Below are 143,886 nucleotides of genomic sequence, written 5' to 3'. Positions count from 1 at the left end.
AGGTATCCTGTGTTTGAATGCCTGGGTGTGCAATTACTTAGGAGATCCAACAGAATCAACTTCTTCATGAAACTTGTGAGAACTTTATATTTTTGAGGCTGTTAGTCTCTATATCACATTTGAATACTAGTGGTCAATCGGTACAAAAGTTTATGGATAGGACTGTGTGGTGGAGTAGATGGGTAAAGGAATTCTCATTACTTTGTACATCCAAAGAGCAGGATTTTGTTAGTCAATCTGGCCAATAGTGTAACTTTTAAAGATTAATTTGGCTTTCACTCCATACAGGATGAGTTTCATGCAAGGATGTTGTGCCAGGATGTTGTGCAAGACACAAGCAGAGCAGGAATCCCTCCAGAGATATCTTTTGGAGCTGCATTAGGAAGAGAACCCCCAGATTAACACTTGCCAGTGACAGATTACTCCAAAATCAACCGATTGTGACAAAATGCACTTTACTCTGTATTAGTCACATACCACTGATAACAATATTAGAGTCCATAAACATGCTTTTAATAGTCAAATATTCTTTAATGTATGCCGAGTCTCCCAGTAAGTGGAAATTAAATGGACAATTTAGTGTATCATGTCCATGCATAGGCTCGGAAGCATGTCTCCAGCAGATGAACACTGACAGCAAAGCTGTTAAGCTGTTGTTCAACACAAACCTACAGCTGCCAGATATTAAAGGTTTTGGTTTTTCAAATGTCCTGTCCCAAAGAAAAAGGTTGACATTTGCTGTTTGTAGTTTTGGTTCACCAATTTGAGATTTTGCCAATTTTGAGATTTCCCAGCCAATGCACCAGTGTGTGTGGTGGGTTCTCCACTGGCATATACTCTGGAGTGAGAAAAAAAATTCCTAATCTATTCTGAAGACAAGAAGGGCTGGTGGGTAAAGAAGAGGACCTGAAAGACCTGAGGATCCCTGTTTCCAGGCCTGGCTTTGGTAAGCAGAATGGTTCATCTGATCCTTTTTCTCCCATCCTTGTGCAGCACCTTACACCCTTCCTTATCTGCAGGATACACCAGCAGCTCATTCAGCTACCAGCCCTGACATTTAAACCAAATTCCAGCAAGGGGAAAACCAATTTATTTGACTTTTCTTGGCATGACTCTGTCCATGAGTAGATGCATGACCCCCTCCTTGCCTCAGAAGAGAAGATCTCTATGTGTTTGCTCTTGTGACTTGTACCAGTCCTGCAAAGAGACACATAAAAAGTAATAAAAAGTATTAAATTAATTTGGCATGCAAGACAGAGCACCTGTTAACTCTCTGGTACCACACTGCATTTGCAGAGGAGGTTCTTAAGAAAACAAATTTATTTTTTGAATTGTAGACTGAATGAATTTAAACTGGAGTTCTTGAAACAGTCACTGAACCTCATTGTGCCTTTTTGTTTAAAGATCAAGAAAATAGACTCTCTTCACAAGAAAATGTTTTAAATACAATGAACTCCCTGCAGTTCTGAAGTTCTCTGAGATTCCAGCATATTGCAAAAATGCTGTTCAATTCACATAGTCACACAGTGTTGAAGATTCAGGTCTTGGTGTACCTGTTCACATTGAAATAAATCAGGGGAAAAAATTGTAGGTGGGGAAGGAAATGAAAAACAGATCCAGATAAAGTGCTAAAAATGTCCTTGGACAGACTGCATCCACATCTGGATTCCTGCTCCTGGAGTGGTTGGAATGGATATTTAAAATTAAACCAAATTAAGGACCTTTGGCAGGTCTCCCTTATTAATGGAATTTCAGTTCCCAGTTGCTTTATTTTCTAGCTGTGCCGTGATCTCAGTGTATTATCAAAACTAGATCTTTCCTGTGGGAAAAAAATCTGCAAAAGAATTCCTGCAGACACAGTGAGCAAGGCATTCTCCTCTGGGGAGAATATTTACAGCCCCAAATCAAAATAACTGACTTGAACCATAAAACTCCCCAACTCAAGCTTCACCTTCAACCCTGCAAATGCTAAAGGTGGCACATGATGCATTTCCCACTCTCTGACTTTCAGAAAATCCATTTAAGATTCTTTGAATAAATGTCCAAAGAGAGGGCACAGGAGCAACCATTAACTCCTTGTGCACTCTGGTGGCACCTGCACAGGAGGAGGCCTTTATTGGGCCTTTTCAGAGCAGATGATTAAATCCTTCTGATAACCTGCTCTCCAATAAACTCACAAGAGTCTTCCCTCTGTTTGCTCAGACTCTTTTACGCAAATCCTCAGTTTATCCATAAAATCACAATGATGAGCTGGAGTTAAAAAAAAATAAAACGAATTTTTGTGCCTCCTACCTTAATATTTCAGTTTGTCCCTCTGCACAGACTTGCCTTCATGCAGAGGAGCCATAAATCTGAGCTGTCACTGTTATGATTATTAGTGGTTAGACCTGATGAATATTGATATGTGGCAAGCGCTCTTTCGACATTAAATACATTTGCCAATTTTCCTCCTCCAAACTCCACCCGTTAATGCTTCATCCAATATGAATCAATATTGGTTTAATAATTAACACGTTTAAACATTTTTTAATGTATATTTCATGATGAGAAGATCTATGTTTATTTTATGATGATAAAATATTTAGAGCCCAGGGAATTTTACTGTGCTGTCATCACAGCATTCATTGGGCCCTTTTCACTCTGCCTGAGGGGGCATCTCTGTCTCCTCTCAGCACAGCCCAGGCTGAAATGGTTCCAGCTCCTTCTGCAGGAGGGCTGTTTATGGGGTCTGAAGATATCTGAAATATGTGGTGGGGCTGGAAGGGAAGAACAGCAGCAGGGCTGGAGGGACAGAGTCCACCGTCAGCTCTGGAGGCAAATGGGGACCTGACCTGGAGAGACTTGGAACACATTCAGCATCAAAAGCACTTCAGATTCCTGGAAAACATGCACAAAAGTGAGGAAGGAAAGAGAGAGACTCAGCCTGGCACTGGGAAGGCTTTGGAAAGAGCCCATGGTGTTTGCTGCATAAGTGGGCACTCTTTTTCTTGAGGGCAGTGAGTTTGACTCCCTAGGGCTGTTTCTCTGCTGGGAAAAGCAAAGTTAAAAAAAAGTTCTCCGGAGTGGGAAGGTTTGGTGGGAGTTAAAAACCTCCCTGCATAAGTGAAGGGGTTATTCTCCAGTGCCTATGGAGCATGCAGAGGGTCTTGGCAGTCTGAGAGGGAAGAAAAACACCTGCAGAGTAGAAAAGGCTGAAGAAACGGAGATTTGAGGATTTTGGTTGGCTTAGGAGGTGTCTGGCTCCTCAGATGCTACAGGACCTCACCACCACCTCACTTTGCAAAGAGCACAGGCTGCAGATTTATGCCAGTGGCATTCAGGGGGTGCTTTGACTTTGCACTGGCTCTTACACAAAGGTGAACTCTGCTCCAGCTGCCCAGGATCACCAGGGAATCAGAGATAATGAAGAAAATGGCTCTGAATTCACTAAAATCCAGGTGAGGGTTTCCTGTGAGACTGTGATTAATGCGATCAGGATGATTGTGTTTATTTCCATGTGTTTGTTCAGAATTATTCAACTGGTCACAGTGCTGTGGCTCCTGATGTCCCACTCCTGGGCAGCAGAACAAACACCTTGTAGTGCATCTGATCTGATCTGATCAGGTAGAGCCTTCTTGCAGAGGGGCTGGAGGAGTGCTGCAAGCGGGGCTGCTGATTGCAGGAAAACACTTTCCTTGCAAGATTTGCTGTGGAACACATTTATTCCAGAAATGGATTTTAAAAAGGGAAGGAAAAAACCATAAAAAAAAAAGAACAACGTATCAAAGTCATGATGTCTCCTGGGAAGAGATTTCCCTGTCAAGGTGTGTTTGCTTGATAGCACATCCAGAAGGTAGAAATGTAATGTGGTTTCACACTTTGCTTTTTGAACCCGTGTAAACTTCTGGCATTCACAAAAAAAGTAGAGTTTTACAGCTTAACCATGCATTTTGTGAAGCTGTTAGATACTTCATGGAAGAAAAAAAATCCATCAAGGGCATTAAACTGGAAGATAACACCTCTAACTCTGGCAGTCCCTGAGTTGCTGAGCACTGGAGGCTGAGCAAGACAGAGAGAGAAATAGTGCCACGTGCTCACCCTGTTTGCACTCCCTTTTCTGGTGGCAATTTTTGACCACTATTAGACTTCTAATTCTGGATTAGGTGGACTTTTCCTTTCATCTGACCAAACTTTTATGTTTATGAAATGAAGTATGAAACAGAGCTGGAGGAAGGCCAGATGGGGTGTTGCTCCCTAAAATTACCCTGTTTGATTAGAGTTTAAGAAGCTTTCTGAAAAAGAGGGAGGAGAAGATGAATGTTTGCACATCCTGTTTGACATCAGGGAACTTCCTGCGAGATTTACAAAATAAATACATTTAAAAGATTAAAAAAAAAAAACCCACAAAACACCACCCCAAATCCCTAACAGTTTTCAAATGTTTTATTTAACTTCGTTGTGATTATTTTCCACAGCTCTGGTTAGGAGTAGCAATTATATTAATCCTTCTCCTCCAGGTTGTTAATCCTGGTAAAGCAACCTGTTGCTTGGAAGATTGCATGTTGTTAAGGATCTCCCTGAGAACATTTATTCATGGCTGGGGAGTGCATTCCTAAGGCACACACACACTGTTCACTTAGGCTGAAGCTCACCCCTAGGAAGGGGGGCTGTGCTCAAAGCCAAGGTATCACTTAATTCACACTTAAACCCTTCAGATCAGTAGATAATATGAAATCCAGTGGAAAGCTCCACTTGTGTGATTTGAGAAATCAGTGGGGCTTTGGGGCTTTTGCTTTTTTGGGTGGGAAAGTGAAGATCGTTGAAACTAAAATCACTTCCTCTGAATCTGATGAATCTGAGCCAGTGTGAGAGAGGCGAGACAGAAGATGTTCTCATAGTTATATGAGCTGGGATATTTATGCTCCAGACCTGAGTGCATGGCGTAAATCGGATGAGACAAGTAAATTGCACCCAATGAGCAGTGAAAGCAGGCAGCAGCATCCATGTGGAATCTCAATTTACACCGCAGCTGGGGTCTGCAGGACCTGCACTGACAGAGCAGGGCTCTGAACTACTCCTGCTTTTCCTTCCCTCTTTTTTTTCCTCCCAGTTCCAGTGGGTGTGCTGCGGTGGGACAGGCAGCACAGCACTGTGAACGGCCACCCACCCACCCAAGGCCTGCAAATCCTGTCCCACAGCTGAGGCTGCCTCCCACACTGTGCTAACAGCCTTGGAAAGACTCACTTGGGCCCCGTGCTCTGACATGGATTGCTGTCATTTCCACGGTAATACTCTGCTGTTCAGCAGCCAGTAACCTTTGTCCTTGTGAAATGCTCCCGTGGCTTTGTCACTGCAGAGTGCCTCGGGCCAAACCAAGCAGAGCCACTGCCCAGCACAAATGGCCATCTCTTCCCTGGCTTTTCCTTTTTAACCTTCTGGCAAAAAACCCCTAAGTCTGGCTGCTCTGAGCCTGTCTAAAACTATTTATACTTGGCTGCATCCCTGCTCCTTGCAGACTCTCCAGCATCTCCTTCCCAGGAGATGTGTGCCCTCCTGCCCTACCTGCCATGGCCGAGGGATTCTCTGGGGATGGAGCCAGGAATGGGCTCATGAGGATGAGGGCAGACACTGTGGATGGTCTGTCTGCACACTGAGGATGGGATTTGAGCAACCTGGCCCAGTGGAAAGTGTCCCTGCCCATGGTAAGGGGGTTGGAATGAGATGGTCTTTAAGGTTCTTTCCAGCCCAAGCCATTGTGTGATTCTGTGGGTCTGTGATTCATCTATTCTTGCTTTCAGCAGCTCAAGCACAGCTCTCCTCAGCCCAGCCAGCTGCCTAAACTCCCACTGGAGCTGGGAAAGAGAAACAACCAATTCCACAGCACAATTCATCTGACTTGTTTTAGACATCTGCCTCAGAAAGAGATGAATTGAACCCTGGAAGTGACAGGTTCTATGCTTTGATCACAAGGGGAGGCTCTCCAGCCTGCAGAGACACAGACCTGGGAGCTCCACATACCTGTGCAGGGCCAGGTGAATCCCAGAACGCATTCCTGATGCTGGTACAGCCCAGGGACCCTGCACTCTGGGGTGTGGAGCAGCACCCACGTTGTCCTCTCCCCTGCAGAGCATCTCCTGTGCCCTGAGAAGTGTGAGGTCCCAGCTCACAGTGCCTCATTGCTCTTGACCATGGTGGTTTGCTATGACAGATATTCCGATCTGTCCCTGTATAAATCTCTTGTGAAAAGCTGTCAGGCCACGTAAGAAAGAAAGATGGAGCTCCTTCTTGAAAAGTGCTGACAGGGTGTTGCCTGTACAACAACAGAACTCAGTGCATGAGCCAGCCACTTCTCTTTCCTCATTTTTGTCCCCTTCCTTATCCCCTCCTGTCCCCAGTACCAGCTGAAGTACAAGGTGGCTTTGTGTTTTGATCTTTTCTTTTAGTCCATCAATAAAATGCCTTATTTTTTTCTTCTTGCCATATTTAAATCAGTGCTTTATTCAGTTCTGTTCCTGGAAGGTGTTTGTTTATTTTCCCAAATCCCTGACTGCAAAGATATTGTTGCTCATGAACATAGTTTCAGGGCAGGTTTTGTTCAGTGGCAGCAGATGTCTTCTCCTGGAAAGTACTGATGCAGATATTGAGGGTCATCTCTCCTTGGGTTAGGAGGCATTTTAGACCAGTTCTCTATACCCTGCTCTTCATAACTGTCCCCAGCAAGTTCCACTCCCAGATTCTGCTGCAGCTCTTCCCAGGAGTCTCATCACCCACTGGTCCCAGCTGACCAGCTTGCTGACCCCTGTCCCAGAGCTGGCATCTGATAAGACACTCCTAAAGAAAGAAGCAAGAGAAGACCAAGAAGAGAGAAAATATTTTTAAAATTTTTTTTCCCTGTGAGGGTGGGCAGGCCCTGGCACAGGGTGCCCAGAGCAGCTGTGGCTGCCCCTGGATCCCTGGCAGTGCCCAAGGCCAGGCTGGACAGGGCTGGGAGCAGCCTGGGACAGTGGGAGGTGTCCCTGCCATGGCAGGGGGTGAGCCTGGATGGTCTTTAAGGTCCCTCCCAACCCAAACCATTCTATGATTCTATAATTTTTGATGAAATATATGAACATCAACCACACACACAGAACATGGAGACACAGAAGAACGGGGGAGTCACAAAAGAATCACAAAAGAATTATGGAATCATGTACTCACTAATACACACACCTACACACACATTTACATATAAATGCAGGGGCAGACACTACATGAGCAGCCAGACCATAATTATTTACTGCCAAGTGGTCCTGTAAAGATCCACAGCACCCACAGAGCCTCATCCCCTGCCCACCTGTGCAGGCACAAACTCTTCCCCTGGAGCTTTGTGCTGTGCAGTCTCCAGGAGTGAATGTACCTGCTCTGTCTCCCAGATCTATCACATTCCAGGGCTTTCTCCAGACCACTTCAATGAGGTTTCAAAGGTTTCTGTGCATGTTTCAATCAGTTCAGGCATGTCAGACAAGTAAGTGCTGTGGAGGTACCTGCAAATTACACCATCTGGCTGCTTCAGTGAGCCAGACAAGAGGCAGACTGCAGGCAAAGGGAGAATCCAGACCTTAACAGAACGAGGGGAACATAAACCCAGCCATTTGCAGAGGAGGAACACTTAAAAATCGCTCCAAATAATCTTGCAGTAAAGGTTTACCTGTGTTATTAAGCAAATCTGATAAGTGGGAAAGAATTTTCTTTGGTGTGAACTCAGTTCCCTGGAAGATTGTTCCCAGCTTTGAGTAATGCCAGAGAATGTCCTGTGTGCCAGAATCTGGAGATTCTGGGCCTCTGGGGGTAAGAAATGCTTCATAATGGGATGGCAGTGGGCTCAATTCAACTAATATAATTAGGTAACTCCACAGGTCAATAACAGGCAACTGAGCCTGTTTCCCCCAGACCCATTTGAAAAGTGTATGGGTTAATTTTTATGCATGAGTGTGCATGAAACAATGACGTTTCCAGCTAAAGAATGAGCTGGACTGGCTTTTTTGTCATGTGTACAGCAGTTCTAGTTCTTATTAAAAACAAAACTCCTCACCTTTGCAAGGTGGCTTTAAATCAGAACTGAAGGATTATTATGGGGGGAAGGAGTATTTTCAGGGGAAATAAATTATTTTCAGATAAAGTAGTGTCTTTGTCTAGTAGGTTTTACTTTCAGATAGTTTAAAAAGAGCAGGGAAATACAGTTTTCTGGTAGAAAAATAAAGAAAACTAGTTCATCTGTCTCAGACTGGGTTCTCAGACTGGAATGGATGGATAATGCTCTGACTGGGAACAGGGATCAGGGTTAGGATTGAGGGACAGGAAGAGCTGGTGTCACCACGATGCCAATTGTACCTAATCAGGAGGTAAATCAAAGATGCTCCTCTGTTGTGATGCTGATCTATCCATTCCTGATGCCTTTTTGGGACTATCTAAAAAAGAAGCCCAGACAAAATTAAGGCAATAAAAGCAGGTATAATTATTGAAGGCCCTTCAGGTACATTTCAGGCTGATGAAGCCCCCCCAGGGGCTACACCCAAAATGGACGATGGGTCACAGGTTATCACACTTTTATAACTTTGGTCCATTTGCATATTGGGGGTTCATCTGCCAATTACAGCTTCAGGTAATGAAGTCATTTACCCCAGATTTGCTCCCCCCCAACTCAATTTGTTTCCATCTCTGGGGCCTGAGGCAGTGGGGTGTCCTTGATTGCCAGGCCTGGAGAGGAATTGCTGTGTCTGCCCAAAATGGGGAAGCAGCAGCTCACACTGTGTGTGGAGTTTAGAGTTATACACAAAAGAATTGCAGGATTACAAATAGATGGAATACATAAAAGCTAAAATCTTAAGGCATCATTTCCCTCAGCAGAAAGCTCCTAGTGGGAAGAGCAAGGAGGGGAATAACAGTGTTTGTTGAAAGGGAAGCATGTTCCTCTTGACTCAGGCTCCATTAATGGCTCTCATTATTGCCCAGGGTGAGCTGTGGCACTGTCACCCCACTGCCATCTGGAAAAGGAAGGGAAGGAAAGCAGGGCAGGAGGGCCTGGGTGTCCATCCCTGTTCACAGAATTCACAGAATCACCAGCTTGGAAGAGACCTTCAAGATCATCAAGTCTAACCCATGCCCCAACACTTCAACTAAACCCTGGCATGGAGCACCATACTCTTCCCAAACCTCATCCCTGAGCTTGTCCCGATCTGGAGGAGCAGTGCTGTGCTGGGAGGAGCCGGGAGCCCCGTGGCTGAGCCATAAATCTCACTCAGTCAGAGGGGAAGATTTATGCTCGCAGCCTGGGAACGACGCCCGCGGCGTTCGCGCACACACTCCGACACGCACACATTCCCTCCCGGCAAAACCCAGCAGCTCTGCCAGATCGTCGGAGACTGAGGAGAAGGTGCAGTCCCAGGGACAGCTAAATTGCTTTCATGACTTTCCAGCAGCATTTGGAAGACAAATTGGGGGCTTGTGTTTTAAATGTATCCCAAATTTGCATTTTGATTGGCTAACAGGCCATGCAGATTCCACAGTAAAGTACTGATCTGTCAAAGGCATCTGACAGTTTTCAACAATTGCTGAAATGGCTTTAAAACAGACCTGGGAGAGCTGAAGAGAGAAAAAAAAAATCAAAAACTTCTGCCTGATGAGTGAGTTCTTTCATCTGCTAAAAGCTCTCCAAGCCCACAAGCCTGAGGCTGACTTTAAATAGAGTCAATGGAGAAATATCTTCTAGACAGGGAGATGATGAAGCTCTCCAATAGTTGTTCTCCCTTTTGTTCTCTCTGTCCCTCTCTCTCTTACACCTATTTACCTTTGCTCTCCTCCCTCTAGAAAAAGTCCTATCCAGGCTGGTGCTGGGTGCCCTCACTTCTCATGGAAGTCAGAGAAGAGTCTCACACTCAGCATCTGAGCTTCAGGTTGGTCCTGTAACCACAAGGTCATAGGAGCTTGTTCAGATGTGAGTGACATGAATACTTTAAGGTAATTTCTGTAATAATAAAGGGATTTGTCCACCTATGGTATCTTTAAATAAGCCACAAGGGATTTTGCCACTGGGTTGCTTTTCAGACACAACCTGGATTTAACCAAGAAACAAGATATTTCCTAAGGACATGTCCTAGAGAGGAATGAACAGCACTGAAATAGCACTTGGCAGTGAGAGATGGAGTCAGTTGCATTTACAAGAATGATGGATACTGAAAACTGGAGTTTCAAGCTATCAAGACTCCAAACAGTTTCTGACTCCAGAGATTTAAAGATTTTACCCACTTCTTTTTCATGTGAAAGGAGTGAGCTCATCTTTGGGTGCCTTTTAATGGATCAGCCCACTGACCTCTGCAGAGCCTTTGGGCCATCCCCATGCTGGGTGACATAATAATGATGGATAAGCATCATTTACCATGTTGGGGGAGAGACAGAGAAAAACATCAATGTTTCCCAGGCCTGTCCCAAACTGTGGAGCCTGGCTCTGCACCGACCTGTCCCCTTTCCCAGAGCAGGGAGCAGCTTCTCACCCCTACAGCACATTCCTGTCCCTGCCCCACAGCTCAGTCCTAATATGCCAGCACTTCTATCCTTTTGACCTCCTCAGCATTGCACAATCAGCCCACAAGCCTGTTCCTCCTTCTGCTTCAGCTCAGCAATGCAGCATCAGCCTTAGGCAAAACTCAGCTGTGAAGAAATGATTTCGCCTTGAGGCTGCAAACCTTTGGAGACAGACATGTAGGCTCTACAGCCTCCAAAAGACAGATTAATCTGCTTGGTTTTGTTCTGCTTCTCTGAGGGGAGCTGACCTTGGCTGGACAACAGGTGCCCACCAAGCCTCCCTACCACTGCTCTTCTCAGCAGGGTGGAGAAGCAGGGAAAATAAGATGGAAAAAATCATGTCAGGGTAAGGGCAGTTTAATTAAACAAAAGCATATGCCCCAAGCAGCAGCAAAGAAAAGGAAAAGATTCATTCTTTTCTTTCCATCAGGAGGAAGTAGGGGTTCAGTACATGTAGAGGATGTGCTGGAAGGCAAATATCATAGCAAATGCTCCCCTGCTTCTCCTTTCTGTAAGCTTTTACTGCTGAGCAGACACATATAATATAGACTATCCATTTGGTCAGTTTGAGTCAGCTGTCTTGGCTGTGATCCTTCCCAAAATCTTGCCCATCCCCAGCCTGCTGCTGAGGGGGGAATGTTGGAGAGACTGCCTTGGTGCTCAGCAGAACCAACACACCAGTGTGTTACCAGCACATTCCCAGTTACAATACACAGCCCAGCACTGGGACGGCTGCTGGGGGAAAAATGAACTCCATCTCAGTCAAACCCCACTCACTCTTACTGGTTTCAGGTGAGTGCACTCCCCTAGCATGGCTCCTAGCAGAAATCCTGCTGGGTGCTGCCATGTGTCATAAAGCGATGTCTAAAGTCATCTTAACGTGGTGGCATGTGGAAAGAAGGTGGGCACTGAACTCCTGTGGGCTGGGAGAGATCAGTGCTACCCCTGGATTAGCCATAATGAGGTAATTGGCTGTGGGACATTCCAGGGTGTGAATTACAGGCTGAGAGGACAGCACACGGTGTGATCCCCAAGAGCTGCAGGGCTTGGGCCCTCTGTGGTCTGTGTGTGTGGTGAACGTTCCTTTCATGCTTGTTCTGTGCTCTGTGTGTATGGTGAATGTTCCTTTCATGCTTGCTCCAAGAGAGATATCCCAGGATAAGGAGATAAAGGAGCTGGTGTGGAGGTGCAGAGGAGGAAGAGCTGCAGCCAAGGGGCTCCATCCCAGAGCAGATATCCCCAAAGCTGACTCCAGCCCAGCTCTGCACAATGATGTGTGGCTTTCCCAGCTTGTGTAAGCCTGGCATGAGCAATGGCTGATGAATCTCTGCACCACTTGTCTTTGCATGCTCTGGAAGAGGCCTGGGCAGATCATTCACCCAATCATCCACTTCTCCACACAGCTCTGGCCTCTGCATCTCCCTGGGCAGCTCTGCCCCTCTTCTGCTCAATAAACAGCCCTGTGTTCCCTTATTCACTCCTTCCTCTGCTGTTCTTTACCATCTAACCCAGGCATAATTAGGGACTTGCTCAACTATTTAATCCCCAGCTAAGGCCATTGCAGTTGTATCCTTGAGAGAGGAAGGTATTTTTCTCACTGCTTTTCCCCTTTCCCCAGGCCTCCCTCCAGAAGGATTTTCCTTTGACCTCAGCTAATGAAATGATCCAGATCAGTGACTGGGGAAAGCAGCCTCAGGACAAAGTTCAAGCCTTTTTCTTCTCAACAGGCTCTCTGTGACAGTTCCTATTCAGCACTTAGCAGGTATTTATTATTAATTTCCCATCTCTGTCAGAGTTGGATGCTCTTAGGAGCAAACTGGACATCTCAGTGGGTTAAACACAAAGACAAGGAGGAGGTTGGCAGGAGAAGACAATGTGACTCCCATGCGCAACTCAGCAATTACAACTAGATTGTTCTTTTCTTGTTCTTTCCCATTCTCCCCTTGTGCCTTGGCATGGTCATTGGTAGCAATTTGTGTCATGGCGTCCTGGGCTCCCAGGTTCTACAAATCCATCCATTGCCCCCCCAGAAACAAATCCCATCAAATCAACAGCTTATAAACTGCATTTCAGATATGTTACATGAGCACTGATTGCAAATCTGAAGACATTTCCATTTTGCCTGAGGCCAAGTTTTTTAATTTAAAAAAAAAAAAGTGTTGTCAGGGTCTGTGCAAAGGCTCTTTAGATATTCCAACCAGCAGAGTTTATTTAAAAATTCAATAAGGCAATTTTCATGGCAGCAAGGAAATAGAAACAGTGCTGGTGTCTGTACACTCAGTGAAGAGGAAGAGGCAGCCAGGATTTCATCTCCCAGATCCACTCAAGCCAGACTTTGCTGCTGCCTCATTCTAACAGCCAAAAACTGAGGAACCCTTCCTGCTTCACAATTAAATTTTCTCCAACAGCAGAGCAAGGATTAGGGAGTGACAAGCAGGAATGGCCTTTTTAGAACAATCTGCTGCCCAGGAGTCCCATTAGCTGACACAGAACGAATGTTATCAGACTTGTTTCTTCATGAGGCTGCAGAGGACATACCTTCCTCTCTCAAGGATCCTGGGGCTCCCCCTGAGGCACCCCAGCAGATGGTGGAAGGCCTTTCTTGGTGAGGGAGGGTGTTAGCAAGGTCCCAGCTCGAGGCTGCTCTCAGGAGCAGAGCCCCACTCATGGTAGAAGGTAGCAGAAGACAGAACCCCACAGTGGTGGTGAATTCTTGACTGCAGCCTCCTTCCCCTGTGGATGCTGAGAGAGCAAGAAGGAGCCAGCAGCTGCCCCAGCCCCTTTTTCCCCAGCCCAGTTCTTGGGTATCTCTGTTCCTCAGAGAGAAACCTTCAGGTAAGAGGAGTGCAGCCAAGTGCCCTCCTCTCCTGAACTTGGCCACTTCTGTCTCTCCTAAGTGCCTGGTGGTTATTGTCTCCTAGCCACATGTGTGGGAGAAAACTCCCTGAGAGAAAGAAACAAAAGGAAGAATCCCAAACCCCAACAGAGAGGGAGGGGTTAACTCTGCATAGACACAGCCCAGGGAAGAGGACAGAAGGTAAGTAGGATGCACATCAAAAGTGGTTGTTCTCTGCTTCTGTGAACCATAAGGGCTCCTTGGGAAGCAGAGACAAAACTGAATTGCTGCTTTTAGACCAGAGGTGAAAAAAACATCCCTGGCTGCTCTAGACCAGTAGCAAAGGCATTTCCTGCTGCCTTATGGCCACTGCTGTCTTCCAATCTGTCCTCAGCCAGGCACAGAGAAGCATGCCATCCCCTCTCCTTGGCTTGGCATCAGGACACAGCTAAGTCCAGGCTTTGGAGGTTTGGAAGGTTCCCATCTCATGGAGAAAAAAAGAAATTATCAGTGCTTAGAGGAGAACAGAGACTTCTGTCAGTATCCATTCCCTGGAAACCTCAGCCCCAAAACTCACCCCACCCCAGGAGCAGAGGCACCTCTGTAACCTCCCTCAGCTTAAGGATTCCGATCCCAGCTCCCTGCCAGAGGAACCAAAGGACTTTCTGAGCCTGCTGCTAAGGAGATCATTAAAACAAACACATGAACCTTTCCAGTCAGAGGGATGAGGTGGGGTTTTAATTAAGGTAATTATACTCAGCTGGATGGGCTATTTGCCGAGGCATTTAAAATCTCTGGGAGACTTTAAAGGCAGTAGTACTGATAGAGCACAGGAAATTTACTGTTTGTGTGGATCCTTGGATTGGAGCTGCCAGCAGTGCTGGTGTCCTGCTCGAGAAACCTGAGGCTGCACTGGAGAGTGAGGTGATGCTTTGCCAGTGGCAAAGTCAAGGATGTCCATTCCTGAGAGGACATGGCTCTCTCAGGTCAGGGGAGGGAGTTCTCAGAGCATCAGCATTTTTTCTCTCAAAAGAGGACAAAAACTCATAACTTCAGAAATGTGAGGGCAGTAATTTGTGGGGAGTGGCTGGTATCTTTGTCAGGTCAGCTGGCATTTGGTGTTTGAAATTGAGTGATTTGGCTTGAGGTTTTTTTCCCCTTAAACTCTTACAGTGCAGCGATTTACAATTTCTATATGAGAAGTCATTACAACTTGAAATTGGGAACTTGGCACTTCGATATTGTCACACTTCTGACAATTCAAAACTTGTAGAGGAAGGGTCAGAGCTGATCCAGGCCTACAAGAAGCTGGGATTTTGACAATCCAATGCTTTCCTATACAACCTTCCACGTGAATTTTCTAAACAACCCTGATTGAATCTACTTAATTCTCTTTTTCACTCTTTCTGGCTAAAAGTCACACCTGTCACCCCTTGCCAGAAGCCTGTGCTTCTCTTCCTTTGCAGCAACTTTGGGGAGCTCTGGGGGTCTCCAAAGCTCATTCATTTCATTGTTTCCTCCTCCTCAGTGAGACAGAGCAGATCAATGTGACTTCCACTTCACCCCTTCCCATTGGGTGCTGCCTCTCATTTTGTTCTCCTTTTAATACCATCTTTATGCCAGGCTGCTCTAATGCTGCTGTTTATTTATGGCTATTACTGAGATGATGCTTTAATTGTCGGATCAGCGCCTCCAGTCCATCAGGCAAAGGAGCAGCTCTTTATAAACATCATTTTTTTCTTTAGCTCTGCCACATGCACACACCACACATACAGACACAATTAGGAACAACAATGGTGCTATTCCAAATGAACCCCTGTGCAGCTCTTTGTGATTTTACCCCGTCTCAGAAAGGACAGCCTTTGAGTCTGTTTACTGTTCTTTCTGCACTGAGCATTTTGCTTTGTAGATCTGGAAAAAGGAAATTCAATTAGAGGAGTATTCAGGATGGTTTTTATATATATTTTCTACCAATTAGCATTTCATTAAGGCAGTTAAATTGCATTTGCCAGAGACAGACACAACCCATTGCAGAGCATTATTTTAAGATCCCATTTCTTTTTTTTTTTTTTTTTTTATCTTGCAGGCTGAAAATGAAATCAGGGAGTGATTGATTAATTATTAATTCATTACTGGTGATTGGGTTGAAGCTGGTCAGAAGGGGAAAGTGCTAAGACGCAATCTTGGTTTTTGTCTTCAGACAACTTTATAGGAGTTGCCTGTGGTGGATAGATGTCCTGAGGCCAAGTGGAGATGCTGGGGTGCCTTGGATGCTTGGTTTGCTTGCATCTGTTTTTGAAGACTGTAAATCTCATCCATCTCCAACCCCCCTGCCATGGGCAGGGAGAAACCTTTCACTAACAGCGTGGTCTAGTGGGAGGTGTCCCTGCCCATGGCATGGGGGTTGGAGTTAGGTGATCCTTTAGGTCCCTTTCACCCCAGTCCATTCTATGATTCTCTGATTTCCTCATCCTGACCTCCCTGCAGGGTGGAGGAGGTTGATAGAGAGTAGAGATATCTCATCAGTATAATTCCAAAAATCTTTTGGGCAAGAACCATCCTACTCCTTGGTTAATTCCCCTCCTCACCGTGATGCAGCTGATCAGGGGGATGAGCAATTGCTGCTGATGGGACAGGGCACAAGCCCACGGGTGGCACAGGCTGCTGCCTGTTCCCAGCTGTCCAGGCTGCACCTTTGCCTGGCTCTAGCAGGTTAAGCTCAGGTTTCCTTGTCATTCCTGCCTGCTCTGAAGGCTCCTCTCCATCACTCCCCCTGTTTGCAGTGTGGCTTTGTCTCTTCGTTGCTCTCAAGGTCACCATTGATCAGATTGTGTGCACTTACATCTGCAGCCTTGGACGGGCAGAGGGAGGAATTGATTGCAGTCAATTCAGCTGCAGATTGAACTGTATTGACTTGTCCCCTATTCATGCAGACTAGGAGCTTTGCTACCTTTTAATTACCACGCCAGGCCTGCCCTGCATCAATGGGATGGCTGGGGTGTGAATGGGAGTGTGGGGGGATTGCATGGCCTTGAGAAAATCTTTGTGGGGTGGTGGATGTAGGGATTTTTTTTCTGTCAGGACCACAGGAGGACTGAGGGAATCCCAGGGACAGTGTCATCTCTCCTCTGCCCACAGTGGCTCTTCCTGGAGGAGCCTGTCACTGGAAGTGATTTATTCTCCACAGTGGGAGCCAAGCATTGCAAAGAGAGGAGCACTGCAGAAGGAGGTGAGGTGAGGGTGCTGCTCCTTTGAACAAGACACACTTGGCCAGGCAGGCAGATGCTCAGCTGGCAGAGGTCACACTGGGAGAAACATTTTGCCTTCCCTGTCCCCGTGTACAAAGAGGTGCTGCTACAAGCTCCCACTGATCTCTGGATGAGCCCCTCTCCTCTTTAGCAAAGTGCTTTTCCCAAATCCTGAGTCCTCTCGTGGAGGAGGAAGAGCTGTTTTTGTGATCCTTGCTTATACCTATGGATCAGAGGAGGCTGGGGTGTGTTCAGCTGGCCCTTGTGGCAAACGAGCTGTCCATGATTGATTTCCATGGAGCAGCCCAGGCTCCCCAGGCTGGATTCTGCTCTGTCCGTGGGCTCCAGGCTCTGCCTGCACCAGCTCAGTAATTCCCTGCTATCACAGAAAGTGCAGTTGGCATTTCTGAAAGGTGTGGGATTGGCATCTTTAGAAGACTGAAATCCTCTGTTCATCTACTGAATTGATGCCAGTAGTACCAGCACTGGGAGTGAGGGAAGAGAAGTGATTCCAGCAGGGCTGGTGAATAACAGCTTTCTTAGCAAATTGAAAAGTTTAAAAAAAAAAAAAAAAGGCAACCAGAACAACAAAATGTCTTCTATTTAGGGTCAGGGAAAGTATTGCACCTATTTTTTTTACCACTGGAAATATTTTGAGTAAGACAACATTAAAGGAAATGTCAAAAGACAGTAATTTTCAAACAACAGCTAAAATCAACATTTTAAAGACAAGTGGGGGAAAAAAAGGAATTTTTTTTTTTTTTTTTTTTTTTTTTTACTTCTGGCTTCCCTTTTCCACTGTTTCTACAAAGAGATCAGAAATTCTTTGCAGTTTCTGATGTGACCAAGTAGTTCATTTACCCTCCTCCCTCAGACTGATGTCCAACACACTTTTCCTATCTCCAGGATTAAAGTCTAAACATGGCTTTTTATATAAGGATGCTGACCCCAGGCTGGGTTTGTGCAATTCCTACCCAGTCATGGGAAACTGAACTAAGACAAGCAATTAATTTTTACATGAACTATGAAAACACCATCAGCTGATGACCAACACAGGCCACAGCTTCCCTCTGAACCCAAACTGACAATCTGTAGGACCCTTTCTGAGCCTTCACCATGAAATGTGGGGGTTTATTTTTGACTGACAGGGTAGGGAATGGTGTCCATTCTGACTTTGTAGGCTCAGATGAAATAGGGAAAAGGGCTTCTCCTTTTCAATTACCTGACAAGAATAGTAATACTTTATTTTAACCTTGTAGCAGGCAAAGGTACTTAGATGAGATATTGAATGTGTATGTGTGTGACTATGGTTTTAGTCCCTGCTTTCCAAATGGTGTTTATATGTTTAGGGGTTAGGGTTAGGGTTTATATGTTTTGCCTTAACAAAAATCCCAAGTCCTCTGGACAAAATATAAACAGGCTCAGCCTTCCAGCTTCCATGCTGCAGAGATGGGGTTGTCACTGTTTGCAGACCAAGGACATCTCTTGACTATTGCAATCCAAATTTCAAGCTAACAGAGACACCAGCCCTCAGTCACAAAGCCCTTCCTCCTGCCCTTGCAGAGACCCTTCCTCTCCTCTTTGCAGCATCCCAACGTCGAGAAGTGAATTCCAGCAGTTTACAACTCCCAGGGAGGGAATGTGCTGTGCTAATCTCCCCCGGTTTCTCGCTGTTGAAATAAATTCTTCCCATGTTAGTAAGACTCCCCCGAGGCCTCGGCAGAACAGGTGCTCACTTGACCCAAGTGTCACCTGCACCTCATATATCACATCAGCCCCAGGGGGGGAAAATGCAGCCAAGGCTCCCTCCCCACAGCCGCCCAGGGGAGGTCTGGCTCAGCACAACCACAGATGGAGCCCTGGGTGTGTGCTGGGAGCTGCAGGGAACGTTCCTCTCCCAAGAGATGGGATTTGCTCATTGTGCCACTTGGCCCGCCTGTGTGCTGCCTGACTCCAGAGATGGATGGCTCTTAGGGTGCTCCAAGGGATTGCACACAGCTCCTGGCTGTCCAGTGTGATGTGAGGTGAGGCATCTGTCCCAAATGTCCTCCTACCAGGTGGCTGTGCACTGATTTTTGGAGAGGACCTCTGGATTCTAATGGCATTAGGCTGCATAACTACTGCTGCTGGTCTTGGCCATGGAGCTGAGCAGCTTCCTCTGGCTTTGGTGAATCAGTGTTTTCTTGTGCAGCTCTCTCAGAAGTGGAAGGAAGTCAAAAATTGAACACTTCCATCCCTAGAAATGTCCAAGGCCAGGTTGGACAGTGGGGCTTGGAGTCACCTGGGATAGTGGAAGGGGTCCCTGCCCATGGCAGGGGTGGAATGAGATGAGCTTTCAGGTCCCTTCCAACCCAAACCATTCTGTGATTTTTGGTTTGAAAAATTTTCTTCAGGGAGTGTGTTCCTTCCTGCAAAAACTCCCTCTGTCTTGTCCCACAGGAGCCACAAGGTGTAAAAGTTTGCCTGAATGATGATGCATCTGGAGAAAAACAACTCAGCACGGGAAAGCCAGGACTAAGATGTGATTCTGGAGGTGTGAGGGGGGAATATTATGATGAAAACTATGGGGAACATCCTCTGTCCATGTGGTCCTGGCTGCCCACCACTGCCTACTGGAGCTGGGTTTACAGAAAAGAAAATCCTGCCTCTTCCACAGAAATTATTGGAGGCAGAGATGCCATAAAAAGAAATTAGGGGAGATTGCCTCAGCATTAATCAACAGGGGAGGGTAGAGAATGAGAGAGATGTAATTTTATCTGAATAGACCCACATTGCATCATTCCTGCAGTTTTCCCAAAGTCTCCCAGCCAGGTTATGCAATGATGGCTAAAAGCTTCGTTGGCATTCCAGCCTTGCTCACTATGACCCAAACTCCAGGAGCACATGTACTTAGGCTCTCATTTTTGTCAATACCTAATTATGTGTGCTAATTATTTGGAAGGTTATTAATTATTTTGCTAATTATTTAGACTCTGCATGCGAATGGTCATTCCAAATGATGTACAACATGGATTGATTTCACACTTTATGCCATGTTTATCCCAAAGTCAAAAGGGTTTATTTATATTTTTATTCACGATCAGAGACACAATTGTGGAACACTTGTTCAACACAAGGATCCTGGGAACTTCAGCTGGAATTTCTAAGGAGCCAGCTCTCATTGTGTTGTTCCCTTCCAGGCTGTATGAGGCTGAATGGTTCTGTTTTGCTAAATGTAATGTTGCATGAAAACTTGCATTCACTTTTTATGAGCCCCTAATTGCAAGTGTTTGTGAGCCATCATCTAATATGGAAACAGGTTCAACAGGACCTTATGGTCTAAGTGACCAATCCTGCCTGGTATTGTGAGCATTCCTAAGCATCTGTGAGGATGGGAGTCTGGATTGCCATACTGATGGATTTGCACAGCAAAGATGCTTCAGAAAATTAAAATCTATTCATGGAATACTCTGGCAGCAGCAAAAAGAGTTTATATATGGCTTATAAATTCTTCACCAAGCTCTGAGAATAACTGAGTGCTTGCAGGAAAAAGGATTGGGGATGCTCACACAGGAATATGAGTGGAGAGGAATTGCTGCATTTATTTGGGGTGAAATGGTGAACACAAGAAGCAGATAAGAAATACACAGGTGCTTTCAAAAAGCTTCAGGATGTTTTTTCTGAGTGGCTGTTGGCAATTTATTTCTCTGCCTCACTTCCCATGTCTTGGCTGATGTGATACTCAATTCAAGGATGGATGTCCAGTGGGGTAGGTGGGAAAAAGAGAAGGAAGAAAAGGGAAGTAGCTTTGTGTCTAAGCTGTGCCATAGTGCACGCTGAGGCACTGGAGAAGGGAGGACAGCCAGCTCCAGAACATGGCTTGAAAAGTTATGGAAAAATTATTTTTTAGGATCTTTATTTCACTCCCATTACTAAGCCACAGGACAAACAACCTCGTCTGTGTGGAGCTAAAAATCTATGTGTGTTTTTTTTTTCCTTGGAGCAGCCTTGCAAACTTTTCCTGAGGGCCACCTGTCAGGCAAAGGCTCCTCTCTGCAGCCACTGGAGGCAGGCTCGGTATTGATATTATTTATTTCTCCCATTGCTGTAACCAATTAAACAAAAGCTTACTCAGTCCATAAAGAGCAACAGCCTGGGGAGAGTGGGAGGGAGAGGCATTCCAAACAGGCATTTTATCTCTGCCACACACTCCTGGGCAGGGGATTGAAGGTCAATGCATACACATCATCCTGGGCTGATTGCAGTGCTGACAGCCACTCGCTTGGTTTTATGAAATTATCAATTGATCTGTGATTGCAGAATCTAATCAAGGCTTGGGAATTACAGGTGGGTGGAGGAGCCAGTTGGGCTGGATTGTTCTCCTGCCTCTGGTTCTGTGGGAGGGGCTCTCCAGGAACCCTGGGACAGGGGGTCATGCACAACCTTTGCTATCAGCTGCCTTATTTGCAGATCACCCTGGATTTTGTGGTTTGGTGGTTTTCTTTTTTTTTTTTTTTTTTTTTTTTTGCTCACTCACTACTGAAATGACATAAAGTTGTGACCATATTCATGTGATGAAGACACTCACTGGGTTTTGGTTCTGGCTGAAAGGTTTGCATACACAAAAGAAGTATCTGGCAAGTAATTAAAGATCACTGGATACTGGTAATTCCTATCCCCACGAAAACAGAGTTTTCTGGGGCCTGACAAAGGAGTCAGAGAGGAAGAGGGAACATCAGCAAGGGGAAATCTAAGAATTTGTATTACTTGAAAAAGGATGAAAAGTGCAAGGTTTATCACAAGTCATCCTTACAAAATATGGAAAGAAGGATTTCATTAGTGATGTGCACTGATATAATTTTAAGTGAGTTATTATAAATCTGATAATATCAATTGCTTTCAGGAAAAGACCCATATCCAGGTGCCATATTATAATTTGGATTGTTCATCTTCCAGCTACCTTTAGAAATCAAGTTTTCATGGCAGGAGAAAAAATAGAAAATGTCTTTTGACTATTTCAAATGATCAGAAAATAGAAGTCAAAAATATCCTTTTCTAGAGTTAATGTTGTATTTTACACAAAATACCTTGCACAGGGTCTAAAGGAAAAAAGCTGCAATTTTTTAGTGCTTTAACTTAGCAGAACTAAACAACCTGTGTGGTATAAATTAATGGATTTTTTTCCCTGGAGCTTTCCCTTCTCAAGGCTGGACAGACCTGCTCTATCACTATCCTCTTTCTAGCAGGATATAGTATTTTCTAGCCATCCATACTATTTTCTAATCTAAATGCACAGAATTTTCCTTTCACCTGCATTGCTCTACCACTGAAAGTGCAGCAGTCAGAAGTTGGGATCAGCATGGACCAACCATTAATTAAAAGAATAATGGCAAAGATGTTATTTCTACACATTCCTGCATGCCTCAGCCCTCCAAAGCTGGGGAGCTTGACATGACCCAGTACTCCAGGTGGGGAAATATTGATATTTTTTCCTGCTCTGAATAACCTTCAGAAGACAGAAAGAATATCCATTAAAGCCTTAGGAACATTCTCCACATTTATGTAGCAACCAATGGAATTGTTCCATCAGGAAAAAACTTACCATTAACTGCAATAGAAGAGAAATTCAGAATTGCAAAGATCAGGGTTTTGTTGTACCAGGAGATGTTCAGACACATAAGTAAAGACATATTTGATCTGAGGAGCTTCATGTCTGAAAGGCAAGAAGAGCTTTTGGAATCTAGGATGTCCTAAAATGAAGACTCTGTTCTTAAAAGTAACAAAGAAACAATAATGACTGAAGACTACAAGACTTTTACAGTCAATAACAAAGGAATTTGGAGCAGTGGACTGTGCTGTGCTCTCTCTTTTGCTAAATAAGACATAGATTTTTTTTTTCTGCTGGTGTAAGGAGCTATGGACAGATTTTTTTCTTTTTTTTTTTTTTTTCTTGTTTCCTTTATTTTTTTCTCTCCAAATGAAGGAAGCAAGAAAATAGCTGTATTGTTTAAATCCCACCTCTTCATTTCCAGGACCATGGATCTAGCCAGAAGGCAGCAGAGATGGGAGAGGTTATCCCTGATCTGGCTGAGATGGCTCCAGCAAGCACATGTATTTCCTTTCCATGCACCTTTTAAAATGCTTTAGTGTTTGATAAAACAAAGTCAAACTGCAAGGGAACAAAATGATTTTCATAAACATTGCTGTGGGCACAGGGGCCCTTTGGATAATAGAACTTTTATCTCTGTTTTTGAATCTTCAGGCTGCCCTAAATGCACACAATAACAGTAAGTCTTTCCCAACATGCACATTCTCCCAGAATTACTGTATTAAACAACTGTGTTAAACAGGTGGGGAGGGAAGGTATATCTCCTTTTATTATCCCTGCACAGAGAAGCTGACTGGGAGGAGCTGGCCTTGCTGTCAGGGATGGAGAAGGTCTGAGCCTGTGGAGGTCAGCTCGGACACTCATCATTTACACTCCGAGGCACTGTGCTGTGCTCACATAAAACTGCAGGTGCAGGGATGGGAATAAATGGGGATTTTTGGGGAGCTATGGTGGGGGAAGGGGCTTTTTATTTTAAGGGTAGAGATTTATACTAACAGGCTGCAAGAAAAACTGGGGAGTCCTGGGGATGAGGTTTCACTCTTGCTTAGAAATGCTAAAAGAAATCCTCCATCAGCAGTCTCTGCACAACCTGTACTGCTAATAACTAAGGTCAGGCTTTGGCTAAAGCTGAAATGGCTTTTTATGATCCCAGCTGAGTCACAGAGCTGGAGAGAGCTGTGTGAGGATGGGGTGGGACAGTTGTCCTCAGAGCCTCTCCTTGTCCTGGCTCAGGTTCCTCCTGCAAGAGGTTGTGTGCAGGGGAAGGGGCTGTGACTGTGGATGTGCTCCAGGGGTAAAACATGGACATTCCTTGATGGCAGCCCCTGCTGGGGGAGTGTGCAGAGGGCTGGGACGGAATCCCACTGCAGTGCCACTCCCTGCAGCAAAGAGCCCACAGGGTCACACAGGGACCCAACTGGAGCCTCTGATCTCCTGCACATCCCAAGGCTCCAGACTGAAAGTTTCCTTGTCTTTGTTTCCAGTGTAAGTAGAATCCTGTGATTGAGAAATGTTATTGAAACAAAAGCCTTTTCAGTGCAAAGTTTGAGGTCAAAATATTGATACTTTTAAATAAAATCCCATTCCATCAGGGAGTATACATACACCTCTGTCCTGTAGAGATCAGTCTCTGTTTAAAAATGCTGCTGAGATGGGACATCACATGCTGGAAATATTTCCTGCCACATTGACAACTCTTTAGTAAAACTTCGGTGGAAAATAATTTTTAATTCTTCCTTTTCCCTTACAACGTAAAACTTTTGCTAGCAGACACTCAAAAAAAAAAAAAAATCACTGGCAGAGCTGAGGTGAAGCAAATTGAACAAGCAGTTATCTCCAGGGCCTCTTCCAGACTCCCTTTATACAGAAAGCCATGATAGTTAATTCTTCACTTATTTCTGGTGATATGAAGTCAAGGGTTTGAGGTACTATGGACTGAAAGCTTCCATTAGAAGAAGGTTGATCCAAGGGTTAGGAAACAGGTGATATTTTGAAAGCAACAGCTAAATTTGCTGTCTGGACACATCTTTTCTATGTTACTTTACCGATAAGTGCCCTCAGTCTGTGATGTTCTCATCTATAAAAATGATAAGAATATTTCCACCTTATCCTAAATGTGTTAGGAAGTAAATCTAGAAGATTGAGGCTTTCTGTCTGTGTGAGCACATATATCTACCTGCAGTTCCTCCTCCCTTTCCACAGAGACATGACTTCATTCTTGCAGCAGATTCCCCAATAAGAGGCAAAAGCGTTGGCTTTACCCTGAGCCTCCTTTTTAATTTGCTGTGCAAAATAACGTTCCAAAGATGACAGAAAATTCTGCCACCAGACGTGAAGTTCATGGTGCTCGCTCTGGCTGAGGTACTGCCTGGGTGAATCTGAGTGTGAATAAGATCAAAAGAGGAGTTTGTCTGTCCACGTTGTGTAGATCAAGTGGTGCACAATGTAACAATGTGGGTCACACATCCTTTTACTTTATTTATTAATTGTGGTTATATATAATAGTAATATATTATATTTAATACATAATTTGATTAAAATGTGAGCATTATCTAGGTACTATTAATTATCAATTATAATTATTATTTGAATCTGAAGAACAATAATGTCTTTTGGCCTAAACAAAGGTGCTTTCTTCTTTTATTCTAGAACAAGCTGATATTTATTTCTACATGGAGAACACAAAGCCTGAGATTGCAGAACTGGGCGGGGAAAGCTAAAATCTATTCCAGTGATCCGTGGGGCAATTCTGATTAATGATCTCACAGGTTTTGCTTGAGTTTCCCTACCTGCTGAAGTAATACAGAAACTCATAAGAGTGCAGATAAATTTATGTTTAATTGCCTCTAGAACAGAGGTGTTTGGAGGTGCACAAAGAAAAGTGTGCATCTCTGCACATTCTGAGGGCCTGGAAGAGGCTGTAATAGGATACTTTGCCCAGTCAGAGGATTTGAAACCATCTCACCTTCAGCATCAGGGTCAGAACAGCCCCATGTCCTACATGGTGCCCTTGGACAAGGCTTGGGAACTCCTCACCCTGTCACCCAAGGGACCCTCAGGGTGCTGTGGAGATATCAGCAGGCTCAGACCATGCTTGGAGTTATCTTTTGCACAGTTTACCCTTTATCGTTTTGGTGTTGAATGCACCAATCAGGAATTTTGTCTGTGATTAGAAACCCACTTGAAATCAATGGGAGTCTTCCAGAGAGCAGAATTGGAGTGCAGGAGTTTGTGAGACTGCTCAGGCCTCTCTGGATGAAAGGCACAGCTCTGAAATGCAATTCAAAAAAAGTTCATTCTTCCACACATTCCTATTTACAGGAATATACGTGCCTCCACCTACTTCAGCACATTGAAAGGAATCTGCTGCAAGAATAAAGCTTATCAAAGCCTAAGCACATCACAATCAGCCTTCTGTGTAGATGCAAAACCTTACTGAGCAGCAGCAACACGAATTAAACTCAACAGAGGAAGACAGAGACTCATTAAAAGGCCTTATAACAAATCAGTTATCAGACATTTAAACTTGTTAGAATAAACCTGTTAAAGAAATCCTCAGCAAAGCTAATTAGGTCGTTGTTGCAGTGGCACAATGGTTCCCTTCTTCCACAGAAGACTTAATGGCAGCATAAGCCTGTTAAAGGCATACACTAAATATACAATAAGCCAGCTATTTATAGGATGCCTCAGTTCATCCTCTAAACCTGACCTACCTACAAATTGCCCCTGGTGAGAGAGCTCTCCTGGGCTCCAAATGCCTATTGAAAACCCAGGGCCATGTGCCTTGTTTGTGAAAGAGACATCCATGGATGTTCCCCTTTCCCCCCCCCCCAAAAAAAAGGGACTGGTGATGGCTGTGGAAGAGCGACATGATTGAGGGGTTTTTGTTTTCCTTTCTCTCTCTGTTGTACCCAAGGCACAGATTAACCAACAGAACCTATTCTCAGAGCTTTAATGACAATATTGATCGAGTATTGGTGAAGCAGCAAGGAAAGAAAGAGAATAAAAATAATTACTTTGCCCCTATAGAGTGTTTTTTTGTCAACACATGTAGAGATGGATGATTTTGAGATTAAAGACATTTAACTGAGGTCTGGGACTGTGTTTTTTCCAAGTTCTGCCTCTGGTTTTGTGTAAAACAGGTTCTTTCTACATCCCTCTCATGAAGAACAGGGTCGGTTCTGCTTCCTTTTAACTTCACCTGTTGCTATACTGAGGTTTGTGAGGCAAACCTTAGAACTTCCCTCAGGATGATCTACAGAGCCCAAAGAGGCTTTGGTAGAGGGAGTTGGAATTCCCATGGAATTCCCATGGAATTCCCATATCCACACCCTGCTGGTGTGGATAACTGCAAACCATGGTGCTCTCAGTTGTAACATTGCCCATAAATACCTCAATATTTGGCTGCATTTGTGCTTTTATGTTGTGTGGGCAAAAAAAAAAAAAACAATCAAAAACTGGGTGGGCAACTGCAGTTAGCTCAGTCTGGCTTCCAGGTGGAAGTTACACAAACACAAATAATCCTGACAAGAGTATTAGATCTGTAATTTATCTCTTGTATTACACAGATGCAAGGAGAAGTGAGGAGGAGTAATGTGAGTCCCTTGAGAATATGTGTCTATCAGCAGCAGCAGAACTAAAAATAGATCCCAGGTGTCCAAGTTGGTCCTGAACATTTTATACAATAGATCACTGCCTCCAGAGGTGAGCTGGGTGATTTTCCTCAGGAAACATTGCAAGAGTTAAATGCTGACTGGCTGGGAGGGAATTGGTCTATAACAAACAGGGAAAGAAATGTTTATTCCTGGAGAAGGTGTCACAAGCGTAAGAAGAGCTTGAAAACAAGAACTGAGCACGACAAAAAGAAACACTTGACAGCCACAGCCCTTTCAGCTGCCTTGAGTGTGCAGAATTCATTGCTGGCAGAGACTGAGCTCAGGGTATGAGTCTACTGGGACACTGGGGATGACAATGCTCTCCAGGGGACATCTGGGCTGGTTCAGAGCTGGCAAGGGCAAATGGATACCCAGAGGAGAAAACAGAGGGAAAAAGAACCTCTAGGATTCCCCAGACTTGAATTTCTGCCTAATGTTTAACCCACAGAGAATGAAGTGATGGGTATAGAAATCTGAAACCTGCTGGTACTAGGGCCGATCTGGGCAGCAGGAAGTGAAGAAGGATTGAGGGAAAGTTCCTTGTTAGGAATATCCCCATTTCCATGGAAAGGCAGCAGCTGAGTTCAGGACTGCTCAGGGAGAGGTGTGCACACACAGAGTACATAGCAGTGTTTGCTTTGGGAAGCATCCAAATAAAATAAAAGAACTGGAGTTTTTATACTCTCTCTTCAACATGCTGCTTGGGAAACAGTGCCATAAAAGCTGCATCTAAACACCTGTGTTCCATACAAAGATCTTGGTCCTAGACACCTGGATGGGGTACACACACCACGGCTCCTGCTTGGTTTACCTGACCATGTTTCTGTAAATAGATTCCTGAATATTTTGATTTGTCCTTTCCTGCTCTGGCCACTAACCAGAACAGCCCGAGGGGCTGCGTTTATGCAGAGTTTTTTGTGAAGCACTTTCAACACAGTTCCTGAAAATCGATGGCATCACTTTGTCTTAACCAGATAAAAAGTCCCTATTGAAGGTGAGAAATAATATTGCTCAAGGCATGTGGTTACTGTGAGGTAACAACAGCTCCACTTCTCAGGGTGCTGGAATGCACCAGCCATCAACCTGGTGACTCACTGCATACCTGAGGCAAAATGCACTTATCTCAGAGTAGCAGCACGCTCTCAGACATGGCATTCCTCACTGATTCAGATTTTCTCCCAAATAAATAACAAATAATACCCAGTGGTGGGGAAGGGAAAAAAAAAAGAAAAAAGTTACTTTTTATTATTCTCATGGCATTCCTCACTGATTCAGATTTTCTCCCAAATAAATAACAAATAACACCCAGTGGTGGGGAAAAAAAAAAAAAAAAAAAAAAAAAAAAAAAAAAAAAAAAAGTTACTTTTTATTATTCTACCCTGTATGTTCAATACTTGCCAGGTATATTGGTTCAAAGGGTGATGGTCTATTCTGACCTGGACTTCTGTTGTTGAAAAAAGTGCATTTAGGTTGCATGAATCTGTTGGAACATGCTGGACTCCCATCCTGGATATTTGAACCTTAGGCTCCAGAAAACATAATTTCCCTGCTGTGTTGTGTGGCAGAAAGCCAGGTGACTTGGCTGTTATTTATAATCTGGGGGAAAAAAGACAAAGCCACCCTTTCCAGAGGCTGAAAACAACAATCCAGGGAGAAAAAGACAAAGCCACCCTTTCCAGATGCTGAAAACAACATCCCAGACAGTTACATTGGATCAGATCAATTGAACAGTCATGCAGTGGCAGTGGGATGTGTGTTTGTGGCATGGTTTGGATTTCTCCTGGGGGTGGTACCATTATTCCATGCTCACATCCAATGTAGGGCCTTCCCTGCTGGATGGGGAAATCAAGAACAGAAGCACTGACCTTCTCACTCTCATCAGAATTAGCTCAGACTCTGGATGACAGTGGCTCTTGTGCAACTCTTTTAATCAAGGGAAACCCTCTTTTTCTCATGCCTGCTTCATAATAACCATGCCTCTTGCTTTGCCATCTCCTTGGCAGTAGATTTTATGGGGGCTCTGTGAGATATGAAACAGTTACAAGAACACCGAAATGTTGGAGTGAGGAATAAGAAAAAAAATCCACTGAACATTCTAGTCCCTGCATTTGACTGCACATGGGTTTCATAAGCCAACCTTTTTTTTTTTTTTTTTTTTTTGAGTGGTCTGAAGTGCTGAGTGATTGCAGATAGAGGCAGAGTGAGGCTTGAAGCCTTCTGTGCAGCTCATGATGGGCTGGGAGTTACAAGTAGTTCCCTTTTGAAAGTCCTAGTCCAAGTTCAGAAGGAAACTAAACTGCAGGTGATGAATACTGATGACTTGTGCTTGGTCCCACACAATAGCAACAATAGTGAATATGAAAGACTGCTAATAAAGAATATGGATTTGTGCCTAAATGGGAAAATCAGCAGATATAAGCTCTAAAGGAAAGTATTCAAATCCTCTGGCTTCATCCTTCTAAAATTTAGGAATTCATCTAAGCACTGATTTGGTTCCCTTTAGAGTCAACACAGAGACAATTTCAGAAGGAAATTCAAGCCATGTCAAAGACACTGTCTAAGATAACAGGAAGATTACACCTGTAGAGTTAAAATTACCACTTTCTGTTAACTGCAGAGAATGTTTAGATGAATACCTGAGACCAAATGTCTGGCCTGTTATAATTCCCCATGAATCCAATGGATCAAATCATTAATTTGTATCATCTGGTCTTGGCCAGGAGCTGTCATATCGATGACAGGTGAGAAACAGTCTTTGGAGCTGGGAAACAACCAATTCTCATTGCTCTTTCTGCCCACTATATTTTCCTAGATTTGACCTCAGAGTGGTCACTGCCTTATTTTAAACTTCAATGAAAGGCACATCATTATTACTTCTTTCTCACAAGACATCTGCTAAGAAGCAGACTAGCAGGAAAAATATAATGAAAGCTAATTAGAAAGCTGGATCTCATGAAATTGAAAATATAATACTGCAACCCCAGAAGGTCATGGTGGTCAGAACAAGTGTCCTGAAAGGTGGATGCCCAGGACAGCTGAAGTTCAATTCTGAAGTTATGGCATTTCTGCCTTTGTTAGTTCAAACCTGGAAAGGGATTTTTCCAAATGGATACATTTGGGATATGTTAATGTAGGAACAATGCAGAGATGAGAAAGCACCTATTTGGAAAGATGAGTGAGTTCAGAATTTTTAAGGTATCTAAGAATTGCACTGAGACTGATTATTCAGTTTAATGCAGGGGAACTAGAAACTCCTGTTAGGAAAAAAAGCCCAAACATTTCCCAACTGCTTCTTCCCACTCTGTTGGGACCTGCCTGCATTTTGTCTTGGGCAGGGATTGGGGCAGCCTTTCCCCAGCCACTGCATAAGATTCAACTTAAACCTTTAATTCTGCATTTGGGGGTGATGGAAACAGGCTCTGCATGCTCCTTGCCTCTTGGCCTCACCCTTGAGCCCATTCACAGCCTTCTTGCTGCTATCCATTAGAACAGCCTGGTAGAGCCCTCTGTGTCACCCATCCTGCCTGGGGAACACTGGGACACTCCTCCAGGTGTTCAGGGATGCCAGCAGCAGGTGGATCTGGTTGGTGCACAGGATATCTCTGCAGCCAGCACAAAGCACAGTCTGGGTAAGATCTCTGCTTGCTGTGATATTGTTTGCAGAGGAAAAAGAGGAAATATATTTCACAAGAGAGTGGGAGAGCACCAGAATATCAATACAATGCTCACAAAGCAAGTTTAATCCATTTTTAGCCTGTAATAAACAATGAAGTCTGTGAAACCTTGACAAGAATACATTGTGCATCCTCAAGGAGGACAACACAACAGGATATGTGGGAAAGAAAAGTTTGCCTGTAGCATGAGAAGAACACAGAGTGGAGTCTGAATATCTTCACCAGCTCATGGGACTCTGGAGTGAGCTTTGCTGCAGAATCACAAACAGAAATGAAGAATTCACTGTGTGCAGCTGGCACATACAGCTCCTTTTGCAAGAGATAATAATGGCACTTTGGGCTGGCCTGTTTGGGGTAGAGTGAATTTCCCTCCTAGCAGCTCAAAGGATCCTGTTGTAGGTCTGTGACCAAAATGTTTTTTGTAAACACACTGATCATTTTGATAATGAACATCTTGCTTAGCAACAAAAAGGGGAAAAAGAGAATTTAGTTAGATTAGTCATCTTTTGTTTGAGATGCAGCTGGGTATTGGTCTACCTGTGGGACATGGTGAGTGGTTGCCTTTGTCTCACTTCTTTTGTTTTCTTTTAGTCATCTTCTACTGCTTCCATTTTGAAATTTTTTTCTCTTGATCATCAAATTTTCTTGCTTTTATTTGCCCTTTCCTCTTCCCCCAGGCCCCTGGAGTGCAGGCTGGAGGGCAGTCAGGGGATGACTGTGCTGTGTTGGGCTGAACACTGGGGTTAACCCACACCCACAGCACACCTGGAACACACCGTGGAAACCTCTTTGTCCGTCATTGTGGCAGCTGTTAAGTGATCAACATGGACACTCCTCTAGTTCCATGTGATTTCTTCCTGAACTTCTAATAAGGAGTCCAAATAACTGTTTCCCCATCATCATGACTACCATAAATTTTTGTTTCCCAGTTGCATGCAAATTGGAGACTCTCTTTTCACCCCATGTGTTGTGAATTTCTGTTCTTCTTCATATGCTCCGCTGATGGACTGGTTTCTATTTTCATCATGGGAACAATATTATACTTCAAAGAAGTCCAAACATTGCTTTTAAGACATCTGTGGAAAGAAGAGTGAAAAAAAGTGAGGGCTGGATGTGCTAAAATTGTTAAAAGCTCAAAAAAAAAATTCCTTACTGGAAGAAGAAATAGAAATCCTTGTTCAATGGAGCTTTGCTGATTTGGGTGAAGATCGAGGCTTTGTTCATTGTAGGGAGAAGGTGAGTTGAAATACTCAAGACTAAAAAGAAGAGACCACTGAAAAGAGAAAGCTACTGAAGTGAAATAATTTTGTTTTTAAAAATGGCATCCAGAAACCTTATCTTTGACACATAAGAACAGACACATAGCCAAATATGCTGTAACCTGCTTAGGTTTCCAAAGCAGCAAATTAAACCAGTGGACTATGCAGTGAGTGTCCATTCAGATGAGCAAAGCTCATTGAACACAACAATACTGTAAGAGAACATGTTGAATACTCAATGCACCAAATAATCCGCTTTCGATACAGAGACAGTCACAGCTTTGGGAATGAGGCAGGAGCGGTGGTTGTGTGACTGGAGGGGGGGAGACGGGGAAAACATTCTGGACTGGAAAAGCATAAGCAAAACTACTCTTTTTACATTGTTTTATGTTTTCTTCTACTTATATTTTTAATATATTGATAGAAAATCTTATTTCTGGGCAGGACATCTGCCCCAGGAGTTGGTTGACTTGGACTTTCTGGATGGAAGTGTTACTTCATAGAGAGTTTTTATCAAAGAATTACAGAATCATGGAATACTCTGAGTTGGAAGGAACCCACCAAGCTCCTGGCCCTGCACACACACCCCAACAATCCCACCCTGTCACTGTGAGTGTTATCCAAGCACTCCTTCAGTTCCAGCAGCCTTGGGGCTTTGCCCATTCCCTGGAGAGCCTGGGCAGTGCCCAGCACCCTCTGGGACAAGAACCTTTCCCTGATATCCAACCTAACCCTCCCCTGACACAGCTGCAGCCCTTGGGTGATGAAATGTTCCATAGGTCTGTGAGACCTTTGGGTGCCTCAAGAGAATCATCTCACTTGCTGTCTCTCTCTCCCTCTTCACAGGAATATGAAATATCATTCAGGGTGGTGCCAAACCCTGCTAGACCAAATCACAGAAACCTTCTCAGGCATAGTGAGGAAAGACACCCAGAACTGCTGCATTGGTTGAGTTGGCAAATCCCATGTGGCTGCACTGCAGCTTCATGGAGCCTTTGCTTTAATTTCAAACAGCCTCATGCAGGACACAAGGCTTCCCCTTCTACTTCTGGTAAATGCCAAGAGCATCAATGAAAAAACACACTGATGATAACCCCAAGTGCCATTTATTTGTTTAAACAAGGGCTTTGACCTTGTTTATATGCTCTATGTAAGACCTGGTTCCTGAATTTTCCCTGCTGTGGAGTTTCCTCTGTGGCCTTGCACCAGGGGAATCTGTGAGAATCATTTCAGTCTTTTGGTTGAGCCAGTGTGACAGAATCCAAGGTGGCTCACTAGGAAGTGTGCTTTGTGGCTGAGCAGTCCCTTGGAAAAAGGCACAACTCAGGAGATTTTGGTTGATTGGGAGATTTGGGTACGCTGCCATTGACATAAGCTGAGCTTCAGCCCTGTCAGAGCAGTGTGGAGTTAACAAAACAGCTTCTAATTCTGCTTAGGAAAGATTTGCTGAAGATTTAGCTTAAGACAATGTTCTGTAGCCACAGGGGATGGGTGAGAGAAGGACAGAGTGTCCTTGCAGGCCAGAGGAGGGCTTGTCCTTGCAGGAAGGAGGGCATCTCCCATTGCCCTCCTTGCCCACATACCCTGCACGGGGTGGCTGATCTTTTCCCCGCTGTCAGCATCGCCCAGCCCAGCCCAGCCCCACCACTGCCTAGGGGTAGTGTCTGGCAGCCTCGGGGTCCCTGTCTGGAAGCCTCACATCAGAGCTTTGTTAAGCTCTGCCCCTACCCTGGGCTGCCTTTGCTGGCCTGCTGAGGTTTATCTGGGTGGGTCATGCCCTTGAATCAGCCCCATCTCCATTCCTCATCCCAAGCCATCCCCAAGCCCAGCGGTGGGACTTTCAGCTGGGGGGCACAGCCGGGCCGGGAGAGCAGCCGGCTGCATCCTGAGTTAGTTCAGCTCGGCCCTGCTCGCCTCAGCTCAGCCTGGCTCAGCCCGGCTCGGCCCGGCTCAGCCTGGCTTAGAGCGGCCCAGCTCATCTCGACTATGCTCAGCTCATCCCGGCTCAACTCATCCCGGTTCGGCTCGGCCCGGCTCGGCTCAGCCCGGCTCGGCTCAGCTCAGCTCGGCTCGGCTCAGCGCCCCTCTCCCGGCACGGCCGGCGCTGTCCGCGGTGCTGAACCGCGCCCGCCCGGCGGGGATGGGGAGCGGCTCGGCCCCGGCCCAGCTCCCCCAGGAGAGCCGGGATCCCCGGAGCGCGGCCCGGAGCTCTCCCATCCTGCTCTCCCACCAGCCGGGAGCTCTCCGGGTCCGGGAGGAGAAAATTGAAGGCGTGGGAGTATAAAAGCCCCCAAAAATTAAATAGATGGGGGTCTTCCTGGAATGGCAGCCGGCCCCACCGCAGCCTCCTCCCCAAATCCCCTCGATCCCCCCTCGGCGGACAAGTTTCAACCCCGCCCGCAGCCCCATCCCGCGGCCCTTCCCGGTCTCACCCTCCCTTCCCACGGGCCAGGCTCCGTCTGGCCGGAGCTTAAGCCCCTCCTTTTTGCCCCCGGCCCCTCCCCTTCTCTAATTATGTACAAAACACTTCTTAGAATAAAATGGCCAAGCTGGGGCTCCGCCTTGCTTTCCTCTTCCCCATTCATCCTCTCTAGCCCGCTCCAAGCCCCTCCCCCGGTGACAAGCCCAGCCTCTCGCTTCCCTCCTGGAGCTCTTTTCATTTTTATTTCTAACCCCCTCTCCATTCTCCCTGCTGCCTCTGCTCTTTCCCCCGATGGCTACGAACTGAGCAGCAGAAGAGAGGGGGGGGCACAGGAAGGGGGGGAAAAAGGCAAGAAAAAGGAAAAGGAAGAAAGGGAGAAGCGGATTTTTTTTTTTTCCTTGCCTCTGCCCTTAATGCCCGCGATCTGGATCAAGGAAGGGGATTTTCTGTCTGAGCATGAAAAGGACTGCTAGAGCCCCAGGATTTTCACGCCTGCAGTATCAGCCCCGCACCCAGTATGCGAGCTGGACAGAGAAGCTCTCCCACAAGTTCCTACCGAGCCGAATAAAACCCACGGGCGAGCCGATCTCCGCCACAGAGGGACATTAGCATCAGGTAAGGCGAGCGCTGCGCTGCGGCTGCGGCGCTGCCCCTGCCCGGGGCCGGCTCCCCCGTCCTGCCCGCGTTGTGTAACAGCCCCTGCGCCCCCCCTGCCCGCACCCCCGCCCCGGGCTGACCAGGGGCATGGATGGCCAGGTCCCGCAGCTCCGCCAGCCGTTCTGCACGCGTGGTGCTGGGCGAGGGGCCGAGATTCGCGCACTGGGAAGGATGGGAGCGCTGCTTTTTACCGGGGCAGCCCCCGCGGAGGATGGCCGGCAGTTGGGGTTCAGCCCCGGCCGCTGGGCTGGCGGCGAGGCGGGGTGGCGCTGGGGGTGGGAGGCAGCCAGGATCCATCTGTATTCCGGAGTATCGATACATCCCGGAGCAGGGGGGGACCGTCCCCGAGGAGATGGTGTCATCTCCACTTAATCCGCTGCTCCGCTTTCGCAAGTGACAAGCAAATCGCGGAGGAAAAGGAAAGTCTGTCGCCTCGAATCCCACACTGGGCTGATTGCCTCCACTTCCAGCGGGGATGGGAGACAGCGGCAGAGCCGGGGGAGGGTAGGCATGGCGGGGAGCTGCACCCCGCGGTGCTGGAGATGGGTTTTCCCCACATTCATTTCCCCGTTTGGTGCTGCTTGTGAGGCTGGTGTGGAGCATAACTTTGCCTTTTCCCAGTCCTTGTGGAATGGCGGGACGGAGGGCATCTCCATGCCATTGCATCATCCCCAGGGTCCAGCACAGGCTGGGTCTAAAGCCCCAGAGACCACCTGGAGAGAGGAGGGGGGTTATAGGTGTGTGTGTTTTGGCTTTGGAGCGTTCCCCCGTGCTGGTACCAGAGCGTGGGGAAGGGGAGGAGGTGTCACTTGGATGCAGTCTCCTCTTCATAGAGGGAACCCAGCAGCAGATGAAATGCTGGCAGAACTGGTGTTTGAATTTAGCCGTGTGATTGACATCTGCACTAGGCAGGATAGAAGGGTCCTTCATGCTTTACTCTGGCTGCTCATCTGGCTGCATAATAATAATGTGTTCATGGCAGTAAATCTGCTTTCCCAGGAGTTGTAAAGAAGTATTTGGGAGACAGTGAAAGGAGGAGGGAGCGAGTGAAGAGGAGATGTGGCTTTGGTGTAAGGAACATGAAAGGCTTTTGAAAAAAAAAAATCCTTATAAAGGAAAAATATCGATCTGCTCTGCTTGCGAGTAGCAGACAGACAGCCCTGGACTATCTCCCTCCCACACACCCCAGACAAGCCACCGTGGTCTCCCTGGAGCATGTACACGCCAAGCACAGCCAGCACATGCTGTGGAGCTCACAGCCCACCCCAGGCTCAGACACAGCACCTCGGGCTCGCTCTGCCGTGGAGGCAAACCCCTCTCCAAGCTCTGCGGCCCCGCAGCTCCTGCACGCTCAGCCACACAGGTGGGATCCACACACCCTGAACGGGCAGAAATAGCTGCATTGATATTCTTATTATGTAAATCAAACCTTCAGAAGTTCACATGAGCACACACATGCTGTCTTCTTTGCAGGGCTCGCAGTAGGTGGTTTGTTCCTCCAGTGTAGCTTTCTCTCTTGTAGTTGGCTCCAAGCATTGATTTGGGGTTTGTCTGACTCCAAAGCCCTTTACAACTCAGCAGAAAACCCTCTACATTTGGTGTGTCTATGTTTGTTTTATGGCTCTTTGCAGATTCCCAGGACTCGGGAATGATTTCACTACTGGAAAGGCAGATGAGCAGCAGACAGGGAAGCAGGGAAATGGCTGGGGGAGCAGTGGCATTTCCATACTCATCATGCCTTCTCTGATCAAGAGCTGGAGTCTGAGAGTATGGGAAGAGCTCTGCTGGAGTTACATAGCTTTTAAATGTGTGTGAGTGTGTGTGAGCAGAGCCACGCACACATCTATGGCTAAAACACACAATGCAAGGCTCCACTTCAGTCTTACCCTGGTTCAGAGAAAAACCCTCCCATCCTCAGGGGACAGATACTCCCTTTGCATGCCCCTTTGATCAGAAACGACAGAGCGGGCACAGAGGAGATGATGTCACTGGTGTTAGAGGTGTTTAACATCCCCCTCTGACCTTCCTTCTCTTCCCCTCATTCCATAGGGCCTAGTGAGGAGACAAGCCTCCAAGAGCAGGAATATAATGAGGCTGACCAAAGTCTGTGTTAAAACTTTGGAGAGGAGGAATATACGGTGAATTGGCTTGGTTTAGGTAAAATGTGTCCCAAAAGAAATGGCATGGGATTTGTCTCTGTTCCCTCCTAACCACCACTGTTTACTACGTTGCAAGTATGTGTAAGGCGGATGCTAAACACTCCGTGGGAATGGGTCTGCCAGCAGACAATAGTCATTGTTGTGTGTGTGACAGAAATAGTTCAAAGGCAAATCCTCCCATCTTTGCGCAGGCAGGAGCCCCACCACCTTCTCCAGGTGCATTGCTCAGGAGAGCATGGCAGGAACTGACTCCAGAACCAGGAATCTGCACCCAGCTCCCTGCCCACCTCCAGGAGTGGATAGGGATTTCTAGTCTTTACCCAGGACTGGGTATTTACAGCTGATGCAGAGATGTTGAGAAAGCAGGAAAAAATTGATCAGGGAGGGCTGGGAAAAATTGCTGAAGAACATAAATGAGGGTGAAGAACACCCAAGCACCATGAGACACGGCGTTTGAGGGTGGGAAATCAGGGAGGGAAAGGAAACACACCCTGCTCAGTCCCGTTCAGCCCGGGTCAGCCCAGCTCGGCCCTGCTCAGTCCGGCTCAGCCTGATTCAGCTCGGTTCAGCCCCGCTGAGCCCCGTTTAGCCCAGCTCAACCCCGTTCAGTCCCGTTCAGCCCGGCTTAACTCCGTTCAGCCCGGCTCAACCCCGTTCAGCCCCGCTCAGCCCCGTTCAGCCCGTGCAGCCCGGCTCAGCCCCGTTCAGCCCGGCTCAGCCCCGTTCAGCCCCGTTCAGCCCCGTTCAGCCCGGCTCAGCCCCGTTCAGCCCGGCTCAGCCCCGTTCAGCCCCGTTCAGCCCTGCTCAGCCCGGCTCAGCCCCGTTCAGCCCCGTTCAGCCCGGCTCAGCCCCGTTCAGCCCGGCTCAGCCCCGTTGAGCCCGGCTCAGCCCGGCTGCGCCAGGGCAGCGGGCGGGCGGTGCCGCCGGGCCCCAGGAGGGGGCGCTGTGGCTCCACGCAGCGCCGGGCGCGGAGCGGGGCTCGCCCGCACCCCTGCCCGCATCATCCGTGCCCGCATCAGCCGTGCCCGCAGCACCATCCAGCCCTGCCCGCATCATCCGTGCCCGCATCATCCGTGCCCACATCACCATCCATCCGTGCCCGCATCATCCTTGCCCGCAGCACCATCCATCCGTGCCCGCAGCACCATCCATCCCTGCCTGCATCACCAGCCCTGCCCGCATCACTATCCGTGCCCGCCCTCACCCCTGCCAGCATCATCCCTGCCCGCATTCCCCGGCAGCATCCCCTGCCCGCACCCCTGCCCGAATTCCTGTCCTCACCCCTGCCTGCATTCCCCGGCATACAGTCATCCTCGTCTGCATCCCTTCCCGCATCCCTGCCCGCATCCCTTCTCACATCCCTGCTTGCATCCCTGCCCTCAGCCCTGCCTGTATCCCTGCCCGCATCCTCGCCCGCCTCCCCCGCCCCCGTTCCCAGCCGCGGATAAGGCGGAGGGGCCGGCGGTGGGCGCTCGGTGCCGGCGGGGCTCTGCTCCCGGAGCCCAGGTGCGGCTGGACGGGTGCGGGCCGTGTCCTCCCGCTGCGGAGCAGAGCCTGCGGGGAGCCGGCCCGGTGCGAGCAGGGATCGTTCACCCGGTGATGAAATGCAGCTACTTCTGGGACAGAGCCCAGCAGCTTTTCCGTGCCAGCAAATACTACAGGGGAAGTGAAAAATCACTTCATGCATTGGAAGTGCAGAGATGAACTTAGTGAGGCAGAATATAAATTACCCAGACCGAGGAAGCTTGTGCCCAGTTGTTTGATTTACACCATCCTGCTTGCAAAAGTATCATGAGATTTTTAACAACTGTAAGGACCTTGGCCCATTTCCTTCCAGCCACATAGAGCAGCTTTTCAGAAAGGGAGAATATCCACACACACAGATATGGCCTCTAAACAGATCCATGGACTGGGGACTGGTCCTGCCGTTCTCCCTCTCCCCTGGAAGATGGCTGCCAGAGCAGGATGCCAAGTTAGGGAATGGTGCTGAGCTGAGTCAGGGTAAAATATCTCCTCCCGGCAATACGTGTACTCCAGAGTGTTCGCCAAGTTAGGGAATGGTGCTGAGCTGAGTCAGGGTAAAATTCTCCTCCCGGCAATGTGTGTACTCCAGAGTGTTTTTGGATGCCAGGGAAGGTTTTCCCCTGCCTGCTGTGCCTCTGCATGGCCATGGCCAGCTGATGTGCTGGGCCTGGAGCACGTCTGGCCAGGGCTGCAGAGGGCTTGTGGCTGCAGGTGGTGTGGAAAAGAGAAATGTTAATAAGGAGAGAGACCTGGGGAAACAAAGTGGATATACCTACCAGGTACTTTTGTCTGGAGAGAGGATGGGCAGAGATGGACCAGATAAATGAGGTGACATTCCCAGGGCTTGGAGTAGGCACAGGACAGCTGTTGCTGGCTTGATGAGCTAAGCTATGCAGTGCCAGGGAAGGAAAAGTCCTGACTAGTGGGAGGGAGGAATGGGAGAAAGAGCAGAAATCAGAGGAGCAGCTGATTTAGAGTGAGCTGAAGGCTATTGAAGGACTTAAGTTTATTTCAGGAATGCTGGATCACATCCCAAGTGGAGGTGGCATAAACTGGGTATATGAACATGTAATTTTGGAAAGAAAACAAGAGTCAGGCACAGGATTCCCCTGAACCTGGGCTGGGGAGTTTAACACAACATTTACAGCCCCCTGCTTGGGGTGTTGTTTTCCTGCAGCCTTGAGGCAGGACCTGCAAGCAGCTTCACAGGAGAAAGATGCTTATTTGTTTTTGCTATTTGTTCTTCTGAAGTCATGTGTTCTACATCCATTTTATTGTTGCCTGCACGGCGCAGCTGGCAGAGCTCAGCTCGGCACGGAGCTGCTGCTGTGCCTGCTGCAGGGCTGGCTGAGTGGGACCCACGGTGGCACCCGTGGAGGTGGCAGGTTTCTGGGTGTTGACATAGCCTTCCCCAGTGCTTGAACTCTCACACATGTGATTCCTGGCTCCTGTTCCAGAAAAACAACCAGTTGCACTGCTGATGGATCACCTCTTCCAGTGGCAATAGGAATAACAGTAAGTCATAGAGGAGTGAATAATCTAGAGAGGGTCACCTGCAGAGGAGGATGGAGTGAGTTGCCTTTGCCAGACACACGCTGTTGTTCACTGATGGAAATGCTGGGCAGAGGTAGAAACTGACATGCCAGAAGCACCAGCAGAGCTTTGCAGCCCTAGAACTATTCTCTGTGTGCATGTGTGTTAGCAGTGGGCACTATTTGGTGGAGTATTTCCATCACAAAGACATCTTCCCTCCCAGACAGTCGTGAATTACAGCAAAGTCAGCTCAGAGCTGACACACCAAGCTTGCAAACCAAGCTATGAGAGGTTCTCACACATAAGAGAAGCTCCAGAAAACCAACGAAACCCCAACAATTTGCTTCAGGACTTTTGGTTGGATATCAAAAGAGAATATAGGAGTAGAGGGAGCTCTCCCTCCCGTCCATTCTCCATACTCCCAATTTCCAGAAGAGTAGCTCCAGATCCTGTAGTCTTTTCATGCCTGGGACCTGTCTCATTTCTGTCCTGACAGGAAGTACATCCTTTACCCATATTTAGAGAAGATACATCCTGAAACCTATGACAGGTCTTCTTACAGCCTGGACTTTAATACCTTTGCATATTACAGCTGGAATATGTTGTACAGCAAGTTCCTGTGAAAGCTCGCAGCCTCTTGTTGTAAATCACTGCAGCCTGTCGAAGCCAGGGCTGTTAACTGGCTCTGTGGTGAGTGAGGATCTCTTTCTTAGGCTTTGATTTAGAGTGTGATTTAGAACCTGGCCTGTGCTCTGGACTCCACTGTGTCCATCATGGTTTTGGATGCAGCTTTGGCCAGAAGTCCTGAGTCGGCACAACTGATCCCATTTAGCCATTTCTTTGCCCTGCCCTAGCTGTGTGTGTGGCTGTCAGATACATTGCTAACACTGGAGACCTCTGTGGTAATTTATCCTCGCAGCTTAGATGCTGACTTGCTAAGTAGGTGGAAGACAAGTAGGGTGAGCTTTAAAACCATCACTTCATGCAGGCAGCGCTTTCCAGGTGAGGCCATGGGACCAGAAAAATAAATAAAAGGAATTTGTGGAAAATTACAAAGCAACTCAAACTAACCGGGGAAGAATGAACAGAAATGAGCTGTGACCCCAGGGAGGAGGCTGGGGATTCAGAGCAGGCAGGAGAACCAGAATGAGCAGGTGTGAATCCTTAGCTGGACTTCTGGGATCAGTGGAACAGACACCAGCAAGGCAGGACGCGGGTGCTGGAGCAGCCGGGCTGCTCTTGGCGCGTGGCTGCTCTTCAGGCAGGTACAGATGGTGAGCGGGTAAGCAGAGCCCTCAGACATATGCTGGGGTACATATGTGGCTCTGGGTCCCTCCTGGCTCAGACCACCTTCCTGCCTGGAACAGGAATGTTATTCCAGCCATTTCCCACACTGCTCTGTGCTGAGCGAGGTTTGCAGTCAGAATCAAAGGCGTGTTTTGAGGGAGCAGCGAGAGCTCAGGAGGTACAAGCTGAGACCGAAGAATGCCTAAGAAATACTGAGAAAGTCAAAGGGAAGAACTAACAAAGACAGCACAGTGTTTGTGCTAAAATTGTGAACAGAGAGAAGAAAGCAGCAACAAGGATCCCTATAACATAGCCTTAAGACGAGCAGCTATTTCTAGAATTGCTTATTGTCATGTCGTACAAATTCAGAGTTGCTTCTGCAAAACAACTCCAGGCTTTGCTGTTTTATGTTGGAGAATGTTGATAATGTATTTATCTGCCATTTCCACTCTCCTAAAAGAGAACTGTAAAGTATTTGAAAATGATGGACCATGTTTTAGGCCAGTGAATAGATAAATCTGGTCAACCAGGGAAAAGAGACCAGTTAGGATTTTCCCACAATATTTACCTAAAGTAGCCAAAAAGTGGAAATTCAAGTTTAGAAATATTTAGATAAAACCCTTTTTGTACAATTAGAGATACATGTGCATCAATCCTTTTTGCTTTTTGGGGGAAGAGTTAAGGTGAAAAGACTGATTGGAGCTGGAAGTGTTGCTCAGGGAATTTGCTGGAGGATGAGGGATGAAGGAGGGATCTATTTTGCTGATGGGGTTGGATTGGGCCTTGTTAAGACTGGAAAAAACTGAGAAGTGTTCTAACCACAACAGTAGGACACTAAAGGGATCAGAAATACATGGATGAGCGCTGCCACTCCTGGGATGACCTTTCAGCTGTGTGGGGATGTGCAAAGTCAGTGATTGTCTGAGCACTGTCATCTGCAGTGCCAGATGGAATATCCTGTGTGTGACTATTTCTTTATTGATTCCTTTCATGCTTTGTGTTTTCATAGCATTCTGCAGTAATGGAGTAAGTTACGAGTTATCTGTGGAAGTATTTTTTGGAGGGGGTTTAGATCTACTACCACATAATTTCTTTGGGTGTCTCCCAGCTTTCTATGAGAAAGAGAAGGGGTGAATAACCATATCTCAGTTTTCTCCTCTCTTTGTGACTGGATAGAGGTCAAAATCACTCCTCTTTCTCAAAGGCCTTGCTGCTGCAGGATCTGTCACTGAGTTCTCAGATATTGCTCAAAGTTTATCAAACACAGACTTTTTTTTCATACCTGGGCTCAATTGCCACCGACCCAGAACAATCAGAACCACAAAGAGCCTGATCCTGCAACTGGAATCACACAGGCAAATTTTTAATTACAGCCCCATGGACATAATGAAGCTGATTTCCAAGACCAAAGCCTAAGCAACAGCAAATCCATACACACGCTGAGTGCAGAGTGAATCATGTTTATGGTTCATCAGTATGCAGCTTCTTTGTTCCAAAATGCTGGTCAGGAAGGCAGAAGAAATATTCCCTGGGATATTATAAAGACTAACATATCATCAGAGGGAGAATCAATGGAGATTGATGGCAAATTAGATGGACACTTGAGACATTAAAAGGAAGGATGGAAAATAGAAGTGATATTATAATTGAACCATATTAATACATTTTAAATTGCTTTACAAATATTAACAAGTTAAATAAGGGAAGCCTGGAAATTATAGTTCATGTAGTCTGGGAAAGCTGGGAGTGAGGAGGGACAGTCGGGTTCCAGTACAAAGGTAAATGAAGGTTAAAATGAAACGTGATCAGAAGTATTTTAACACTTTGATGACAGAAGAACAAGGGGACACATCAAAATTAAAGGGCACAACTTTTAAAGCAAATTAAAATGAAATAGTCCTTTCTTCAGTGTATAGTGAAGGCACACAATGCCCTGCTGCAGGATGTCGCTGAGATGAAAGTCCGGATGGATTTGAAGTGTAAAAGGCTACATAACTTTGTAGCAATTAATAGCATTTGCAGCCCTGCAATCTGGGACAATGGTAATCAGGTCTCAGGCTTCAAAGCAAAGGATGACCATCTTCTGGGGTCAGGAAGGACATTTTTTCTCTGCATAAAAAGAACATAATATGGTTGGCCAGGTAATGTGACTGCCTATGGTCGATCCTGCTGGAAGCTAAGTCAGCAAGAGATTAGCAAATTGCTTCTGTGGGTGCTGGATTAAGGTATTATAAAAAGGTTTTCATCAATGCCAGACAGAATATCAATCCAGCAATCTCTTCTTCTGTGTCAACTCCCACAAAAGTAATTTCAGTGATTAGAATAGATATTGAAGTGGGACGTGAAACGGGTGGTTACAGTCAGCAGCAGTGACCCTGAGCTGCACAGCTCAGTTTCCTCTATCAGCACCAGCATCTGCAGGATGGCTCAAAGCTGGGATGAGCCTGGAGTCTCCCAGCATCAGGTTCTGTAGGGATACAAGCTCCCTGTGCCCAAGAGCCTGCTGCCTGGACAGAGGAGGAGGAGAAGAAACAGCGAATGCAGTCACCTCTGCTCAGTACCAGAGGAAAAGCAGCACAAGGCTTGGAGAACAATTCAGATCCTCTCAGTAGAAGCATTTCAGTTTGCAATCTTGCCTTGACAGATTTTGAAAGTAGTTGGTGGCAAAAGGTAACAGGACATTATAGAAAACAGGACCTTAAATACTGCCATGGGATATGGGGAACATTTGGAAAATCAGCCTGCAAGGTGTTTGTAAGATGTCATCTTAAAGAATCTGCCCAAGCTGATGAAGGGGTCTGTGACAGAGACAAGTGGGTGCATGAAATCCTGAGACTTAACCAAAGCAGCTTGGTGGGAGTGACAGGACAGAGATCAGCTATGGAGCCGTGTCCTCTCCCCATATTTTCCCCACAGTCCCATCCTCCTGAGGGTACCAGGGTGAGTCCCTGTGTCTGCCTTGTACTGGGCACAGTCCTGCTCAATCATCACCATGCTGCTGGGTGGGAAGAGGAATGTGCCTTTCTCCATAACTTTCCTCTCCCATCAGCCATTCTGTTCCTGTTGCTGGAGACAGAGGTTAGGTGAAGGGAAACAAGGCTGTTGAGTACAGACAGGGAAGTTCAGCTTCAGCAGGTGACACTTGCTGAGGGCCACTTCTGCAGTAGCCATGAGCATCTCTGGGTGAACAGAGAAAAAACTGTTCTCCCATGGTCAGGTAATAAAGCAGTGCTGCCTTCAGAAATGTGGGAAGGATGGGCAGGTGGTGTCTGTGAGGAACATCAATATCTTTATATCAATATCAGTATCAATAGATGGGATAAAGTTCTGACAGCTGTGTGGCGGGGAGGAAGGAGGGGGCAGCTGGTGCTGCAAACACAAAGTTCGCTGGTGGGACAGGTGTGAATGCTCAGACAAATTGCCACATCGGGAGAAACGATTCCTTTGTTTCCTGGATGGTAAAAAAAGAGAGAGAGAGATGTGAGTGGCAGGTGCAAATCTGCCAGTGAGGTGTTGTGGAAGTGTGATGGTTATTGTGCTCATGGCCTGGGCTGGGAAGGATGGATGAGGGAGTTTTTGTTCCGCAAAATTCACCATAAAGATGCATGCATGTAAAAAAAAAAAAATAGCTGTAAGGTAGGACTGCAATTTACCTGCATTATTGGAAGATTGATTTCTGATGAAATGAGCAGAGAAAGGAGGGGAATAAAATTTTATGGATAGCAAGAATGAGGATCAGAGGTCTAAAATGGCAGCTGTTAGTATTCTTGAAGGATTGGTTCAAATGAGACTGCAGAAACCAGTGCAAGCTTCTGATTTCCAACCATCTGCATTTAGGAAAGAGAGGGAGAGCAGCAGGCTGGCCTCGGTGCAATTCTGCTGGATTTCCCCCGAGAATCAGAATCATCCCTGCATTTCAAGTTCCTGAAAGCCTTAAAACACTGACAAGGCTGAAAGGTGAGGTGAGGGTCGGAAGCGAGAAGGGCTGACAGGAATAAGTAGATTGTAGTCTGGGCTGGATAATTCAGGGATCTGTAATAAAACTGCCCAGTGACAGATAGTGAATAAAAGACTACAGGTATATTATGGTTTACGGAGCACAGGACAGATGTGTCTCTAAGGAGGATGAGATAAGGAGAGGAAGGCAGCAGTGGCTGCTTTGGGATGCAGCAGCACTGTGTGAATTAAGCAGTGCTGTAGTGAGATAGTTCAATCATGGTGCTGTCACTGATATGTTATATATGACCTTGAGCAGGTCACTTAGGCTGGGAGCTTTGCAGAAGAGCTTTTTAAATGTATGTGTTTCCATGCACAGGAGCTGAATCCCTTCAGTGCTGTGGCTCTGAGCCCCAGCTCACAGAGCGGATGGGAACTACCCAGGGAACTTGGATCCAAGTTTGGCATGAGGGAAAATCGGGGTTTTTTAAAGAATTCAGCAACCCCTGTCCTCAGGAAATAGAATCCCCCAAAGACTGGTAGTCAGCTATGCTGACTCTTTACATTTCAATTGCTGGGCAAAAGCAGTGCTGGTTTGCCTCTCTCTCCCCTTCACCCCAGTAAAATGGCTCCTTCTTCAGAAATCTGGTCTGAATTAATCTCTCTCCTCATTGCCTAAGATCACTGGCAGAGCTGGCCTTTTACTGGAATAGATAAGGGAAGAACACACTAATTGCATCTGTTTGCCTCCCTTGCACACAGAAATGAGTATTTTACATACACAGTATATAAAATGAAGTTTGCAAGTGCACACACACACAGAGACGTGTGCATTGTGCTTTAAGAATGCTGAATCAAGGCTGCTGTTTAATAATAACATTTTTCCCAACTTCAGCATTTGCAGTAAATAGCAATTAATGATAAAGCTGCCTGCATTAAATAGAACAGCAAAAGAGGCTGATGGGTCCTTCCTACCAGTGGATCCTCCTGCAGTGCTTCTCATTACTTTGTTAAGTTTGAAGACAGAGATTGTGTCCGTGGCTGCACTTTTTTTCCTCACTGCTGCTCCTCTGAGGCAGCTCTTCTGTAAAGCCTTGACAAGGGTGAAGTGCAGTCCCCAAACCCTCGTGTGTCACATCACAGCGACACGCCTTTGATGCTGGGGCATGACCTTCCCTCGGGTGCAGTGGCAGTGGTGGATGGAAGGGCTGGGGACAAACACACTCTGCTGCCCTTGCACAGCTCTGGTCTCCAGAACTCCATCAGGAACGTTTGGACTCGGGAAAAGGAAATCAACAGGAGAGCTGAGACACACTCTGGATTTTATTTTTAGGTGTGAGTTTAAAATTCCAGGCACTTGAAGGGCTATCAGGACTGATTCCCAGCTCAATAATGCAGTATTTTTGTGTTCAGAGACTCAGGATGCATTTTCCGTGCCCCACAAGCAGAGCGTTGAAGCGTGCAGCATCTGCTGGGACAGTGCTGCAGGACTGTGGAAGATGACAATAAACCACTGGAGGATTTGTGCTTGCTTATATTGCCCAAAACTGATGTTAATTAAGCAAAATATACCCAGAACTGGGTTACTTCTGAGGGGAAGCTTGTTTTCTCCTCCTGGAGAAACTCCAAGAGCAAACTAATACAGGGAGCTGAGATCTTTGGCAATGTGGAAACATCCAGAGATATTTAGATGCTGAATTCCTACACACATACCTAATTTTCTTCAAATCCTCTGCATGCAGGGATTGAGCAGGTGCTGCTTCCCTGAATACCTCCAGGACCAAGACTGCTGTGAGCAGGGTCCTGTGCTGGATCTTTTGGATCTGTCAGCAGCCCTCAGACCCTCAGGCGATGAAAGAAAAATGGGTGCAGACACTGCCTGAGGAGCAGGATCCCTGGAATAGGCTGTGCTTGTGTCTCATTGTGAGTGCTCTTCAGGGGTTTGCATGTGGGATGGAGGGAGCTCTGCTGGTTTTTTTTGTTTTTTTTTTTTAGGGGTGGGGGGGTTTTTTTGTTTTTTTGGTTGTTTTTTTTTTTGGCTTGATGTCACAGGTACTTGGACATCACATGTTCCAATTTTCTGTAGGGACTTTTTGCCATTTGGTTCTGTGGTGATTGAAAAAAAAAAAAAAAAAAGGAAAACCAGGAGAAGTGAAAAGGAAAAATTCAGAAAAAAAACTAGTGAAAAAGGATGGTGTCACTGTCTTAAAATAAACCAGCAGCATATGGCAATTTCTAATGGAAAAAGTAAATTCACTCTCAGATTATTTCCTGGGAACTTTTCACTCATTTTTGATACAGGGCTTTGCTCATCTATTTTGCTGTAAATCTAATTATTTCATTTTAGGTTCTCTGTTGAATGCAGGTTTAGACTAGAAGACAGCAAAGGACTCTGAAAGTCACCAGCTTAAGGAACTCAGAGAAACTTAGCCTTGCTGAGATCCCTCATGTTGTTACGAAGATCTGGCAGACAGTTATTAAAATTCCTGGTAGGAATAGGTGAATAATGATTTCTTTTATTTTTTTTCCTCCATCAGTTTGGTTCTGGAAGAAAAAATGAAGGGAAAAATTACTTTTAGGTATTCAAATATAATTAGTGTAGCAGGGGAAGAATGAAAAAAGATTTTATATTTGAGACTAAAATGAAAAGAGAGTAAAAAATAATTTCAAAACTTGAATTTTGTATAAATGAATAACCTTTTTTTTTTCCATAACTGTATTATTTCACTTTTGGTCGGTTTTGTTTTTTTTAACATTTCCTTCTAGATCCACTTTATAGAAATCTTATCATGAAGCATTTACATTAAGAAATAATGCAGTCATGTACTTTGATTATTTTAATTTTTTCCCATCCCACTTTTTGACAGTAACTATGTAATGAATTCAATCTGAATTAATAAACATTGGCAGACAATCCCCAAGCACTTTTCTGAGCCTAATTTTAGGATGTGTTAAAAACAATGTCTCGCATCCTTTAGTGCCTATGATTGCAGTTTCCTTTCTGCTGCACACAGTTAAAGACAATTCCTACCTCAAATAACAGATACTCAAAGGGTCCAAAGTGATGGGAGATAAAAGGAGACAATAAAAAGATTTGTCTGAAGTCAAAGTAAATCAGGAGCAGAGCCATGTAGAGGAGAGTATGGTCTTGACTTCATTCCCTGATTTCTCACCAGCCTGAGGATTAATTATAAATCTCTTTCTCACCCATTAGATTTGTCTCATACTCCTTCTACTCCTGCACTTTCTCATTCACACCTTCAAGTCTTTGCTACTCTTCCTTTAATCCAACTTTCCTGACTCTCCAGTTTTTACACGCTTTCCTCTTTTCTCCTCTGCTCCTCCTGGAGAAGATTGCTAACGAAGTGGCAAGTGTTAATAACGTGTCTTGGCTGTGCCTGCTGTGATGGAGAAAGGAGGAGCAAGGTGGGTGAAGGAAAGCTGCAAAGAAGGAGGAACAGGATGATCTGAGCTGATTTCAGGCTCTGGATGAAGGTGCAGGAAGGCAGAGGAAGCCCCTGCACGCTCAGAAACCTCCTTGCAATGGAAGCAGAGTCTGAGCTGAATGTCTCAGGAGAACATTAACATATCTGCAAGGTGGGACTTGTCTCCTCTGGGATACAGGGGCCAAAGCAAAGACTTCCAGGACTGGAGATGGGTAAGGGAACCAGCAGACCCCTGCCCTGTGCTGTGACAGGAGCTCGGACCAGGGCACCCTGCACCTGATTTGTGTGGCTGGGTTTGTGCACAGGGATGTGGGGCGCTGGAGGAACATCAGCCGTGGATGTGCAATCCAGTGAGACTGGGGTGATGGTGCTCCCTGTGCTGGCCGTGCTGGCAGGGGTCCCCATCTGCTCCGGGCCACAGGGCCCCCCTGAGCCCGGGGTGTCACCACATCCCTGCCAGCCTCCTGCAGGATCCCTGTTTGTCACTGCAGCCTCTGCCGTGTGGTCCCTGGGAAAATCTGGGCAGAACCTGTGGGTTTAGGGGACTCAGGTATTTAAGGGGGACATAGGAGAGCCCCTGTTTTGGGCTGGCAGCTGCAGCTGCTTGAGGAGCATAGGCTAAGCCCACAACAGCTGGTGGGGACAAACTGTGTTGGTCCTGTGGGAACAAAGATGTTGTCTAGTCTGCAGGAGGAGGGACAAAACAAAAGTGTGCATTAGAGGGAAGTTTCCTTGAGCTGCTCTGATCTGAGAATATTATACCAGGAATAAAATGTCCAAGAATAGCTGTCTGTCTTTGTAAACAATCACATAAGCCATGATAGATAACTTCAGGCTATGTCTTCATGAGCCCAGCAGACTCTAAATACTCTTCTTTCTTTGGAAGCTCCTTCCCAACACCTTTGATTTCACAGGGATAAGCCAGCTGTATTCCTGTTCTGCATTTAATTTAACACTTATACAAAATTATGTATCTAGCCAGCTATTTATTATCTAATTCGATGTCTGTAGTTGAGGAAAGACTATTTATCCTTTCCCACAGCAGTATCTCTTTCTCTGGCAGCTCTGACTAGCTGCTAGGTGCCCTGGGGAATGTCAAAGCAGAATTAATTAATCATGACCAGCCACGGAGGTATTTTTCAGATTTGGATTTGGCCAGCTGATTGCACAGGATCTTTCTGGGAGTTGGGCTGTTGAAGACACAAATGTGACACTCGCTCTGGATTGCTTTCAAAGTCACTTTGGGAAGCTGCAGAGGCATGCAGGATCCATCCAGGGTGAGGAGTTCTAGCGGGAGAATGTGTGCTGGCTGGTGGAGGGGACTGCTCACTCCCTTTGGCAGGACACCATGCCAGGGAAGCTTTAAGGTACCACTCAGCAGGTCCTGTCCTTCCCCCAGCCCACAAAGGTGTGAATCTCTCAGCATTCCCGTGGAAGTCTTGTAGGTATTCATTCTGAATGTCTCCCTTGGAGCAGGAGGAGCTGTGATGGCACCTGGCACTTGCCAAACTGGAAGTCACCCCTGGGCCTGCCCATGAGTGATGGCAACGCCGGCCAACTGCACAGGCTGTGCTGAAACTGCACTGTTTGTTTTACAAATAGCTCTCGGTTCTTCCAGACCTTCTTGCCTCCCTTTGTAGAGCCTGGTTGAGCATGTGCTGCTTTTCCTGGTCAGTGATCTCCTCCTGGCACTGAGGAAAGGTCAAGTGTCCATGCCAGTTCTTTTGGATCTGTCAGCAGCCCGCTGACCCTCAGGCGATGAAGGGCTTGCTGTGATTTGCAGTGTCTGGCACAGATGGGCAATATCTCCCTGCAGGGGCATTCCTCCTTTCCAAAGACACTCCACAGTGTAACTTGGACTAATGAAGCATTTCCCTCAAGGACTCTTCCAGGGGGTAACTCCCTGCTCAGTTGTACTGTTGCTGTCAGAGGGATGGGGCTCCAATACTACAGATGTGCTGATGACAAGGGGTAAGGTCAACTTTCAAGAAAATTACCCACAGTTTTCAAAATTGATCATCCTCAAGCCTCCTTTCCTGCCTTTGACTTGTTCCACTGGTGCCTAACACAGAGACAAATTGAGGCACTTTGCTCCTTCCCTACCCCAGAGATGAGGCCATGAGCACAGAACCATCAGCTGGGATGGGATGGAGCCATTTGTGGGGCAGGGAGGTGGAAACATCAGCTTTTAATGGAAGTCTCAGACTCCAGCAGTGCTCACTATTACCAAGAGCTGTAATCCATAGTGACAGGCCAGCTGGAGCACGAGGACACTTCCAGGCAGATCTGCATTCAGAAGTGCTCTCCCAGCAGCTGCGTGGGGGAATTCAGATTTTCAACTATGGAGCCTGGTGTACCAGGCATGTCCCGCTCAGAGGAAAGGCAGAAAAGCCCCTCTTCCACTGTAAATAAATCTCCAGAAGTTGGGGATGCTTCTTTTTATTCCCACTGCTCTCCCTGGGAGAGGTGGTGAGGACTGATCCCTCTCTCCCAGGGTGCTGAGCCTTCCTTAGGAAGGAGCAGCCCTTGGTGTGTATTGGGACTCCTTTAACCCTGCCGAAAGGGAGGAGAAAGGTCGTGCATGGCCACAGTCTGCTCTCTCTCCATCCCCATCCCACACAGCCTGGCTGGGGTCCTGCCTCTCTCCATGCTCAAAATGGGCTCTGTGTCCTCCTCTGTCTCTTACCCAGCCTGTGGCTGCTCAGGGGACCTCAGGGACATTTTCCTCCCTGCAATGAGGAATGGATGCAGTTGCCTTGATGCAGGCTCAGCTCCTCGCCCTCCCTTTTGTCTCTTGCTTTGCCCCTCTTTTCAACCCACTTTCCCCACCACCTGCACAGACGTGGCAGCAGAAATTCACAAATTCACAGGGAGTGATTCCCCTCTGCTACGTGCAGGGGAGCAGAAATGTGGTTTCAAATAAGGAAAAAAAAATCAAGTAGACTTCCAAGAAGGAGGTGGAATACATCTTTTAAAAGTACGTAAGTGGTTTGGAAGACAGAGGTCCCAGGAGGTCAATGGTATTCAGACTTTTAAATCCCTTATGCTCATGAAAACATTGCATAAAAATTCCACTCTGGGAAAATCTGCATCTTCTTCCTCTTCTATTTTTTTTTTTCCATTAACAAGTAAAGGAGTTGGTTTTCTGGTGTGCAGAAGGGAGAGGAGCTGTACTTTGCTGTCATTGAGCTAACAGAGCTGCTTGGAAAATGGACAATTTCCTTGGGAAATTCTTGTCTTTTGATATGTGGTGGTTTTTTTATAAACTTCAGTATGAAGGAGAACCATGATCCCACAAGGCTCTTATGACCTAAAAATTTAAAAGCAATAATAATTTGAGATCATTGATATCTTCTGTTCCTTAGTGCTGAAGCACTAAGATGCTGTGGGAAATATTTAGCATTGTATGATAATACATAAAACAAACAGCATTATGCAATGCATAATGTATTCTAAACATATATCAATACAATACACAATATGTAAAAATGTCAAAACACATTAATTGAAACAATACAAAAAACAATGTGTTTATTTCCTCAAAATTAAACATTTCAATATGACTGAAATGAAGAGAAAAAATCAAACGGATTTGTTTTGACACTTTAAATGTGAAAAAAGTTTGTCAAAATTGACGTTCCCATGCAACATTTCAATTTTGAAGGAGCTGCATTTTCCTGCGAAAAACTGTTCTGTCAAAATTTTTTGACCAGCTCTACTTAGAGTCTATCCAAACAGACAAGCATCACAGCCAAGACTCTCAAACGCTCCAGGTGGTCAGGAGATGGATTAAGCACAGAGCAGAACAGTCTCAGAGAAGGAAATAAATAAAGCTCCCAGCTAGAGGTGGCCTCAAATGTGGGTAAAAAAAGGGCTGCAATATTTGAGATGCTCAGACCTGGATGGTGTTGAACTTTAATCCTAGAAAGGACTGAATTCCTCCAGTTTTTAATTTTTTTAGCATATCTGTGTTGCAGGACTGGTGCACTGATGGGAGAGGGTGTTTGTGATGCCAGTGCAGATCCTCAAGATCCTCTGAGATTTTCTAGTTCTTGGCTTTGGCTGGAGTCAGGCTGGTACCAGCCTTCTGTGCTTGACAGATTAATACTGGTAAGGATGAGATGGCTTTATTTTCCACATATCCTTCTGTCCCAGTGGAAATCCCAGGCTTAGGGCTCGGGGGATAGGTGGAAATGCAGTGCTGCAGGTAGATTGGCTCTGGGATTCAGGGCTGCTGAGAACAGCTTTGGGTAGGAGTTCTCCCACCTTCATGATACACAGATTTTAAATCTTCTCATTATATAAATGCAGTTCCAGGTTAATGTGAGTTTCTAATTTAATACGCTGTTCCAAATTAAGAGTTAATATGGTATTTGATTATCTTTTTGCAATGAGATCCAACCCAAGGCTCATTGACTTCAATAGACTTTGCAGGAGAACCTGCAATGGCAGAGCCTGCACTCCAGATTTCCTGCACTCCAGATTTCTGACTTCTGCTGCAGAACAGCAAGAAATGCTGTTATTTGGGGCTAATACTCATTCTAGCTCACTTTTCTAGCCTGAATTGAAGTGCAGTGCATCTAACTTCTCCTCTGTGGGTGGCAGGGCTGCAGAAGGGGCTGACCCTGGGTGTTTCCAGACTGAGCAGTGCCCTGCATACCTCGACCAGTGATTTGTGTAACTCACCTCTAAGTCATCCCCCAGGCAGTTTCAGGGATATGGAGCCCACATCAGGGGCCAGCTGTGCTCACCCTGGCCCTACCTGCAGCTCTGCTCCCCCACAGAAGCCTGAGCCATGCCACCCTTGGGAGGTGCCACCCTGCTTCCAGAGTGCCCTGGCAGGGGTGACACAGTGGCTGCAGGAACCAGGGGGACTAAATGCACAGAGTTTTATGGCCACTGAAAATTCCTCATCCACTCAGGGGGATAAGGAAGGTGGAGCTGCCCAAGGCTGGAATTTGCAAGTGACAGCTCAGAGTCCCTTTTCTCTCCCCTCTTCAGCTGCCCCTGCTTCTCTTGGCTCCATCCAGCTGAGTGGTGGTGAAATGTGGAGGAAGCTCCAATGGTGCCTTTCATCCTGGCAGGCAGGCTGGCATTATCCAAGCAGCAGGAGATGCAGCAGGAGAAGGAATGGCCTGTGGATTTTAACCCCTTCTGCTCCTCCACTCTTAGAACACAATAAGCCAGCCAAAGGCTAAGCTCCTTTTAGAGGGACAAGACAAATGGGAAGGTAAACCAATTGCAAGGATTAGGTAACCTCATCTTCTTTTACTGGAAGAAGAAGTGGTAGTTTGCATTTCCCAAGCCCTGTGGAGTGGGATCACTCCATGTGGAGCTTAGGTGACAAAGTCTCTTCCCAGGAATGAACATTGGAACAGAAATATTGCACAGACTGTCAGGTGTGGGATATGAGTTGACTTTCTTGGATTGGATATTACATTATTGCTCTCCAGAGGAGTTTTGGCATCACTTTTTTTTTTTTTTTTCCCTTCAGCTTCTCAGCTTACAGGTCCCAGTTTTTGCAATGGAATATTTTAGAAAGTCTGGCACCAGGGTGGAGCAGTTCTGAGAGCAAAACCAGGATTTCTGGACTCTGGCACAGGCTGCATTAAACTGAGCATTCAGATTCCTCTTTCCTGAATTTCCAGTAAAAATCGCAGGGAATAGTATGATTTTTGTTCAGTTTATTGTGTCTGGTTTGCAGGTGTTTGTTTTTCCAAATTGTAAGAAAAGTATTAAATGAATTTGGATATTTCCTCTTGTGCATAAATTACAAAATCTATTTCGACTCAGTCAAAACACACAGCTTAAGAAAACACTTGATTTTGATTTTGAATGTATGTTACTCAACATGTAATGAAAAACAAAATACAATCTTGAAGCGATCCCTTCCAAACGGAACACTCAACACATTCTGTTCCAAAGAAAAGCTGACTTTATCAAAACGCCTTTTTTTCCCCCCTTAAATCAACAAATTTCTACAAAGTGTTTTGCCTCTGATGAATTGGCATTTTCCTGACATGAAATGAGCAATCCAAACTAATTCTAAGCAGCTCTGTGGCAAGTCCCAGCTAATTCTGGAATAGTAGCATGAAGGTGCGTAGGAAGGGTTCTGCAAGGAGACGTAGCACTGAGCTGAGACGTAAGAGATTTGGGTTGAATTCCTGAAGGAGTTATAAAATGATCTGGGACAAGCCATTAATCTACCCTGTGTCTCAATTCCCATCCTGCTGAATGAAAAAAAGCAGCATTTCCCCATCTCCTAAAGCTACTGCAAGGATAAAAATCTATTAACACTTGTAAGATTAGTGGACTTTGATATGAGGTGTATAAATACTGAGGAAGACAGAAGATAGAGCTGCATTTTTGTGTAACTTAAAAAGAAATTATGGGGAAGTGGACTAACTAGGACAATACTTTAATAATAGTAGGAATAATTTCAAGTTCAGGGCAATGCTTAATAGAAATCACTGCTCAACACCCGCCATTTTTTTTTTTTTAATAAGCAGCTCAGAAAAGTGCAATTTATCATTATTATTATTATCATCTATATTCATTCTATGTCTGCCACTTCACAAATGAGAGGAGTTCCTCACAAACATCTACAAAAGCGAGCTCATTATCCAGTCTCCCTATTTTTAACTCTCATTTGTGACAATAGCTATCAAACTCTTGCCAACAGTTGGGCTGCTGGTGTGCTGACACCGCTGCTCCACAGCCCGCTGAGCGGGATTAGCTCACTGTTCCCTTGCCTTCCCCCATCTGTCCCCAGCCATCTGCTGTCCTTGCTCTCCTAAATGGATTCTGAGCTTTTTGGGGCATGGACCGCCTTGCTGGTTGCTGTCTGTGCAGCACCCACTGTTCCAGACTTGGATTCAGCAGGATTGGCTTCACAATCACAGAATTGTGGAATGTCTTGAGTGGGAAGGGACCCACACGGACCAGAGTCCAGCCCCTGCCCAGACCCCCCAACAAGCCCACCCTGGGCATCCCTGGCAGCGCTGTCCAAAGGCTCCTGGAGCTCTGGCAGCCTCGGGGCCGTGCCCATTCCCTGGGGAGCCTGGGCAGTGCCAGCACCCTCTGGGGGAAGCACCTTGCCCTGAGCTCCAGCCTGAGCTGCCCTGGCCCAACCCCAGCTGTTCCCTCCAATCCCATCACTGGTCGCAGAGAGAAGAGATCTGTGCTGCCCCTTCCACCTCCCCTTGTGAGGAACCTGAGTGCCACAACTTCTCCTGAGTCTCCCCTTCTCCAGTCTGGACAAACCCCAGCAGCTCCTCCTATGGCTTCTCCTCTAGACCCTTCACCATCTTCACAGTCCTGTGACACTTCACCATAAACCTGTCCCATGTACATGTGTGCATGAGCAAAAGTTCATTTTAATTATTTTCCCAGCCTATGGAGCACTGTGAGAAGGATCTCCTTTCCATGCAGAGCTCTGACCCAAGTGCCTGTGCAGTCTGGAATTCAGAGCAGTGGCTTTGGCACCTTGGCCACTAGATTTATGATCAGGACTTTTGGGGTTTGATTCCCCCTGTCCACCTGATTTTGTGACTTGGTAGAGTCACCTGCTACTCTTGCTTGGTTTGAAGCCACCTCTCATCCTCCTCATCATCACACCAGGAGTTTATAACTAGCTGAAGTGTGGGGACAAATGGGCTGAGAGCAGGTGCAGAGCTGTTGCCATTACGATACTTGCCTCCTTACAGGCAGGGAGTAATTGGAGTTTCTGCACAAAAACTGCTCTCTTTAGGCTGCTGGCTGAACTACCTTAATAAATGAGGGTTTGTGGGGTGGTTTTGGTTCACTGAATATTCTGACTAGATGTAAGTAAAGTGTTGACTAATTGAAAAGAAAAAAAAAATCTTTTCTCCTACAAATCATTTGGGGTCAAAAGTGATATTTTTATCACTGTTCCATCTTAAGGGCATGGAAAGACAAATCAAAAGGAGAAAAAGCTCCAGTAATTTCAAAGTGAGATTTGGAAACCCCCTTGGAGCACTCACAACCCAAACACTGACATCTCCCAATCATTATTCTTTTCAGCATGAGCAATTTGGCAAAAGTGAAGTGAATTTGTGGACTCTGTTGGTATTTTTGGAGAGGTATTTCTCATCTTCTCTCCTTGCCTTTCCTCACCCAAAAATATTTTGGCTGATGAATATCCCACAGGTCTAACCACTCATGCAAATTTAAAACAGGAGTGGGTAAAGAATAATGTAAATTCAGACACTGATCAGAGCAGAATTACTGATATTTGGAGATGGATTAGCCAATCACTGCCTGAAATAGTGAAATCCCAATTCCCTACGAAAATAGCTTTACAACCATTCGGGATTTTATGGTGTTGTATGCCACAGTCACCCAAGAGTCAGAGCCACTGCTGAGTTGCAGCTCCAGCCTGACTCAGTCAGATATCAGTGTCTGCAGTCTGAGCTATAAAGACATCTAGGTCAGAAGTGCCCAAATTCTGTTTTCTCAGAGCTCAGGTTTATCCACAGCAGTTCATATGACTTAAACTGTGACAGATTGGCTTCCCTTTCCATCCACATTGCCTGAATTGCTCTGGCCCTGGCAGAGGAAATGTGTCCCCAGCTTGGTTGGGTTGCTGGGCAGGGTTTCCAAAGGACAAGCAGGGCTGCTCCTGGCTGTTGTCTTTCCAATATTTTCATGGGCCATCTCTCAGTTAGTGGCAGGACAGAAATGTTACTGCTCCACAAGTTAAATCCTAAAGGTATGGGGCAGCAATTAGCTGTCCAGGAATCTGAGTGCACAAACTCAAAGCAGGCACAGCTGAATAAAAGCTAGAGTAGCACATCCTATACTTAAAATTAAGGGTACACTTAATCTGTTGTCTGAAATGAGGTCAGACATTCGTCACTTTCCAGGGTTGAGCTCTAAACTAACATAAGCTGTTTCATCTCTCCCCTGACACTTCAGTCTCTTACTAATTTATCAGCATCCTAAAGCCGTGTGTGAAGTTGCTGAAGAGCAGAACTGTTTCAGATACAAATAGCAATTGTTAGCCTCTTCCCTCTGGTAAATGGCAGCAGGCAGAAACCTCTCTCAACCTGCCAAGAACCAAATGTGGGACACAAGGAAGAATTATTGGTGCATGAAGCTTAAAGAGATAGGGGACTTATTCCTGTACTGCAAATAATGTGTTCAGTAATTTCTCTTTCCTGAGTCTGCATTTCTGATGGAAATAGTTCACAACAACAAGCATGGGAAAACAGAAGGGATGTGTGTGAGATCAATTTGGATCTAATAGAAGAGATAAATGAAAGGTACAGGGGTTAGGGGAAAGGTAGAAAATCCCAGGAGGCAGAGGAGTGTTCACAGCAAGTGATGGAGAGTTAGAGCACCTGCATCCTGTCTGCCTGTTTATAACAGGGATCTGGGGCTGCACAGCCTCCCTTGGATGAAACAGACCTTGCAGTATAATTTTGTGCAAAATCTATCACTCTGAGCTCTCCCACTGTATAAAAATTACCTTTTAAGTGGCTAAGTAGACATCCAGCTCTATTCTTTTCTTCTTATTTCAAGAAACAATGGGAGTAACAGCACTTGCCTGCCTTACTAGAGTGCTGAGAGCTTTAATTAATGTCTCTAATTCAATTTGAACTCCTTGGATAAAAGGCACTGCCTTGTGACAGCGAAGGTATTGCTGAAAATAGAATATAATTAACACACAGATATCAATCACAAAGAAATTAAGTGTACATTCAAATACAACTTGCACTTTACAGAAAATTTTTCCTCCAAGAATCCTGTAGACTCATAAGATAAGGAACATTTAATGTTCCAGGCTGAATTGGTATTAGAAAAAGGGCATCTTAAGCCACCTAACAAAATCCAAGGGGCTTTAAGAGGGATCTCCATGTGCACTGGGGGATGTGCTTCCATGCTGGATGGTGCTGGAAAATGACTGTAGCATGACTCAGAGTCAGCACATCCAACATTTTCTTCTCCCACTGCTTGTTTGCTGTGAACTGGAGCCATGTCCTGGCTCACCCACGGATCATGTTTATTAACAGATGTGATGATTGCATGATCGTGTTTGTTGACACGAGCCAGAAGGACCCAGCTCCCTCCCTGCTCTGCTGTGCTTCTTTCTTGTGGAAATGGGCTGCAGAGCTGGGTTTTGTTCACTGCTGCCCTGCAGAGCTTGCTGAAATGGTTGGCATTCGCTGCAGGACAGAAACACCGTGGGAGCCACGTGGGTAGTGGGTTTGTGCTTTGGGAGGTGCTACAGCCCAGTTCTGGCCTCCCCAACAAGTTTTTGGTCTAAACAGTCCCACAAGTCCCATTGTGACTCCATGCTGATAACTGGAAAGTGCCACATGTAATGGCACTGCCCAAGGTCATAGAGGGAGTTTGGGACAGAGTTGAGCAAAACACTGGATTCTTGGATCCAAACCCAGTGCCTGGCTCCCCCAAGCCTACTCTTTAGTCCACAGGTTGCCTCTGTGCCAGATTTAGTTAGTTATTCTGGGGTCTCCCATCCCAGGGCTCTAGACTTGGAGGCATCCCCTCCCTGCTTCTTCCCTGGTTCCCTTTGCCAAATCCACAGAACATATTTCACATCAGTGGAGCCCCATAAAGACACCTGAAAGATTAATTTCAGATTCAAACTTGTTAGGAGGTTGATTGAATGCACCTCACAATATTGCCTTAGACACAAGGTAGTCCCACTTTTAGTAAGCTTTATAGCTTCCATGGGGACCAGCCCTGTGGAGTGGATTAATCTTTAATGTGAAACAACATCTCTACAGCAGCTACAGGGGGGAAAAAGATACTACTAAAAAATTAAAGTTGATGGTGTGATAGTAGTCTGGACCCAGTTGTGCTCCACCATCCTCCATTGCCTCGGGCACCACTCCCTGCTCTCAGAACTGATCCAGGCAGCTTCCAGGCTGGAGATGTGATCATTTCTTCAGTGGTCTCAAGGCATGTTCTGCCCATATCTTACCTCCTGGATGAGAACATCACAGCCCAAATCATCCTGACTCCAACTGTGCCCCAAAGGAAAGGAAGAGAGGATGAAGAGTTGTGTGTGGGGATTTAGGGACTATCTCCTCTCTTTCACAAGCTGATATTTCCCCAATGTATAATATTCACGTGTAGGAGGACACACTGGGATTCCTCTGAGGCCCATTTTGTTTGGCTCCTCTCAGATTTCAGTTCTCACTTGCACTGTGCTGGAAACTGGAGGGGGGCTGTCTCCCACTTGGGTACATAAGAGCTCCCTTCCTCTCTCTACAACAGAAATCCAATAGACAGTGAAATATTTAAGGGAAAACTGATCCAGGCTGGCAGATGAGGGGAATAACTGTGGGTGAGTTTAATGAGCAGACAACCAAGGAAGCTGGGACGACATGTACAGAGCAGCTGATTGTAGTCTGCACACCCAGCTCATGGCAAATACGCTGAGTTTGCAGCTGATGGGACACAAACAGCCAGACAGGGAGGGAGCCTGGGTGGAGAAGCAGTAGAAATGCACTTCTGAACTGGAATTTGGAGGTGCTGAGGGCGGGATGTAGCTGGGAGCATTCCCCAGAAATCACCTTGGGCTCATGAGTGAGTGGAAGCAGGGATGTTCTGTGGCCCACTTGGATTGTGTTCTGTTGCCCTCAGGGTGGGGCTAGAAACTCCCCTGTTTTGTGAGGTAAAGTGGAACCATTCTGTGTCTGGTGTGAGGGACTAAGCACTGAGAACTGCCCTGTTTAGGTCAGGGCAGTTTCACCCTGTTTAGGGGTGAAATAGGAATCAGTGGTGAAGGCTGATGTTAAAAACATGTCTCCAGAAAAGGACCAACAGGAACTGCAAGTACCATCAGGTTTAATAACAGTAATATTCCATCTGCAATTAGGAAGAAGTTTATATGGGATCAACAGAAAAATCAAACTTTGGCTGACTTTTCCATACCTGACTATTTTTTTCCCCATTTCTTCCTGTAATGCAACAGCTGAGTGTCATCTTTATGACTTACACAACTCAGTTCTGTGGAGAGCTGCTGAGCTTACTGCAGCTCCTTGAGCACATGCTGTGCCCACGTGCAGGCTCCCACTCTCTGGCACACAGAGAGGGCTCCTGAGCTGCCCAGCACATCCAGGGCTCCAGCCCACCTGCACAGCAGCTCTCACACTCATTGCCATGGGATGCAGCCCTGCCTTGCTCCAGGGAAAGCTCCTGGAGAGAGGGATGGCCACGCTGACCAGCAGCACCTCTGCTCTGTGCTCTGCTGCTCCCACCAGCCGAGGCTCACACACAGTGCTGGGAGTGCAGGTGGCACCCCTAGCACACCTCTCCTACACTCAGCAAAATCTTTTCTTTCTGGGAGTTACAAACTTTTAGAGGACTCAGGCTCAAAACGAGAAAGTTTTCTGGAGATGTACAAAGAATCCTGACGTGAAATCTCACTGTGGCAAAGCTTTGAGTAGCCTCATTTCTCCTGCTTTAAAAAGTATCTGCAGTCTCTCTGCACTGTGTTTTACAGAAACAGGTGGGTATCACCTGTTCTGAGCACAGCTTGTGCTCCCAGAGTCAGGGAGCAGCCTCAAGATCACTGCCAGCCCACACTGCTGGCACACCCTCCACAAAACCCAGAAGGCAGGAGGAGGAATCAGCTGTGAGCATGGAGAGGACTTTTTCCAAGCAGCTCCCAGGGGCGAGGAGCACAGCCCAACAGGCTGAGCTGCTGCAGCAGCCACATTGTGCTGGGAGAGCAGGAGGGGACCATCCCAGGTGGGAGGTGACAGCTAAGCAGGCCCCTCACCTGCCACCTGGGGCACAGAGCCAGCAGTGCCACGGTGCCAGCAGTGCTACAGAGCCAGCAGCCTGGCTGGGAGGAGGATGAGCCAAGGGCCGAGATGCTGGGAATGGGAGTCAGGAGAGCAGGGCTCTCTTCCAGCTGTACCCATGGCTTGCTGTGTAACCTTTGGCAGGGCACCTTACCCCCTGATTGCCTTCCCACTCATCATATGTCTTGTCACATGCCTGGGAGAGGAGCTGGCTGGCACAGGGCTGTCCCCAGCCTTGCTTTGCTGCTCTCCCACCATGGCAGTGAGAGCGTGCCCTGCTCCAGGTGCTGGGAAGGATCTCCCCAGCTGAATGTGCATGTTCAGCTGTCACCCTGCAGAGCCTTGATCTTGCGAAGAGCCTCGAGGTCCCACCATAACTGAAACAGCAACAGACCCCATCCCCTGCACCACACACACCTCCCCAAGTCCCCAGCAGGAAAGCAGGGTGAGGACATTTTTATCTGTCAGAGTTTGGCAGGATTTCATAGTTGTGTGTGTCTGTGTGTGCCTGCGTGTCCGTGTGTGCTCGTCGCCAGACCTGGGTAATTATTTTGTTTTATTTCTTTTTTTTGGCAGCACTTAAAAGTAAGAGCTGGGTCTTTATAGATTGCTCAGGTTGCACAGAGTATGGATTACAGATCATCAGAGAGACATGAAAGCAGAAGACACGTTTCTCTGGCACAGCATTAAAGGGACAATAAAGGGGTAATTGTAGCCTAGGGTGCAGCCACCTCTTGTGCCTGGCCTTCACTCGCCTTTGCAGCACTGTGGAGAACTTCACGAGGGAAATGATGGAGGAGCTGGGGTGAGGATGTCTCAGGTCAGGACCTGGTTATTTCAAAGGTGGTATATGCTCAGGAGGTTAAAGGCACCACTTAAATACATGAATAAAACACTGCCAAATACTCTAAGGTGTAACACAGGCAAACCAAAGTCTTTTAATGCTTGATTTTTCACATCTGTTTTCACCTCGAGAGAAGGCTGTCAAAGGATCAGAGCATTTTTAATCTCTCTCTTTCTCTCCCTCCTCCCTCTCCTCCCCTCCATTTCTCTTTCTCTCTCTCTCTCCTTCCTCCTATCCCCTCTCTCTTCCAACAGGACTCCACAGAATGGAGCAAGAATGAGAGGAAAAAGGCAGACAGAAAAGCATGAACTGGAGGCTTGTTGAGTTCCTCTACCTCCTGTTTATATGGGACCATATACTCATACAGCCCTCCCACCAGGACCCAGCTGCTACCAACCAACATGTCTCCAAGGAGTTTGATTGGCTTATTTCAGACAGGGGGCCTTTCCACCACTCACGGAGCTACTTATCCTTTGTGGAAAGACATCGTCAAGGATTTACAACCAGATATAAAATATACAGGTATGTCACCTCCTGCGCCTTGGATGAGTTCTTGGGTGCCGGGAGCTCTGCCAGCTCCCATGGGCTGCAGGCTGGGAGTCAGTGGGAGCTGCACCACTGTCCCCATTCCACCTGGAAATGCTGCTTTGGTTCCCCCCTGGCCCCCAGCTGGCAATGCAAATTGCTTCAAAGGCTGGGGTGGAGCGCTCCGATAGTGAGATGAAGGCACTGCAGTGTCACGGCAATGTGCACAGCACAGAGTGAGATGAAAAGGAGCTGAGGGGGTGGGCGTTCTTCATTCGTGGTGACAGACAGTTCACAGGCAGGTTCCCAAGCAGCTTTTTCAAATCAATGGAGCTCTGGACAGCCCAAGCCTCTGTACCAAACTCGTACATGTGAACTGCCAGTAGCTGCAGGTTCACATAAAGATGTCACCACGCACGTCAGAGTGACAGTTCTCACACTGCTGTGTAGGAGCCTTGGCTGTGTGCTGCCTACCACGGATCCTTGAGGATTTATCTCCATGTATAAGTTGGACTTGGCCCAAGAACTGTGATCTTGATTTAAAAAACTGCAGAGAGTTAAAAAAACCTACAGAGAATAGGCAGAATTTGGATTTTATTTTGCCTTCTAGGTTTTTAAGCCTTAGTTGTTGCTTGTTTCAAACTCTTCTTGCCAGCTGTGCTATCTAGAACCACCCTTTTTCCTCCTCATTTTAATCTGAAAAGCTGGGGTGCTCACATGAACGCCCTATTGAAGCAGCCAGCACTTTGGAGTGAAGGGGAATAAGCCAGCAAGTGTCAGGAGATTTGTGCTGAAACCCAAAGAGACTGAAAAACTCTCCCAGCCACGTGTGCATTTACATAATTATATGGTCCTGTTGTGCTTCAGAAAGACACTTGCAAACACAGCCATGCAAAGTGGTGGGCAGGGAAATGCTGGTGAGCAGCCCGTGGCACTGTGCACATGGAGCCATGGACATGGGGAGGGGGAATTACAGGGAACCACAGGGAATCACCTGTGTGCAGGGAGTGTTGTCCCATGGGCACGGGGTCAGAGGCAGAGCAACAGAGATTTGTGAGGCATCAGCTCTGTGTGGGGAAGAAAAATGATTTGTTCTTGTCCTGCAGCCTCCAGGGAGTGCAGAACCCCCTCCCCTTGCAGCAGCAAGGGCAGGTTAAAAATATTGTCCTGGCTTGTCCTCTCCAAAACAGTTCAGGGGAAAGACAGCCCCAAAACCTAAAAGCTGTGCTGCTTTGCTTCCACTGGTGAGGTCTCAGTGTCTGTGCACAGAGCAGCAGAGAATATGCCTTTTCCCAAAAGCCTTTTTCCCTGGCTGTGCTCTGCCCAGCTCTCCTCCTGCCCTGCCTGCCAACACACACAGTGACCCAGCCTGCAGATCCCTGCTCTGCTCCTCGCCTCTGGCACTGGCTCTGCCCTTTGCTAAAGAGCTGTGCAGCCCACGATGCCACCACGGAGTCTGCAGGGGCTGGGGGCAGAGAGCCACACGATGGATGTGTTCAGACATAGCTACGAACTGTCACTGTGGGTCAGGCCACAGATCCATCAAGCCTGGGATCCTGTCTCTAAGCATCAGGGAGAAACAGGTCTGGAAGGACCTTGAGAGGTCATTTAATCTGTGCCTTTTCCCCAAGGCAGACTCAGACATACCTGTGTCACGTCTGACAGAGCTTTGTGGGGAACCTGGAAGGTTTCCTGTGATGGAGGATTCACACCCTGAGCAGGCAGCCTGTGCCATGGCTGTGCCTTCTCCACTTTTATAAAGGAGCCAAAGTCTTGTTTACATGTGAAGCTTGTGATTTGTTGTTTTATCTGTCAGGGGGTAAGGAAGAAATTCCCTTTTGGTTTGTAGGAAACTAAGATGAATTTGAAGTGTTACCTCAGTTCAGGATGAACTTTATCTATGGGAAGTGGAAAGGGATCTGTTTTCTCTGTTTCTGCTAAGTGTTGTTAAACCATTTATGAAAGGCACGTGGAGCAGGTGGAGAACACCACACCCTCCTTCCAGCATGGGAGAAAAAAGGCATCAGCATTCTGTGGGCATGGCAGGTGCCTGAGAGGGGTCTTGCAGATAATGAGCATACTGGAAAAGTCACCATTCCCAAAAAAACCCCTGGAAATAAGACACAAATCCAGTGGAAGTGGTTAGGGTGAGAGTTTAGAGAGGACTGCAAGGGTACTGAGAGCATCTCATGGCCAAACACCATACACTGAGCTGAAGGAGGGGGCTGAGTGCTTGGGAATGCCACTCATGTGTGGTGCTTGGAGCTGCTGGGAGCTGAGCACCTTGGAAATACAGGTCTGGGACAAAGCTGCTCCCACTGTGGTCAGCTGAGGAAGAGGGAAAAGCCTCACCTGCTCCAACAGAGCAGATGGAATGATCAGGTGGGAGTCTGGCTGGATGCTGGAGGGCTGTTTGTTTTTAATATCTGGCCCTGTTGGCAGAACTGGTCACTTAAAAACTGAGCCCATGCATTTTTAAAGGGATATCAGATTCAGCCTGGCTATGGAGAATTAGTGGAGCCACAGCCAATTCTCGCAGTTAAGAGCTAGACTGTGCACACACTCTCCCAGAACATTCCGTTTTACTGAAACCCACAGGGGTAAAATCTCATTTTGTGGGCTCCTTAAATTGACTCCGAGAATCTGTAAAGCTGTTGGGATTTTGTCAACTGTTTAATTCCGACATAGAAGCCTCTTTCCTACCAAAAGATGTCTCTCAATTGCTCTTTGCACTAGGCTAGCCCAAGGGAGGCACATATCCTGCATTAAGGATATCAATCCTTCCCTTAGAAAAGCAGCTGATATGGAGCATGGGAATTTTCTGTGCAATCTTCTCCTTCAATGCCCCTTTCCTCTCATACTTTTTTAGGTTGGCTGGTTTTTAGTTTGTTGCTCTATCAGGCAGTTCCTTGGGGTACGTGTGATTCTGCTGAGTGAGGTTTGGCCTGACCCCTGCTCTTCTCCCAAGGCTGATGACAGCAGATCTCAATCCAGCCAGAGTGACCAAGGGTTTGGAGAGGATGGGAAATCAGGCCAGAGGACTTCACCCAGCCCTAATGGAAACACTATTGGCTGTTTAGTGGTGATTTCCCTGGTGTCCTGCTGTGTGGGAACATGGACACATCACATTAGGGCCGTGTCATTTACGCCGGAAAACCACCAAGGCAAAGCCACTGGTGGTGCTAAGAGCAGCATAAGGCAAAATGCAGAATTTTCTCCTTTTTGCAGGTGATGCTAAAAAGATAGCAACATAAAATCATAGAAGAATCCTCTTTCTATCACTACTGAAGTCCAGAGCTTGTCAGCAGTAAGCACAGAGCCTGTTGCAGTGAGCAGGGCTATTTTATATTCTGCATAAGCAGAATTGCTGTAGAACCTCAGAGCTGATAATATCTTTCATAGGAAGTCTGGATCCAGTTCTAGCATGGACAGACGGTTCACTGTTACAACCCCAAAAGTCTTGTTACCTCCTTCCATGCATTTAATTTCAGTGGATTTTAGATCTCTTTCTTGTAAAACTTGGATTTTCCTGGTACCCTCAGTCAAGGCTTGCACCTTGCATGTGGCATTAGCAGGAAGGCAGGCAAAGGGGGAGATGTTTTATATTAAATCATGAACAGTAGGAGTGGATACAATTGCATTAGGGAAGCACATTAGTCAGCATTGATTCATACTAATAAGGGTGGTTTAGGGGGGGCCTCTGGCAGGAAAATGCTGCTTTGATCATTATCTGTGCACACTGGTGCTAATGCAGATAGGATGGCAGATGCTGAGAGTGGTTTGTGGGATGTCTGAATATTCATTATCACCATCCTTGTTGTTATTCCTAGTCATGAGAGCCTGGGGTACGAGGTACTGCAGGAAGGCTGGAGAACAGATGAAGCTCAGCTTGGCTTTGGGACTGGGGTCATGCTCAGACCAGAAAACATCCCAGTTACCACTGAACAGTTAACAGCTTCAGCCCACTGCTTTGAAGTATGTTGTCATGTTGTCCTTTTTTTCCTCTCTTCTCTCAGAAGTTATTTAGCTATAAGGCAAAGCAAAAAGTGGGCTGAGCACTGGAATGCTCCATGCAAATTGCCAGGCAGAGGCACTGACAGGAATTTCCCTGATGATGCTGCTCAGCTGAAGCAAGTTCTAGAAAAAAACAAAGAACCAAACAAAACAAAAAACCAAAACAGCAACAACCAACAACAACAAAAACCCCAAACAAATAAAAAAAAACCAAACAACAACAACAAAAATATTTCCTTAAAAGAAAAATAAAAGGCTTTGTTGTTCAGTGTCAGAGGTGGGAGGCAAAGAGGGACAAGGTGAGATGGGCTCATCCAGCTGAGCAGAGGCTGCCACTGCCAGTTCTGTGGAAAACAGGGACAGGACACAGAGCTTTGGAAAGAGGAGCCTGCAGGTAGAGTGGCAGAGAGGTGACACAGGCAGGATCTGGATTTTTGCCCCAGGCTTGTGCTGTGGCTGTGGGTGAGCTCATTTCTGCGTGCCCCAATTCCCTCCCCACCCCCTGAGAAGGGGAGATGAGGAGATGACAGCACTTGCCTGCTCTGCATTGCTGGGCAGACTTAATTAAAAGCTGCAAGATGTTTGGACATAAGGGACAGCAGCAATATAAAATGGATGATCACACGGGGCTGCAAGTGGAATGTGCATGTGCGAGAAGAAATGCGTATTTTCCATGCGTAGGAGATTAATTCCATTTTCTGAAATGACAGTGGGGATGGGAAAATCTGGCTCTCAGTGTAAGAGAGCAGGGAAACCCTGGGGTATAAAAAGGAGATCTGCTCACCTTGTAACTTCTCCTGCAGTGGGACCAGTTAGAGGCTGCCTAATTTCATGAAACCTGCAAATAGAGAATCCTTCTGAGACCTCTGTCAGGTCTGCTTAAAATACACCAGCAGATTCAAAACTCAGTGGGGGAGGTGACACCAAAGCCCATCCCTCCCTCTGCAGAGTGACAGGACAGAGCCAATTGCTCACCTACACTTGGTACAGCAAGGTCCAGTTACAAAGGAAAAGGAGCTTCCGAGACAGGAAAGGTTGGGAAAAACTGGCTGCACCATCTGGACAGAAATTGGTTGAGATGCTGCTGGGAAAAAAAGCTGATTTTTTTTTCCTCCCAAAATGTTGTTTCCTCAGGAGAACAGGGCAGGTCTAGGACAAGTCAGTGCAGAGGTGAGAGGTGTCTCCATCCTTGGTGGCTTTTAAGGCTTGGCTGGACAAAGCCTCAGCTGATGTGCTCAAGAGCTGGTCCTGCTTCAAGTGGGAGGCTGGATTAGGGACCCCCATGGTCCCATCTAACCAACATTTATGTTATTTCCCTCTTTCTCCAATTCAGAGTGGACACTAAACTGTGTGCTCATAAAGGGATTTGCACTGGTGGATGCATTCAGCCACACTAGAGATTTTTATTTAGTCCTAGAAAACCCACAAATCTGAGCAGCTACGTGCTCCCTAAATGTGTCACTCCCTCAGTGAAGAGGAAGAGAAGGATCCTGAAGCCAGCATCTCTGCTGTGTACATAGCACGGGCTACAAGAGACTTAGAAATGCATATGCTGTTGTGCTGCTTGAATTTTCCCTTAGAGAAAAAAAAATAAAGAAAGAAAGGAGGAAAAAAGATTGGTCTCACAAAACTGTCTCACAAAACTTTCAAAGTTTTATGGCACCACAAATTAAAAACAATGAGCCAGATTCTCTGTGACATAAATATGTGAAACTGTTGACTTCAAGGTAAATTCACCAATTTATTGGCTGGAGAATGTGTTCCAGCACACCCAGCACTGCCCAGTGCACACACAGCCCCAGGGTTTGTACGGCTGCCTGTCCTGGGTGGGAGGACAACGAGATTATATCATTTCTGAGTAAAAGCAAAATGTGACTCTTACATCAGGCACTGGGCTTGGGCAAGCTGGTCAGTGATTGTGAGCATTTTATGGCTGGTTTTATATCAGAATCACAGATCACAGAAGTGTTCTGGCTGGAAAAGTCTTCCAAGATCGAGTCCAGCCTGTGCCTGATGCCCACCTTGTCCTCAGCCAGAGCACTGAATGCCACATCCAGCCCTTCCTTGGACAACTCCAGGGATGGGCACTCCAAACTTCCCTGGGCAGCCCCTGCCAATGCCTGACCTTCCTTTCCATTAAAAAATTCTTCCTGATATCCTCTCCTGGCACAGCTTGAGGTCATTTCCTCTTGTCACTTGTCACTTCTCTCAGGGTGTTGCAGAAAGCAAGAAGGTCCCTCCTAAGCCTCGTTTTCTGCAGGCTAAAGTTGACTCCAGCCTACAGAAGTTTGGCCTTTCCTGACTGGAACTTCCAGGCAGATTTCATGCAAACTTGTGATTTCCAGAGCTGAGGAACTCACCTGGCAGAAAAATAGTCTGGCAGGTAAAAAAAAAAAAAAAGAAAAAAAATTAGAAAAGTTAGTATTTAACTAGATCACTTTCTGGTCTCATTCATGCTGTGGTCAGGGGACAGCAAAGGGACAGTATTGTGCAGATGGAGGCAGGAGGGTGACAGAGGGAACAGGTGAGGCTGCTTTTTCCTGCAGCAAAGTGCATTAAAGTTCTTTTAAAGTGGTTGTGAAGTTGTTTTGGTTGTGGTAAGTTCAGGCACAGACAGAATCTATAAGAGCTGCTTCCATTATCTTTTCTGGCCCTTCTTCTCTCCATTCCTCATTGGCTGTTTTTGCTGTCTATTGCACTGAATTTAATCTACTGGTCACTAGAGCAGTACAAAGAATTGATTTTGTGGTTCACTGGTTGTACAGAACAAAAATAATATTAAAAATGGGTTGATATGAAATGGATGTTTGTTCAACTTTTCAGTAAAATGAAAAAATTGAAACATTTCATTTCAGGCTCAGTGAAAGTTTAAAGCCTTGCTGTTTATTTTCACTTTATTAATCCAGTGGTTTTGGGGAGTTTTTTGCAATTTTTAAGGCACTAAAGTTCATCTCAAGACATGAAGTCAAGCAGTGCCACTTCAAAAATGTCAAAAGAGGAACATTTTGATTTTGAGTGTATTGTGTTTAGCTGTTGTTCTTCAGTTTGAATTTGCAAGGAGTTTTTATAACCTTGAGTTAGGGAAGGACTGAAAAAAAAAAAAAAAAGACTGACTCTCCTTTTCACTCTGTGACTTTGAAATCTTGAAATTCCCTGGGGTTCAGCTTTGATTTTCTCTGGGTTCAGCATCTTAGGATAAAGAAAAAACCCAGTAATAATTTCCGCAGTATGGCTGGGCAGGAGTGAGAGCCAGGATGAGCAGCTGTGCCTGGGAAGGCTCGTGGTGCTTCCCAAAACCAGGCTGGGTGCTGGGACCCGGGTGCTGTGACAGTGACAAACTGCACGCCACAGCTGCACTCACAGATCCTCTCTCACACACCCTGGCAGGTTTTCAGTCCTGTTCCACTTGACTGGATGTCTGAAGCATCCAAGAAAGCACCGTGAGCGTTCTTCTCAAACAGCATTAAGGTGATGCTTAGCTCAGGTATGAATTGATGGGCACTGTTAAGCCTTTTAATCTTTGCTTAGGGGTTTTCAGTTGTGCTGAAGTTCTGCTGACAAGTTTTCTTATTAGGGTTTTATGCTATGTGTTTAAAGGGGACGACTATTTTGTTTTCCAGTCACAGGCTGGAAAGGTTTTTTAGGAGAGACAGCATGGCAATTGAAGGACAGAGAGAGCTGAGATGAAAGGAGGTTCTTTTCTCCATGTGGAGTGAGCAGTGGAAATCCATACAGGCAAAAATACAGAATCTCCCTAGTTTATATTATGCCTGTAAATGAGTGATGTACATTGGTTTGTAATCAGTAAATGCTGTGTAAATAAATGTCTGTAAACCAAAACCTGAAATCCATTTCCATAGTGCATGTAAACAATGAAGCCTCCTAGTGTTGTCTTCAATGTAAATGCTCATCTAAAAATGACATTACTACACGTTTATACAACTTTACAAAAGCCACAATTTACATTCCTGTCTCAGCATCCCTAAAAGCAGTTGGCAAACAGGAGCCATTTAGTGATGGGCATGAACCAGACAATTCCATCACACAGCATCTCCTTCAGCCCCAGCCTTCATTCTTCATGCAGTGCAGGGACTGCTGTTGTTACATCCCCTGCATAATGCAGCTCCCTGCATATGTGCAGCTTTCCATGGATTTGCATAAGCAGAATAAAGGCAGGAGCAGGGGCTGGCAGGGAATGGCTGGGGCTGAGCTGTGCAGAGCTTTGTCCTGGGCTGTCTGAGCAGGCACAGAGCTTGGCCCTGGCCAGGCTGGAGGAGCAGCTGCTCTGGCCAGGCTGCTCTGGCCAGGCTGCTCTGGGCCCTGGCCAGGCTGGAGGAGCAGCTGCTCTGGCTGCCTTTGCATTCGGATGGCGACGGCTTGGGAACATCCCTGGCAGCTGCCAGGCTTGACAGAAGAACACACCTCTCCTTCTCTTTGATATTCTTGAGGAGAGAGGGCAAGAGGAAGGAAAAGTGGCACCAGCCTTTGATATGCCTGGAGCTGCTGAAATATGGGAGCAAAAAATCTGTCCAGGCTTGGGAAGGGCAGCCCTGCATCCGAAGGTGGCAGCGCACGGGGACGGCGTGGAGGCAGAGCACTGGATGAGTTCACATTCTGATGAGGCTCCTGTGGTCAGGACACACCAGTTCCTCTGGAGAAAAGCACTCCTGTGAGCTGTGTGCCTAGAAAGGCAGGTCTGTGCCTGCCTGCCCTGCCTGCTGATCCAGGGAAGCTCTTAGCTGGATTGGCCGAGCGCTAGCGCAGATCTCCCGAGCTGCATCTTCCAGCAGGAAAATTCCCTTTCTCCATCCATAACAAAATATTTTGATCCTCCTCCCAGTGAATCCCAGAAGCAGCACAGAAATATTTTAGTCACTGAACCTTTCCAAAGAGATCTGCCTCCTGCTGGGCTTGGACAAGGATGTCCACATCCTGTCCCTTCAGAGACCTCCTGCGTGGTGGGGGAGTGTTCCCCTCCACATGTCAAGTGGAGACTGTGCCCAGCAGGGCTGCTCCCAGCATGCTGTGACAGCAATGACTCTGCACATTCATCCCAGATTCCTCCAGAGCAGCACACTATGGTCCAGTGGCTTGGGAACATATTTTAAAAGCTAACAAGGCAAAGAGAAGCTTTCCTTTCACTCTCCTTCTTTAAAAAATATTTTAGCTGGGTTTTTTATTATTTTTAATAATCTTATTAATTCTGTTTTCAAGCCAGGCAGATGCTTATTTCGGCAGAGAAGCTGTTACATTAAAATAAAAAAGTCATCCTGTTAGATAGACAGAATAATTTTGTTCTGGCATAAGTTTCACTGGGAGAAGGCATTGTAGGGTTTTTTCTTTTTTATTTCTGGATCTCTCAATGTTTCCCTTGGGTTCCAGAAAGGATATTTTTTCCCCCTTTCTTTTTTGCTGATTGCTACCCACCAGGCTCTGTAAATGGAACAAGAAGTGTCCACCAGGACAGCTGGAGCCATCCAGGCAGCTTTCCTGGGCTAAGCTGCTAAGAGCAGGTACAGAACCCAAGGACACAAAGAAAGCTTGGAGTCAGCTGTGCCTGCAGCAGGGTTTGGGCCAGCCCTTTGTGGCAGGATCTCCTCTGCAAGCAGTGTGAGATCAAATATTCCTGTGCAGAGCCAGCACTTCCTTTGTGCCGCTGCCCACGTGTGCCCGGGAAGGAGCTGACACAGCACCCAGGTGTCCTGGCACAGCCCAGCTTCCCTCAGGAGAGCCCTGGGCAGGTGAGATCTGCTCTGCTCCAAGGCACAGGGTCGCTGTCAGGAGTGTGCACTGGGGTTCTCTTTGCTGGTGGCCAAGCCTGGGAGCTCTTGTGACCAAACCCCTTTCACACCTGCAGCTGTTCACCCTTCCAGCACTGCCATGGTGACCACAAAGTCTTTACAGGAAGCTGCTGTGAGGTTTCCTTCACTGTGGAATTATTTTTCTTCCTGGTCAAATACATCCCATCAAGTGAAGACCATGGAGAGAGGGAGGAGAGGAGATGGGTAGGGGTGGTGTTTACACCCACTCAGCTCTCTGGGTTGAGGCACTGCAGTGCAGGCTGCTGGCAGCCGCTGCCTCCCTCTCCTCCTCCTCCTCTTCCTCCTCCTCCTTCTCCCTCTGTGCCAGACTCCTCACAGCTGCCTGGCTCTGGAACCTCTATTCCAAGAAGACAGAGGTGCTCCCCATCCCCATGCTCTGTGGCGTGGGAAAGCCTCTGACTGCTCCAGCACCTGCCTGAGAGGGAGCCTTGGGGTCTGGCAGCTGCCAGCAGGGCCAGGCTGGGGCTTCCAGAGGGGTGGGATCCTCTAAAGGGTCTGTGATGCTTCTAAATCAAAGTCCTGCTGACAACACAGAGCACTAAATGCCTGCCTGGGGATCTGCTCCTACAGTCATGTGACGACATCAGAATTTAAGCTTTAATTAAGAAATGAGTGCAGGCAGGGAGGGAAGAGTCTCTAGTCCTTATGGCTACAAAAGAAAGCTTGGAAACATGACCTGAGTGCAACCAACATCTGCTTTAATGTTCAGATGGCTCCCAGCAGAGGGGTGAGCAGCCGGGAGAGGAAACCATTCCATCAAATCCTCAATCAGGTCAAGCCAGCTTGTGCTTCTGCTTGCAATGAAAGAGCTTTTTTGGAGAGAGATTCCAGAAAGCTGTGCTATGACAGAATTAAATAGAATTGTGGAAGCCTAGAAAGGCTTGGGATCATCTATTCCAGACACCCTGCCACGGGTAGGGATGCCACCCATGAGATCAAGTTGCTCAGGGCTGTCTTGCAGCTTTTCTGGTCCAGCTTTCACACAAGTTTCACAGGAAAAATGTCTGGAGATGTGAGAGCTGCCTAACTGAACCTGCCAATGGTGCACAGCACTTTTTAGGCAGCAGCATGGAAATTCTCTGCTCTGGGGTTGAGGCAGAAGGTGTTTTGCCTCCTGGAGTTCCTTAGCACAAATTGAAGGGGCACCTTTAATGTCCCCTTGTATCAACACCTGCAGGCCCCAAACCCTCCACTGTGCTTTCTCCTGCCATCAGTTCAGCAAAGGTAGGGAACAACCATGCATTTTAGAGGCCAGTTAAGGAAAATCCTCTGGGTTCTCTCAATCTCCCAGGGACACACAAGGCTTGTTGAAGGAGAGCCCTGTTTGATGGCTGTGCCCTCACTGGGGTCGGGAGGCTCCAAAATGCCTGATATTGCAACAACCTCTCATTCCCCTGAGTGCGTGTCATGGAAAACCTGCTGGAGGCTCCAAAATGCCTGATATTGCAACAACCTCTCATTCCCCTGAGTGAGTGTCGTGGAAAACCTGTTCCCCTGTTACTTACAGCTGGGACCAGTTCTGGACTATGACTCAGTGAAGCGTCCTGACACTTGGAGCTTGTCATTCCTGCAATAAAAGTGTCTCTTGGCAAGCTGCAAACTCAGGTTTCATGGGCTGGTAGTGACTGGCAGCTCTCCTGCAGCGTGGGCTGGGTCTGAGTGCTGATCTGAGATCTGAACGTCGCCGAGCACTCGGGGCATTCAGGTTGGATGAGGATGCACTGACCAGTGAGGGGCACTTCCACCCCATGGCAGCCTGCAGGTGGGAGAAGCTGTGCTATCTCAGGAGAGCAAAGGTGTTTTATTGCCTGTGCATCCCTGCAAAATTGTTTTCACTGTCCATGCATACCTGAAAGGTGTTTTCATTATCCATGCACCCCTGAAAGCTGTTTTCACTGTCCATGCATCCCTGAAAGGTGTTTTCACTGTCCATGCATCCCTGAAAGGTGTTTTCACTGTCCATACACCCTCACCCAACCTCACTTTGCTTTCCCTCCCCTTTCTCTCATACTGGTTATTTCCTTTTCATCAAAGGCAAACCTGCCCAGCAAGCATTAGAAATGTCAGTGTTACCTTCCAGATCTTGACTGAAAACCCCAGAAAGAACATTACTTTTAACTCCCCTCAAATGTCTGGGGCTGTCCCTGGGGAGTGCAGGTGCACAGCCAGGGTTAGGCTAATCAGAGAGCTCGGTACACAGGGAAAAGCGTGTGTTGCATGGTTAAGTGCAAGCAGGAAATATAGGAATAAGACAAGAAGTTTAGCTTCATCTCTGATTAAAGCAAAATGAATAGTCCCACACTCCTTGTTCTCCTTGTTTTCCTTCCCCTGTGTTCCTCCCCTTCTCCCCCATTCATGTGCAGACTGTGAAAGTGTCAGATTCCCCCCTCCCACCCATAAAAGACTCCTCTCTGTTCCTTGGGAGTATTTGATATTTGGAGTCTGTGCTGTACTGTTCAGCAGTGAGTGTTGCCAAGTCACATGATGAACTGTATCTCAAGACTATTTAATGTCTCTTCAAAGCCCACACTTTCAGAGTCCTGTGATTATGTAAATGTCTCAACTCAATTTTTAAAGTAAGTTTACGGCCCTCATAATTGCAGAGGAAAACTTGATAATACGACTCCTACATACTCAGAAAGCAGAAGGCAAAAAAAAAAAAAAAAAAAAAAAAAAAAAAAAAAAAAAAAAAAAACAAAAACACAAAAAAAAAAAGAAAAAAAAAAAAAAAAAAAAAAAAAAAAAAAAAGAAAGAAAAAAACCCCTGAAGTTTATCAGATTTTAAAAGTCTCATGAATTTTAAAAGCAATCTCTTAATTCCTTTTTTGAGCTTGACTCATGATTTTCAAACTGTCACCAGTGTGGCTGTAGGGATTGTAAGGCTGGTTTGTTATCTTATTAGGTAACTTACATAAAATATCCGAGCCCATGGAGACTCAGAGATGGAGTATTGCATTTCAGTGCCCATCTGGAGACAACAGTGTCTTTTCTTCTGTGGAGTTGCTGAGGATCTCCTCTCAATCCAGGTCTCCAGTCACTACTGCAGCATAAATATTTCCCCAAATTATATTAATGTTAATCATATGAATGAGAATAGCCATAATATTGATCTTCATAATACTTAGGTTATTAAATTTGAGTTTGAAGGTAGTTTTGTGGTGTGATTTGCATAAAAGCAAATCTCCTCAGCATGCATAAGCAGGGAGAGCAGGCCACAGAGCAATAGCACTGCAAACCCAGAGAGAAATATATTCCAGAGTCTTCCATCCTACCACAGGATTGCACAGGGAACAGGCACTTGTGGCCAAGTTAGCAATGCCACAACTGAAGTTTTGCTAATTGTTTGATGACCTCAGATGAACTGGATTGACCTGAAAGGAGAAAAAGCCCTTGAATGTTGAAACAAATTGTGCCAATATTTCTACGGGTATAAGCACCACTCATGGGCTCTTTATTCATCACAGAATGCTTTGGGTAGGAAGAGATCTTAAAACAAACAAACATTCCAACCCCTGCCATGGGCAGGGACACCTTCCACTGTCCCAGGCTGCTCCAAGCTCCATCCAGCCTGGCCTTGGCATTTTCAGGCGTGTGGCATCCACAGCAATACTGCTGGAATTGTCTGCAGACACAGAAGCAGGGATGCTGGTGTGATAAAATGAAGAGGGATCTCCACTGTCACTTGCCTTCCCCAGGCGGGTTTGCTCAGGCTGTGTCGTTCTGTTTAGGAGCCACACACACTGAAGGGTGGGGAGCTGACAGAGCCAACAGGGCTCTGCTGGTCACTCAGGAATGACTCTGTGCCCACAGAAACACTGATGTTTGAGGTGTACACAGCTGTTGAGGTGTCTGCAGCATCTTGCACAGCCCACAGTGGATTAAATGAAATCTGAGAATGCTTCCCTGTGAAATGACTCTGTAATAAGGGACAGAAATTACCAGCTCTTCCAGCATGCAAAAAAAGAGGAACCAAGAGTGTGCAAGAGGCTGAATGCTACTATATAATAAGCTTACAGGATAATTGCCGACTGTACTTGGACTTAATTTTCTCCTGCAGAAGAGTCATAAAAATAAGTTTATTGTTTTCACTGAGATATTTGGATCAAGTCTTTAAAAAAGACCATATTTTATCTCCCCCTTGAACATATCAGCTCTGTTGGTGACCATCTCCTACACAATTGTGAGTGAGCATCCAAAGGAAAAGATTTTCTATGCACAGTGGCAGTCTGTGAGCTGGCACAGAAGTATCTCAGCTCCCTGTCAAGGTCTTGCAAGTGTTTGTCACTCATAGTCTTAGGGAGCACTGAAAAGAGGAGCAGAACTGATGAAATTCTACGAGGGTGGAGGGAAACAAATAACAGGATGAAAAAGTCTTTGTAGTTTAGGTGCAATAAAATTGTCTCGGTGAGGTAGAAAAACATTTTCTCCACAGTAAGGTTTTGTCAAAATGCTTTATTTTGTTAGCTGTAGAGTGTCTCAGGCTGATGAATTGGGTTCAACATATTTTTGATATCCTACCTGCTCTGGTCACCAGTGACTATGGTGAGAGCAAGCGATCTAAGGAACGAGCTATTTTGACAAAATTTTGTCTGGTGAAAACATTACAAGCTGTTCCAGATTCTTCCAACATGGAACAAAGCCAGATTCTGCAGGCTTGAAAGCAGCTACCGAAAGGAATCCTCTCCTGGGCAGCTCCAGCCACAGCTGAAGCTGGAGCTCTCCCAAACGTGAGCGATTTAAGCTTTGTCTGGAGACACAGAACTGGAGCCCTTACCAATTACAGATGAGTTATCCTCAGGTGCCACGGGGAGAGTGCACAGGGACTGAGGAGTAAAGGATTAGCCAACGCACACAGAAATATTGAGCAACTCACTACTACCTCCTATTGTGCTCGTGCCAGTGGAAATCCTTCTCAGAATGGCATATTTTATTCAATTTTTAAGAGCTCTCAATTTTTCACTGAGGAAGGGAAGCTGGAACAGCCTCTGATCCGTAATCAATCAGCCCGCCCTCACAGGAAAGCTCCGAGGAAGAGCTCTTGCTCTTTGGTCCTTTATCTTCTCAGAGAACTCAGAGATATTGTATTTCTGAATGGGATTGAGAGTGAGGGAGAGGGAAAAGCACAGCCAGGGCAATCCTCAACTAAATCTCACAGACCTCCGTCCTGTAGTAAATATCCTGTAGTAACTAACCCTAGGGAGAGCATCCCAAACAACATTTCGCCAGTCAGAATGGTTCAGACTTAAAAAAAAGGCACTTAAGCACATTGTGTGGGTAAATAACTACCGAAGTACCAAATTCCTGTAGATTTTAGGGGGCATTACAAAATCAGGAATTTTTAAACAGGATCTGCTGCAATCGGAAATGAAGCCATCCATAACATAAGCCATGAATTTGTTCTCCCTTGGTAATAAATCACAAGAAATACACAATGATAAAAGGAGGAATAACGGACATGCCTCATCCAGGGATCTCAAAGCTCTTTGCCGCCATTAGAGTTCTTTAGGATAGTGGAGGAAAAGGCTGGGCTTTGTTTGTTTGTTTGTAATTAATAAATTAATCATTAGTAAAATATTATGCAGTTCATCAGATATATTATTCACTAGCTATTTGTCCAAATAACAGCTCAGTCATATATCATCAGAACTAAACATTTTTAATGTGTGTATATCTAGTTCTGAGATGATTTATTCAGCCTTTTGGTGTTTTAGTTATTGACCAGTTAAAGCTCCATTCCCTTGGGAGGCAGAGATGTGGAAAGTTGGGAGCTCTTGGTGAACTTGGACCATCTCTTTTTGCTGTGGTTTTGTTCAGGACCTGAGAAAAAGCAGAATATGGCATCTGGGTTTCCTTTTGGCACTGCCTCAACAAATCAGCCTTAATTCTGATTATCTCTAGCCAGTGCTAGTCTACCTGAGGTAGGAAAATCCCCCCACTTATTCAAAATCAAACTGTGTTCTGACTTCTCTGTGTTCTTGCAGGACCCCAACACCTCAGAAGGTCCTCATCCCTTCTGAGTTATCTCAACTGTTCAGGGTCTCCCCACATCACAGCTGCTGCACAAGAGGGTTTAGGGCTCCCAGCTCACTGCTCCATGTGATAAATCACAGTTTCAGAAATACTGGGGAAGAACAGAGCAGTCTTTTACCAGGTCCCTCCCAGCTCCCTCTCCTGTGCCAGCGAGCTGGACTCCTTCCAGAAGTGCCTCAGCAGAGTGAAGCTACATGACTGACACTCCCCAACTCCCCTTGTCATTCGTGACCAGCATCCCAGAAGGTTGCAGCTCCTTCCAGGCCTTTATTGGAGTCAAACACTGCAGCCTCTCCCCTGGGTTTTATTAGGGAAGCTGGTGCCAAATCACCCAGCTCCCTCCTACTCGATAAAAAATGTTTATAACCTAGTAAATTCTAACATATCAGCAGCTTGTTATGGAGGGAAAAGGTCACTGGGAGAGAAAGGAAAAAAACCAGTTACCCTTCCATTGGAAATGCTGGCTGGGTACAGACGAAGGAGTCAGCACCAGGAAAATATCTTTTGATATGATAAAGTCTCATAATAGAAAATGTTGCTGCAATACAGGCCTCGTTTCTTCAGATAAATATTTAATATAGATCACTAAAGATTAATCGAGTACAGAAAAGTGTCTCTCCTATGGTTGGTGTAAAGAAAACATCTTCTCGTTAATTTATTATGGAGCCTGAAATGAGAAAAATCCTATGGAGAGAAATGCAGGGTACGGTTTCCATAGAGAAGCAGAGCACCACACCAGAATTTATTTAGTGTGTGGGCAGAAGACTTCCCAGAGCCAGCTGCAGCATGGCGTTCGCGTGATAAAAAATCCCAGTGTAGGAAGAAGCTCCCAGAGACACTCGTCGTGTCTTGCTGCTCTGAACCCTGCACATCCTGAAAGGGTAAGACCTGAGGAGCTGTGGGCATTCAGAGCCTGGCTGAAGACTGCACAATGGCAGGTGTAACATCCCAGCTGCTTCTCAGGAAAGGGCACTCAGTCCCTTTGGAGAGAGGTGGTGTCCCCAGCTCACTGTGAGGAGAGCAGCCCCTCATCCTGAAGACTCCTTGCTTTAGCCAGGATTCCTGATAACCATGCCCCTTGATGGCCCCAAGGCACTGTGGCATTTCACAGTGCTGGGCAGTAAGGAATTCAGATGCTGCTGTGGGATTCCCATCTCCCACAGTGCTGGGACGTGTTCAGTTATCGATGCAGGGTGACCCCATCGTAGGGAAATAATGTGATCTGACTCCATGATTCAGAAGGCTGAACAATTGCTTTATTAAGCTAGGTTATATTACACTAATACTATATTAAAACTGTACTAAAAAGGTACTGAAGATAAACCCATGACTGTCTGAGTCACGACACAGCTTTGACCCAATTGGCCAATTAATCTAAACAACCATCAGCAGAGTCCAATTAACAAATCACTCTTGGTAAACAATCTCTATAACACATTTCACATGTGCTAAACAACAAGAGCAGCAAGTGAAGATAAGAATTGTTTTCTCTTCTCTCTCTCTGTTCAGAGAACGTGAATACCACATTCAGTCAGTTCCTCTGTGATGGGTAAAGGACGGGGTCCCTCTGCTTTCTTCCCCCATCCACAGAAACCATCATCCCAACCATTTTGCATAATTAAATAGGACAGTAACAGAGAATAAATCATAAATATCAGCAGATATGGTATGAGGGGGAAAATAAGAGTCACAGGCAAGGGAGGAGAGATAAAAGATCCAATTTCAGCTGAGACTGAAATGGAACAAAGAGTCAATGAGATGGAGAGATACGCGGGGGTTGTTCCAGATGGCCAGTTTCAGTGATGTGGAGCCTCTGGCACCATCAGCGTCTTGTGATGAACTTTTGAACAAGGGGGTACCTCTTGTTTTTAGCTGAAGTGGGCAGGAAAATCCAGCAGACCTGTTTGTACTCAAGAAATACAGGAGCTCCCTCCTGAAATGAGTATTCTAGAGAGCAGAAACTACTCTGGAGAGAAGGAGGCTGGAACATTTTCCCACCTCTCCAAGAAGCCCATCACACCATGTCTGGTTGTTTCTCCAGAAGTAAAACTTTATTTTTCTCCTCAGTCTTTCTCTGTGGACACCTTCCCTGTTTAGGGAACATTTTTTCCAAGCAGTTGGCAAAATTTGAGCCTGCATGTTTAGCTCTCCCCAGGAGAGAGGCCAGGGGGAGGAAGGTTGACCAGTCAGACCCTCTGTGCAGGGATTAGAGTTGGGAGGAACATGGCAAAACCATGGCTAGAAGGGATGGTTGCCTCCATTTCTGTGCCATATGCAGCTCCAAGGGTGTCTTCTGGCTGAAGTCACAGGACACCATGAAATCCTAAACCTCGGGGACACTGGGGTGATCTCTTTGCAGTCTGCATCTCTCAAGTCTTGACTGCTCCCAGAATTCAAGGAACAATCAAAATCCTAAATAATATTTTTTTCTGGTTCTATCTAGGCTGTTGTACTTTATACAGGTGCAGATAACAGCAGCTCTAAGCTGGGACTATCTAGAAAAAATACCAACAGATTTTTAGTAGCAGCGGGGACTGTTGCAGTCATTTAACATGAAACTGTTCTGTGTGTAGAACATTTATTTGTGGCATATGGCATGGATCTGGCCAGGAGAATTGCAACAGCTAATTATTAACAGTTATCCCACCCATCTCACCCCCAGGATACCCATGGCTGACCAAGGGGCTCCTGTTTTGTCCCCTGCAAGCACCACGACTGCAGTGCAGCTCAGTCCCTATCACCTTGGTCTCTGACTCTGCCTGTCATGCTCAGCACTCCCGCTGCAGTGAGCCACAGATATAATCTATGGAACACAAATATGATTTTATAATAAGTTTTCTATGCAGCCAGGATAAAATGCCAAACAGAATCAGAAAACAATCAGTCAGTGAAACTCAGCCCTGGTGATGAGTGCGCCGCTGGGCACGGTCCAGTGCCCAGGAAGATTGAGGCTTTAAATACAGGCACCACCTGCCCTTCCAGAGTCAGGGAGAAGTGAGGCAAGGAGAGATGGGCAGGGGAGGTGGGAATACCCAGAGTTGTCTCCTGCTGGGGATAAGTTAAACCAGGAACATCATCGGAGCTGCACTAAGACACTTTAGTGTCTCCCTGTACGTGGAGATAGGATTTGGCAGAAGCTGGGCTTTGGCAGTGGCAGTGGAAGGAGCAGGGGCTGGTGCAGGGACAGATCTTTGTGAGATAAACGTGCACTTGTTGTGGAGGCCTCTGGGTGCTGCTCTTGCACAGAGCCGGATAATCCCTTCCTCCCACAGTTTTAGGAGCCTCCATGCCCTCCATTAGGTTTCCAGGTTGGGAGAAGTTTATATCAGGTTCTATGTGCCGCCAAAGAATATGGTGTGTGGGACACTGTGTCTGTCCTGCTCTGCACACTGCAGGAACTGGGGGAGAGAAAAATGGAAAGGAAGGCTGGGAATTATGAGGAGGGGAAAGAACTCCACCAAAAAAGAGGAGAAAGCTGGAGACCTTGGTGTGGAGGGAAATGCTGAAGCACATCCCACTGGCTGGAGCATCACTCAACTACTCTGGGGATTTATCCTAGTCCAGAGAGGGCAGAGCTGTATGCCAAGGATAATGACCTAGCCCAGGGCAAGGAAGCATCTGTTCTCCTGTTCCCCTTCCTCCTAGCACTTGCTCAGGCACTGGCGATTGTAAGGTTTCCAGTCAGGTGGAGAAAAGATCAGGACCTCCTCTCTACCAGACTGCAAAGATATTGCTTTTTATTTTCTGTTCCTCTGGTATTTGTAAGAGTTGGGACATTCACATTTGCTTTTTTCCTGTCTTCTTTAAGCACTCCACGCTTGAGTCATATAATTGTATAACTCACAACTTCCATTTAAAAAATAAGAATAGGCTGTCTTTTAGGATTGCGGAGGAAAGCCAGAAAATACAAGTCTTTAAGTCTCAAAACACAGAAGGCAAATAAAAAGCATTGCAGATATTGTTGTTTTGCTCAGTAGATAAATATATACATATGCATGTGCTTCTGGATTCTGGGGTTCAGTTCATTCTTTGGGAGCAGAGGCTCAGATGTGCAATAGCACATAATACCTAACTCAGGTGTGTGTGTGTCTGGAATTAGAATAGGAACTGATAATTTATCTTTGCCCAGTCCTCCCCTCCTGAAACAGCCATGAGGGGAGGTTTTTCATGGAATGCCACAATGGTTTGGGTTGGAAGAGCCCTTAAAGATCACCCAGTTCCAATCCTCTGCCACAGGAAGGGACACCTTGGTCTCTCCTCAGCTTTTCTGTAGCTCCTGATGCCTTCAGACTGAATTTTCATCCTCAGAAGGATCCTGTGTTTTAACTCAAATGATGAAGTCTGCCATGAAAGAGAGCAGCACAGGAGAGAGGGGAAGAACCAACCCTCCAGGAGGTCCCACCCAGACTCAGTAAAGAATTCCCCCCACCACTACGTGGGAGATGACAAGTGCCAGGGCTGTGCATCTGATCCTTCTCACTTTTGGACAGGTCCAACAGCCTCCCTGTGGCATCACTCCAGCTCACTCCACTGCTTGCACATGCCTTTTGTGTCCTCCATAAAGGACTGGGATTTGGGAATCTGTGCAGTGGTGATTTTTAATAGCTATATTTCTGACAGGACGTGAGGAAATGGCCTCAAGTTGCAGCAGGGGATGTTTTAGATGTTAGGAATTGTGGAACAGCAGGCATTGGAGGGGCTGCTGAGGAAACTGGTAGAGTTTCTGACCCTGAAAGGGTTCAAAATTGTGTGGATATGGCAATTAAGGACATGGTTAATGGTGAATGTGGTGCCACCACATTGCTGGGTGATTGTTGGACTGCATGGTCTTGGAGGTCTTTACCAAATTTAATGCTTTAGTGGTTCTGGACCCTGTTTCTGTTCTCTGTAGTTGATGTGGGGTTGTGTTTGCACATCATCAGCTCCCTGAGTGAGGTGTGGAGGCAGGGATGAACTGAGCCCTGGGCAGGCAAAACAGAGCAGCAACTTCAGCCATGACCCCACCATCTACTTTAGTCCTTGCTGGTGAAGTACTTTGCCCTGTCTCTACATCTGTGTGGATTTTCTTTATGGTTATGCTATATTCTGGATCTCTTCCTTGGAAAAGTTGTTCATCTCCTGCTGCTTTAGCTTCTCCATCTACAGTGACACATTTGTTTAAAGGTGCTTTGAGATCCACATATCAAAGTCACAAATAACAGCTAAAGAAAACATGACTCATGATGGGGAAATTGCCAAGCATGTGCCTGAATAACCAAATGCCTCAGAGCTTCTCAAACAGATCCCAGGAAACAAAAGCATTTGCATTCACAAGTCCCTGTTCACTAGCTAGGACAGGACAAAAATAAAGCTTTTTCTTTATGAAGTGTTGCATAAAAAGCATGGTTATCTTTTCATTGCAGGCCACTTTGCAGCATGCAAAGAGATTGCCTTTCTTCATGAGTTTGTGAATTTTTATTTTATTGCAGTCTTTTTATTTCCTCCATCAAAACATGCCTGAGTTTGAAATGGCATGACTAGGAATGAAAATTAAATACATCAAAACTGATTTTTGTAGAAATGAGATTTTGGAGCAACCAGGGAATATTCAAGGCTTTCTCACAGTTTGTGTTCAGTTTTTTTGCTAAAGAGGGATGTAGTCTGAGGAAATGGGTCACCTTTTTCCTAGAGAAAATTTCTTCAGTTTTACTGTAATTCTGAAATGTCATAAGCTTTTGGGGACTTTTTTTTTCCTTTTTTAATCTTGAGCAAAGCACAAATGTCTCTGATTATGTATGACTCGAATTTTGCTGCAGCTATACTCTGCAGCCTAATTTTGTTTAGCCCTTAACCTCTTATCTTATGCTATTTGCTAGTAATTTCAGGCCCAGTCACCATCTGAATCCTACACTGAGAGGGAACATCCTCTGCATACAGCCACTGTGGATATTCCTGTTTGAATATTGAAAAGCAACCCTTGGCCAGTGGCCTGAGTGGAACAGCACAGCTTGGAAACCAAAGGGATGTGGAACCCCAGCTCTGAGGGTGAAGGCACACAACTGAGTGTCCTGAGGGACCAGGAGGAGGAGCCACTGTTTTCTCCTAAACCAGCTCAGAGGAAATAATGTCCCAACACTAGGGAAATTAAGTGGCAAGGATCAAAGCGGGAGGCAAGCGTGGCTTTGTTTTACTACTTTAACACAGTTTTTGGTCGCTTGCTCTCTCCTACCTCTGCCATGTACTCCCAGAAGCTTCCTGCAATGCCCCTTGCAATGGTTGAGATGATGGAGGATATGAGGGTATTGAGGGTAGGAGGATATGAGGGTAGGAGGATATGAGGATATGAGGGTATGGGATAATCCCATCCCCTGTGCCATTCTGAGCCTGGTGGCCATCTGTTGGATCTTTGTGAGCAGGCAGTGCTTAGTCTGCCTGTCCTGTTGCACCCCTGCAAGTTCTCTTCCCTGCAGATCCTCCTTGTGCAGCCTGAAGCTCACCTTTCCATCTGAAGGGTGTGAGGGCAGGGGCTGGACCCTCCTCACTGCACTTTATCTGCACAAAACCCCCCTCAGCTGCCCTCCAGTGAAAGATCCCTGGTGGGAACAGGTGACTTTGCCAACTGGTGGCCTTTAGGCATCCCAGCCACCCACCAGTTCCTACCTGGAGTGCTCAGTGGTGTCTCCATCAGCTGAGCATGACTCAGGGCCCAGGGGTGGGCAGCAGGGGACACTTTCCCATCACTGCCTGCTCTGCCCACAAGCCTGGCAGCTGTGCCCAGGTGGCTCTGCCAGGAGTGCCTGGAGGGTTCAGCTGGGTAGAGGAGGCAGGAGCAGCTTTGTATTTAAACATCATCTTCTGTTCTTTTTTTTATCCGCCTCTTAAATCAGTGAATTTGAGCCTTTGCCAAGTGAGCAGCACAACTGACCGGAGGAGGGGTGATAGCTCCATTTTCTAACAACAGCTCGAGTTTTGAAACATAGCTGCATGCTGTGTTGGAGAAAATTCAGTGCTTTTTCTTGAGGAAAAAGGCAGTCAAGGCTAAATTTCTGATATTACTTTCCCAGTATTGACAAACGCCGTGCTTAAGCTGCCAGTGGTGCAGCAGCCAGGTACCCTTACCTGCAACGTGAGGAATTAAGGTTCAAGGGGACATTTCTCAGTTTTTTCATCTGAGCAAACTGTGAATCATGATAAGCACAGAGCAAAGTTTGGGGCTGTGGTGTCACAGGCTGAGGTTATCAGCTTGCTACAGCTAAAATTAGGAAAAAAGCCTGTGGTCCATACACACCTCTATCTTCAGGAAATGAAGCAAGTGTAATTTAATGAAATTATTTGTTCCAAACTGTGTTCTTGTTACAGCCCTTGATTGTTGCTGTTGTGCTTCTAGGAACACTGGCAGGCTCTGAATCCCCATGGTGAATTTTGGGGCAGGGTAGGCACCCTTGTTGACAGGGTCCATGGGGTCAACAGGACTTCACATGGGCCAGTCACTCCTGGGTGATTTATCTGCTCTATAAATTAAACTCTACCTGCCTGTCTCCCATTTCAAACTTGGTTGCAAAAGATTTAAATATTCTCATGTACTACTTAGCCACAAGAGGAGGGACTTCATCAAGGGTGTAATCCTCTAATCTACTGGAGTCCCAATAAACACATCAATGTGAAAAGGTCTGGTTTGTTGGGTGGTTTTTTGTGGATTTATTGTTTGTTTTGGCATTTGGGTTTTTTTTTTTTTTTGGGGTTTTTTTTTTTTTTTGGGGTTTTTTTTTTTTTTTGGGGTTTTTTTTTTTTTTTTGTTGGGTTATTTTTGTGTGTTGTGTTAGTTTTGTTTGGCATTTTCTTTGTTGTTTTTTTTTTTTTTTGCGTAATTTGTAGTTTTTTCTTGTTTCCCCACTCCCCCCCCCAACCAATAGGTACAGCACAAGACTGCATTTTTTCTGTCTATGCCACCTGTTCCTATACAGCCTTATTTGTCTCAGCATCCTTGTGTCTTGGCTTCACTTCCAACCTGTTGCTGGCTGATCTCTGTCCTCATCCCCCTCGATTTGAGTGCAAAGGAGTGTCCAAGAAGGGAATTGAAAGAAGTGTGGAGAAGAGAACCTACAATCATGCCAGCTATCCCACCTTTCCTCAATAATACCTCAAATTCCTTAAATGGCTCAGATGTTTCCATCCATTTCTTCAAAAGTGCTGTTCTTTGAAAGCTTGTTCTTGACAGCTCCTTGACATTCCCGGATCAGCTTGATTGTGAATTCTGGGTCAGACTTCTAGAGACAGAAATCCAGGAGACCCTGCTATGAAAAATAATATTTGTGTCGTTGTTTTGGTAACCAGAGAACTTAAAATGCCTGATTCACAGATGAGTTTCTCTAGGCTGTGTCAGGTATTTTAGTGGGAGAACCGTTCCTGCTGCCTGTCCCGTGATTTTCATCCTAATTCACAGTGAAGGACTGGGTGTCTCTGTGCTGTCCATCCCAGTGCTTGGAGCACAGCACCCTGCAGCCTGTTGGAACAGCTTCCCCAGCAGCTGAATAAACCACGTGTGGTCTGGGTGAGCTTTCAGGGAGCAAACAGCTCCGGAGCTGAATGTTTGCTATTATTAATAACATTCGTTAAGCTGCAGTGGTGTGAACAACGCTGGGAGCTCTTGGAGAGATGTCACTCCTGCTTCCAGCAGCTCCCATCAACCCCGTGGGAATGCAGTGGCTCAGAGGTGCTGTCAGCCCAGTGTGGAACAGCTGAGATGGTGTCAGCAGTCATGGGGACCCTCACCAGCACATCTGGGGGGGCCGAGGCTGATGGAGGCTGGCGTTGGGAAGGGTCTCTGCAGTGCTTGAGGTGTGGGGGCTTTTTGGAAGGAAATCTGCACATATAACCTTTCAGGGAGAGCTGGGGGAATGAATGTCCACGAGCTGTTTGCACTGGAACTGATGGGTGAGATGGAAGGGCATTGCAGCAGCCGGCTCTGGTGGGATTTGGGAACAGATCCAGTGAGGGCTGGTGAAGCAGCTGTGTTGAAGAAGTTCAGAAGTTACTGTGTGTTAGTGAGGATGCATAAATCCATGACCTGGAGGTGATCCCAAGCAGCTGAAATGGTAGAAATCTACTCTGCCATGTTTTCATGTGTTTGGATTTGAAGTCAGTGCTAAGAATTACAGCCACATCCTGGCCATGATCACATTTAATAATAAACAAACTTAATAATGATCAAATTTAATGACCTATCTTTTAACTTTTCTTACCTATGTTGAATCACTCTGCTTTGAGTCCCTAATAATAAATTTATTTCAGTTTTTTTTCCTAAACAAATCGATCTTTTGGGCACCCAAGCCTTCCATGTTGCTTCCTAAGAGACCCAAATGCAGTCCTACCCTAAGAGCAAGCACAAGGCTTGGAATCACATTTGTCTGGCTGGATTTTAATTCAGTGCTGGCACAACTTGTTTACCAAGGGGCTTTCAAGGTCAGATGAAATTCCTCTAACTTTGAAGAAATTTTATTTCATTTTGATTTTTGCAACTGTCGTGTTGTTCTGCACCCCTTTTTTACCTCCCACACCCCCTCTCTCCAAAAAAAACCTCAGAGCTTTCTACTCTGTAACAATTTAATATCTTAAAGAAAATTATTAGAGATAGAAAACAAAACTCTAGAGCAGGCCGAACTGCTTGCCCAAAAAGGGGGAATATTTGAGGTTTCAGACAACTCAGCCAACACCAAGCACATGGCCAAAGGACAGACCAAGGGGAAAAGCAACAGGAGATTCTTCCTCTGTCCTTTGGAGCCAGGTGGAGGAGGAAGTAGTCCTACAACATTGTTTAATTTCTGCCATAGGACTCTGCTGAATGATTCAAACTCTGATTGTCCTCCCCTTGGTTCAGTCCTACCCAGGTAAATGCCCTCATAGCAATAAAACTGCTGCAGACAGCACAGCATTTATCAATAGATCAATAGTCAAATTATTTATCTCATTCACCTGCCAGCTGTCATAAGTGAGCCTGTCTACTTGCCTGGTTGTTATGCAAAATGCTGTGGGGCTTTCAGCTTAAGTGATTTCTTTTTCATAATTCTCTGGAATTAAATTTTTAGGGTTTTTTGTTGTTTTTGTTTTCTTCTTCTTCTTTTTTTTTTTTTTTTCTTCTTCTTCTTCTTCTTCTCTCTTTCATGGCAGAGTTTCAGCCTCTGTCTAATTTGGAACTAGTTTAAATCTACAGACTGGAGGTTTTTTAAATAGATTAGGGGGGATGAGTGCCAAACCCTCACAGGAAACTAATTCTTGCAGGTCCTTTGAAAAGCTCAGCTTTGAAGAGTGACTTCTTCATGCTGGCCCAGATAGGGAAGAGGCCAAGCTGCAGAGGAAAGTGCTAAAGGAATATTGCACTGCTCAGCCTGGGGCTGTCTGGCATTTTGAGGGCACAGACTGGAAATGAAATATCACTGACCCCACCATAATCACAGATACCCCGCACAGGCTCCTATAAAGCCTGATCTGGCAGAACAAGATAAGCATTATAGTGCTGTTGTCATGCTCAGCCCTGTCCCTTGGCATTGTTTGCAGGATCCAGGGCTCACAGGAACCTGGAAGAGCCATCATCCTGAGGACTAGAGATAATCAGGACTCTGTGCAGCCAGTGGCTGGGACAATTGGGCTGGAAAAAGGAAAGGCAGAGCAAAACAAAACCCCCAAAACAACAGCTCTGTTGTGAGAGCATCTGGAAGGGTTCTGGAAGATTTAGGGCTAACACAGAACTTGTTTCTTACCCAGACAAGGCCTAAAATCTGTCTGGTTTGGTTCACACTCATTCTGACAGCTACTAATATTTGTCTGCAGCGCACACAGACATGCCCAAAGATGTCTCTCTTAATGACGGTGAAGTGTTTGAAGGAAAACAGGGGCAGAGACACCAAAATCCCAGAGAACATCCCTCTGACATCAGGGACTCCTGGTGACATCACAGTCAATTATGTGGGCAATAAGCCAAGGAGAGGGCATGAAATAATGTTTGTGTCCTGCTGTTACTGCAGAACATGCTGCCTTCAGGAAGGCCCATCACCTTTGGGAGCAGCTGGTGACTTTCAAGATAAATTTTATTAAAAAAGTAAAGAGCCATGGAGCAGAAAGGAGCTGGTGCCTTGTCCTTGTTCTGTTCCCAGGGAGGGGTGGGGCTGCTCCTGTTTGAGTGTGCACTTGGTGGGATGCTCTGAAGGATGTACATCCAGCACCTGGAGGGGCTGGGCTGCTCTGCTCATGCTTTGTTCAGTGCTTCTGCTATTTTTTTTTTCCTTTTTAAAACTGTCCTGATCATTATTTAATGCATTTAATTTCCTTTTTTTTTGGTTTTTTTTTTTTTTTTTTTTTTTTTTTTTTTTTTTTTTGTTTTTTTTTTTTTTTTTTGTTTGTTTGTTTGTTTTGTTTTGTTTTGCTTTGTTTTAAGCACCAGCCCCCAAGGTCTGTGCTGAACTTGTTTCCTCACTTACATCTTTGGTTGTCTTGCCATGTGGAGATGGGGAATTTAATTTGCTCTGATGGCCCCTCTCCCTCAGACTTCCCTCCCTGGGTAGAGATGCTCCTGCCCTTGGATCCTGCTGTCCTTTCTGATGGTGCAGACTGGGCCTGCATGATGTACCTATTCCAGCCTCTTGACTTTTCCTCCCTCTTCTGTAGTTTTTTCCCTGTTTTTCTGTTTCCCTGGAGGGTCACAGTGCTAATGAGCACTGAGGCATTCCTAGTGGCTCCTTCTGCCCCTGACGTGCTGGCAGCTTGAAGGGGCAGTGTTTTCTCATCCTCAGCCGTATTCAGATGAAGTGTGTCCCCTTGCTGTTACAGCGAGGAAAGCCCTCAGTCTGTGCTTGTGCCTCCCTCAGGCAGTACTTCACCCCTCATCCCTCCTCCCTGTCACCCCGGTTCCCCCTTCAGCACCTCCTACCCTTTCAGCCCTTGATGAAGCTCCTCTCTTTTCTCTAGAGGGCAGCTGCCCTGTGCTGGCCTGGAAGCATTTCCTGGCACAGCCCAAATTCCCTTGGGCTCTCAGCCCTGCTGAGACAGAGCCCCAGTGAGTGCCTCACCCCACTACTCAGACCTTGGGTCAGAGTTTCTCCTTATCCCATCTCTGCCTCAGGGATACTGACCCTTCCTCCTCCTTGCTGGGAACTTTCTCATCTTTCCAAAGCCATTCAAAGCTCCCCTGCTGGCAGAAGTTCAGGTCCTAGATTGGGATTTCCCCTGAGGGTCAGGGGAAACTCTGTACTGATCCCAGCTGTACCAATCCTAGCTGTTCCATGGGGTGCCCCTAATCCCAGTCGAGTCTGCAACTTCTTCACCTGGAAAAGAAGTGATGCACAGGGCAATAGTTCTCTTTTTAAAATGCCTCAGTAGCTGTAGAGGCCTCAGCTCTGTGTCCCAGGTGGTGGCACAGAGACTGTGGTGCCACTGATGGCTCAGAGAAGAGTGAAAGGCAGCCCAGGATGGTTTTGTGAGGAAAGGTTCCAGTAGCCTTTTGCACCCATTATCGACAAATCCAAGGCTTTGGTAAATCCTCCCAAGAGTCACAGGTGGAAGGCTTCAGTGGTGACAAACAGACAAGAGTATAGTTTACCTAACCCAGCACCCTGAATTCATTTTGGTTGATTTTCTGCTTCTGCAGAAAATGCAATTAAATATAGAATTGAAAGCTAATAGAAAACCTGTTCTTGGAGGTGTTTCTTCAGAGACTTCAGGAGTTTCAGGCTGGAACATTCCCTAAGGCCAGATCTATGCTGTTCCCTGCAAATATAATTTTTTTTTATGACCTCAATAATTCTAAATTATTTCAGTAGCCATATCTATTAATGTTAAGTCTATTTTCCAAAACTGTACCATAATCTTGGCCTCAGGTGCATCTTGCAGCAGAGGGTTCTGTAGGTTGCATGGAAGATTGCTGGAATAAGAGGTTTGCTTTTCATGTAAAATATTGGAATTCAGACAGCCAAGTTTAAAATGTATTTTTTTTTTGGACATTAAAAAGGAAGCTGAACGAGGCCATATCATTTTCTTGACTATTGAGGTTGGAGCAGATGACCCCACTGGTGTTCCCTTCCTTTGATTCCAATCCCAATGAATCAACAGCACACAAAGAAATAAAACAGCCAAATGCTATATAAAACCTATAAAAAAGCTTGAAAAATGTCACTAAGTAAATTCAAATAATGCATAACTTAGAGGGAATTGCAACTGGTTCGTGGATATTCTATGAGCAGAAGATAAACATCTAAGTTAGTTGCATAAATTATTCATCGTAACATATTTGCTCAGCTTTTCTTGTCAGCTGAGAAAGCCACACATCCAAGCACAGGGAGAGTGGAGCAGAACTGGGCTTTCACCTCCTGATGTGCCCTGGGAGCAGGAAGCCCTGGGGAGGGATGGCATCAGTAACAGCTGGGTGGAAAAGTGTCCTTCACTGTCGTGCTTTTGTCGTGGATTCTGCTCAGGGCTCATCTCCTGCATGGGTGGGGACTGGGATTGTCCCTTGGCATCAGGAAAGGCTGAAGATATGACAGTGATTTCTTTTAAACTCCTGCTTTGGCCTCCTGCCAGTGGTTCAAAGGGTGATGTTGGACCTGATGTAAAAAATGAACCCACTTTCCCTTTGGACTCATTGTTTATCAAAATGTCATTCTCCTTTCCTGCCTTCATTGCCCATCACTTCCCAGTTTGCCCTGTCCATCTCCACACCCTGGGTGGAGGCACTCCCAGGCTCTGGGTGCTGATAAATCATGGAATCCTGGAGTGGTTTGAGTCAGAAGGGACCTTAAAGCCCATCCCATTCCACCCCCTGCCATGGGCAGGGACACCTTCCACTGTCCCAGGCTGCTCCAAGCCCTGTCCATGGACACTTCCAGGGATCCAGGGGCAGCCACAGCTTCCCTGAAGGAGAGTAGGGATCAATACCTGACCAGCTGCACATTTCAGCTCTTTGCTGCTAAACTGTCTGTTGCAAAGCAGCAAAAGCAAACTTTCTGTATTTTATTGGGAACATGAAACATTCCCTGAGCCCTTTCTGAAAACATGCTGGCTCTGGAGTGCTCTGGTGCCTCCTGACTTTATGGATACTGCAGGAAGCAGGAATCTGAATGTGTGCTTGAGTTTTACAGGAAGCAATAATCCTCTCTTTGGAGGGGAAGCATAGATGACATTCTTCCTATGCTTGCTAGTTATGTTCTTTCTGGTGGAACATGGGTGTGCCTATTTATTATAAAACCTTGCCTGTCTTTGAGCACCCAGCTCTGCCTCTTCCCATGCACTGAAACTGCTGAAGGGACCATTCCTTCCTCAAAGAGGATTTCCTTGTGGAACAAGGTCTGGGATTGGAACTCTAATCTGGGATGATTGGAGAAACTGCTCTGTAGTGTCAGAGAAAAACTATTTGTCTTTACTTCTTGAGTTTTATATATCATTAAAATCAACTTTTACACAATTCTGGGACAGCAGAGAACACCCTCTGCTCCATAAAGGGAATACATTGGTCATGTATTTGTTATCTGCAGACAACTTGGGAGCCAGTGATCTGTTTCAATCACTCTTTGTGTTAAGAACCCGTTGTATGGGGTTTTTTTTTGCCTTTTGACTGAGGTTTTTCTAGGAAGGATGGATGTTTCTTCAGATTGCAAGGTTTGACACTAATGACTCTTGTAATGTAGTAGGAGGTGTGTTTTGTTTTGGCATTTTCACTTGGCTTGTGAAAGCAAGGAACTACAGAGGGGGCATTAGCTCAGGTGTAAGGAGATATTTTGAATTAAATAGCTGGCACTTTGCTACTTTGATGAATGTAACTGCTGTCAGGCAGCATGGAGTGTTGTGAAGGGGCACAATCAAAATAAATACCTGCATAATTACATTAAGTCAAATAACCTAACACACACAGAGTGGACTGAGTACAGAATCAACCTGGGCAGAAATAATCTGGTTTGTGATCTTGGCTTGCTGCTGAGTCTCTGAATGTGCCTGTGTGTCAGGGTCTGTGCCAGCCAGGTGGGTTGTTGTGCTGGGAGGACACTCCCTGATGGGAAGTGCTGCCTCAGGGCCAGGGGTTGCCATTCCTGCTTTGGACTGGGTGTTATAGATTATTCACACCAGCCACAGAGACAGATTTTACCCCAGGATCCTGCTGGGGGTGCCAAGTCTACCTGGAGGTTTCCAGTCAGTCTTTGCTGGGTTACAGGGTCAGCTGGGTCCCTGCACAGAGGGCCCCTGTCCCAGTTCTTGCCTCAGAATTATACCTGTGCCATCTAAGCACCCAGTCCTCAAATCCAACCCCAAATCCTTAATTCTGATCAGTGGTCCCTTAACTTCTCATTGTTTTTACTGGGGCTGGCCTTCTTCTGAGGTGACTTCATTCTCTTTGAAGAGTTTCCTTGGTCCTTATCTTCATTCCACTTGTTTCTGCTGAATTCAGCTTGTTCATTGTTAGCAGCACTAATTTTCTCAAAGAAGTTTACTCTTGGTCAGCTCTTGCACATGAACACTTCCTCTGCTGAGCCCCACTAATGCTACACAAGATTATTCCCAGAGAACACTGTTATTAAATTTCTTCTGTAACACTGGGATAAAGTTATTTTTTTTTTTCCAGAGAGGCTGGTATGGGGCTGTGCTTTGGATTTTGCTGGAAACAGTGCTGATAACACAGGTGTGTTGCTGAGCACAGTTCACACAGGTCAGGGCTCTTCTGCCTCTCATCCCACCCCACCAGTGACGAGGTTGGGATGCACAAGGAGCTCTGGGGGGACAAAGCCTGGAGAGCTGACCCCAGCTGACCCCAGGGATATCCCACACCCCAGGACATCATGCTCAGCTTGTAGGGCTGAGGAAGGAGGAGGAAAGGGGGATGTGAGGTGTGAGGAAGTTTGTCATCCCCAGTCACTCCAGGATGGAGTCCTGAAGATGGCTGAACTCCAGACTGTGATGGGAAGTGGGGAATGAACTCCTTGTTTTGCTTTGCTTGCCTGTGCAGCTTTTGCTTTATCTGCTGAACTGTTTATCTCAACTCATGAGTTCTCTCACTTTGACCCTTCTGACTCTTCCTCTCTAGGGGGAGTGAGTGGTTGCGTGGGGCTGAGCTGCCAGCTGGGATTAAAACACAACACCTATAATCTAATAAAATATTTGTCTTAAACCCAAGTTACAGGAATAGGTGGATGAAAAGTGACAGAGAAGCCTGTGAGCTGATGGTCTGGGAGATAGCTTAAGATAGAGCAGGTGCATTGTAGGAGAATGGGTATAAATAACATCCTCTCCTTTAAGGAAGGCTTTGCTCAATATTTTTTGAGAGACATTAATAGGTTTCTCATTTTTCAGGTGCTCAGCTGGTGATGTTTCAGAGGCCTGATTTTTAGATTGCAGGTGTGCAAGCTTTTCTCTAGGCATTTCCCTCTGTGTCATTTCAAAATGGATACCTGCAATAAAGAACTGCTTTTGCAAACATTAACTTTATTTTTTCCCCAGTTCCTCTCAGTTTAAAATCATGGATTTGAGAATCACTTTGTTGTTGTTTTTTTTTTTTCCTAAAACATGAACAAAACCTCCGCTTTCATCCTGGACTCTGCTTATACCTGAATCCATGCTTTTACATGGTTTATCTCAAAAATTGTTTTCCAAAATGCTCTTTTGCCGTACTCATGGTGCTGAAAGATGAAGATGTTTGGAGAAAATGTATTTTATTTAGCTTTCTTTTGCAAAAGTGTGCTAGGAAGGCTTGTGGGCATTAAAGATACAACAATGATCACTTTGGGCTAGATCCGTGGTCTAGACCATTTGCTGACAGAGACCAGAATTTGCTGCTTTATGGAGAAGTGAAAGACCCCAAAGTGTGGGAGGATGAAAGGACCCTGCTTTTGTTTTATGGAAGTCTATCTCTCTGACAAACACCTCTGATGACTCCAAGTGCATCTCCTCCCCAGCCTGATCCTTGTAGTGTATGGTTATTGTGCAGTAATGTCTCGCTTTTCCTCTTCTCCTCCCCTTCCCTCTGTCCAGCCTCGTGGCCTCATGTGTGTATCCACGTGGGGGTGTCCAACAGGCTTGGCCCCTTCTCCATCCTCCTTTTCCACCCCTGGTGACTCTCCCTGCCCCTCCAGACAGGGAGCCTCACGCCTGTTGTGTTCCTGTGTTGTGGCACAGGGAGTTTGCCCGTTGGAAGGTGAGGAACACAGCCATCGAGAGGAGGGACCTGCTCCACAACCCACTGCCCCTGATGCCCGAGTTCCAGAGGAGCATCCGCCTGCTGGGCAGGAGACCCACCACGCAGCAGTTCATTGACACCATCATCAAAAAGTACGGCACCCACCTCCTCATCTCTGCCACCCTGGGAGGTAGGTGGCACCGGGGCTGGCTCTGCTCAGGGGGCTCTGGGGGGTGGTGAAGGCACTGGGCAGTGCTGGAAGTGTGTCCAGTTTTGCATGGAGCTCCTGGGGTGAGCCCAGCAGGGGTTACAGCAGTGGTGAGGGGAGCAGGGCATCTGTTGTGAGGGACAGCTGGGGGAGCTGGGGCTATTCAGTCGCCAGAAGAGATGACTGTCACTCTAGGACATGGAATAGAAAGACGTGGACACTGGATTCTCCAAGGGGAAAAGGAGAGAAGTTTAATTCTGACTCCAACATTTATAGATTTCCAAAAGTGACAGTGGATTGGAGGGTGAAAGTGCCACCTCTCCAATGACACTGGACAGACCAATAGTCTATCAAATTTCTCCTCCTCCATAAAAGAATGCAAAAAATTAATTATTTACATAAAGTCTGTGAGAAAGTTCGTTACAAGAATGTAAATATCAGAAGGCTTAGAAGAACTCAAAAGAACAGGGCGACAAGATGACTGAGAGGAGACCTCATTAATGTGTATAATTATCTAAAGGGGGGCCTAGAGCATGGATCAGGCTCATCCTGGTGGTGCCAGCCACAAAGACAAGAGGAACAGGCAGAAACTGATGCCCTGGAAGTTCCAGCTGAATGTGAGGAAGAATTTCTTGGGACCATTGGAACAAATTGCCCAGAGAGGGTGTGGAGTCTCCTCACAGAAGATATTCCAGAAGCAGCTGGATGCAGTCCTGTGCCATGTGCTCTGGGATGACCCTGTAGAGCAGGGAGGCTGGACCAAATACCCCACTGTGGTCCTTGCCAGTCTGAACCACCCTGTGACTCTGAAAGCAGTGGGGGCACAGGCCAGGCTGCAGCCCCCCTCCCAAAACCCACCTGTGTCCCCAAAGCCCACCTGTGTCCCCAAGGAGCCTTTGCAAGTGAATTCAGAGTGTGAGGTGGGAGTTGTGCCCCTGTGCTGCTCTGACCACCGTGGCTGTCAGGAGAAACACGTCCCTCAGCTGGGGGACTGTCCTGCCAGCCCTGCACCACTGCCCTCAGCTTCACAACAGAACATGCTCATCCCTCTTTTTCACAGGATGAAAACGAATGTAGGGGGGAAAAGCATCCTTTCTTGCTGGAACTGGAGGAATCTTAAAGAGCTCCAGGAAAAGGGAGTTCAAGGAGCTGGGCAGGGAGCGTGAACACAGGGGAAGAGATGGCCAGAAGGCTGAATGCATTAACATGGAGCAGACTTCTGGAAAAACAGCACTTCAGTAAAATTCAAAATGTGTATGCAAGGGCTGCAGAGAGGTCTGTGTGTGTGCACAGAATGTGTCAGGGATGACATCAGAGAGAGCCCTGTAGGGCCATGAACTCCTGGGCAGGCGCTGCTGGTGGTGCTGCAGGAACATTTTGAGTAGCTACTGTTGAACACTGGAGGGGTGAAAATCAGCAGCTCCTATTGATGTTTACTCCTGGTTCCTTTTTCCACTCTGTATTATTTTCATGGTTCTTTTCCCCCTTTGGGGTGTGCCTTTCTTTCATTTAAATGCTTTTCTTCCAAGAACAGCTATCTGTGAGAAGAATTCTGCAGTGGTAAAGGCTCAATTTTACTTCAAAATTTGTTGTTGTTGCTTCTTCTAAAGTACCTCACCTCCAGCCTTGCCACATTGCCGTGTTTGTAGTGAACTTTGAGGAATTTCTGGCCATCTGTCTGTTCACAGAACATTCTGCAGACACTGGGATGAGATTAGATGTGTGCATATGATTCATGCACAAATTAGGTGGTAGGTAAATTGGCACACTTCCCCTGGAGTCCAATGGCCTCTGGTGTGGTGATGTCCTTCAAAGATCCTTGGGCTGCTCTTTCAGTCCAGGCACCCAAAGAAGTCCATTCCACCAGCAAGAAATGTGAGAGAAAGGAGGTTTTCAAGCATTGAAGAACACAAGTGACTGCTTTCTTCAGGCCTTAATGAAGTCTGGGTAAAGATAAACTGCTTTTTATTGAGGAATTCACTTTTCAGGACTGTGTTTTACAGAGCCCAAGACAGCCAAGTAGAGATTTTTTTTTTTCCTGGTTTGGTTTTTTTCCATTGACATTCCTCTTTTTCTTGCCACTCGCATCCATGAAAATTCAAAATAAGAAAGACCTTTGATGGTAAAATATATTTTTAATTTTGCCTGGTTGCTGAGGTTGTAAATTATTCACAGGGGCTTGTTTCTTCTCCTGATTTTACAACACAACAACTTTAAATATGCAGAGACTTGTAATGAGAACTGGTGTTGGAGGGGAGCACTAAACACCCCACCAGCCCTGAGCATGGTGAGCAATGGTAGGGAGAAAAAGAGGATTTATCTTGGCAATGGCAGTCCCAGGGAAAATGCAGATGGAGCTGGGCATGCATTATCCATGGAGGACACAATCTAATCGCAGTCTGGGGGCTAGACAAGAGCTGTGGGGCATAAAAGCAGACATGTCCTGGCTCTCCCAGGAGCTGGTGTCTCCCCAGCAGAGCTCCAAGCAGTTCTGCCCTGGGTTCCGGCTGTTTGTAGCCCAGCCTGGTGTCTGAGGAGGTGGCAGATAGTGACAAGCACGCAGGAAATTGCTGGCTTTGAAACGCCAGCTGCTGCACGGCCCCCAGGAGGGTGGGACATGGAGCAGCACCTGAACACAGCAGTTTGCACACCTGGCCACAGGAGGAACAGCTCTGGTGGCTTTCATCCTACTGAGCAGCCAGGGCCCCCAGAGCCCAATGAAAACCCAGCTCTGCTCCAGTCTGCTTCTGACAAAGGCACTGGGGAAGGGTCACTTTGAGGGCATCCATGCTCTGGGATGAAGCACACAGAGCTGAGAGCCAATTTGCAGGAAAATCCCTCAAGGAAAAACAACTTTGAACATATCATTCACTTAATTAAAGGAGAAATTAAGACTTAATAATGCAGGAAAATTCTGTTAACCTCTCTTGATCCAAGAGTTGCTTTCCCATGTGACCCCTCCATGGGGATGCTGTGCTTTTCCAGCTCTGCACAGAGCTACACAAAATAGGTTTCCAGCAGCAGTGTCCCTGCTCAGCACCCCTCGGTCCTAGGGACAGCACTGCTCCTTCAGGAAAAAGCATTATTGCTCATGGACTTCTCTGTTTTCTTCCTTTCGAGGGAAAAAATTGACAACTTTTGTGGGGAAATCACTGATCCCCACTGCCCCAGAGCACAGGTTTCTCTTCTCTGCTGTGTTTCTTAGTGCCTGGTTTGTGTTGTGTAGGGACCAAATCCAAGAGGAGATCTGCTGGTGATCTGATGTGATTCCACCCAGGCTCCCAGCCTGCCCTCTGGCCCAGGATTCCAGCTTCAGCATTCCAGACTCAGCATTCCTCTAGTGAAAATGAACCAGGCTGGAATGAAAAATTACTGATTTTTGTGCCTTGGCTGTTAATATGAGGCATGATTTTTTTCCAGGAAAAGTAGGGTTTTTCCCATTTATTGGTGCAATTGATGAAGAGTTGATGGCTGTGAATCACAGCTAAGGGGAGCATTATCCCAAATCTTCCTTCTCCTGCCACAGGCTCACAAAATAGTGGTGAAACATAATTTCTCATTTCTCTCTGCTGCATCTCCTTGCAGTTAAATGCTTCTGTTACATGAGAGATCCAGAACTTCTAGCTCAAAATACACCTTCCCACTGATCAAGCCTTTTCAGTGGCAAATGAGTTAATTCATGAAAACTGACAAAATTCCTTCAAATCCCCCTGAAAAACACAAAGAGATGAAACTTGGAAATGCATTGAGTGGTCAGTGCAGTGACCACTGCTCCTCACACTGATCACTGACATTTTATTTATCACCTGTGCCTTGTTGGCTGTTTGTTGTATTCAACTGTTGTGTCTCATCAGATACAGGGGGTTAAATCCTCTGGAAGATGGATTGACTTTGTTTGTGTGGACAGAGCCTGATGTGGCAGAGCCTTGGTCCCTGCCAAGGTCTCCTTACAAGCTCCACACATAAAAATGGTAATGGTGATAAAGGAAATCAAAGCTGGTCACTTTCCAGGGAAAGTGTTTTTGTGAGAGGTAACAATAATGACATTGTTACTACCACAGCTTTGATAGTGGTGGAAGGCTAGTCTGCTATTTTCAACAAAATATTAAAGAGAAAGTTTTACATGCCTAACTTCTCCACTTAGGTCCTGCAAACTTAATTAAAAGATTTCAACTGATCAATTATTTTGATGAAAAGTACCTTCTTTCCACAAAAAAAAAAAAAAAAAAGAAGTGAATTTTTCATCTCAAAGCCAAAGGCTGAATACTCAATACAACTATTGCTTGAAAAACTGAAATCTAATAAAAATATTTTGATTTCCAGCCAGAATATTTTTGGTTTGTTTTCAGGCATTTGGCTTTCAGATAAAAGCTGGAAAATTTCCAGGGAAAGTGAGGGGGAGCTCTTACTGGGATTTTGGCTTATTTTTTTCATATATGAAATAAAAGAAATAATTTGGATGAATCAAATTGTTTTAGCTAATAAGAATTTTAAAGAAAAGTAAGCCCTTGCTCTCTTAAAAAAAATTATGCAAAGATGATGAAGACCGAGATTTTTTTTTGGCCTTGAAAGCAGTGGTACATATTTTTTGGACCATGCCATCACTGCCAGAGGCAGTGCATTCATCAGTGGTTCATCTATCAAATCAGAACAAGCACCATTCTTCTCATTAAGAGAGTTATGTAGAAATGGCACATTCCTCTTCTAGTTGTGTCTTCTCTTCATTTATTAAAATCCAAGTTTCACATGTTAGGGATGCAGGATGGAATTCCACTTTTTAAGACCTCTCACAATGCCAGCCTTATGTTAAGAATGAACTGGATTTTAATGTGTCTCACCCAGCAGAAATTGAATTATTAGGTAAATAGTCCTTCTGAGCTGCACGTCCTTTTCAGATGTGCTTTGTTACATTCAGGTCTCTGCTGATGTTTATCAGTCCTTAACTGCTTCTCTCCCAGATTCTCTGTGGTTTCATTTCAAAATCACCTGCTTTCGTCCCTTACCTTGCATGGTATTTTCACTTGCTATTTATGTTCCCTGGATGAGACTCTGGGAGAGGAAAGAAGGCAGCAAGGGTGGTTAGTTCAAATTAACTTTCTTATTTGCTCTTTCCTCTGATTAATTTTCTTTACTCAACCCCTTTCCCTTCCCCTTTTGCAAGGCCACTGGGCACTGAAATGGTCCAAGTAACATTTGTTTGTCCACTGTGCCTACCTGCACACAGTGTTCTACTTGCAATCATCATCCCTTCCTTCTGGAAGTCAGGTCAGACAGAGACTTGCACAAAGTGAGATCTCCTGTCAGGTGTGCATCATTCTGGAGGCACTGCCCACAGAGAGAACGTGCCTCAGGTGGGACAGGTGGGCTGAATCCTTGGTGGCAAAGCTCTGCTGGCTAAAAAATATCCAAAATGTTGTCTACTCAATTCAGTGGAGCTGCTTTACTTGTCTGCTGGACTTGGCCTGGCTGTCTGAATAGAGGAGGAGCTTCTCTGTGTCCCCCTGGGGTCCTGGTGCTGGTGAGGAAGGGTGGATTCCTCCAAGAGTGCTCCAGGTGTCGGACTTCTCTTTCTTTAGGTGCAGCAGATGACACCATTTGCTCCTGTTAAGGTGGCCCTGCCTGGCAGCCTGAAATCTCCTTTTCTCTCTGCTGCAGGAGAGGAGGCCTTGACCATGTACATGGACAAAAGCCGCCTCGACAGAAAGTCAGGAAACGCCACCCAGAGCGTTGAAGCTTTGCACCAGCTCGCGTCCTCCTACTTTGTAGATCGTGATGGCACCATGAGGAGACTCCATGAGATCCAGATCTCTACCGGAGCAATCAAGGTACTACATACTGCCTTAGGAAGAGGAAAAATATTGCCTTGTATGGATTCTCTAGGGATGTGGGGCAGGACTTTGCCAGTCTGATGTCTTCTTTGGGCACAAGTTGTTTTGTTCCCAGGTTTTCTCTTATTCAATTGAAGAATTGATTTCCCCAGGGTCACTAATGTCTGAAAAGAGGTGGGCATTCAGTGAGATGGTTGTGTAGGACAGGAGACTTTCACTAAGTGTGACAGTGACTACTGGAAGGGAGAGAGGGAGCAGAGGACCCAAATCAGTGATGGAGGTTGGAAGGGAAAGGCAGGTCTGTGAAATGAACAACCCTGTGCCACCTAGGAGTATTTGTCTCCTGGGGTGTAAGGCTGCCAAACATCTCTCAGCTGAATTTGCTACAAGAAATGGTGAAAAACTCACTGTGGCATTACTGAGGCATCTGGAATGAAACGGACTGAGAGACAGCTTGGGGGTTGCAGCAGGAAGGAAGGGAAGCTGCTCAGAGAATACAAAACAGGGAAAATGGCTCTGCAAAGGCTGCCTTCTCTGAAAGCAATCATCCTACACTGGGCAGGGATTTTATTGTTGCTGAGTTCACTCCAGGGAAGGTGATGTGGATGGAGTCGTCATTGTTAGCCATTTCTGAAAGGTTTCAGCTCTCGTTATTGTTCTGTGCTGTCTCATGGCTGAGGCTGTTCCCTTCTGGATGGGAAATTGTATTGAGATATTGAAACAGTGACAGCAGATAATCACCCGTGGTGAATTCCAGAAGGGCAGGCAACCAACAGCAGCAGCACTGCAGGTCATCTGTGCCTCCATCCATCCTCAGCACAGGGCTGCTGTTCACATCTGTTGTGGGAGCACCAGGCACCACTGTGGGCTGGCAATCCATCTCTGTTTCTTGCTTTCCAATAAGAGAAGCCAGGGAATAATTCCTCTACAGGCTTCTGATGTTCTCCAATGGAGATCCTGTGTGAGAAAAATCAATCTGCAGGATCCCATTGCCAAGCCCAGAATAACCTGAAATACCCTAAAGAAAGAAGCCATAATTCATTCTGATTTTTCAGCTTGAGACTGCACCAAACATTAGCAGGGTCTGTGCAGGGTGGGGCATTTTTTCCCAGCTAGGGAAGATGTGTTTTGGGTTATATCAGCTGTTGACAAGGAGTCCTTGAATTAAAATATTTTAAAAGCCTGGGGAAGGTATGGTGCTGCAATCGAAGGGAACATTCTCTCTTTTCTACACCCTCTGTAGGTAACAGAAACTCGGACTGGCCCCCTGGGCTGTAACAGCTATGACAATCTGGACTCTGTGAGTTCTGTCCTTCTGCAAAGCACTGAGAGCAAACTCCACCTGCAAGGTAGGGCCCAGGAACCAGGGAGGGGGGTGGAAATGGGAGAGGAGTGCCCTTTTTCTAAGCCTTTCCCTCTCTTTGCTGTGATTCTGCTGTGTCTGGAAGTTCCCTGCAGCTTCTGGTGGCTTCACACGAGGCTCAGCTGAGCAGAGCTGGGGCTGACCCCAATGAAGTGTCTGTCTCTGCCACTGAATATTGATGGACTCCTGTATATGATACACACACCAACATAAAAAAAAAAGTGACCTCTTCCATCAGTATTGAAGGAGAATTCTGCCCACGTTTCTCTGTCCCTCCCAAACTGCTGATTTGTGTAAGAGGTTTGCAGATCAGCTTTCAGGACTCTCTAATGACCATAATCTTTGGAAAAAGTCAAAGAGGTTTTATTTGGATGCTAGAAGCCATGGCTTCAGTCCCAGATGGGGAGCTAGTCCAAAAGTCAACAGACAGAGGTCATGGCTGAATTAATAAATAAATACATGCTGGTTAGCAAGAAGTCAACTTCAGTAGAAGGAGGAAATTCACTGGGCATGTAATTCATGAAGGTTATTCCCAAGTTTTTGACAAAATAAGGAAATGTGGGATTTAATTGCTCATTTGCCCAGATGGTTTTATTTCTCAAATCCTTGTACTTGCACAAATTTTAATTTTTCAGATGAATGGGCTACATTACATCTTCCGCTTTGAGTATAATTTGGCAAGTGCTGTTTTAATCTTTGGTTTCACAGAAACTGAGTTTCATTTACCAAGTAATGTTGTGGATATAATATTATTGTTGTTATTATTTGCCTTTAAAAATAATATGCAGGTTGTTTTCACTATGGCAGTGATTATCCAAATCACTGAGTTCTAGTTCTTACCTAATTAACAATAAGCAGTTTGAGAGGGTTTTACACTGTGATGATAGCTGCTGGTAATGAAAACCCAAGGATGACACATGAGATAAGTGGGGAAGCAGCTAAATCAGCAGGCAGCTCGGGTTATAGGCAGACAAGTGGGTAAATCAATAGACCTGTATTGCTTATCTGATCGTACAAGAGAGGAGATAAACCAAGGGAGGGGGAAGGAGGTGGAGGAAGAGGGAAAAATTAGGAGAGAGAGGGGATGAGGCTATGATCTCTGATGGGAGCAGACAGAGAACCTTGGGGGTCAACCACACGTGGGTTTCATGGAGCTCCATGGCTGAACCCAGTGCAGGCAGAGGCTGGGGCCAAGCCAAAGGAGACAGCCAGGGAAGGGAGGAGGGCCGGAGCTCTTCCTAATAGAACAAAGTGACCTTTAAAGCTCCACCTGAGTTTTCTACCTAATCTGGAGTGTGGTTCTTGGGATAATTACCCAGGATCCTTCCTCTGCTCTGAGAGGCCTCATTACAAATTAGTCATAGGGCTGCAGCAGGTAATGGATCGTGACCGAGTCTCCTCTGATCTGATTAGCAGCCGAGCATGAGCTGCTGACAGAAATCCATGTTCCTGCCTTTGTGTCACTCCAGCTCTGAGCCTGGCTCAATAAAAGAGCAGCTTCTTCGTGACAGGGAGAATTTCTCTGTCTGAACTTGCTGCTGCCCAGCCCTGGGACTTGGGGTTTCAAAGCTGTGCCTTTCAGGAGAGACAATGGGTGAAATGTGATTGCCCTGGTCTGGTTGGCAAGGTGGTGATCAGCCAAAGGCTGGACTCGAGATCTTGGTGGTCTGTTGAGGTGAACACCCCATGTGTGGAGACATGAGGCTTGACTCCATGTTTCTCAGAAGGCTGATTTATTATCTTATATATTATACTAAAATACTACCTTAAAACTATACTAAAAGAACAGAGAGAAAAGATTATCAGAAAGCTACAAAGAACAGGACTAGAATAGAATGCATAACAAAAATCTTGTGACTGCTCACAGCCTTGGCACAGGTGGCTGTGATTGGCCATCAATTGAAAACAATCCACATGGACCAGTGGAAGATGCACCTGTTGCATTCCACACAGCAGATTACAGTATTGTTTACATTTCTTTCTTGAGGCCCTCAGCTCTCAGGAGGGAAAAAATCCCAGGAAAGAATTTTTAATAAAATATCATAGCTACATTGGTCTTTTCCAACCTAAATGATTCCATGAATCCACGTAGGCTTTGGGCAGGTTGATTTCGGGGAGGAAGGTGCAGGCTGAATGGTGCTGCACTTGTGGTTACTGGGACAAAAAAGAATCACTAATTTCTAAACCAGCATCCTTGTGGGCCCAGCGTGCATGACATGCTCTGGAGTATGTATATGCATATATATACACAATATTTATCACAGAAGGTCTCCCTTTTTCCCAGCACTCCCTGGAGCAGGATCCCTGTGGTGATGCAGGGCAGGGTGCCAGCAGCTCTACAGCAGCCTCTTGGGAAATTTGTGTTCCCCGGACAAGTGTCCCAGGAAGAAATTGGAAAATTTGACTGAAAAAAAGCAACACTTTGAAAAATTTCAGGAAATCCAAATTTCAGAGGCATGTCCTGTTGTATCAATGCTGTTATTGAGAGTATATGGCAATATTGGAGCATAGCACTATTTCAGTGAGGTGCAGTCCTTCTGTGCTGTTCAATAAACAGGAAATGTTGCATAGCAGGTATTTGCTACATCAAATATGGTCATATATTATAATACTATACATAATGCATGTTGTATGCAATACTTATATATTATTAAATATATTATATTTCAATATTTAGTATTATAATCTTATATATGTGTAAATACCCTTATATATTATACATCTATAGCTACATAGAGAGATGTATTATATAGCTGCATAGCATATATGATAGTATAACATTAGAATTTACATTACAATTACTATTAAAGCTTTTTCCAAGATGGAAAGAACAGTAATGGCAACACAAAACATTTCAGCTTTTCACTGCAGTGAAATGAGGGAGTATGAAAAAATACATTTAGAAAGTCAAAAGTGCTTTTGGAGTCAACATGCTCTCACAAAATGCTTCAATGGAACTGCATTTTCAACACAGAACTCTTCTGTGGAAAATGTCTCAAATAGCTCTAATTTAGAGCTGGGGAAATTTACCTCTTTTAATGCAGGAAGCCTTTTATATACAGTCTAAAGCCAAACATCTATCTCTAATAGATTTTTCTGGGTGAATTAAGGACATGTTCCCTTGTCAGATACTTCATATTCTGCCTGTAGTTATCTAAGATAAACCTATATCAAATCTGTGCTGCTCTTCATGCTTTACCAAGTGGCAGAATTCCTCCTCTGATCAATAAATTACCTTCAAAACTAAGATTTTCAAGTTGGCAACAAACTTTCCTTGTGCATCTGTTATCAGCTCCTGAGGCTGCTGTTGGGGATGAGCCCATTCCTTGTGCCCCCTGGCTTGGATTGAGGGATTCTTCCCATGGAAATGGTCCAATATCCCAGTTTTTAAGACCAGCTTGCCCCTCCTCTTGGCTGCTGACATGAGGTTGTTTCATCAGTAGACAGCCGTGAAAGATTGAAAAAAAAAAATATATATATATATATATGTGTGTGTGTATATGTGGCTTTTTTTTTTTTTGAATGTTTGCAATATCCAAATACATTTCTTAAAGAACAACACAGCATTTGGGATATTTTATTAGGGTTGTGGCTGGCAGCAGGGCTTTCCCTGCTAGCACAAGCTGCTCAGTGGGGCTGTTATATTCCTTGGGATTACAGCTTTCCTGCTTTACAGGCAGCAACAGAAGCACCCAGAGCAGTGGTCTCAAAAGATTGATGCTTTACTGACAACCATAACCCACTGAATTCCAGCAATATTTAGTCCCTGGGCATGGGATAGAGCTACACATGAAAGAGAGGATGCCAGGACTGGGTGAGGTGTTGCTGCTGGCACAGAGCTTGTAAAATCTCTTGCTGAGATCGGATCACAGAGATGCTCAAAACTAAAGCAAAAAAATTGATATGAATCTGCCCTTGTCTGGGGATGATGAGGAATCTGTGAATATTTATGTGTATATATAAAAAATATGTTTCTGTGGAAATAGGCACAGCTGTATTTCAGTAACACTGGTTTCTTCCACAAGGAAATTCCTGGCTGGAAGACGTGAGTCACTTGTAATCCCAGCAGCCTGTTTAAAGTCAGGGGGTTGTGTTTGGAGTTGCACACTGGTGCTCCAGTGAGTGGCTGGATTTGGGTGTCACTTGTGCAAACACAGCTGAGTGTGGGCTTCTTGTCAAATTCTTCAGGCAACTGATGGGTTCCAGCAAAACTGCTTTTCTGATGAAGTTAAGTAATTATAAAAGTGCTTTGTTGAGTTGGTGCTAAGTGTACAGAAATCTGATTGCCCTTTAAGCATGGCATTATTTCTTACAAGAGGACGTTTCCCTGGAAATGTTATTTTTTTTCAGAAGTCATGAGTTTTATGGGCAAAAAGAGAGTATCCATGTGAAGCACTGTAGTAAAACATGTTGTGTTTTGGAGATTACAGAGTATCCATGTTGCTGCATCTGCTGGAATGCACAGTGGATGCCCCTTGCAATGGGAGGTGCTTTCCCTGAAACTTCAGTTGCTTTTTTCACCCCTAATACCTCCAGGAAAAAAAATCTCCAAAGCCAGGACAATTTGTATCTGGGACCAAACAGCCTGTTGTGCTTTATCCAAGTTAAAATTCAAAGAGAAACTGTGGAGGACTTAAGAGCCTGAGGTAATTTGATCATATTCAAAGAGCCAGAGCAGGTTGCTCCTCCATGAAGCAGAGTGGAAAATGTGCTCATGAGACTTGGACCATGAATGAAGAGTCAGTGCACATCAAGAAGTCCAGCTCTGCTCTCATGTGAGCTTGAAAGCTCAGTGAGTGCAGCTGCCTTGGGGCTCTCTGCTTCCCTTTGTGGATCAGCGCTCCAACAGCACTGCACTCTCATTCCATCCCAAAGGAAAGTTTGGGATCCTGGCAGGTGGGGCCATCACTAATACCAGTGTGAGGATTTGACAAGGGACTATCCTCAGTAGTGGTTGTTTCAGAGAAATCACAGAATTCCAGAATGGGATTGGAAGGGGCCTTAAAGCTCATCCCATTCCACCACCCTGCCATGGGCAGGACACCTTCCACTATCCCAGGGTGCTCCAAGCCCTGTCCAGCCTGGCCTTGGACAATTTCAGGGATTCAGGGGCAGCCACAACTGCTCTGGGCCTCCCCACCTTCACAGAATAATTTCTTCCTAATGTAAAATCTAAACCTACTCTCTTTCAGTTTAAAGTCTCTCCCTCTTATCATTACAATCCCTGGAAAAGGCTGAGCTTCAGGACTTCCTGAAGACAGCAGGAAGAATTCTGAGCTTCTTGTTGAGACACATCTCAGAAAAGACCAAAGGGACCTCAAAATAATGATCCTCTGCAGGCTGGTTTTGAGGTGTTTGCAGGGATGCTGTCCTGGTCAGCTCTTTGTGTGTTCCTTCCAGTCCCCAATAGCAATGCAGAAAAGGCAGCAGGATCTATGCAGAAAGTGTCTCTGGACTGGAAACCCATCCCTGTGCAAGTGTCACAAACACATTCCCAGCTGGAGGGTGCTCCAAGCTCATCCTGCCTGGGGGCTCCCAGCGGGGTCAGGCAGAGGGGCAGCTTGCTACCACCAGGCACGGTGCTCACCCAGACCAGGGGCAGAGGAAACAGGGCTCCCTGTGCCTACCACAGCCTCCTGAGCCCCCAAACCTGCTCTTCCGGAGGGACCTCATTAAGGCTGAGGTGCTTCTCTGGATCCAAAAGCAAAAGGGTAATGGGGGTGCCAGGGTCACCACCTGCTGTTTTTCTCTTGTCTCAGGTGAACACAACCCATCAGAGATGGGCCTGCACTCCTGAAAGGGGTCACAACCCTTTTTGCCATTCCTGCACACTCTCGTCCTCTGAATTATTGTCTGATTTTCATTCCACTCCAGTGAGCTGTCAGGCATGGGTCTGGTAATGCAGGGCAGCAGAAACACAAACAGATGGGTAATTGACCCGCGTGCCTTCATTACCCCGCAGCTCAGCGCTGCCATCAACTCCCCGCGCTGCCACTCCAGCCCTGGCCTTTTCCAAGGGGGGTCCCCTGAAAGGCTTGGAGTTATTGTCCCCTGCCTCGTGCTCCACAGACACTGACAGGGGCTGACAGGCAGCACTGGCCAGGTAGAAGCAAACAGCTGTGAATCCTCAGGGAGATCCGCAGGGAGTCTGGAGGAGGACGGGATGGAAAACCATGTACACCGTGCACGGGGCAAACACTAAAACTGTTATTGCATCCTCTGGTACCTGAGCAAGGGGGCACTTACACTGATGCCTGCACAGATGGATGCATACACAAACACTTGCCATGCAGAAAGGGACAAGGGGATAGATCTCCCTGCTAATGTAAGTCTGCCAAGCAACACTGAAATCATCGCCACTAAATCCATTTGCACTTTTATAGGATTTGGCAAGTAGCCTTTCTAGCAGGGAGCAAGCTGTGAAGGCTCAGGTGCCCAACTCCTGTATTTATGCTGTGGGAGCTGGGCACTTAACTCTGCAAGGGACTTTTATAAATCCCCTCTCGTGTTATTTTCCCTTCTTCTGTTTTCCGTTCCTTTTTATTTTCCCTTTCACTATGTAGTTCCCTTTTTTCTGTGGAACCAAACCCATTTAGTATCTCTCAATACAGGTCAGGACAGCAGAATGCTCATTGCTTCAGAACTAGCACTTGGTTTCAGGAGACAAAAAACACCACACCTGGTAATAAGGGAGGCTTTGCATTCAGGGTCTTGTACTGTGCTGGGGTCTGAGAGTGGGGTGAAAGGGTTTTGGGGAAGGGGAAGTTTCTTGTTACCCTTCTCCTGCATAGGAGATGGGCTCTCTTCTCAGCTAAATCACTACTTGCCCTGGAGGAATGCAATTTGTACCTTCTTTATTCATGACGACTTTTAATTCTTCACTATAACTCTCTCAAGCTGTTAATGAAATGGCTTTTGAAAAGAGGAAAAAATACCTGAAATTACTTTTTTATTTACTTTTTTTTAAATTTTTTTCATCCATAATCCTGTTGCTCTCTCTTCAGGTCTCCAGATCATCTTCCCTCAGTATTTACAAGAGAAGTTTGTCCAGTCTGCCTTGAGTTACATCATGTGCAATGGGGAGGGCGAGTACATCTGCAGGGACAGCCAGTGCGGCTGCCAGTGCTCCGAGGAGTTCCCGCAGTGCAACTGCCCCATCACCGACATCCAGATCATGGAGTACACCCTGGCAAACATGGCCAAGACCTGGACAGAAGCCTATAAAGATCTGGAGAATTCAGGTAATTGAGAAAAACTCGCTTTTTCAATTTGTGGCAGGTCGTATCAGGTAAAAATCTTTTATTCCCTCAGTATAATGCTTTAGTTTGGCCAAAAATTAGAGGATATTGAACCCAAACCCAGGGTCTTAATCTTGAGGGAATACCCTTTTTTCCTCTATTAAACACACAGACAGGAACACACACCACACATGGAATTATGTGTACAGGGATATTTTCCATGCAAGTACATGTTTGGTTAAAAAGTCTGATTTTTCATATCAAACATCTCCAAATCTCTCTTTTAATAGTTCTATGGATAAACTTCCACAATGTGAATGATGCAGAAACTGCTTTTCAGATTTGCATGAATGCTTTACTTTGCTTTGGTGAAAGCAATTCAGAGGGAAAAGTGCACACAGGGCAGATGACACCTCCTTTGAGGCAGGGAGGAGAAGGGAAAATGACTCCTCTGTCCTGCAGGGCAATGTCTGCTGCTGGTTCCACTTTCTCCCCAGGTGAGGCTGGGGGTGTCAGCAGAGTTTGTTCTGTGTTGGTGATGGTAGTGGGAGTAGTTTACCCGTAGTAGGTGTGTTGTACTCACAGGATACACACTCCTGAGGGCTTGAGGTAGGAAAGAGCAACACTTTCAGTGAACTGTCTCCTTCAGCAAGTGGCCTGGTTGCCCTGAAACCACACAGGCACCAAGCAAAACTTCATCAGGAGCTTATCCTTGTGCTGACTCTCATCTTTCAGTCTTAAGCAGCCACTTTCCAACATATTTTCTTCAGTGATTATTGCCACAACTGCCCAGATCTCCATTTCAGGAAGAAAACTGTGGGAAAAGGACCATCTACCTCAATTCAAGACAAATCCTTCTTAAGTTTTATTTCTTTCTTCATGTTAAAAGTCACCTTAATCCCTTTAAAGGCTGAAATGCAGTAGACTGTGATGTTTCCTCAAAGGGCTGTTGAGGATTTGCTTCATACTTCAACACGTGGCCCCTGCTGGTGTTTGTGCTGCTGCACAGATCCTTATGTCCCACTCATGCTGTCACCCTGGTGCTCCAGCAGCCAGGGTGGGAGTTAATGGCCCGAGGCTAATGACCACCCTGACCAGATCCTCCCAGGTACCCTGGGCAGCCACAGGGCTGGGCAGTTCCAGGAGCAGGTCACCAGCTAGAGAGCTCAGATGTTTTCTCTGAATTTCTATGGATTCATGGATGGGTGAGTTACACCAGGGCAAACCAGAAATGTGGATTTCAGGAGCTTTTGCCAGCTCAGTATACACAAGTTTACAAGGATTGCTGGCAGTGCCTGCCAGCACAGCTCTGCCACTGGTTATGTGTTAGCAGTTGTTAGTTCTGGCACAGCATCTTCACACAAGGTGCTCAAGAGCCACAGGCTGGTCTCATCAAACCCCTTCCCATCCCAGGGGATCTGACCCAGCACTGAGAAGGTGAGAGCCCTGTGGAGAGGGGAGTTCCAGTCCCACACTCTGTCCTTGCTGCACTCGATCCAAGCACAGGCCAGGGTAGATAATTTTATTCAGGCTCCCTCCCCTTGAGATTTGAATGAGGGAAGGTGTTTTTCATTTGCCATGTTAAAGTGACATATTGCAGTGCAATTTCTGCCATATTCCACCCAGGGCTGGAGGCTTTTCAGGGCTAGATGGAGTGATTATCTTTATGTCTAAAGCTGCTGCATCTGATTCATCACTTTGATGCATCATGCGTGAACTTATCCTTTGAGATAGAAGTTGCTATCACAAAAGACTGCAGTATTAGTGTTTTGCTTCTTTGTTTTAATAAATATTCCCAATAACTAGAGGATTTTCTTCATTATGAGCAGCAGAGGAGAAATCTCTGATGACATCTGAAGGCTTTTCCAATAAAGTGGACTGAAAGGCACAGGAGTGCTCTGAAAGCAAATACCATTTTGCACAGGAAGCCACTGAAAGCCCAAAACATTTGTATTCTGCTTCTGGTCTGTGTTGGATCCTCTGTTAATTTGAAAAAATTGTGCAGGGTGAATCAAGAGTTGCTGTGATTTGGAATAGTATCTTCAAAGTCAAGGAGGCTGCAGTGAACTGAAGCTGCTTTGAATCAGCTCAGGAGATTTTTTAGCCCTATGCTTCACTGCTTGTGGGTAAATTGAGAAAAATAACACTGCTGTATTCTCGGCATTTTAGAATGACTGGTCAAAAAATTCAGTGATTGTGGATTATAAACAATGCCAACCTTTAATTAAGTCATTTGGTGGAGTTAATCTGTTTGTTTATTCAAGACCATTGCTTTCTGATGTAAATGGGATTTTTTATTTTTTTTAACACTGGCAAAAGGAAAATTTCATCTGTGAAAGAGATGTCTGACCTGTCAATTCCCCGTGGTGCCACCTTCTGCTGAGTCACTGCCTTAGGTATGGGGTGACTCAGCAGAAAGAGGGGCCAAGCTGCATCATGGGAGGTGTAGTTCCAGCCATCAGCAAGGTTTGCTGTGCAGAGGAATAAAATAACCACAAATGCAAACAGACTTGTTAATTAATTGCAAATTCTCAGGGTTAAGAATGAACTATTCCCAGAAACAGGGAATATCCCCATCCACACCACTGGTTTCCAGGCAGAGTTATAAATAAATATAAATAATGAAGAAACTGCGTTGGTTTTAAAGTACTTTTCTTTTTCTTCATCACCCTAATTTTAAGCAATCCCATCCAGCTTTTGTTTTGCCAGATTTGCTGCTCATTTGTTTTTCCCCCAACGTTGCACTGCGGTAGCAAAATGTGCACACTGCACCGAAATTCCTGCCTCGCCCGTCTCGATGAAAAATGTACCACATTCATCATCACAGGGAAAAGAGCCTGGGCTCCTGCACAAAAAGGCTTTTGAGGAAATTGATTTATAAGGGGCGGGAAGCAAATGCAAGGCTTTTACTGCTGAAAGGTACCCGGAGTAATCAGCATGGTCAACAGAAGCAATTATACCTGATGGTGGTTTCAGAGGCCCACGGAAAAGAACAGAGTCAGGTTTGGGGAGGAGAAGGGCACTGGCAGCAGCATTAAAAACAGAGTGAAAACCTGAGAGATGACTAAAAAAAAAAAATCTCTTGGTTATCTTTGGGGGAGAAAGGAGACAAGCAGATGTCCCACGGATGTTGGTAGTGCAGAGATGATGATTATTTTGATGAGGAGCTCGGTTACACCATGTGATGAGTAGGATGTGAACATCCACTTACCATCCATGTCAGGATGGGACTGACTAATGTACAGATATCCTTTGTTAGGCAGTGAGCATGAACTGCAAGTTGATGAATAATAGGAAATCTCTTATGCAAATATCTTTAACTTTGTACTATAGGATTTAAATTATCTGATTTTTTCCATTAATTCTATGGATTATTTCTTTTTTTATTTGAAAAGATGTCAGCCTTTACAAGCTCTTCATTTCCTTCTGAAAATAGGATGAAGGAATTAAAAAAGAAAAAAAAAAGATTGGGAAAGGATCAGAAATAATGTAGACAATGTGGAGGAAAAGATGGCTATACGTCTTGTTGGCTTGTTTGGGAAGTTTATGGCAGGGTCCTAGTCCAGCTTCCCTCTAGAAGCAGGACCACAGCCAGCACTAGGTCAGGTCAGCCTTGGTTTTGTCTAGCAGAGTCTAAAATGAGAGATTTTTATACATCTCTGATCATGTTCCAGCACTGCATTACCTCCAAGTGACGGAGTTTTGCAATAAATCATTTTAATTTCTCAAGCTGCAAACTGCGTATTGCTCCTTGTTATGGAAACTGTCTCTCAAAAGAGGAGTTTTGCTCATATCTGTGAATACCTTTTGCTGTAATTAAATATCCCTTGGCCTCCTCTTTACCAAATGACACCAGTGCAGCTCCCCACCCCTGACTTTGCAGAACTTGTGCTCAGAGCACCTGGGTGTCCCTCAGCTCTGCCCTCCCAGTCTCTGTTCATCCCTTTTAGGTGGGTTCCCCAGGCGTAGCAGTGCCAAGAAAAGGTGAATATCAACTTCCCCAACCAGGATTCAGCCCAGTATGAAGTTTTTTTTCCAGTGAGAACAGGATGTTGACCCACCTCAGCCCCCAGGACCTTCCTCCACTGATTGTGCCCAAGCCTGTGCTGACACCTGAGGTTTTTCTCTCCTGGTACAAAACATTGCTCTTGTCGTTATTGCATTTGATGGAGTTCTTATTGTCCCACTCATTGCATTTCTCAAGGTCTCACTGTGTCAAATATGGTTTTCTAGCATCAAAAATTGAGTTATTTTCCCCTGAGAAAGTTGGAACCATCTGGTTTTTCCTCATCTGAGGATATCCCAGCCTGGTAATCAGAGTCTGAGCAAACCACCCTTCTCAGGTAGGAAGGAGGGGCTGACCAGAAACAGTATCAGAATTTCTGATTGTGATGAAAAAAAAAAAAACCCTCAAACAAACCCTGCATAACGGTGGGTTTTTTTCATTATCAAACAAAATAAAATGGAAATAAAGTGATCAAAAAACAACAAACACAAGAAACAGCAACACTGAACAATATATTTTTCGATCAATTGGATTTGTTCCCTTTGGCTAAAATTGACACCTTTTGTTCTCACCCGAGCCCTGCAAACTATTTTATTTTATTTTCCTCATTACAAAATGCAACTCATTTGACTTCAAATGGAGTTAAATGAGAGATAAGAATCAGAATGCTCTTTTTAAAAAATGCAAAAGCAGGACATTTTTACAGCATCCAAACCTTTCCTCTGGGGAATTTTTAAAGCTTTGTTTTCCCCCTTTTTTTTTTAATTCCACAGCAAAATGCTTTGCCTTCAACAACAAACAGCATTTCAGGACCAGCTGAAAAAAACTGCAAATGAGAACTCTTTAACTGAAAATGATTGCAACTCCCAGCTTTTTGTTTATAACCCTTAGACTATCACCTCATGTTCCAGGAAATTTCTGTGTTGTTTTTTTTTTTTTTTTTTTTTTTTTCTCTCCACCATGCACATTTTAATTGTGTTGTTTCACCTTGATATTCACCATAGGGTTGTTTTTTTTTTTTTTTTTTTTCCTATTTGGGAGCAGCAACAGCCATGGAATTAGTGGCTTCCAGGGGCAGAGTGACAGAGCAGTGAGTTAATGGACATCACCTTCCCCTGGCAGAGCTGATGGCCTCGTCATCTCTGCTCTTTCTCCACCCTGCTAATAAAACCTTTGTCACAACTCAGAAACCTCCGTATTTCTCCCCATTTTTTGGTGTGTGTTCCAGATGAGTTTAAATCCTTCATGAAAAGGCTACCTAGCAACCACTTCCTGACCATTGGGAGCATCCACCAGCACTGGGGGAACGACTGGGACCTGCAGAACCGCTACAAGCTGCTGCAGAGCTCGCTGGAAGCCCAGCGCCAGAAGATCCAGCGCACCGCCCGCAAACTCTTTGGCCTCAGTGTCCGGTGTCGGCACAATCCTAACCACCAGCTGCCTAGGGAAAGGTACCTCCATCCTTCCTCAGGCGTGGGGGAGCTGGGCTGAGGGGCTGGTGGAGCTGAGCTTGAGCGTGGGACTACTCCCAACAGGAGTGTTTGGATGTAGGGGGTGTTTGCGTGGATGCTTGGGGGAAAGGATAAAATCTGAGTGGGTTGAAATTCCTGGAGGTGTAGGTAACTTTTTTCACATTCCTGACTACATTCATATCCCTTCTGTGTGGTTTTACCTACCCAGAGGAAAGGGCATAACTTATTCTTTAAGTTCTGCAAGAATATGTTTAGTCTGTTCTGCAGACTAAGCTGCTTTTTTGTGGATTTCCCTCAAGATCCACAGCTGAGCTTTCAGCCTCTGCTTGCAGTTAAAAGAGACATGTGGAGCACAAGGTGCTTCAGCCCATTTTTGCATTGTGCTCCTCAATATCTCTAGAGTAAAAGGAGAAGCTTTAGTTTCACTTGGAATATATTACATTTTTGCTGGGAGATGCAGCGTGAACCTGTAAAACCTCACTGAGCAGAAGCCTTGCAAGGTTATTACAGGTGGAGAGAGCAGATTTTCCATTACAGCAATTATTGATATCTAATAATCCCCTCCTGCTGGCTCCTTTCAGCCCTAACCCATAGCTGAGTTGCTTCAAGTCATTTTTAGAGACTTACATTTTTGGATATTCATAAACATCTCTTGCTGTGTCTTTCTACATTGTCTGGACTGAAGCAATATGGAAAATGTTGGGGGAAAAAAATTAGTCTGAGTGCCTTTTCTTCCATGCTTCTCTTGGAAAGGTCAGGCCAAGGTAATATTTGAAGAGAAACTGTTTGTCCACTTCCTTCATTACCTAAATATTCTGTTTCAAGACAAAATTGACAGACTGACTGGTGTCTACACCTCTCATCCAGCTCCCTGGCTGCTGAACACGCTGACTTTTAATTTCATCACTGTGCAGCTCAGAAAACCCTTCCAGGGCTTAACACCTCTTTAATTACCAAGAAATCTCATGTTTCTAGACAAAAATTTGATGGACTTACTAGGGATGAGAAGAAATATCTATTAAATGTAAGAGATTATGAAATAAAGTATTTGGAGAGCTTCCTAAACCTGGCCCATCCCTGCCAAGTGGCTGAGCTGTTCTGACCAGGCTGAGTGCTGGAGGAGCCACAGGCATGTCCAAGGTGGAATCTTTAGTTGTTTTTGAATTTTTAACAACAACAACAACAACAAAGTGAAGCAGCAGTGAGGAAATCTCCATCCAACCATGTTACTCCAAAAGATTCAGACAAATATGTCTTCAGCATTTATCATCTATTTTAAAAACCCAGCCAAGCAGAAAGGGAGCCTCCAACTACTACAATGAAATGTGGGGGAAGGAGGGTGGAATGGATGATGGCAGATGGGTTTTTAACTGACTGATGTGCTTGATTTGTTTAAGTCAACATCAGCAGGCATATTATAATTTCTTTTCTTGTTTGTCATTCTGCATCTGCAGCTAGGCAGGGGAGCAGTGTGGTGGGAGCTGTGTAGTGGAAGAGGTGCAGCCCATCATTCTCCTCACAGAGCTGGGAAATACTCTCATTTTCTAATTGTTGCTGTACAGAATGACAGAGGCTTATCAAGAATGCCAATGGCTTTGAAAGGATGGCATGGTTCTATTAAGAGCAAGCCTCTCTCTCTTTAATACACATAATTGTAAGCCTGCATTATACATTCAAAGGCAATGTAAAAAAAAAAAAAAAAAGAGATTGCAGTTGATTGTCCTCAGGGAAAGGAATAGCTGGTGTTTCCAAAAGGAAGATAAGAAAGGAAGAGTATGGATTCTGGCAATTAGGCTGATTCTCCATGACCCTTTGCAATGGCTAAGGAGACAGAAATATCTATATCTATACATCTATATATCTGTATATCTATATATCTATATATCTATATATCTATATATCTATATATCTATATATCTATATATCTATATATCATCTATATTTTATCTATAGAAATATAGATAAATATCTAGATATATCAATATATAAATATATAGGTATAGATATATAGATACTGATATATTTGTTCTGTACTTCTTTTGTCAAAATCCAGGAAAGTTTACAGGCTTAAAACAGAGGCAAGTCTGCTGGTTTAAAAAGGAGACCACTCCTCAGTTAATAAAACTTTGATGTCGAATGATCACCTGTGGTTTTATTTTAAAGCACTGGATGTAAAATAGAAATAACATCCAATGGAGAGAGGGGTTATACATGTTCTGGCTTGCAGCCAAAATACATCTCACAGCTGCTGAGGAAAAAAATAGCATTTTTACTGCACTGTTCCATACAGAAAACCCAACAGTACCCCCAGAGCAGCTAGTGCTGGTTGGAAAGTGAAAAGTGAATTTACAAAGGAAATTATTTAAGTCCCTGTCTTTTTTCCTGCAAATAAAAACCAAAAATCTGTCTGGCTCCCTGTTCCCAGCATTGACACATGTCCAGTGAGCAACAGTCAGAAAACACTGCAAAGTAATTCTCACTCAGAGCTTGGCCTGCAGGTCATATTTATTTTCACTTTAGAATAATGGAATTATTGAGGTTGGCCAAGACCTCCAAGCTCAGTGAGTCCAACCTGGGCTTGATCCCCATCTTGTCGCCCCAACCAGAGCAGTGAGTGCCACATCCAGGCATTCCTTGGACATCTCCAGGGGTGGGGATTCCCACCACCTCCCTGGGAATATTTTAAATGAAGATCAATGGCTACTCTGGCACAGGTTTCCAGCTGTTCAACAGTGGATCTTTCCAGCATCCTCCTGCTCTGACACCTCTTAGGTACAAAGCCATGACAGGGGTGTGTTTTAAAAAGTTACCTCCTGTCAGCTCAGGGGCTTTGGCTGGTCCTGGGTATATTCTTAACCTGTCCCAGTTGCAAGAAAAAATGGGGTAATTTATAACACTTCACTTCTCTCTCACACTTCCCATTGTCGTATTTGTAGCTGATGCTCAGCACTGCCCTGGATTCTGCATTTTTATTTAATTACATCCTTTATTGCTGCCATCAGCAGATGGTGGGTAGTCTCCTGTTTCATTTTCTTGGTTTTTTTAATCCTACTTGTGTCTTTGCTGAAAGCTAAGACACACGCACACACACACAAACAAACAACCTCCCATCCATCCTCCACAAAGTTCATCCGGGGAACAGGAAATTTACTGGTGTCCATTGCAAGATATCATCTGAGGTTTCTTTCCCATTTTGCTCTGCTGTATAAAGAAGGACAGAACTATCCAGTAATTTTTTTTTAAGACAGAACACACCCAAAATGGACAGAATGTGATCACCTGACTCTAATTTATTCCGTTCCTATGGTGGTCCTTGGTCCAGCAACTCAGGGCATTATCAACACTTAAAACCTGTGTAAAACATCAGTCCAGCACTGCACAAATCCAAGTGCATTTGACTGGCTTTCCAAACAGGAGGCACAAAGATTCATATGGGTGAAAATATATTTGTATTGCTGAAAAGTGAGCAAAAATTCACCTGTGAGCATCTCCCTGGGATGGTTTGGAAATGCTTGTTGCTGTCAGCTTGTGGCTGTGTTTTACAGCCACACTGCACTGTGCTGTCCCCTCCCCCCCCGAGGCAGAGCTGTCCCAGGAATTAAGAGGAGCCCTGTGCACTTTGTGAGGGACCAGGGCTGTCACTGTGTCCCTCTACAGCAGATGTTTATGGAGGTCACTGCCTTGCTCCCAAGCTCCTCAGCCAACCTTGTTCTTTCTGCCAGCAGAAGAGCTCCTCTTGGCTGGGAATAGGGGGAAAAGACCCTGGGAGCCCTGTACCACAGGAAGAATGTGAAAATTGTCTGTTCACATGTCCAACAATTGAGAATTTTTCTTCTAATGCCCTTCCTTTTTTCTTTGCCCTGTTTTTCCCTTCTTTTTACTTCTTTTCTTCCTGCTTTTCATTTCTGCCTGTTCTCTTTCAGTGGTTGCTGTTGCAGTTTTTCCCTTTCTCCACCCATTACTCCTGCCCACCATGTTTCTCTCTCATTTTTCATTTTACCTGCACATTTTCCTCTCTTTCTTTCCCAACCTTTCTGCTTCTGCTCCTTGATTATTTCTTTCCTTCCAGTGCTTTCCTCTGTTTTACACTCTCATCGCTCCACTCCCTCCCTCCCCCTAATCATCTTGCTGTTCTTTGCTGCTGTATCATTTAATGCCTTCTTTGATACAGCCTACAGCTTAATGATTATTCGGAGGTCAGGCGATGCAGGTGCCATGAATTTCACTAATCCAGCTCTGAGAGCCTCTGTCCATAATCACTCCTCCTGTTCTACAGGGGCTGAATCCTAATTTGTCATTAGCCAGTCCTCTCACTGCAGCACTACCAAGAACTTTTTGCCCAGAGGAGACAATGAAGTATTCATTAGCCAGGGGGGAGGTGGAGGGGAGGGAGCAGCGGCTGCACACAGGGTTCTGCTGAAGGCTGCTGAGAAAGGAGTTGCTGTACCCAGCTTTCCTGGGGCAGTGGGAAGGGGGGAAAGGGGGAAACAAGGCAACATGGCAAGTGGGTTGTGCAAAAAGTGAATGTGGGTTGCGGTGTCATTTTCTAGGAGTCGTTCCAGGGCTGCAGGATGTGGGGTTGAAAGTGCTGATCCAGTAGCTGTGGGAGTGGTGGGGCTCAGGGGTGGGTGAGTGGGGCTGATTTTAAGGGAGTGACTTCAAGAGGTGATTAATTAGCAGAAGACTTTTGGGGATTTTAAGGAGGAATAGTTTTAGCAGCTTTGTCTCTGTGCATCCTGGCTTCCACCCTCTTTTCTACTCTTCTGAGCTCTGCACCATAAGCAGAGGTTGCTTTGCCTTGTCCTGTTAGGGGTCTGTTTTTTAGAGGGTGGGGCCAATTGCCAATGACCTGAAGAGCAGTTTTCTCCTGCTAGCCTGGGAGTTCTGCTGCCCTTGTGATGTCCTGATAGCCCCCTCTGGCATGGCTTTATCAGCTCCATTCCCATGTCACTGTGGCCCTGCTGGGATCCTTGGCAGGACACAGTGCCTCTCTTGGCTCCTAGTGCAGAGTGAAGAGAGAGAGCTCAGGTGAGCATTTCTACCTGGTAGCAATTTCTTGGAAGGATTTTGCTCATCACCAAAGGAGTAAACAGCAGATGAAAGATTCAGTCTAGAAATAGACTGGAATAGCTCCCAGAAGCCACGGCAGGGCATTGATGTTCTGAGAGCTCTGCCCTGAAAACACTGTAGCTCCAGCAAGATGCCAACACCAAGTTCCTGTGAGGCCTTACAGTGCTAATTCTTCCTTCTCCTCACCTGCAGGACGATACAGGAATGGCTTACCCGAGTCCAGTCCCTGCTCTACTGCAATGAGAACGGGTTCTGGGGGACGTTTCTGGAAAGCCAACGGAGCTGTGTTTGCCACGGTGGCACCAGTCTGTGCCAGCGCCCCATCCCCTGCATCATTGGGGGCAACAACAGCTGTGCCATGTGCAGCCTTGCCAACATCTCCCTCTGCGGCTCGTGCAACAAGGGCTACAAGCTTTACCGAGGCCGCTGCGAGCCCCAGAACGTGGACTCGGAGCGGAGCGAGCAGTTCATCAGCTTTGAGACGGACTTGGACTTCCAGGACCTGGAGCTGAAGTACCTGCTGCAGAAGATGGACTCCCGCCTGTACGTGCACACCACTTTCATCAGCAACGAGATCCGCCTGGACACCTTCTTCGACCCGCGGTGGCGCAAGCGCATGTCCCTCACCTTGAAGAGCAACAAGAACCGGATGGACTTCATCCACATGGTGATTGGGATCTCCATGCGCATCTGCCAGATGCGCAACAGCAGCCTGGACCCCATGTTCTTTGTCTACGTCAACCCGTTCAGCGGGAGCCACTCGGAGGGCTGGAACATGCCTTTCGGGGAGTACGGCTACCCGCGCTGGGAGAAAATCCGCCTCCAAAACAGCCAGTGCTACAACTGGACCCTGCTGCTGGGCAACCGGTGGAAAACCTTTTTTGAGACCGTCCACATCTACCTACGCAGCCGGACTCGGCTGCCCTCCCTCCTGCGCAACGAGACTGGCCAAGGGCCCGTGGACCTTTCCGACCCCACCAAGCGCCAGTTCTACATCAAGATCTCAGACGTGCAGGTCTACGGCTACAGCCTGCGCTTCAACGCGGACCTCCTGCGCAGCGCGGTGCAGCAGGTCAACCAGTCCTACACGCAGGGCGGGCAGTTCTACTCCTCCTCCTCCGTCATGCTCTTGCTGCTGGATATTCGGGACCGAATCAACCGCCTGGCGCCTCCTGTGGCCCCGGGGAAGCCCCAGCTGGATCTGTTCTCTTGTATGCTCAAGCACCGCCTGAAGCTCACCAACAGCGAGATCATCCGAGTGAACCACGCCCTGGACCTGTACAACACCGAGATCCTCAAACAGTCCGACCAGATGACAGCCAAACTCTGCTAACCCTGGACTTAGCAATGGACACTTTGGTGATTGATCCTTTTGCTGTATAAAAAAAGAGAAAAATAAAACAAACAAAAAAAAACTCAAAAAAAAGAAAAAAAAAAAGAAAAAAGAGAAAGAGGAAAAAAAGTAAAAAGGAAGAAGTAAAAGTGGGGGGAAAGAAAAGGGGAAAAATAAGATTTGTAAAATGTAATTAATATACAAAAGAGGAAAAAAAAGAGGAAATTCTTCATTTGTTGAAAACTAAACCCGTTCTAGCAGCTGTATAAGACTGTCAGGCATGTTTGTTATTTCTATAATCCGTCATAAAAGGGTAACACCGTACTCTCTCTTGACCTTGGGGGTGTTGCTTGTGAGTCCTCAGGGGCAGCAGAGGAAATAAAGGGAGGAGCAGAGAGAGGGGCAAACTTCTGTACTGAACTGTCAAGTTTTCTGCTATGCAGGTGCCAAGACAAAGAGACATACAAAAAAAAAAAAATCTAAGGAAACAAGCAAACAAACAAGAGTTATATGTAAATGTAAAAGAGCTACCATTATTCCTATAGTGGGAGTAAATGGTTAAAGATAAAAGATATTTCTTCTGTTGAGATTTATGCCAGCTTTATGTTGAGTTATTCCCGCAGCCTGTGCTGAGCTTTGCTGGAGGACAGGAGGGGATGGCAGCCCTTGGGGAGTCAAACTGATCCCTCCTTGGTGAGACCACACAGAAAAGGTAGAGGGTGGGTGCAGGGCTCAGGTGTCCTCACTTTGGGATTTCCATCTTGGAAGACATTTCATCAGAGGTAGAGGCTCAGCAGATGCTGGAAAATGGGATGTGTTGGGTTGTTTAGCTAGACCTGCAGTTTGTGCCCCACACTGGGCTGGTGCTGCCTTCAGTGGTGCCAGAGAAGGAGCAGCACCTGTAAATCTTCACTCACTCATCTTTCAGGCCCTTCTACATATTCCTAAAGCAGAGAAAGCCAAAATCACAAAGGCAAAGCTGAGTTTGTCTTTCTGCCTCAGGTGCTGGGTTTTCCAGTAGCACTGGGTAACCCTCATCACCACAAAAACTAAAGCACAATGCAAGGGAATACATTTCCAAGGAAACCTGGAGACACTGAAGGGTACATAGGTCATTTTTGTTCACTGGGAAAAGAAAAAATCCTTTTTACTTTCTTATGTTTCTGTGGCTGTGAATAATATCCTTGTCTCACTTACACTTTGTCCACAAAAAAAAAAAAATACAGCAAATATATGAGAACATTTTATTAAAATATATGCAAAATTAGTAAAAGGGAGGGGTGGGAGGGAAGAGCACAACAACCAAACCTATCATGAATTTGCAAGGATAAAGCCAAATTAAAAAAATTGAGCTATCAAAAAAAAAAATACTAAAATAACCAAAAGGTGGGTAAAATTTTTTGAATGTGTGGGGACGTGTTTGGATTTAAACAAAAAGTAGGATGTTGAATGGAGCGTGTGAATGAAGGATCATCTGAGCTGGGTGATGAAGTCTCAACACTGTGGGAGGTGAGTAGTGAGGTGTTTCTCTTAATTTCACTGGTTTTTTTAGATGAAGTTGATTGAGAAGTGCTAGTGAGAGACTGGAATTCCTGCCCTCCAGAAAGGGAGAAATAAATCTCTGATCCTGATGGCTTCCAGAGGTGGAGGAGCATTCTGGGGAAAACAGGTCTGAGCACAGGGCACAGTACTGATCCAAAGACCAAGATTCAGGTCTGGCTCAAGACTTAACGTGTTGATTCAACTGAGTTCAAAATAGTCTTGTAGGAATTTTGACTTTACTTGAAGACTTTGGCTGAGATTTTGAGAGTAACATCAGTTCATGCATTGTAGTGTTGGTCATGTGACACCAGGGGCTTGGGCAATTAAGGCTGGTTTCATGTTTAATTTTTGTGATTTAGGTTGTTCTCATCCAAATTTCCTGTGAAGGAATTGGATACCTTAAGGAAAATATACATTCACTGAACTCTCCTGCTGAGCTACCAATTGAGGGCATAAGAAAAGCAATTTGGGTAATCAGTTAAACCCCAAAAAGGGGGATTAGTCACCAAAGTCTGTCTATCCAAGAATGGGTATCAGAAGAAGAGCTGGGTGAATTAAACAGCAAGGATGTTTTTAGGGATATTTCCTTTAGTAGTAGCTTTTTTTCCCTACCTTGTATCAAGATCTCTCTTTCACCTGGTCAGTCCACACAAGAGGCCTTGGGCTACCCATTTTTCCCACTGTTTGTTTTCCATTTGCTTGGTCTTTCCTTTGTGTAGCAGAAAATCATATTAGACCTTACTATTCCAAGAGTGTTCTTTATAGATGTGACATTTCTGCCTCAGCTTTCTGATAAGAGAACATTTGGCAGCAATCGTATGCATGGAGGTGAGTTTTAAGCAAATAGTAGAGAGTATTCATGGGAAATGAATGTCAAATTTGTAATTATCAGTAGAAATAATGTTCCTGACAGTTACATCCATCTAAGAAGGGAATAGAAATGTACTGTTTAAATTACATGTATGACCCAAAGAGCTGACACTTGAAAGAACTATGGTTATAGCTCTAAAAATACTGACTGCTGCCTGAGCTGCAGCCTGCATGCAATAATGGGATTTGCTCATGGCTGGGAATAGTGACCGTGCCAACACGGAGCGAAATTAATTCGATAAATTCTTTCCTTTGAGATAAGAATCCAGGTCTAGTGAGTAGAAGCCAAAGAAGCTGCAATTAAATCTCAGATCTCGTGGGTAACTAGCAGCACATTACCTAAATCTTGCCTGGTGTCTGTGGCACTGGTAGGGATCAAATCAATTGCCCTCATGTATCTTTAATGATGCCTTGGGATGAGCATGTACTGCCTTCAGCAGTGGGGGCAACTCCATAAACCTTAAGCAAGGTTTTGGGTGCCAACACAACATGAAATCCTGGCTGGATTTAAGACCAAGTGGATGGCATGGAGCTGAGAGAGGCATGTGAGGTGACATTCCCATGGCTGGGAAAGGGGAACAGTGTAGGGAGAGGGAAGAAGTTTTGGCACAGACATGCTGTCAGCATATGGAAGTGACCTTGGGAGTACCTGATGGTGCATCTGGAAATGATGGCACACCAACACCACAAAGTGGAGCCACGCTCCAACACGACTACATCAAATTTTGTGAAGCAACACAGCAAAAATGTCAGGAAGAAACTCCCATGTCCTTCAAAGTAGGGAAGATGAAGTTATTTGGCAGCTCTACCACCATTTTAGGCTCACTGAGAAAATGGAAAATAACCCAAACAAGCCAATCAAATGTGGATGATTGCTTTTGATGCTAAGAAATAAATTAAACAGGGCACATGCTCTGCTTCCACTGCCCAGTCCCAAAGGCCCTTCCCCAGGCAAGGGGTAGTCTGTGACAGCCAGATCCAGAAACATCCCCCAGGTTTGGTTTAGGGAATTTGTTCTGCAGGCAATAGGAGATGTGGAGGCATCTGGCATCTGTCTCAGCAAGAGAAAGCAGTTCAGACCCCCAGAGAGGCCATGCCAGTGCTTCAGTGGGGTTAATGGGCTCCTGAGGAAATGATGGTCATAAAATGTGTTTGGCAAGACAATGACTGGAATGGAGGGCAATTAACAGAGCAGAATTAGGTGGGACCCACAGAACCCCTTCACCATAAAGCTCGACCCCCTAACCTGCATGATCAGTGGGCACTGTTGTAGAGTTTAATGATAAAAGGGATGTTAAAACTCTCAAGTTAGAGTAACCATTCTCTGACTGTATGAGAACAAAACCCAGCTTCCTTCCTTGGCATGAGAAGGAGTTAGGGAGCAATCCATCAGATTGTCCAGCTCAGCTAATAGAGATGCTCCTACCAATTCAGGACAGATACTTGTCCCTTGCTGTCATTAAATTAGCCACTACATGAAAGCTTGGAGCTTCCAAATAACCCAGAGAAAAAAAAAGTCAATTCCAGGTGTCCCAAAGCCAAAGCATGGAAAAAGCAGCAGGTAGGGCAGAATCCTGCTTCCCTTCAGATGCAGAAGACTTTTGGGACCATTTTCCTCCAGTCACGTGACAGAAATTCCTTGGGAGCTTCCTAAGAAATCTGCTCTTTTAAAATTATTCAAATTTAGACTCACCAACCAGTGTAGCAGAAAGCAAAAGACGTCAGCAAGTCTTATTAACATGCTGATGCTATGGCTTCAGGAGTGTGCAGAATGTCCATTTGGATCAGGGCTAAGAGCACAGCATGGAGTTGCCATGGAAACGTGGGCAGGCCATTAATTAGCTATCACATGGAATCATCAGGAAGAATCTGGACCTCAGCAGCTTTGGCCTCCTCAGAGGCAAAGGGCACAGCCCCAGAGACCCCCCAGTCAGGCCCAGTGACCCCTGCACAGCTCCAGGAACAAGCACATGCTGGAGCAGAAATGTCCTCTTGAAGAGATGAGAAGTAGGTGCACAAGAAAGGGGAGGGGGCAACAAGCAGAGAAATAGATACAGCATGGTGATACATCCCCTTTTTGTTGCCCCTTCCCTTCCCAGGAAGCCTGGCTGCTCTTGCGTGGAAGAACACAAGAGATCTGCTGCTTTTTGAGCTGGCAAAGCTTATGCCAGAGACCTTGAAGACATCAAGAGCAGCCCCAAGGTCCTGTAAATCCAGTTATGGAGTTTGCATCTTCTTGGGTGGGCTTCACCTGGGATGAGGGAACTCCAATGCTCCCTAAAGCCATCCTGCTCCCTAAAGCCATCTCCTGCTAAACCAGGAATCCCTTTCCCCAAAGGGAAACATGGGCAAGTAAGAAAGACTTCTTGGCCACTTGCCCAGCCTCTCTTCAGAGCCAGAATCCTGTAAGCAAGCTGTGATGGACTTCAGCTGCCATGGATGGGATGTTCTTTTTAGCTCCTTAGCCCACTTGCTAAAACACGGCTCAGGAGGACATTTGGCAGATGGTGCCTCCTGCACAGGGGTGTAGCAAGATCCCCAGCCTGGCTGCTCAGTCCCAGTGCTGCAGGAGACACGCTGGGTGCCAGTCCCAGCTCTGTGCTCTGTCTCCTAAAGCACTCCCCTTGAGGAATTCACCCTCATTGAGAGGAGGAAATGGCACAAGGAGGAGGTGCTGCAAGTCTGAGAGCAGAGACACAGGAGGACGGTCTGTGGTATGTGTTTTGGGGAGAGGCTGAAGGGAGACATGGCAGACAAGGCATAAGGAGGTCATGGAGGAGGCATTTCCATGTTCCTTCTACCTTGAAAAATTTGAAATCATAGATTAACCCTGTTGGAGCCAGTCAGATTATAGACTTCTTGTCCAAGAACGCACATTTCAATCATCTCACCCTCACAATTTCTTTGCCTTAATATAAATCTTCTAATGTCACCAGAATTATTATTAATCTGTGAATTAAATAAATATGGAAATCAGTGAGGACTAAAATACTATATAAAAGCTTTGTTGGACACTTCAGTCCTACCTCCTGAATTTTTGACTGAAACAAGAAGGGTGCTTTGTACAAATACATTGTTCAACCAAACCTTCCTTCAGTGTAACAAGAAAAAAAGGCAAATTATCCAAGTCTCTGCCCCTTGGATATTAAGGACATCTCCAGGAACTGCCCCAGGTACTGTTACCCATGTCTGTGTCCCCATCCTGAGTGTTTATCTGTAGAGCAGTGCAATCTCCAGGTAGCTCCTGTCCACCTCCAGCACTTTCTCGTAAGCCAAGAAGGAAATCTGACCTTGTGTAGAGCCCTTAAAAAAACAGGCCATGGGTTCCTCCCCAGGAGAACTACAAAATGTATAGCTGCAAAAAATCACCACGGCAGAAGAATCTGTGGAGGAGTGAAATCTGGGTGAGGTGACCCTGAAGAGATACAGGCAGGCACAAAAGAAATGGGAATACTGACCTCAGTGCTCAGGGAGGACTCCTTTCACCCCCCCAGCCCATCTTGTCTCTCATCACCTCCTTCTTTCAGTTTTGGCTCAGTGATGAACAAAGCCAGCCCATTAGATATATAAATATATATATATATATATATATATATACACATACATATATACATATATATATCACACATCATGCAAGCAGAGCTTAAAATAATATTTTAATGCTGAAAAAGTCAAATAAGTCAAAGTGAACAAAAGAAAGCAAAATGAAATGGGAAAAGCACACCAGCTCCTTTTGTTTATTAGGGATGTTTTTGCCAGTGATAAATCTCTGTGAGATACCTTAATTTTTAACTACACAAGAGCTTCCAGCAGAAAATGTCCAACTGAATCCTTTTGGCTGAAATTTTAGGTAAAGATTTCTTGACTGACAAATGTGGGAGGGGTATTACTTTTTGAGAATCTGAGTTAGCCCTGGGTTTTAATACTGTCAGTCATGTTGTCTAGAACATAGATTTGAACAGGAAAGAGAAGTTCAGCTGGGGTGATTTTCCAAGATGCTCACACATCTCCTCAAACAGGGTGTGCCAAGGGGAGCTGAAGGTCAGGAGTTCTCAAAGCTGCTGCCAGGAACACAGGAAAGAACGCCTGGATTTTGGTGCTGCTGAATTCAAGTGAGGGAGCCAAGAGACTGACTGTGACATCAGAAACACAATTACACCTTCTGTGCTTCTAGATGCAGGGTTTGGTTAATTTTGGTATGTGTATATTATTGATGTTTTAATTGATCTATTAATTTATCTATTAATCTACATTTTGAGGGCTCCGTGGCAGTCCAAGTCTCATTGTGTATATTCCTAGGCTAACACTGAATTAATACAAGGTTGCCACAGACATGGTCAATTTAGGACTGCTCTGACTTTAGAGGTGGGAAAAAGAAGTCCAAAGAGGACAGAGAGTGACTTGCTATGGCAAAGACTGCACAGAACTGTGGCTAGAATCTCTCTGGAGTCTCAGGCCTAAGCCTGACCTTTGTGTGAAGATGAGGAGAATGTCAGTGTGGGAATGGTTATTCCAGATGTGCTTTACTTCCATAGCCACTTCCTGGTGTCTGACTGCCCCACTCACACAGGCAGTGACTGACCTTGAGAAAGATGTACAGTGATGTGCAGACACGGTGTGGGTTTTGGTTCAGACTTCTGACATCCCAAATGCTCAGGTCCAGCCTGAAAGAGAGTCTTCACCTGATTTTGGGGTGAAGTGACCCCCATGACAGAAATTTTCTGGAGATGAAGCAATCCTTACTCCAACCTGTTTTCTGGAGCAGGCTCCTTGACTGCATTCAGCATCTCCCTCTTTGTGGGGTTGTGCCATAGTTTAGGACTGAATCTCATTCTGCCATGTGGTGACAGGATCCTATTCTACAAATGTCAGGCATCTAAGGGCTGAGATCTGGCTCTCAAACTTCCCTAAGACATTTAGACTCAGGGTTCTGTTAAGATTCATTCCAGGGTGAGAAAGAAAAACCTGGATATTGCCTGAGTTGGATTCAGACACTAATTCTGACCTTTTGTGTTTTTACAAGCTACTCAATTAAGGTAGATCACTCCTGCCTCACTCCAGGATACTTGTGAACTATCTCCAGACTTTCATTCCCTCTTGATATGAAAATCTAATCATGTTCATTGCTCAAAATCAACTCTGGTTGAAGACTAATGCAAAAAAGGCTCAGCTTAAGCAAGCAGCTTGTTCGGGAAATGTAGATAAGAAACCCTGGTGGGTTGCTTTGAAAGTCAATAGACTTGGATTTAGGAGGATTAGTGAAGGGCTCAGTCCTGCAAGGTGCTGAGCATGATGAGTTGCAAGACTGAGGGTCTGAATGTGTGTGGCAGATGCATGAAAGTCAAAGGGACTGTTCAAGCCCCTCAGAGTTAAGATAATGCCCATACATTATTTTGGCCGGAATTTAGAGTTCTCAATAACTGGTAATGTGCAAGGAGAATCCTAGATGTCAGGGCTGTAAAGGCTCAGGAGCCCCAAGATCAAAAACTCAGCCTGAATTAGTCTGTTCATCTCAGCAGCTGGTAGGGAGAGGTGAGCCTGGGCAGCTGTGATGGAAGGTGCACAGAGCCTTCCAGCCCCAGGTGAACCATCACCGTGCACCCAGCAGCCAGAGAGGGGCACAGTGTCCAAATGAGCACGGATTGCATCATTTCTTAATGAGAATTAATATCTCTGATGCAGCACTGAGGGACCTCAGTCGCACACCAAGACCCCAGAGGAGCTGGCATTTTACTGAGATGGAAGAAAAAGGAGATCTGGTGTCACAAAGTCTCTCAGAAGAGCACTAATTAAGAGGAAGATGCATGTGGCACCATCTGAAGTTCCCAGTGGGTTTTCAAGGGTCAGTCCCATAAAGGTGGACCAGTCCTTCATCTGGTTTTAGGGTGTTTTTTTGCTGCCCTTAGAAATGTTGGACAGGAGCCATTGCTTTCACCGTTTCAGTATAATTCCATTCAGAAAGTATTTTTATGCCTCTCTGATATCTTTATAGAGTGAGCAGCATTTCCTTCAGGTCAGCATTACTTGTGCATTTATTACAGGATCCAGTTAATAAAAATAAAGCCAAACAAATTCAGAACAAGAAATAGCATAAAAGCCAACCAGATGATGCAGACAGGACAAACTCATGCTCTAAAAAGGATTTGTTTAAAACAAGAAAGAGGGCAGAAGTAGATATCGGAAGAGTTGCCCATGGTCACAGAGTTTGTCAGTGACAGAGGGAAAGGAAGGAAAATCTGAAAATTGACCTCTTGCAGGGAGCTGCATCCCATGTCTGTGATTTTCAAAGTCTGTACCTAAAGGAGCAACAGTTAGCTGTGAAATTTAGGCTTTGTTGCCAGGGTGAAGGGAGCTAAGGAACCAAATCCACAGCTACTGTGTGACTAGTTGTGGAATACCTCACTAGTTGTGGAATAGCTCCAATTTATTTGAAATATCAGGCATTGGCCAGAGGCAAGGTATTTCAGACCAGGGTACCCAGCTGTTCTGATGGCCCTGGCATATTCTAACTCTCTGTGCTCTCCTGTAAAACAATAATGCTGTTTCTGCCATCGTTATGAATCACAAATCAATCTGGCTGCTCATGAACAGCTCTGACCTGAATCTGTCACTTTACAGCAACCTCCTGTAGGATTCCAGGTTTACAGCCATATAAGTGCTTTATTAGGCATGGAAGGCTGTAATAAGCTGATTAAGAAACCTTTCTTTTCCTTTTTTTTTCCTTTAAAATACTTAACATATACTTTCCTGTCATCAGATCAGTACAAAATAAACCTGAAGCTTCACCCAAAATACATTATGCAAAGAAATCTGTCACTATAAAAAGCCTGAACCACGCAGGACTCCCTGTACCAACTCCTCTCTGCACCGCCTTGGCTGCATAAGAGGGAGTCCTGTTGTGGCAACTGTTAATTCTTTAAAAGCCTTGAGTCAAACCATCCTTTCTGTGATTCAGCTGCTGCAAGACACATTTTCTCCCTAGAAATGCAGATTTCTGGAGCAATAGTTTCATTCCAAGAAGGGAAGTTCTAAAGTTAAATGGAAAGCAGTGTTCTCAAAGTTTTGGGTAAAAGGCAACCTTCCATCTTATTTCATCTCAGAAATCTCAGGACAGGCTTCTTGAAGGGAAGTTTTTGTGAATGATTTAAGAGGCAAGGGCTTCTCTGCTGGGTTTTGATTACTTCACGCCAGATGAGACAGAACCAGCCAAATGCTAAACTGGAAATGAAGTGTTTCAATAATTTCCCATTACAAATGTCAACAAAAATGATATTTTGCTGAATTTGCATTTCTGTAAGAGAAAACTGTTCAGCTGGGGAAAAATGAATTGGTCAGCTCTCTCAGCAGAGAGAGAGTTGAGAAGTGAACTTCATCCCATCTGGGCTAATGGGGTGTGAAAACTCGGCCTTGCTGAGTACATGTAGACTGTTCTTAGTGCTCCTGAGAGGCTTGGGGGAAGGAGTGATCCTTGATTGCTCTGTCTCCTGTCTACACAGCTGGAATGTGCTGCTCCAGGCGGGCACAGGGGGTGAAAGCCCCATGGGGTTGCTTTCTGTATTTCCAACTCCCATCCTGATTATCAGGCAGCCTGCAAAAGCTGCCCTCCATCACTCATTTCCATGGCTAATGCAGGGAGGGAATTAGCCATGAGGGCAATACATAACACCTCACCCAAACTGGCTCTTGCCACTGCTCTAGAAAATGATTTTGTGTGTGCATTTTTTCACCTCAGTGGAAGTAGCAAGGTTGTGTGTCCCAGCCCTGCTGGTACAGCACAGAGGACACGTCTGGGTGTGGTGGGAAGGAAGGAGCACAGTCTGTTCTGATAGTGGGGAAGAACTGTCCTGGATAGAGAGAACCAAACCTGGCAGACATATGGGTATCCAAAATAAACCTAGCAGCAAAATTTCCTGCAAACCACAGCAGAGTGCAACTTGGAGAGAACGAGGTGGCTGCTCCAAAAGGAGCTGGCTACTGTGTGGGATGTGATGGCTCTGGATACAGGACCTGGGAGCAGGATGGTGGCACATATGGCCAAGCAGAACAGTGTTTTTGCAAAACAGAAGACAGCGTTGTGAGGATCATCTACAATATTTTAAAGCACGACTCGACAAGTTGGAGCCCAACTTGAAAGGTTGAGAAGGTATTTTGGGTGTCACATTAGAGCCATTGATGGTGGCAGGGTTTTGCAGTGTGTGCTCTGCAATCAGGGGACAAAAGCCCCAGATATTTCTGGTAATCAAAGCCCATCTTTTAAATCAGTTATTGAGTTTTTCCTCTTGTCGCAATCACTGCCCAGCACAAGCTGAATTACAGTGTTCTTTATTAACCAGCACTGCTTGCTTCACCTTAATTAGTGCAGACCACTGGAGTTAAGGTGAATGAGGTGAACATTAGATGCAATTTTATCACTGATGTTGAAAAGACAACCAGACCTCAACTCCTCTCTCTGTGAGTACCTGCCTTGCCTTTGTGAGATGATCAATAGCCCTTCCACGGGAGGGGGTGGGCAAAGCACCTTTCAGAACTGATAATTGTGCAGGATCCAAGTGTTTTCTAATAAAATCTTTCAAAACCTTTACAAAATTTCTACTGAAGGCCAGATTTCCTGGGAAACCTATAATTATTCAGAGCATAAGAGAGAAGAGATGAGAGTTATAGGCCTGTTTCACTTAAAGAGGTCCAATTCAAACAAGGGACCAGAAAGACCAGGACATGGATAATCAAAGGAGAGTGAAAGAAAAGAAATGATAATAATAAATAATAATAAAAGAACAAGGATCAATATCTTGAAGGAAAAAAAAAAGCATTTAATTTTACACAAACCATAAAGTGTACACACATTCTGTGATTTCCCAGAGGTCTCTTAACTGATTATATTTTCTTGTAAAACCCACATCTTTGCACACCACATCTCCAGCTCCTGTCTTTGCAATACAAATGTACATCCAGACTGCAGGACACCCCAAGAGATTTATTCCCATGATGCTGCTATTCCTCTTTTTTTTTTCTCCTGTTCCAAAGTCAAATATTTATCTTTTGGTATCTTCTATGCTTTACTTTGATCCCTGAAAGGGAGAAAATTCCTTTTCCTTGTCCTCACTCTGGGAATCCATGAAGGCAGAGGCACCGTGGCTCTCAGTGAAGTGGCCAGCAGGATGCAGGGAGACAATCAAATTCACACAGCAGATGGGAAGATGGCTCCAAAATGATTGTTTTCCCCAAACTATGGCAACATGTCAACATATTGACACATTCAAAAGCTTGGCATCTTGGCAGGAAAAATGGTAACTCAGGTTGAGGAAGACGCTGAGACATCTTCCCTTACCTTTGAGAAGATCTGTTTTAAATTCACAGCTTACACATTATGGCACAGTGTGGTTTGTGCTGAATTATTTTGAAGATCTGGCCCTTTCTAGAAGAGTAAAGAGCCAAAAAAAGTGTTTTATACACAATATAGTTACTGCATCCCAGGCTTTTGTCTACAGCTTGAGAGGAATATCTGTGTGAGGCCTGTCCTAAGTTTAACCTGATCCAAAGCTGTTTTCCTGCACCTAAATTTGCCTGGACTGTTGTCCAGACAGTGAAAATGATGGTATTGATCCCATCTCCTGCTGACAAGGTGTGACATGGGTAATTGGTGAAGCTGTATGGCAGAGCGTGCAAAAAGAAAATTAAAAATCCAGTGATGTTCCCCTCTCCCACCACTGGCAAACGCACCCAGGCCCCTCAGGCAGCTCTGCCTGGGTCTTCTGCCTCTGATAGAGCCACTGCTCCTGCCCCACATGTGACACCCCATCTGTGATGTTCCAGCCAAAGCTGTGTCCTCCTGGCTCCTCTGGTTTTGTTTTTTTTTGACTTGCTGGCCTGGAGAAGCTCAGCTTGTCATCCTTCCACCTCCTGTCAAGGGGAGAGGAGACCAAAAAAAAAAATAAAAATTAAAAGGATGAAAAAAAAATCAAAGAGGAGGAAAAATACCCACTTAGCAATCTCCTCAAATGTCCATACAAGCACTAGACTTTCTGAGGTGCCTCAGTGAGAGCAGGAAGGACTTCAGATGGGAGAAAAAGGGAAAGAAAAAAGTCCTTACACTGAAAACTCACTTTAAAGAAGCCAGGGAAGGTGGGTCTGAGCCAGGCTGCAGCCGCCAGTTTGAGCTGTGCTTATCACTCTGTGTAGTTCAGGGAGCTTTCAGGTGATTGCTCTAAAAATACCTTATCTGTAAAGGTTGAAAATAATTTCTTCCTTTCTATTTATTGACCTCCCTCTTTACTTTTATGACCTCCCAATCCCAAACATCTTCCAAGGATTTAAAAATAACAATCTGTCTTTCTTCCTGCCTACCTAATTTGATTAATGTACACAGCTCTGTTTAATTGGGTGTGTGTGGAAAATGAAGACCTGAAAGAGGAGCATTGCATCGCTGGTCTGACCTCCCAGAGGAGTGAACATCACTCCCTGCACACTGTTCCAGGATAATTCATTGGATTCAGTGAATTTTGGGTGACTCAAATACCTGCTGTCCTTTGGGCTGCTGCTTCGTTGGTCTGAGGAAGAGGATGCTAAGGGAAAGGGAAATATTGTTGACTCCAGATGGATGGCAGAGTAGAGAGAGCAGCAAACCACAATCACTGGCTTTGTACACGGATTCATGGCTGTACTTCATCCCAGGAGTAGCTTTTCCTGGCTGTGCCTTCTCTTGTGTACATGGCCCAGTGTCTTCACAGAATGGGTCAGGCTGGAAGGGATCACAGTGCAGTCACCTGGCCCAACCTCTCAGCTCAAGCAGGGTCATCCTGGAGGTCTTCTCAGACCTTGTTTAATTGTTGTCTCTCACACCATGAAGTGGCATTTACTTCTTCATGCTGATCTTCTGGCAGCAACAGGAAGAAATCTTCAGCTCCTCGGAGGGGGATGAATTTCACAATGCTGCCACTTCAGACTGAATTATCTCTTTAAGGCACCAGAGAGTTTCTTTAGACATGGAGTTACATAAGGGAGAAGGCTGTGCCTGTGGGAGCCCTCAGGTGCCGGTGTGGAAGGAAGAGCTGTGCAGGATCCCTGTCCTGGTTGGATTTGGAAGGAAAATTCAGAATTACACTGTTCAGCTTTTGCTAGAGACAGGGTATTATTTAGCAAGAAATAGTATCAAACACAGGGGGAAAAGAGTCCAGCAGAATGGATACAGATGCACTTCATTTAATTTAGTACTTTCCTGCTCCTCACTCCGTGATTGGGGACACAGAGAGCAGCAGCCACTTCGTGCTGCAAGCACAGCTTTTTATAAGGACTTTGCAGTACCTCCTGCCCTATTAACACTTGCTGTATTCTACTCCCAGGCTTAATTATTCATCTTATACCCAAAAGTGCAGCAATGATTAAACTGAAGAGCAGTTAGGCATTTTCAAATTGAAGTAATGCTGCAGTGGTGGAGAGACGCGTGTTTCAAGGGTATGAGTTTGTCCCTCTCTCCGTGCCCAGATCTCCTCTCCACTGAGCTCTGCCTCTGTGCTCCTCCTCTGCTCAGCCTTTAAAGGACCTCTCTTTGTTCCCCTTTCTCCCCTCATCTCACAATTACGTCTTTTAGCTCTCTCACACCATTACCTTTCCCCTCTGTTGATTTGCCTCTGCAGCTGAATTTCCTCTATTGCTTTCTCTGCAGGCTTGGATCAAAGCCCATTGAAAACAACTGAAATTTTCTTACTGACTGTTGGGAGATATTATTGAAAGAAGAAAATATTAAGAATAACAAAACTGAACTGCAGTTTTCTGTCTGTGGATTAGGGATGGGTCAAGTGACTTTCTGTTTCCAACAGCCTTTAATTTCTCTGACTCCATGAAACTTGAGCAAACCATTTCAGCACCATTTTTGAAGGGCAAAGATGTGCAGATTCCAGGAGAAAGCACAAAACAGTCCTTTGAAGTGCCATTAAGTGAGAAGGAAGCCACCTCACCCTGCTCTAATGTGGAAATAACTTGAGACAAATGCTGGTGACACTGAAGATGGCTAACTTCTGCCACCACGAAGTTAGGCTTTCAGTTTAACTAGTCATTTAAGCCAGAAAGAGACTGTTACCTTTGGAGAATGACTCATCCCACCCACTTCAGACACTGTACATTAGGAGAGGTGACTCATGCTCTGGAGATTCCTCCCATTCTCCTCACAGTCTGTACAAGAGGTCTGGATTACTTGCTTAGACATTTAAACTTTTACAGGACTAAAACTGGGTAAAATTAATCCTCCCTTAGCTGAAGAAACCCAGCTATTTCTGTGCTTCACAATAAGCACTGTGATGGACAGCAGAGCACTTCTGCTCTGTGACCCTGCACAAGGAGCTGCAGGATGGACCTCTTGTCTTGTCCTAACCAGGTCTGAAGGAATTGATGCCCAACAGGCAGGTTCAAGCTAAATCTTCCAGGGAGACAGCAGGAATTCCTGCTGTGCTTCCTCCTACAAAGCAGTAAGTGGACACTCAGTGTCCAGCTTCATTTCAAAAACTTCTTTCTTCTCTTTTGCTGCCCCACTTGGACATTGCGCCCCTTGGTGCCTTCATTTCATTGAGCTTCTCATCCTTTCCCACCTCATTCTATGTTGATGGCTCTAACAGGTTTGGCTTAATGTCCCTGACTTAACCAGGACATCCCAAGATCTGGGACAGGTGGGAACAGGGTGCAAGACCTGGTTTTGTTTTCCAAATGTCCCTCCAGCTGGGCTGTGGTCACACTCCCTGCCTCTGAGTGGAAGGATCCAGTCCAGCACTTCACATAAATACTGGAGCACAGCCAGTCCTCTGGTGAAAGCATGACAGAAGTGCCCAGCCTTTTCATTTCCAGAAAACCACATGATGGGAGCAAAGTTAGGACTTTCTCCTGCTCTCTCTTGCTGATAGTTTCTCCCATGCATTTTTTGTTGAGGGCTGCATCAGTATATTCCTTTATAGAACTGACCTGAAGACAAATGCACACAAGCTTTTCTTGCCTTCCCACTGCTATCTTGGAGGCAAGGCTCCAGTTTTTAACCATATGACAGAGCTAGATAAGCTTTATAATAAAAAGCAAACAATGCAAGGCCAGCCCTGGGCGTCCGAGCCACGATCTCTGTTTGTTCAGCATTTTCCCAGGAGGTTGTGGGAGACACCTGTGAGTGAGGCTGAATGCAGAGAGTCAACTTTGCTGAAGCAAAGAGCACAGCATTCTGGGTTATTAAACCATTTGTCTTCCAGCCCTGGGGAAAAGGATTTTGCCACAGGAATTCACTAGTGGGCTGAGTTTGTGTATCCCAAACCTGTTTCTCCCCATTCTGCTGCATCCCCCAGCGTGGCTCCGTTGTGGCACGAGCACCAACTTCTGGGGAGAAGGGAGCAGGGACTGAGAAAGGCAAAAGAAGGATGTGCCTGGCAGTTTTTGAAACTGTGTCTGGCTTTTGTCTGTCTCATCACCAGATTTCCCCTCAGTGTTATTTGGTTGTTCATGATAAGTTGAGGGTTGGTTTTTTTTCAACACAGACTTACAAGAAGAGTTAATACTGTCAAAAATTTCACTTTTGCAGTAAACTATATTCTCCATGGCATGATAATGCAATATGCTGTTAAATTCTTTCACTCAAGAGGGAATAAAGGATATTTGAGCATAAATGCATTATCCACAATCCACAATAGCACAGCCTATACCCCTGTGGATAATGCTATTAGTGCTACATTTCAAATTAAAAAGCATATGCTCTTCTTTCAAAAACAAGGGAGTGCTGCCCACTGCCTTCACTTGACTAAGAACAAAAGCTTTTAAAGTGATAAAACAGCATTCATTTGATAAAAACAACCATCTGTATCTGATTTAGATAAGTGTTCATATTTAAAGACAAATTGCTGTTTTGGGAAAATTAAATACAAGTGGGAATGTTTACTTAATATGACCACAAATTGGTGTCTGCTGTCCCCAGCAGCACTAATCCAAATCCTGACAATAAACCCTGACCTTGAACAGCAAGTCTTGTACAAGGGCTCTTTAAATAATTTTCTTAAAACCCTTCAAATAAACACGTTCCCAAACTCACCCTCTGCCTTCCCAACTTATTAGTCTGTATTAGTTAAAGTGGGCTGCTTATTAAGGCTTTTTTTTTTATATCTTCAGAATAATTTGGAAAGACACCAAGCTCTTAATGTACCAGATTCTCATAATGCAGTGTGATATTAACAAACATCAAACTCCATCAATGATCTGTGCAGCAGGCACCCTTAAAGCATGTAATTAAGATAACAGGAGATAACATCAGCCACGGAAAAAAGAGAGCGGAGGAGGGAACACAAATGGAGTTTTTCTGAGGAGGCTGCATTGAGCCCGACTCTTTGAGGTCAGGACATAGCAGCAACATGGGAACACTGCAAATGGTGTGGTGATAGTGCACCAAGCTGAGATGGGCACTGTGAGCATCCTCAGAACCACAGCAAGGAGCCCAGCCAGGGTAGGAAATGAATATTCACATGCACACGTGTCCTCTTAGAAATGGTTGTGCAGGCTCTTGAGGAAAAGACCTCAAGTGTTATAACCTTTCCTTGATTTTTAAATTGGTGATGAGTATAACAAAGACAACAGGAGCCACCTGTTAACGCTTTTACCAGCAGGCCTCACAGGCTGTGCAGAGAGGGTCAGTATTTTGAATTCCACACAAGTTATCTCCACTGCTTTATTTCCTCTGCCACACTGCTGGGCACTCCCAAAGGTGGATGTGCCCATGGAAGGGGTTGAGCTGCAGGGCAGGGCAGTGCTGGCAAAACACAGTGAAACCAAATTCAATGCTATTATCACTTTGTGCTGCCAAGAATCACCCAGAATCCCCCATCTGCTGGTCTATTTCTGCCTGCTCTAGGAGGAGAGAAGTGGGAACAGTACTTTCTTTCCAAAACGTTCCCCTGGGCTTGGAGAAATGTTTGTGGCTGTGCACACCTCCTAATCTCTTTTCTCTGGTAAATGGCTGGATATTTTTGTGCTGAAAAGTGTGGATGTATGTGCTGTTCCTTTTTCTAACATAACATCCATACACAACTGAACATTTATATTTAGCTGTTAAATTTAAGAAAAAAAAATTAAAAATCCCAGCATATCATGATAACAAGTTTATTTCCAACCAGAAGCTTCCATCTATTTGGGCAAAACTCGCTGCATGTCAAGGCTGTAAGAGACAAGGCCAAATACATATTTTAAATAACATCAGAGAAGAGAGTTTACACAGCATATTTCAGATGCATGAGTCCAGGCTAATAAACCCCCTTTCCCTACACAGAACCCCCAGTGTCAGGCAGAAAAGTAAACCAATTTGTCACTGCTGCTGCCTGGTGCCAGGATAAAAGTGTGTGCTATTCCCATCCCTTTGCCAGAGGTCATTGGATGCAGCGCCTTGAAGCCTGTCTGACGGAAAACAAACGAGTGCAAACGTTCTAAATGGAACAGAAGGAGCTGTCGTGACTGGGGGAAAGGCAGGGGGATGATATCTTTGGGGGGAGCAGGAGGAAAAGAGCTGTGCATGGTTCATGTGGCACAGGAGTGCTGTAATCCCTGCGCAGGGGGACGGCTGCTTCCAAGGACAAATGGATAATTCGTGTTTAGCTGGGGAGATGGTGAGATAGTGAGGAGCTCTGAATGCACTGAGACAGCAATTAAGTGAGCCCCTGTCCTTGGGCAGCTGCTGAGGTTTCCTAAAAGTGCAGTTTTAGACAGCACTTCCAAGTCTTTCCTCAGCAGCAGCAGGGATGCCCAGAAAATGTGCTCCTGTGTGTGCTGGCAGGAGCAGGACATCTGTCCAGGGGCACCATTCCCTCCTCCAGGGATGTAGTCAGGGACCACAGAGCCCTGACCTGACATGTTCCCTATTCTAACCTATCCCTCCAGAGGGTTAGATTGGATAATAATAAGAAATTCTCCCCTGTGAGGGTGGTGAGATTTCCCAGAGAAGCTGTGGCTGCTTCATCCCTGGAAGTGTCCAAGGCCAGGCTGGACAGGGCTTGGAGCAAGCTGGGCAAGTGAGAGGTGTCCCTGCCCATGGTAGGGGTTGGGAATGAGATGATCTCCAAGGTTTCTTCCAAGCCATTGTGTGATTCTGGGATTTACTGGGAAGATGGAGGGACACCTTGATCCTGAGCACATGTCAAATACAGAGGTGCATTTCAGTGTTATGGGCAGCAAGAAAAACCATGAATGTTTCTGTTGCCTGTAGGATAAATTAATCCAAAAAAATGTGCAACTGGGTTTGTTTTCCTGTGCAGCTTTGACAAATTTGTTTTATACTCTTATTGAACTAGATCCTTCTTTTTATATATGCCAAAATGCCCAGGGATGAGTCCAGCACTGCCTGTTTCAACCAGCAGTGCATGCACAGCAGATCTCTGACAGTCTGCAGAGGAGCAGCAGCACAACAGATGCCATTTTGGCTGACCACAGAAACTGGGAAAAGAGCCCCACAAAGCTGGAAGTCTTACAAAGCCTAACAGCAGGTTCTATAAAACCAGTGTTGTTCTCTGACCAGAAATGGATGGGTACACATGGGCACAGCTGTGGTCTGGTGAGCTGTGAGCTGGGAGAGCTTTTTTGTCCAGTCTGATGCATCCCCACTGAGTCACTGTCCAGGCACAGCATCACCCCCAGGGAAGTGACACTGAACCTGGGCACTGCCCTGATTGACTTCTAGCCACAGGTTTGTCAGGCTAATTTTGCTTTGTGAATTCTTTCTAATTTACTTAACTCATTCTGCCTTTCTGTGAGTTATCCTCCTCCAAGGAAATAATTATTTGCGTTTATTTGCTCAACATTTTTTTGTGGAATTATTGTTTTTCTGTGCCCTAACTTGGTTGAATTGTAAGGTTCTGTCGTTGCCTTTTTTGTTCTGTTTGTAGTCCATCCAGCACTTTGACTGGGGGCACACTGTCTCTCTGTGAGATATATCTATATATATAAATATAGATACATAAAATAGGCATTGCATTGTCAGTACTCTGCATCCCATGTTCATGTTGTGCTGGTTGGTTCTGACACAACCCCAGAGTTCCCATGCTGAGTATCAACCACCTGATTTCATACACATTTCTCCATCAAAGCAGGTTGTTAGGGCTAAAGCTGAGAAACAAAGTCAAGTTCCTTCTAATTCCCCAGCAGTCATTTCCAAGCACGGGAAAAGGAGGTTGAGCCACTGAGCAAACAATAGCTGTATTAATTAGGCTTCTATATCTGGAAAGTATTTTGAGGTATTTTCTCATTGTTATTTTGTTCCCTTTTGTGGAATGGCTGTGCCTCGTGACCCCACCTGACACTCTCACCACCATCCTTGCTCTTTCAAGGTATCTTTTATTGCCAGACAAAGGGAGAAATATCTATTTGAATGTGGCACCAGACAGGCCATTGCTGACATCTCTACAATAGAAAAAGGCCCTGCAGAATAAAGCCATCCTTGGTATTATCAGGAAGCCAGGAGGGGGCTGAGAGGACTGAGGTGTTGTCACACGTGTCAAGGATTAAAGGTTGCCAGCCTTGGCTTTGGCCACACTAGGGCAATTCTCAGCTGGTGTAAACTAAAGTACCTTCCACGAAACAGAAAAATATTGAACTATGTCTATTATACCGCATGATTTCATTGGAATTGCAGGGAACATGTGATGGAAAGAGCCCTCAAAGGTCATAGCATCCAGTCCCTGCTATCTTGGGCAACTCTTCCACGCAAACCCACTCGAAAACTGATCAAACTTCATCATAAAACCCATCAGGCTGCTGCCTGCCACCCACTCCTCTTGCTGAAGGCTGTCCCAGAGCTTCCCTCCTCTGCTAGCTGCAAACCTTCCAGCTTTCAAACAGAATTTATTACATGGAATCCATCCCGGCTCGCTTTCTGAATGCACAATTTTAATCCAGCTGGGGGAGGAAGCAGAGGATGATGGGGCTTCTTTGCATTCCTTTTGTTGCACAAATCTGGGGGAACATTCCCGTGGTGTGGGGAGCCCACTGCATGGATGAAAAGTGGGGCTCAGCTTTCAGTTCCTGCCTTTCCTCCTCTATTTGCAGGTAACTCACTGCACTATTGAGCTCTCTGCTATTTTGTTGTAGCCCTTCCTTCACAAATCACTTATTTCTTTTGTAGGCAGAGCTATTTCCTCATAGAAAAATTTATCTCAGGACAATTAGCTGCAAGGAGACAATACCTACACCAGTTTGTCCAAAATCCCAGATTCACCACAGGCAGTTCACTCACCAGGGGGGCACAGGACCACCAGGCCAAACTTGGACGTGGTTAAATGCTGTGAGCTCCAACGTGAGGAGGAAGGTGGGATCCTTCTGCCTCACGCCCCCTGAGTGTGTTACGACCCTTTAACACGCAGATTAAATCACACTTTATTCATTCAGATTCATTTAACTATGATATTTAATATTGGGTGCTCCATAATTTTGACTAGCTGGGAACATGGGACAACTTTAACAACACCAGGAGCTTAAACGTCCTCTCAGTCTTAGCAGGTTAAAGCCTGATCCACCAGGACAACCTGAGCTCAGCACCTCCTGAGAACACTGTGGTTATGTTTAGTCAAGAAGACTTCAAAGCTTGGACACACATTGCTTTTTCTCTCTGCATAGAAATAAACCATTTTTGACCAGCATTTTCACCTTGCTGAGTGTTGAAAATATCAAAGAAAATTTGCTTTATAGATGCAAAAAAATCAGCTCATCAAGAAAGATTTCTCCAGAGGGATGTGATCAGAGGGGAAATTCACTGCTGGACTTCCATTTGTCTGCAGAAATTATACCTTTGTTTTTGCTAGGTTTTTTAGCACTAAAATGACAGTGATTAAGAGATTCATTTAGTAAGCTTATGCTTTTTCCTTTCAGGCACACTCTCCCTGGAGGAATTAAATTGGAAATCCAAGGAGGCTTCTGAGGGTGGGGAGCTCAGAGGAGGTGTGGAGAACATATTTCAGCAGTTCCTGAGGTGGCAGGTAGTGATTTCAAGTGAGGAAGCAGGAGAAGGTTGGAGTCTCTGATCAACCCTGGCTGGC

The 143,886-nt window shown here is 45.7% G+C and overlaps 1 protein-coding gene across 1 annotated transcript; it reads left to right on the top strand.

Moving 5' to 3' along the window:
• The first annotated feature begins 34,609 nt into the window (after positions 1–34,609).
• Positions 34,610–122,767, top strand: BRINP1 (BMP/retinoic acid inducible neural specific 1). The gene is made up of 8 exons (XM_041406677.1): positions 34,610–34,835; positions 62,661–62,928; positions 95,925–96,115; positions 101,789–101,958; positions 103,205–103,310; positions 110,329–110,565; positions 115,797–116,019; positions 121,303–122,767. Exons 2-8 carry the CDS (start codon positions 62,711–62,713, stop codon positions 122,441–122,443), a joined length of 2,286 nt encoding a protein of 761 aa, XP_041262611.1. The 5' UTR covers positions 34,610–34,835; positions 62,661–62,710; the 3' UTR covers positions 122,444–122,767.
• Positions 122,768–143,886: the final 21,119 nt, after the last annotated feature.

Source organism: Onychostruthus taczanowskii, unplaced genomic scaffold (assembly GCF_017590055.1).
Source record: "Onychostruthus taczanowskii isolate IOZ18803 unplaced genomic scaffold, ASM1759005v1 scaffold25, whole genome shotgun sequence".
Taxonomy (NCBI): domain Eukaryota; kingdom Metazoa; phylum Chordata; class Aves; order Passeriformes; family Passeridae; genus Onychostruthus; species Onychostruthus taczanowskii.
Note: the sequence above shows the minus strand (reverse complement) of the source record. Positions and strands in the feature narration are given on the sequence as shown.

What these genes read in the sequence shown, in the direction of transcription:
- BRINP1 (XM_041406677.1), top strand. Translation starts at nt 62,711, where the DNA reads ATGAACTGGAGGCTTGTTGAGTTCCTCTACCTCCTGTTTATATGGGAC. An exon ending in ACCAGATATAAAATATACAG is followed by an intron (nt 62,929 to 95,924) that starts GTATGTCACCTC and finishes GTTGTGGCACAG; the next exon opens with GGAGTTTGCCCGTTGGAAGG. An exon ending in TAAAGATCTGGAGAATTCAG is followed by an intron (nt 110,566 to 115,796) that starts GTAATTGAGAAA and finishes TGTGTGTTCCAG; the next exon opens with ATGAGTTTAAATCCTTCATG.